Source organism: Numenius arquata, chromosome 5 (assembly GCF_964106895.1).
Source record: "Numenius arquata chromosome 5, bNumArq3.hap1.1, whole genome shotgun sequence".
NCBI classification, from domain to species: domain Eukaryota; kingdom Metazoa; phylum Chordata; class Aves; order Charadriiformes; family Scolopacidae; genus Numenius; species Numenius arquata.
In genome coordinates, this window is record NC_133580.1 from 29,997,204 (window position 1) to 30,103,099 (window position 105,896).

Consider the following 105,896-nt stretch of genomic DNA (forward strand, 5'->3'; position numbering starts at 1 on the left):
ATTACCAGGGGTGCCCGGGGTTTCCAACATCTCTACCAGTCATTTAGCAAACCGGTTAAAACTAGTTTCTCTTTTACTAGATTTAATTCTAAACAGCCGTGTATAATGCATAAATCAAATGGTAACAAACCCCGTCTTTTTGTGTGTGTAGGGACACTGACGTAGCAGAACAGGCAGATAGGCTGTAACCAAAAGACACTGATAAACAGGTAAAAAAAATAACATGTTTATAAAATAAATATGACTAAAAGTCTACCCTGATCTATCAAAATTAGGTTACGTGTTTTCTTCATGCTATCCAGATATTGTTATTCTTCCCAGTATCTAAATGATCTAGCTGCAGATATGGAACTTAAGATGTCCATAAGTATCACTAACTTTTATCGCTACTTTCAAAGCAGCAACATCCTAATCTCTGTAGTAACTTTGTAAATGCTCCAAGCAACACCAGTAGCTCATCTTATGGAAATACCTACATAGGGTATAGAGACTTCCCTGTATGTACTACAAAATTCTCCAAATATTACTGAGAGCCAACATTTTTTAATCTTTGCTGATGGCTTATATTTCGCTTGAGTGAAATGGTGCTTTAATATCCCTACAAGAGTAGGGAAAGGTGTTACTATTTAGTGTTTTCATTAAATAACTAACAAATATTTGAAGAGTTATCTGTGCCAAAACCACCAGGTTACCTGTCTTTTCCCCTCTCCCCCATACCCCCCCCCTAATCTGTGTATTAATTGAAGACTAATCATTGATGGTTGGACTCGATGATCCCAAGGGTCTTTTCCAACCTAGATGATTCTATGATTCTAAGACAAAATAATGACATTGGAGCCTTGTCAAAGTCTATTATTCTTTATTTATAGGTAGAATACTTCTTACTTCAATGAATATTAGAGAAGTTAGAAAATTTTGTAAAAGAAGACATTTGATCTTATGCCACAGGGAAAACGTTTGGTTAAACACAGTACTGCTTATGTTTAGATTTTTAAGCAGTCTTATGAAATCTTGTAGTAAAGGTGGTGTTTGTAGCAGATGTTTATACTGCAAATGGGGGAAAAAAGAATTATGAGGTGAATTGAATTTAATACAGTCCCCCTACCCTCTGCTAAAATTAGGCTATTTTTTGTTATTATTATTATGAAGTGAATGTATCCCAGCTCATTATTGTGATTGTCCTGACAAACTCTTACTTATTTTCTATGCTACCTTCTATAGGAAGCTGAATTCAACTTTTCTTCGATATCTGTTACACATTTTAATAAACTTTGTGAACAGCTGAGTGATGGTGGATACTGGGAGGCAAATCACACGGTTTTGGTTTTTTGTGAAGTAGTAACACTGTAGCTAAAATTGCATCTTTTATTTCAGTTACTTTATCAAATTAGTAATTACTATAGTTGCAACAGGAATGCTTTAAGACTTAAGAGCAGAAGAAAAAATATTTTGTGAAAGAAGTCTCTTATGTCCTACTTTGAAAATACTATGATTTTACGAAAAGCAGTGTAAGCGTAGGATGTCCAGACCACCTGCCCTCCTGAAATTGTTCGCAATTGCTTTAAAAATAATTCAATAGCAGTACTGATTATAATTATGTTTTAATTCTGAAAAGCTGCCTTCATTTGGCAAGGGGAATTTACACCTGGATACTCAGGATACATTTAAATACCTAACCATTTCAGGTTACAAACAGATACTAGCCCACAGGGCTAGTTGTCTTTATTTCTGCATGTGGACACGTTAGAAACCGTAGATGTGTTTCACAGGATGGATTCATTCAGTTTGGTCTGTTTGTACATGCAATACTTGCTTCTGAGAGTCAAATTTAGATGTTTTGATTCTTTTCTTTTTGAGACATTAAACACTGTTTCTCCTTTGTGACTTTCTCATGAGAGAATAGCTTTTCCTGAAAGCAGCAGATCGATATTGAATGAAAGAATAATATAAAGTAACACTTAACTTCATTAGTGCTCCGCATAATCCTGTTCTACTTGGTTTTTCTTTCCTGAAGCCCCTAAGATGATAAATTATCACATTTGGTTTGAAAGAATTATGTTGGTTTTAAGCTTTTCATATTAATTATCTTATGGGCTTCAAATCCTGAGGGTTCTTCCTCCTGTTTTCCTGGAAAAACTGTGTATCTGTTCCTGCTCTTTAGTGCTTATAATGACTATTCTGTAGCTGACAAGAGTTGGATGTGCTTACCACATCAGTGGACTATTTCTGTTGATTTCTGAGTGAGCTGGCTGGTACTCTTCTGCATGGGCTCGTTAATGAAGTTTTTTCTGTTCTACGGCCTCTCATCTCATGTTATGTGGAAATGCCATCTACTTCACCATCACAACTTCCAGACCATAACTCACTTAAGAGTGTGTAAGATTGGCCTTTTTATCTCTGTTTGTATATGTATCCTTCCACACAAGTTGGGTGTGCTATGGAAGTTAACATGTACAGAGGGATAACACTCCCTAATGACGGCTTGTAGCGTCTCAAGTCACCATCTGGGTAATCCAGAAATGAGCTGAGCAGAGGCCTGATTTGGTTTTTGGATTTTGGTATTTGGTGCCTCAGATTAAATTCTTAGTTTGCTAGTAAAAAGACATCAGGCAGTTTTACCTGGGGCCTAGCTGACTGTCGAAGTGTCTGTTTCTTGTGCATGTTTTAGGTTTCCACATGCTTGAATGGTGTAGTGGGTGGTTATGGAAAAGTGCAGAGAAAATGTTTAGCTTGCACTGATTTCAAATGCATAGTCCAGAGTAGAAGGAAAAATGGTCATTAAACTAAATGCTCCTGGAATTAAATTGCAAGCTAATTTCTTTTGCTTGCCTATCCTACAGAAATATTTAATGGAGATTACTTCCTTAATTTGTTATTGAATCAGCGTGTGGGCTAGCAGTTTACCAATGGGTAGGGGAAAAATGGTGGTAGTACATAAGACTGTTACTTTATAGCTTTAAATATTAGGATGCTAATAGATGCTGATTGTCACTAAAGCTGTGGTAACCTGGAGTTGTAGCCTGCTGATACAAGGTGGTATTTTGGAAGAGGTTTTTGTCTGTGTGATGCCTTTACTGGTTTTGAATAAATAACGTACTATATTGCAGTAGTCATCTGAAGATTGCGTGGATTAAAACATTTATCTGCTCCTAAATTAGTTTTATTTGATTCTTAAATTTGTGTTTAAAACTATCGCTATATTTTCATCTTTAAATGTAGTGTTTATGATGCAGCAGAACTGTATTATTTATTCTTGTGTGTTCATTATGCAGAAATGTCCCATTCCCTCATAACAGAGAAAAAGAAAAAAACCCAACATTTTAATTGTATTATTTATTAAGATGAGTCATAAGAATTCTGTGTGCTCTTTTTAAGGAACACGAATTGCTCCGAAAGGGCTTAAGATTGTGTGAAAAAGATGTTTCCTTTAAAAGACACTGAGATGGGTGCCTCCACTTTCTTCGCTTCAGCTCTGCCCCATGATGTTTGCGGAAGTAATGGCCTTCCACTTACACCGAATTCCATTAAAATTTTGGGGAGATTTCAAATCCTTAAAACAATGACCCATCCCAGGCTTTGCCAGTATGTTGACATTACCAGAGGTAAACATGGTGAGTATCTGTTTAATAAGGAAATGTTATGTATGGTTACAGTTATATTTTTGTGGCAATGTATCTAAAGATGACTGAGCAGAATATTACCTTTATAGCACCAGAAAGTGGCTGGTTTTCAGTCTTAAAATAGCTGTATACCTTTGCGACTGGCAGTACTGGTGCTTTTGTTTCTTCTCTACAGAGTCAAGGCAGAGGTAAGTCATCTGTCCTCTTTTGTTATACGTTACGCTAACTGATGAAAGCTAAGAACTTTTGTCTTTTCATACCTCACTGTAAAATTCTTTTATTCAGTTGCTGTGCCATGTTGTTGTGTGGGACATTGAAATACATGTATTTTTGATGCTGAGCTCCTACACCCGTGTTCTAATCTTGTGATGGTTAGGTTTCTTGTACTTGATTTGCAGCTTTTCTTGTTGTCTCAGTCATCTCATGTCTTGGCTCAAGCTTGCCTTATTTTATTTTTTTTTAATTCTAGCTCTTTAAGATCACTCCCACTAATAATTACTTTATTCTAATGCAGATATTTATTGGTTTTTTTAGTAACTGATATCACGCTTATTGTTTGCTTAAATAAGACTTTGCTCCAGATGATCTTACTCTGTTGCAACCTCAGCAGGAGTACAGCACTTAATTTCCACAAAAAGGCTGCAATGCCTTTGGTAATTTAAAGGATAAAACCTTTAACTTTTAAATCAACAATGTTCACATATAAAAGTGCATTGTATGTATTTCTTTTATTAGCTACAGGGTCTCATAAAGTAGAGCAAGTCATTTTTTCCCCTTTAGAATGCAGGATGATAGGATGTTTCAGATTTTTAGAAAATGAGGATATTGCCAGCTCCAAACATTTAAGTATCCTGCAGGGTCGGGGGTTCTTTGTGTGTTTTCATTTGCTCTCAAACTTCTGAATTTTTCATTTTTGGCAGGCAGGACATCTAGAAAGTTTATTCATTTTCTTGGAAATGGAAACCGTGATTTTCTTGCAATACTGTTTGGGATGAAAGGTTAAGAAACATTCACTAACATAACATTTAGTAAATGAAAGATACAGTTACAAAGGAAAATGTGGCCTTTTTGACAATGAAGAGACAATGACATGAAGGTTTATGAGTGTGTATAAACATAAAGGAGAAAGTATCTTCTGATAATTGAAGTAACTTGAAGAATAGCAAATATAGTGCCTAACCAGAAAGTCAGGAGATTGCTCTGTTCCTAGTGGTTGGAATAGCAGTTAATCACTTCCAAATCATGTGGCAAATCTTAACATCCTGCTACTGACAGAATTCTTCAGTTGTCAATCCTATGCATAAGATTTAATGTTCTCTTTCTTGCAAATGTCAGTTTCTACCCTTACAGAGAAATACAAAAGCAGAATAGGAAAACAATGCAAAATAAATTAATTAGATGTATGTATTCCCCCCCAAAAGACCCTCAAAAGGGAAACGTAGAAGTAATAGAAAAATATTCAAACTGAAATAGGTTTGGCTTTTTTGGTAAAATTAAACTACTTTTAAATCTTTGCTAGCATTGTAGAAGGCTTCCAAAGAAAGTTTATGTGGTCCTTTGATTTCAAAAAGGAGAAACAGAGTTGAGTAACAAGCATTCCAGCTTTAATGTGATGACTTGCGTTCCTCAAAGTATTTTCTATCTTCATGTTACTATAACAACCTTCTGATAAAAATATGTTTGAAATAGTTTAGTTTGATTTAGCTTTGAATTTGAACATTCACTAGTAGCTGTTCTACAAGTAGTGGAAGTACCAAAGCCTACCTTCTTTAGGAGTTACCTCACGCCCCCTTGTAACATCTTACGCTATCATCTTTGCCTACTTTATAATTGATGGCTTCAGGGCAACAATTATTTTGCCTTTTCCCCAGTATTCGGAGCCAGCCCATAAATCTTTGGAACATGTGGGACCCCTGGACATCCTATAGCTATTTGCTGGGCAAGAGGTACTAGATAGTAATGTGCTCGGTGGCCCATAAGGACTGAAACTCCTGTGCTCACTGAATTCCTTTTCTCAAAGATGGTGTCACTTTGAGTCTCTCATCAACCCAGTCACAGATTTCTGCACATTTGTAGATGCTTATCTTCTTTGAGACTTCTATTCTTAAAGCAAATCTGGCTGATGTTGGCTGACGGGTTCAACATTTATTAGGAGGTTACTGGATGGATTGACAGTTCTTTGCATGAGGAAACAGGAAAGATAATCTGCTGTATCTCATAAATGAAAATGATGGTGATATCCAGGAGTTGTACATCTTTAACTTTTAATTATTTGTAGTTTTCCAGGGAATGTATGTCAAAATACTTTAACATCTGCCAAACAGGTAGACTGAGAAGTCTGTACTCCCATTGTCTTATTTGGACTTTGGTCCTCTTAAACCTTTTTTATTTTTCCAATTAGAGAGACTGGTTGTGGCAGCTGAACACTGTGAAAAGAGTCTGGAAGATTTGCTACGAGAAAGAAAGCCAGTCAGGTAACTCATTGTAACTCATAAAATCCTGTCTGTCTTGTAATAGCAGTTTTGGGTTTTCTTTTTTTAAGAATAAAATTCAGACAGGATAATTGTCTTCCTAAGAATTAATTTGAAGATTATATGTCTGCCTGATGATGAAATACGAATTTCACTAGAAAGGACAGAATTTGATGTGTTTTTCACATGCAGAAATGTATTAATTTATTAACTAGAAAGTGGACAGGATGTCAGATACATATGCAGGGTGCTGGTAAGTGATTAGAATTTGGGTTAGTATAGTCACTTCAGCAAGGCTTTGGTCAAAACCAAGTACAATGGCTTGGATGTCAAGAATATTTGCTTTCATACTAGGATGTATAGAATACTTGAGGTGTATCTTTGAAGCAACAAACAGACAAAATCACCATCAGACTTGTTGGTCTCTTGTCCTAAAGAATATGTAACACAGAGAACCTGAAGAGTGGAAGAACATTATTTCCATTTGGGATAGCAAGGCATTTTAGGATAACTGGTTATTTCCAGAACACACAAATACATAAATACAAAACATATTTAGAGAAATCCAAAGTCTCTTCATTCTGGTTTCTGAAAAGTTTATAGCAAGCATTAGATTTCATCTCTTGATATTTATGCAAGCATAGAGGTGATGATTACTCAGTAAAATACTTGACGAATTTTTGTGCATCTTCCTGGTTAACTGCAGTTAACATTAGGCGTCTCGGGTGCACTGTGTTTGATCCAGACTTCTTGTGGCTCATCCCAGATTGGATTTGTATAAAGGGAGTAATACTCGATCTGTAGGCTTTCAAGTCTTGTGGCCCCTAAATAGGATGCTGACTATGTTTTCTGGCAGAGATAACTCTAAATGCAAGATGCCCCGTGTCTGTCTGTTAGCTTTTTGTGAACTTAAGCTTGTATGAGTGTTGTTGTATGAGTCTGTGTTGCAGAGGACTTACAGCTTGAGGAATGTTGGGCAAATACGGCTTTCATTTTTTTCTTAAGACAGATGGGTATTTAGGTGTAAAAGGGTTTTTATGTATGATAAATATTACAGGCCTTCACCCAGTTTTGCATCAAGTTCCAATTGTGCAAAGTTCCAGAAATAGTTAAAGCATCAGAAGCACTTTTCTTTCCTTCTTCATTCAGTTCTCACATTGTTCTTTGAACATGTGTATCTTGGTGTCAGATGAAAACCAGCCCAGACTGTCTGCTGCCTCTTACCTGTTTTTGAAAAAGTATGCATGTAGCTATTTTAATTTGCTTTGAATTGCTTGATAGAGTATAATTCTGTAGATTCTGACAACTTCTGTTGCAATTTCATCCTGCAGTCTTAGAATTGCAACAGGCAAGATGTCTGTTTCTTGGGGGGTGGAGTGGGGAGGGGTGTGTGTGGGGGAATTATATTTCTTTATCATAGTTCTATAAACAAAACTTTCTCAAGTAACAATTGTGGTCGGTACGCACATACATTATGCTCCTCTATACCAGTATGTGTTTTGTGGTATTCAGAAAGACTTTTGAGATGCTTTTTAGGTAATTTATGAAGGTATGCAACTTTGGTTTTTGACATGCCTAGAGAAATTATTTAGTTTGTGACAGTTACCTCAGCTATTTGGGCTGTGGCTCTGTTGAGAGTAGATGCATAAAGCCTGGCTTTATATTTTCCTCTTCGCTTGAGAGAGTTTTTACTGAAATAAGTTATTCTACTATCTGATCTTTCTTTTGATGAGCAGATTGGGATTTCTTCAGGAAGTTGTAACACCCAAGGTATAGGACTAAAATATAGCCTGTATGTATGTTCATAGATTTAAGAGACATTAGTGATTAATCTGCTGTAAATTACAGATTTTGTGGTAGTAGCTAAAGCTAAATTATGTTCACTTCAAACGCAGTTTCTTGAAAGACTGACAGTTTCCCTCTACTTCTATTTTTTTAATGAAAATAGACATTTTTGGTTCTTATGGGAGACCCATAAATTTCCAGCAATAACTTGGATGGACCAATTCCCAGTTATTGGTTACATGATCTGTCTATATCAATTACCTTTGGAGGGAAGTATTTGGCTTTTTCCATGTATTCTGATTGTACTGGTCATTGATAGCATAGCTGGTTACACATCCGGAGTTGATGTATATGCTATTGCAATTAATTTTATAAACTGTTTATGAAAGCTGCTGTTCTGGTTTCTAGATTAATTTTCCTTATGCTTGCCAGTAACTTAAGTCCTTTGCACCTGTACCACAAGCTGATGTAAAATCAGCAGGAAATCTTCTATTATGTTAGTGCTGAAATTCAAGACATTACATTATGGACTGTCTATCTTTCCATGCATACTGAAAAACAGGCTGTACAGCTGTTTGGTAGTTATTTGCAGATAATCTTTCCTGAAGTCATGCATCAAGCATAGCATACATCCCTTAATGTATGAATGATATTAAAAAAAAGAAACGCATCACAGTTCTTTGTTCAGTTAACCTCAGAGTTTCACTGAGTTTTCCAACTCTAATGAATCAGTTGCACATAGGGGCTAAATACTGGAAATTAGAGCTCTAACCATGTACTTTATCTGCTCTGTCACAGCGCAGTAAGTCATTTTACTGAGCATACCACCAAAAATTTTTTAGAACTTGGATTTGTGATATATTCAAGAATTCATTCATTACTGAATAACTCTATAAGGTAAATTTCAAGAACCCTCAAATGGATTAAATGGGTTGGCTCTTGGCAATTCTTACCATAAGTAACCAGATGCAGAAAAGGAATTTAATACAGCTCTTTAGTGTTTTCTGTGTTTTATTCAGAGGATAGCCATGTAGACATCAAAACTACAATTGGTGCTTCTAAAAGTGACATTAATTCCAGTTTTCTTTACTGTGCTTCCACAGGGCATCACAATAACAGCAGGTGAGCTCTTTTGGAGTTGTGTGCCACAGGGAACTCAGGCTGCAACCATGGATAAGAGTTCTAGGATAGGACAGGGCAGGATAAGAATTCTAGGCATTGATGTCCTTTTTTTACCAGGCCAATCTCCACTGTGTGAGAGATTGTATTCTGGATCATTGTTTCCTGTTTGTTTATTCCTGATTTATTGTCCTGTTTGTTACTCTGAGTCAAAGTATGCACTGAATTTTAGTTTATAAGAGTCACATTAGTGCAAAATTCGCTCTCTGAAGTATGTTCAGGAGTCAGTTAAATTTTTAAAGGGCTAGGAATTTATGTACATAGTCAAGCAAAAATAGTAAATACCTGATTTAAGCTCATAATACTTTACTGCTGTTCAGAGATTTGAAAATGCTTCTCGGTCTGGCTGGCTTCTTGCACATGCAAGGATTTTTTCTTGTGAATGAATTGAAAATATGTCACAAAAATTTAAGGTGGGTAAAAGTTTTGTACTGTAATAGTCTTACTAAGGGTAGTTTTCATGTTTGTGGCAATCAAAAATTTTACTAGATTTTCAAAGTTGTGAGTTATTCTAGCGCTGTTGATACCACAGACCAGAATGTAAGACGTGAATTTATTTTTAAGGTTCTCCATCTTCTAAACACATTTACAACTACTCCTTTGGGATACCTTTTCCAGACACTGTTAAAGGAGTTATTTTCTCTGCTCCTGTGCTTTTATAATAGGAGTTGTGGGCTCTTCTTTTCCATCGCTCTTGAAGTGTGTTTCTTCTTTGAAGAAGTTGGTCTGCACTTGTATTCATAATAATAAAAATGCCAGCAAATACTGACATTCAGCAGAATTTTGGCACCTACAATAGAGTTTCTGGATTGGTCTTCAATTTGTGGCTTGGGCATTCTAAGCCTGTTCCTTTCTTCAATAAAATATAGTTGTCATATGCTTTGCAAGTCATGGTTTTGAAAAATTACTAGTGAACCATCAGAAATACACGGTATAGTTTGTTATACGCGGAACGTTTGATGGGAAGCAGACTGTGTCTGCAGCTGTTTACTAGTTTGGGGAAAACATGATCTGACTGATTCGGATGAGTACACTTTATTTGGTTGTATTAAACAGTTGTATGCTCATTGATTGGATTAGATTTCTTTATGCCATCCTTGCTGTTCATGTGCTTTTGGCAAACTTGAAGTGAAACTACGTTACAGAAGAGATTGTTAGGTGGGGGAAAAAGCAATTTCTGAGTAGCCAGGGATTCTTCAAAAATATTGTAAGACAGGTGCAAGTCATCAAAAGGCTGAAGGTTTTACATGATTTGACTTGAAGAGCTGCATATGAGCAGAACTTCAAGGGCTGAGTGTATTCTGCTTTGAATCAAGTCTGTGTTGGAATTTCACATGAGAAATCCATATGTCATAATAAGGCTGCAAGGATAAATGATGTAGTAGTAAAATGAAGTAGCGTTAATAGACAAACTTATAATTATTTTTTTCCTAAGTATGTGTGAGAGTGTGTGAGAGTATGTGTGAGAGTCTGTAGTTTGGGCATTTAGTGTCTGTGGAGTTTTCCTTTAGTTTCTTGCCAATGCTTTATTTCCAAAGCTATGGTGAAGTCCACCAGTCCACCATTAGTCCAGACTTGTTTATGTATTGACCAATGATGCTTTTCTTCATATAGGGGTGTTTTTTTACTTCTGTAAGTAGTTTTTAGTCTGACCACAAATCTTCCTGTAGCATTCTTTTTAGCATAGGCTGTCTCCTGTGACTGTCTTTCCCCTTACAATGAGAAAATGATTGTTTGGAATGGAAAAGGGGTATAGCTTTCATGAGGTAGTTGAGTGAACTTTATTGCTCTTGATGTCTGAGTGACCTTTTTAGGTATGAAACCAAATTGTTTGCTTGTATAGTTGGCTGCAATGTTTGATGGCAGCACAAAAATATTTCAGAACATGTGTCCATGTCTCCCTTACATGTGAAACGTAATAATGAGTGCATGCTTGTTTCTTATTTTCCTCTCTGCCAGGAAAAAAGGAAAGAGAAGTATCCAACTCTTTGAGACTATAATGGTCTCTGCTTCTTGCTATTAAAAAGAATATATGATGGCTGTATACAACATAAAATCTGTAGATGTGGAAACAGTGTTTAATTTTATTTCAACCTTTTGCTCTACTATGCTGCTTCTGTAGTTGCTTGTATACACTTCATACAGATTTCTGTGCTAAAAGCCATATTAAAGATCTTGAGCTGAAGATGAGTTATGCTGAGTTAATTGAGAAGAAAAGTAGTGGAGAGTTTTTTAGTCTTCAGTACCTACTGAAAGAGGATGTTGATTTTCTCTTAGACCAAACACTGTCCTCAGCAAGAGGGTAGCTTAATCCTGCAGAGATATTTCTGGAAAGAACTCTGTAAGGTTCAGTGTTAAAATTCCATTTTGCAAACTACTACTAATGATCTGATGGCTGGAAAACCAAATGTCAAATTTGTACTGTGCAAATCTTACTGGATTTAAGCCACGTCGTTAATCTTAATGTTGATTTATGATAGTTAGGTTTAGAATAAAAATTGCCTGTAGACTTGTGAGAGCAAGATGTGGTTAGTATATGGTTATTCTAACTTAATACAGTGTTTGATGCTTCATCCTGCTTTTAGGAAGAAAAAAAAAAAAGAGCTAACACTCATTATGCTTTCTATAGAGTGCATACTTCTAGAAAGGGATTATATTTTTAAAATGCAAGTTGTAGCTTTTTTTGAGCAATGTCTTCAGGGAAGCATTTGTTGCTAATTAGGGATCAGACAGCTGGTTTATTGAGATGAATTGATATGCTCACAGACATCTTTAAAATCACTATGGTTTGAGATCGCTTCTTCTGTGCATGTGGATGTTCTCTCCTTAGGTCAAAGCTCCTCTGTTTTACAGTGCAAATAGAGCCAGACTTGCACCTTCGCTCTGAGGTAGCTGCTTTCCTGTCTAGAAGTTGCATTAGTTCCATATCATTCCTACATCAGTGATGTGCCAGACTTGAAATGATACATTTACAGAACATAATGTTATGGGAAACATCATATAGCGCCTTTTTCCCTGCCCTGCTATTTTGTGGGCATGTATCATGAGCACAGCACTAAGTTAACTGAATTGTTTGTCTTCTGGATCAACAGGACCCTCAGATGGATGGATACATCTGCAGACAGAAGGAACTTGCATTGGGACTGAATATATGTACTCGTGGGTGTGTTTATAGCTAGATAGATACCAGGGAAGATTGCTGTGATAGGAATGTTTAGAAGGCTGGCAGACCAGGCTAGTTTTAAGGTTTAAAACTATTAATTTCATTAACAGCACACGTTTTGCTAAAGGTTAAGTCATGCATGTTATTAATCATGACTGTGTACACAAAACTGTAGTCTTTAACACATATTGTAAATTAGCTGTGAATATACAGTACCATGGAGCTGATGCTGTACAGTTAACAGTGGTAGCTGTGGCGCTTGGTGGTTCTTTGATGTCAGGGTAATTGGGCTTGAGACCTCTTTGGATGAAGTAAGAACCAGTGTGGACTAGTCTTTCTTCTACTGTTACCTAATGCCTGATATTTTTATGTTATCACCACTCTCCAGCCTCCACAAGGTGTGGTCTTCTGTACACACAGTAATCCTCCTGGTGTACTTGGGAGTACGTCGTGCGTGTTTGCTGTCTGCTGTGATTCTCTTGTCCTTTTGTCTGGCAACTTTTGTTGTGTGGATTTCTCCTATGTGCAACTATATCCATCTCTCATTTCCCCTTTAGTGATCACATTTCTTATATCGCTTTCAAGGAAATTTAATATTAATTATATGCTCATTAATACATTTAAATTTATAGTCACAGACATCTGCTTTGGCTATGCTTAAGTTTATTATTACCTCTCTAGATAGGTGTTTCCTGCCTGTTGCGATGACGTGTGCTGGGATATAGATCAAAGTGATGCATTCCTAATGCCTTTTGGAATATTAGTTGTTAGCTATGAAATTCCTAACAGCACCACTGCTTATTGGCCTAGTTGCAAAGTCCCTTTGATCACATGTGTTTGCAGACTCTTCTTCTGTTGGAACTTTCCATTCTGTTTCACTTTGGAGCAGCACCTGTACCACTGGAAAAAAAAAAGATATCTAGATACCTGAGGTTAAAAGCCATACCTAGGTATGTTTTAGTAGTTAGCTCAAAATATCAGGATCCCTATATCAAAGTATGGTATAGCTAAATTGTTTGTTAAAAGAACCCTGTTGTAAAGTCTACTGATTTACAGGAAATGCCTGGCTTTAGGAGAAGAGCTGTGCATTGTTGCAAATGTTGTTCATAGCTTTAAAAATTCTGTTGCACCTTTATAAAATGAGGGTGAGGTCAGGGAGTTAATTTGGAATGTGGCTTGTTGCTAATGCTTAATCCTCTCATGCAGAGATGCCTAAAGTGCAGTCTCTCTCTCAAAGGCTGAGAAATTTGTAAAGAGATTGCTTTAGTTTGATTTTACGAAGTTCTAAGTGCTTTTCCTGCTATCCAGTAACTTGTAAAAAGGAAAGCATGCTCAGTTATCATTCCTACTAATATCTGTACTTACCAGAGTTAGTAGTTATATTTGTGTCTTTGAAATTACTTTTTTTTTAATGTAATTTATGTTTTAAAAAGTTAATTATCTTCTAGTGTGTTAAATCTGCAGCTACTCTATCAAAAAGTAGCCAACAGGCCTTCCCTGCACCTTTTTTTTTCCTGTTTTTTTTTCTTAAACTGGCAGAGCTTCACAGAACTGCAGAAATGAATAACAAAAAAATCAATCCTGTCTGGCTGCAAGGACGTTATTTATTGTTAGCTAGTCATGATTTCTAGAGCTGTCAATTCAGTTCATACTGCCACATAGCTGTGATAATGTTAACTGCATTAATAACTACACTTCATTTTCAACTTTTCTTTTAAAAGTATTCATTGATCAGATTCTTAATGAGATTTTTCTGATCCACCTGGGGCATCACAGAAAGAATGAGAGAATCCATCTCCTTTTATAATGAAGTCAGGGACTCATCACTTCTGTTGCAGTGGGAAGGAGAAAGCTGGCATAGCTAACATGAAGAAAAACTCTTTTCTCATGCCACAGATAAAAGTCTTCCTTAAAAATAAAGTAAAATAGACAGTTGGCTGTTGCAACCTTAAATGGGAAAAAGAACCCCTATGATCTTAAAATGTCTGCTCAATACCTGGCCCTCAGTTGCAGTAGGGCAAGAGTCTTCCACCCTCAGAGGCAAACCTGGCTCCCTGACTGCGGTGGAAGAAGCTGTGGACAGCTGCAGCTCAGACTTTTGCCCCTGCTTATGCTCTCCTGGTGCTGCTGTTACCTGAAATAAAAGCTCTCGAAACCAGAAGCAGTTTAGAGAGGAGAAATTGCTTTATTTGATGTTGGGAGCTAGGTGGAAATCCACAAATCTAGCACACCTTATGGGGGATATTCACCCATTATTTATACACAAATTCCATCTACCTAATACGTAACTCCACCTAGGCTTATGTATTCATTAGGATGACCAAATAGCCCTTTTTGCACATGCATATTAAACTTTGCAGCATTGGCAAAACACTTCCGCGCAGATGTGAGCTCCTCGGTGGTCGTTTGGGTAAGGGTACCCTTCCTCACATTATCCTTTTAAGGTATTGAGTCATCTCAGGACAGTAAAAGTTTACTGTAGGTTTGCCAGCTTCTTGAGGATGGTAAGGATATTCCTTGAAGTAGCCACAGCTCTGTCCTAATTGGTATAGGAGTGCATACTTTGACATATGAGAGAACCTTGAAGTGATTAAATACTTCTGGTTTTCCCATCCTTATCACTATCAGCTCGGTGACTAACTATGTTCTCACACAGTAAGAAGGTTAGTAGGAAGCAAACAACATTTTAGTTGGCATATGGTTATAAAAAAAGCAGAGGCCTGTTTTTGGTAACACAGCGGGTAGGAGTTTGTACGGGAAATGCTGGCTGAGGTTGGCAGCTGGCTTGGTTGTAGGGACGGCCTGTGGGCCGGCTGTACTCCCTGTGGCCCGGCTGTACTCCCTGTGGCCCAGAGTGCTAGAGTGTCTTTGTGGAAATCAGGACCATAGGTCATCACAGGACAAGATAGGGTAAAAAAGCCTTGGGTGACCTGTACTAAGAAAAAGGGACCTTTCTCTTTATTACCAGGTAATGCAATCTAGTAGGAACAGATGTGTGGAGCAAAGTGTGCTATACGTCTTTTAGGGGTGCTGATTCCATATAGCTCCAGTCTGCTCTGGACCAAATGCCCACTAGCAGCTGCAGTGCAATAGGCAGGTTTTTGGATCCTACCTTCTGGTTCATCTAAAAGGGATCCAGTTTGTGTGGTCTGAAACCACTCTGAGTCAAGCATGGTAGGAAGGGCTGATCAGGAAGGTATACTTTAAAAGTAAAAATTCAAGTCTTAAGCAGAACTCCTTAAGTTGCCTTGAGCTCTGTGCTGAGACACAGAACTGAAGGTTGCTGTTGTCATTTGTTTAACTTAAAGCTCAGTTTTGCGTAAGCTGCAGAAAAGCTGTGAGCTGGCTCTACGTATCCCCCTCTACCCATGTATCCCCTTTGCTGATTATCAAAGTAACCTGTAAGTAGAGTCAAGTCTCTCCTCTTTTTGTCTTAGTTGCTCAGAATCCTTGACAGATATGATGAATTTTCAAAGATGGAATACTTAATGTCTTTCAGTGCAGAGTGAAACAAGGGAAGCTGGGGCATAGTTCTTGCTTTACTTTATATTAATAGAATTACAAGTAAGATGCTGAAAGTAAATGAAAATAATAGGTCCTATGAATTTGTGTATGTTTGTGTGTACTTCTTGGGGGGGGGGGGGAAATAATTATTTTTCCCTGTACGTCTTCAGTAATCTCTGCACATTCTTTAGTTTTAAATATAGTACCTGTGAGGTGGCTCACTTTTGTGTTCTGAGCCACTACAGATAGATGGCATAACATTTATGGCCCTCGTGCAAGTTCTTAAAATTCTGAACACTTGTTCTGGTGTTATTTTCTTGACCATTTGCTACCATAGAAAACTTTTTTGTTTGTGTTTGCTTTTTTTTTTTTTTAACAGAATGATAATGTCCACTTTAAATGCACACTTCCTTTTCCCCACCTGAGGATTCTTGCACAATAGTCACGAAATCATCTTCCATCTCTGCAAGAGGTTATTCCTTGGCTGCTTCTTGCACTAAATAACATGTGCAAGAAGACTGTTCTGCTCAGAGAAGCAAAATTCTTAAAGTGAGATCAGTTCTTCAGCTTTTAGGTCTCTGAAGAAGAGGAGCTCTGTTTTTTCATGGTCTGAATGTTTTGAGAATTGTTCTAGCTTTTTGTGCACTGGAGAGTGACTTCGCACTTTTCTTTTTAATCCTCAAACAAAGGGAAAAAATGTTGGATTTTCTCAGGTGCAGAAGAAGTAGTGTTGAGAATCCCATTGTTACTAACGTTTTCTTTCTTAACCATGTTACACAGTAATTCATAATACAGGATCTTTGAATTCAGGCCGTATGTTAATGGTTGGGAGCCCCTTGCTTTGGATGTCTGAGTGTGAAAGCTGTATTTCCTGGTGTCTTCCAGCACAGTGAAGAGTGGCACATCTGTTGAAGCTGGGAGAGGTTCAAAGATAAGGAAAACACTGGATTGTGCAGTATCTGCTTTTTCTGTGGTTAATTTATGTTTGTCTTATAGACATAACTGAAGTTTGTGCAAGTTTATGATAAAATGTAAAGGCAGACGTGTGAATTCTTTCCTATCAGTAATATTTTGCAGTCTCCAGGAGAAGTCATTCAGGTTTAAAACTCACTAAAGGAAGTCTAGGTATCTAGGGTTGTTTGGTTTTTCTTTTAATTTATTTTCTTATTTTTACTCTTCAGACACTTTGATTGTCAGGGATCTGCAGACTTAATATGATAACAATGAAAAATGAGATGAGCATTGGAGACATGTTTCTTTCCTGTACTTAGGCTATGGCTAGCCATTTGGTGCCTTTCTGTACAAAATTTCCATTAAATCCTGAGCAGACAACCTTATTTTGGTTTTATTTTCTAGTGGCTTCTGAAATCTCATTTTTCTTCTGCTCTCGTAATTTTATCAAAGATGATAAACAACTGGTACAAGCCAATTTCAGCTGTTTTGCTGGTGTGGCATTTACAAAGGTAATAAAACACTGTGTTTGCTTTTCTTTATGGGGAAAAAATAAATGTTTAGCACTGTAAAACCACTGTTACATTCCTCTGTGTATGCTGCACATATTCAAGTTCTTATAAGCATAGAAGCTAATATACAAACAAATTGGCTTAAGGAAAAAAATTATTAATTTTTTTTTATAGAGAATGCTTAAAAGTAGACTTGATATTTTGTGGATATTCCCTAGTTCATTTATTTCAATGCATACATTTGATATAAACCAAGAACTATATAATATAGGAATGAAAACCCCTACTGAAAGACTCAACCAGAAGCATTGTTTCCAAATAAAATATCTGTAACTTTTTCTTTTTATGAATAATGCTACTCTAAGCAAAAACTTCTTGGAAAACTTCCTCTTAGTAATGATGTCTCAAAATAATTCCTTTGCTCGCAGTTGAAAGTATGACAAGACCTTTAGTCTTGTAATGACATGGTTGCAGAGTTGTTCCTAAGATGTTGCCGTCAAAAAAAAAAAAACAAACAAACGTTGCTGTCTTGGTGTTTGTTTATGAAGAAATCTTGCTGTGACACTGATCTTTGTAGCAGAGAATCCTCAGCCCTGGTAAAATCACAGGTGTCTTTATAAAGTGGGATATAAGATTACAGCTTTCAGTTTGAGGCTTGAGTTCTGTCTGGATAAAGACAGCAGTAGCAGGAGAAGAATCTTCTCATCCTGTTGAGCTAAGCATGAATGGTATAGTGGTTCAGGGTGAAAAGAGACTAATTTAGTATCTGAAAATAACATACCTCGAGCAAATGAACATTTGTTTTATTAAGACAGTGCTTCAAATGTACAATCTAAGGTGTCCCACTGATACTCTTCTTCTTTCATATTTACACGGCTGTGCCTTTGATTAAGAAAATGTTTTCCTTCTGGCCTTGGTGTGTAGAAGGAAACTGCGCTAAGTTAACTGTGGCACAGTAAGGGAGTTCTGGTAATATCCTCCCACCCACCCCGCTTCCCTTTTTTCCTGGCAAAGACTATACTAGCAAACTCTGGGTAATGTTACCTCTTTTCTTAATGGGAGGAGACAGAAAAACAGTGATGAAATTAATCAGCAGAATCCTGTTAGAAAAACCTTTGAAAAGCAGTAACTTCGGGTGATGGATGCAAGTAGTATTGAGACTTCCTGACTTTACAGAATTGCGGCTGAACAAGCTGTCTATTTTAAGTGTAGTATTGAAAGATTTTAGTAACTTTTGGATATGCATTGGGTGGACTAACAACACAGGTTGGGCAGGTTTGGTTAATTATTATAATTTCTAATAACTCTGTTAATTCAACTAGAAATTAATGCCTGGGCATCTAACACTTTTTGGGTTTTGGTGTGGATTCAGCAATAATTAAAGATATCATCTGACTATAAACAGGGAAAGTGGAAATAAATTATTTTAAAACTTTTATACTGAATGATTCTGGTAACTATACAAAATCGTTTTGCTATGTTCTTCCTATTGAAAGAGCACTTTAAACATGCTTGAGGTCAACATAGTGTTGCCATAATTGACGTGAGGTAAACACTTATTTTAAAATTATACTTTAAAAAAAAAAAGAGCTTACATTACACTATGTAACTGACAATACATGACAATACATAATGTAATATAAGCTTTTTTAAAAGTATAATATTTTCTTGAATCAATATATTTTTGAGGGAAAAACGTGGAAGAATGGTGTCTAATTGAAGTCATCATTTTATGTTAGTAATAGTCTCAAAACATCTGTAGTGATAGAAAAGAATAATAAGGCAAATTATGTTCTGTTAGGTGAATGCTGGGTAGAGATCCCCAGTTCACAATAGGATTTTTGTGTAGAGGGTGTATTGACTGATACCTGGATTTGAGAGTCTAACATGCCAGCTTCAGCCATTGGAAGCAATAACTTCACGGCATGTGTGAAGCGTACAGATGAAGGAGAACTTCCCCTTTTGATCGTTCGTTTGAAGGGGGATTGCAAGGATTTGACCCTTACAACAACTGTGGTATTCCAGATCTCCACAGCCTTCTGCTTTTATGAAAGTTGCTAACGTATGTTAACTGAATCTTAACTCTTCTGGTGTAAAAGTGATACCAAAACAGAAGTATAGTTCTTGGTCTTCATCTTTCCCAAGCCTGTAACTACAGTTTATACTGCCATATATGCTGAAAGGATGTGCTGTCACTAGTGAGTTACAGGGATCATATGGACTTTGAAATGTGTAGTATTCTTTTCCTGTAATTTTTTTATTGCAAAGTCGGTGTTTCCAACTCTTTCCGTTGTATTCTATGCGTTTTTTAAAATGCCAGGTTAGTACAGTTTGATCACTTACATGTGATTACTTCAGGATACTTCTTTGAGAGAAAAATCTTAACTATATAGCTATAACCATGAGCTTTTGTAATCTTTCCCACCCCCTCCTTGTAGTAGTAGAACTATTCTTTTTTTGAAGTCACCCTCATGAATGTGTGGACCTGGTGGCTTCTTTTGAAAATTATTTATTTATTAGTCATTTTGAATCAGACATCTACCTTTTCTAATGGTTCCCATGGGATGAATTTGTTGGTTTTGTTTTCATAACAAAGGTTACGGTGAAAAATCCAAACCCAGGATTTTGTTTTAGCCTCAACACTCCAAACTGAGATAATTTAGTTGTGATCTTTGCTAGGTCTGTTATTTTTTTCTGTCATCTACTTTCTATTTAAACACGTAATATTAGGTGTTTAAGTCTGAAAGATTTTTAGTATGTAAGAATTGTGACAGTGCAGGATTTGGGAAGCAAGTGAAGTTTGCTTGCTACAAAAGTCACTTTCAGGCTTCTTATGAATTTTCGTGTCTTCAAAAGTATAGGGTCTGAGCCAGACACTGATCTATAGTTGCAAGTTGGCACTTGGCATGCAAACAGCAATTCCTTTTCAGATACGTTATTTACTTTAACATGGAGGAAGGGAAGGAAATAGGCACTACCTACTATGTGACCATTTGTCAGGTATCTTTAGTAGTCATTTTCCTTCAATGATTGCATGGTAGGCTCCTGTAATAATGCTCTGGTACTACTGCTACTTTTACCATTTACTGCATATTGAATGTTTAATAGACAAACAAGGCCTCTGTACTTTAGAGAGCTGAAACTTAACATACCCTGTGCCTAGAAATATAGATGCTGGTGCATTCAGATACAAAGGAATGGTAGTCCTTGCCTAGAGCATGAAATTTGATGCCTGTGAACAACTTACCAAGACACCCCAAGCAGCTGAAGATGTGATTTGCTGCCTTTTATTGTAAAGGAAGAGTATCCTAGCTGCAGTTAATTCCCTTATTTGCTTTTCATATTTTGTCCAGTTAGTTTCCTCAATCTGTCAGATTGTGATAGACCTTGTCAGGATGGTCAGTCACAAAATGTGTTTAAAGCTGCATGTATTTGTTCAGGTGAAGTCCAAAGAAAACAAAGTAAAGATTCTTGGAGATCTGACTTCAATTGATCTTAATTCTACTTCTGCATTTTACTAGTTCACTCATTTTGAAGGAGAAGAGAATGTGAAATGTGTTGTTTCCTCTAATGAACTGTTGGCAATGTGATGTATGATACGTTTATACAAAGCTATTGAAGTTAAGTTCTGTATTGTATATTTTGAGGTCATTGTCTTGGGTTTCATCCCATTAGCTCTTGTTCTCTTATTGTCACCTGTGCATCTATTATATTAGTTACCTCAGAATGTACAGTCTGTGATAAGAATGCAGAGTCTGTGATCTGGTTTTAAATGAGGGCTACTTTAGCTAATCTTTATGTGTGGTGATTGAAATTTTGTTTCTTTCATTGCACTTTCTGGTCCAATGAAAAGTATTATTCTTATACCTTTTACATATGAGCCAGCTGAGGCTAAGATGCAAAACGTGACTTCACAGAAGTTAATCAGTGGCAAGATCAAAAAGTGGCAATGTGGATGTGTCTTCCCCCTTCTGTGCATTAAACCAGAGGGCACCAGAGGTTTCATTAAGATGGTGCTTTATAAGGTGTGCTTACTTTTTCAAAAGGACGTTTGCTACCCCAACTTAGGGGATGAATGCTGTATGTCTTAAAGGAGTTCAAGGTGTGATGTTTTAAAATTTTTGCTTTATGAGGAGCAGATACACTTAAGTCATTCAGAGTGGTATTGATCTGAAGAATCACCTATCTATTAAAAATCTTTGTGTGCAATCCGTTCTATATATGTTGTTCTTTATCTGTGCCTTCATCCATTGTTTTATGGACTTTTTTATCGTACATTACAAGTTGAGACCTTCATAAAAATGTAACATCATTTGTGTTGCCTTTAAAATCATGCTTGCAGCTTAGAACTTTAAAAGAGGAATGCACGGACTTTTTGAGTTTCCTCAGATGAGCAATATGAACTTGTGGAAGATATCCTGTGTGAAATACCTTTGTGCATAAGTTAGAGACTTCCTGAGGACTCTGCCTATAAAATTCATTTTTTTGTCTTGTATTCTCTGCTTGTTGCATTCCCTTCCAGTTCATTTCATTCTGATAATGTGAATGTGTTTCCAAGTAAATTGGCAGTGTTTACAATCTTGGTCCCTAGTGCCATTTTTTAATCAAACACATAATAAAGTGCTAAATAAACCATTCCCACCTGCATCAAACTTTTTATGTTCTGTATAGGGTATTTTGTAATTTATTTACCCAGGAAGACCCAATTTATCTGCACATCTGTTTTTCAACCCAGTCCTGCTTTTTATTCAGTTTTCCAGCTGGTTGATTGAGGCATAAGGAGGTCAGATGGCTTTCTTGAGGTCAGTGTAGTGAGTGTCTCAGCTGGGATTATACCCAAATGTTCTCCTTTGCGGTAACCACTTGGCCACACCACTCCTAACCAGTCTATCTGCGTTGTTGGCGGTAATGGAACTAACTGCAAATGTCATTTTCTTTGTTTTATAGTTTTGCTTGTATTGAAATATTGTCACTTTTATGAGTTCAGAAACATTACATCTGTTCACAACCTGGTTCCGTTCCACTTTGAACAGACATAATTTTTTGTGATGAATCTCCTTCCTGGATTCCAAATGCATGTTAGTTTTGCAAGTTCTGGGGTAGTGATTGATGACATTGCTGGTTTGTGTCGCTCTGGTGCTTCCTCAGGGCGGACCCTGTCTGACACTTCTCTTTGGAAGAGGAACCCATGTTTTTGCTCCTGTGTATCAGTGCCATAAGCTTCTTAAGACTCCTGGTTGCTGAGATTCTCTTCCTCTACAGTTTACTTGTTTACAGCAATAATATAATGTTAGAACAAGACGCACAGATTTGATAACGGACTTCCCTAAGCATGCATTCCTCTGTGTGTGGCCGTGAGTTGTAAGCCTGAGGAAAGAGAAACTCTGGAATGTGGTATCACCAGCGTAGTCTTATCCCATTTGGTCTTGCTCTGCCTTCCTAAGGGAGGTCAAAATAGTTCTAGTTCCAGTTTTTGCTATCAATTTCCTCTTGCCTTGAGTTGCCACTGCATTGAAGAAGCATGACTTAACACTAATCCACATATACATCTCCAGTAGGTACAAAAATTACAGGCCTCTCTGCGGTGAAGTAGATGACAAGGCTTGCTTTCTGGTGCCAGCCCTGTGTTGCTTCAAATTCCAGTGGGGCCTCTGTTCATTTCAGTAGATGAAACACTCTTATTCAAAGTAGTCCATTAAGTGTTGATCACACTGTCTGTACTATCCAGGCACAGCTTGCTTCCTTCTACAAAAAGGATTAGGTACTCAAAGTTGATTGTTACAGTAGCATAAAAGCAAGTGAAGTTTACAGCTGGCCATAACCAGTTATAAATACCACAAATGCATTTGTAACAACCAGGAATATTTCTCCTCTCCCCAAGATCTTGCTGCTGCCCCGGCTTTGCCTCCGGCCACAGTTGTCTTTGCTCCTGTACTGCTGTCCAGGTACATCTATGTGTTCTGGTTAACTGCACTGTAATAGCTGTAGCTGCCTGGGTCAAAGTCATCAAAAGGAAGGATTGCTTTGTCTAGGAGAAGGTAGGACTGGAGACAGTAAGCAGGCAGGAAGATCTTTTGAAATACCCAGTTACTCCATCATGTTAAATTATTTTGTTGCAGCACCAAAAAAGGATGGAAACGATGTGTTTCCAGTTAATGCTGTGAATGCATTCCTGTTAAAGATGATGAATACAGTGAATTCATGTTCAGATTGGCATTAATTTGCCTTCAAACTGGAGGAAAAGAAACTTGTGTGAACCTTTAAGTTCCATGATACTGAAATAAATGCTGAAATTTTATCTTTCCTTTTCATTGTTTCTTTTCTCATGTTGGAATTCTTTTATTCCAATAGTTTAATAGGTCAAGTCTCCTGACCACACCCATCTCCAATTTCCAACTCTATGATCTACAGTCCTCATGTTCTTAAATATTCAAGATGTCATGCATCAAGTAGTTTTTAGTTTCCTTTTAGCAGTTGGTGGTATATGTAAGGACTACGTCTGCTGGCTGTAAAACGCATTTTTCCAAAATCACTTTTCCTACTCTGGAGTTAAGCAATTGTTTTCTTTGCTTGACGCTGAAATTTTTGGCTTTCTGGAAGTTAGAGCAACAGAGCACCATGAAGAGAAGTTCATGATAAAGTAAACAGCAAGGAGATCTTACCAACAGAATACTCAGTGGCTGTGCATTTCCACAGTAACTCATGGGCAATATTCTGTGAGTGTGGATATCATCTATCCTTGCTGTGTATTCCCTCTCTCCTAGGCATCTGCTTGTCATCTTTTTTTGGAAGCGGGATAGTGGTCTCAAATAGGTTTTGGTCTGAGCTAGTATAACCATTTGTAGGGTTAGAAAGATAAGAAATTTTATCTAACATGGAAATAATCAGTTAAAGAAAGTTGATTGTTCCTAGAGCATCCTATCTTGGAGTCCAGCTTCCTGCTCCTACAAGCAGCTGCATTATTGTTCCCATTAATAATCACAAATAAGTTATTTATAATTATTCAAGCTGAATAGTAGATAGGTAGTATTCTTGTTTTGTTTGTATGTGGTGGTTTTGTTTGGTTCCAACCCCCTCACCCCCCAGAATTCAGAATCCTTTCTGTCATAAACTTTCTGATTTCTAGATGTGTTTTCTTTTTTGTTTGATCTTATACTTACGTTGACCTATGGCTTGGGCAATTCTCCCTAGGTGTTTGTTGCCAGGTACTGCTCTGTAATTAATGGGTGAGTACGCTCACTCTTAGCTCTCCATTCCACTAATTATTTTAGGGACTTATTCTCTTTACTTAGTTCCTGATAAATCACTCTTTCCCCCTCTCTGTGTTTGTTAATATCTGATCCCTTTGAAGAAAGGTAAGACTCTCAGTATAACAGTTTTTCCTAGTGGGTGCACCAAGAAGAGTCTCTTTATTTCTTTTTTTTTTTCCCCTCTGTCTGAATCCAAAAAGTGACAAAAGTGTCCAAAGCAATCACCTTATTTCATCAGTGGGTTTGCAGCACCACAAGAGATTGAAAGTCTGCTAAAACATCTGTTTCCTGACAGGTTAGGTTCATTATTCCTGAAATAAACTTCCAGAAAATGGCTTTGTGTCCTTAACAGTAAGAATGCCTCAGGTTGGAGATCAGGCTGACTGCTAAGTGCAAAAGTTAATGTTTTTTGTAAAGGCACAGTGCAGCCACCTGTGTACTATTACAGTGTGGAAATTAGTCATTTGTCTGGTATAGCTTTTGGTCTGACAAATTCTGGAGGTAATAAAACAATCCTCATTTTTGTGGGTTTTTAAGTCATTTTCTCTTCTTTCTCCACCCACAAATGCTATGCACATGCCTCTCCTAACCATGCTGGTTTCGTACTGTTGGCTGAACTTCCTCATATCAGCTTGTAGAGTGGTTTGGGTTTTTTTCCTACCTACAAGATGAATTTCTGAGGAAGGAATTCAGTTATTCTTTATGCTTCCTTTGCTGTGTTTCTGTACATTCAAGTTACAGACCTAAACCTCGTATTGGTTTTGATCCTTGTATTCTTTTAATCCTTCATTTCTAGAATGAGGGAACAAAAATGGCCCCTTTTCATGCCTACGTTTCTCCTTTTCCAAACCAGGAAAAAAAGCAGGCAACGATTAAATCCAATCAGTTTGATTTTTACATCAGTGTGCAATCCTTTCACTTGAAGAGAACCCCTTTTCAAAAGCCTAGCTGAGTCCGCTACAGCTGAGTAGATTTGTTGGTATCCAGATCGATGATTAAAATTAAGCCTAGTCCTTGAAAATGTGCTGGTAGTTGTAGAGAGACCATGCCTTTTTCGTGTCTGTGAAGTGTTCCCTTTGAGGAGAAACTCCTGTTTCTTCTCTCTTTCTCCCGTTACCGGAGAGGAACCTTGAAACAAGTCTTGTTAGGAGAACGAGCAACCTGAAGACAGCTAGTGACCCTTCAGAACTGCTGGTTTTTGAAACACATCTCACACTTACACGCTTTTACTTACTGCCTCCTACTGTATCCACCTTGAGCAGTGGAATGATTTGCTTCACAATACTTTAAAGTCACAACCACAATCATCAGCTGCTGAGATGAACGGGTTTTTTCATGCCAAACAGCTGTCATAATGGCTCTCTTTCGGTCAGTGGTGTAAGATGGTTGGTGTCGAACCTGCCGTGCCCCCGTTTTGCCACCTTTTCTCATGTGTTGTCTCTAGTGCTGTTAAGGAGAGTGCTGAAACCTCTGTAGTTCAAGAGGCCTAGTACCTAAACCACTCCTCTAGATAGTTCATAGTTTGGCACTATGAACATTGAAAAATAGGTTTCAGGATAATCACGGGAAAAGCTTCTGAGTCTGCTCAGACCTTGCCACCAGCATTGGGTGTCATAAATATATTGCTCACTTAAGACTGTGGAGTTTTTTTCTATTTATGGGGTTTTTTTAAAGAAAAACTTAACCTAAAGCCTGCAAGCAGCTTCATGGGTGCACCTTATGCGCTTGCAGAACCCTGTTGAAATGCTTGCAGTGCTGACAGCGGCTGTAGAAACTGGGGAAAGAGCTGAGCCCCAGTGAAGCGAGGGGATAGCCTTGGTAGCCATCTCCAGTGAGGCAAGGGGCTGCTGGTGAATTTGGCCTTTGGGAGTTTAAAGCAGAGAGATCTCTTGTGCTTGCTAACAGCGATGAGAGTTGTTGTCAGACCCTTTGCGATTAAACGCAAATCTCATGGGCGATAACCACAAACCGTGTTTTACCTAATAAATAAAGTAAAACTAGATAATGTGCAACAACAGGATGAAGAGCTTGTTATAGAGAGTTCCCTCTCTCCTGGGGAGGTGGTGTACGTGCTTCAGCTGGAGAGCGAGGTGCTTGGCTGAACGTTTCTGCCCAGCAGGGTGGCAACAGCAGCTTAAGAACGTTGAGAATTACATGCGTTTGAGGTAAAACGGAACTAATTGTCTTTGCAGTAATTTTACTTTTCAGCTAAGCCTCTTTTAACTAATATGCAATGAAAAACACTTGTCATTCATGTGTTGCTGGTCGTTGGAATGCCATGGAGGATTTATCTTTAAGAGCAAAGGATCCAAAAGCAGTATTTTGAGGCATTTAGCCGGGTTCTACTTTTCTGAATTGCAGAAGGGGGAGAATAACTGGGCGGCTGAGGCCCCCTGGTGCCACCAGAGCACACTGCACTCCTCAGGCACAACGGCCACGTTATATTTACTTTTATTTTTAATACAAAGAGGCACTTTTTAGGCTAAAATACCTCATGATGTACTAATTTTTCACATGCGGTTGTTTCCTTACTGGAAACGTGAATTCACTGTCATTTATTTTTCATGTCTGGATTTGCAAAGCTGTGCAAAAACTGAGAGGATTCTGTTCGCAACCATTAACGTTAATATTTGTGTTGCGGGCAAAAAGCTATATAGAAAAGGTGAAGGCTTGTAAGGTACACTTTTTACCACAGTTGTATATCTGCGCAAGAATAACTGGGAGGAAGCACTGAACAGCTTGTGGTGTCTGATGCTGTGGTGTATCGTATAGCTTGGGGGTGGGAGGGATAGGGAAGAAAAAGTACCGGGGAGGGAGGAGCAAGATGGTTGTGGGGGTTTGTTTTGTTTTTGTGGCTATTAGCCATGTGGTTTTGGTTGAATTGCTAAGACCTTGAGAATCACTTCCAAATGCTATGATCTAAGATATAGCAGTGTGGACATACGTTAGAATAGATGCCCTTTGTGCTTCAAATTCAACTTAAAAGTGTATATTTGCAATTATATTCAGTATATTCACAAGTGTAAAGTAGTACAGAGCTCTTCTCCTTGGAAAAAGGTTTGAGTCTAGAGCGTAGCTCCATGTAAGGTAACTTAATGGTGGCCTTAGACTATTATTAAAACAGCTCTTTTCAGTATTCCAGTGTTGTTCTAGTCCCAGAATTTGTTGGGATTGTGGCTTTTGTGAAAATCTAGCCATTTACTCCTGTGACAAAGTTCTGTTATTCTGTCAGATATGAATAGCAGCTAATAAAGCTTTAATAAAGAAATTCATTTGGGTGTTTAGTCAGCTAGTTGGCTTGTCGCTCTCACCAGTCTGTGATGTTCCTGCTCATTTTGCTGTTGCACGAATTTTCAATAAGCGAGAGAAGATGGTGAGCCTTGTCCAGGATACTATTGTATGTTATTCTTTAACAATGAAATAAAAAACCTGGAGATGTAAAGTTAGACCTTTATAAGCAGATATGCTTGGTTTTCTGGACATTTTGTAAACCAGTGTCTACAGGGGTAAAGTTGCCAAACAGACCTGAAATGTACTCTGAGGGGGAGTGGGCAGGAAATGAGGCGGGTGAAAAGTTAAAAGGAATCTCTCTGGGTGACATTAATCTGTGCCTTTTGTTCTTATTTTGAGTTCACTTTGGAAGCCTGATACTAGTCATCTCTGGACAGATTCCTGTTTGCCTGTTCACAGAAACTCCTCTTTAGGGCTATTAGTTCTTATGGTAAATGATAGCTTTTGTCAAAATACATAGTTATGCCAAAATGGTTTGGATGGTAAACTTCATTGTTTCTTTCCAGCAGTGGTAAGGTTGATGCTTCTAAGGTTGTAAAACAAAATGTGCTGAAAATGAAGTTCTCCGCCCTTTCTTTTGTTTCTTGGTTTAGATGTTGAGATGATGGAAGACTAGCTGTGATCTAGCTGTGCCTCTACACTATCTTCTAGATAAGCTTTAGTTAACATCTGAGTTTCAAAAACTTTTGTTCAGTTGAACTTTTCTATGAACACCAATAGCAGACTTGGGAAAAACAAATAAAAATCAAGAAAGGATGGGATTATTTTTTTCCCAGTTAGTTGAGGTATATCTAATAGTTTCTATTGCAGAGAAAATTTTATACTATGTCACAATTTTCTGCTGTCTTTAAGGAGCGGTTTAGGGTGAAGAAGCCTAGTTGTGGGATATTGAGGAGTTGTATACAACACTAAACATTCCCTACTATATTGAGTGTTGATCCCTTAAGCTGTTCTGGCATTGTAAACGTCTCACTTCTGGTTGGAATAACTGTGGAACACTACATTTTTACAAATTAAAAAGGGAAACATTCCATATAACTGTATAATATATTCTTTCTTTCCTTTTTTTTTTTTTTTTTTTTTTCAGTTCTTCAAGGATCTTATGCATAGCATATGAGGTTTTGCAAGGTTTGCAATATATGAACAAACATGGAATGGTCCACCGAGCACTCTCCCCTTGCAATATTCTTTTGGATCGGAAGGTACGATTACAGGAATAAATCTGTTTTAGTTTCGTTTTTGTTTTTTCCTCTTGCTGCCAACAATTAGTATGCTATGTTGTATATGGAGACTGGGCAGTTGCAGTCCTTCTTATTGGAAAAAATTGCATAACTTGAAAGGAGTTGAGTTTGGGTTTTTTTTTGTTTGTGTTCTGTTTTTGTTTTTTTTTTTTTTTAAAAAAAAAAAGTCAGTTTTCCCCCATTTCCTAAATTTCAAATGTATTTCAGATTTTATTTTTCACTTTTCCCATTGTTTTCTATCTCAAACCACTTTATTCACCCTTTTCTCCTTAAGGTGGTAATCTAAGTCTACTTGTTGTCATTGCAGTTACTTAAAAGACCTTCCTAGGTGTTTGAATAGGAAAATATTTTTTCTGGCTGAAAAAATTTTCCGTTTCATTGTGATCTGATATTTGACTTTTAAGATATCAACATTTTTCTTTGTTCATGTTAAACTATTAAAATTCCAGTGCCTGTCAATTCTGATGTCACAGACTATTGAGTTGGCAGTGTGGAATACAGGTTCTGTTCATAAAAGCTGAGAGAAATTAATAGCTGCTGTTGTACTCGGAGAGTGGCATCATCTAAACTGACAGCTCAGCCTGTCTACATAACCTCTCTCTCCTTCTCCTTCTTAGTCGGTTTAGATAAAATAGCTAGATCCTGCCCTTGTAAAGAACACTTTTTTATATATACGCTTGTAAACAAATAAAAATCATAATAATACTCAAACAAGCAAAAGAACTTTAGGATTTTAAGATAGTCCTAAAACTAATAAATAAGAAAAGGAGTCCATGAGACCATAAACTTCTAAACTTTTCCCTTGCACTTCGAATATTTTGCTGATGTAGCCTTCACTGTTGCGCCATCTGCAGGCTGGCTGAGTATAATTCAAAATCCAGCAGAAACAATACTCAGTTTAACTTCTATGCCTATTTTTTGTTGCTTTGGTGTTAACTTTCTGCCTCCTCAGAATAAAAGCAGGCACCTGGAAAACTTGTTTGTTTGAAATATGCGTTGATACAGTTAAGGAGAGCAAGACAGTAATGAGTTGATGGGAAGGACTGAAGAAGCAAGGCTAGGTAGATGGAAAAGGTGAGGGAATAATGGTGATGCTTAGGGAATTCTAGGGTTCAAACAGGATTTTGAACAATTTTCAAACAGGAAAAATGTTCAATAGAGTATTTAAGCACTTTTAATTTACTGAAAATATACTGTAACTTAAAGTTCTGATTTTCTTGTGTGTTCCAGACAAGGTGATTACTTAATGATCTTGGAAAGTAAAAGCATTAGAAATAAGCAGCGTTTTAACTTGCAGTGGAGTTCTTCATAATAGATGAGACAGAAATGTAAGAGGGTGACTTTTTATAGGTATCTGTCTTCTGATAGCTGATGCAACTTAAAATTATTATTTTTTTTAACTTAAACACAGTTTCTTCCAATGTTGGATTTTGCTGCTCTTGATCATTTATTTTTCCCTTGTCAGGGACATGTGAAGTTGGCTAAATTTGGACTCTACCATATGACTGCTCAAGGTGTTGATGTTGATTTCCCTATAGGGTAAGGATGTAGCTACACAATACAAATATATCAGGGATGTATTTTTTCAGGAAATATAATTATGTTTTGAGGAATCATCTTTGAAAATGTGTTGTATGCACGGGTTATAGGTTGCTGTTTTCATTCGTATCTGTGGCGTACACCCCTTACACAGAAGCTTCTGATAATGTCACTGAAGAGGTTGTCATCTGACTAGGTGAAATTAATGAAAGACAGAGAATAGGTACCGTGCAAGCATGTTACTGTAATTATGTGATGTCAGTCCTTATTGCCTAGATTTGTCCTCAAGTGCTAGTAGTTCTCTGTGACTTAGATTTGGGAGGTACAGTCTAATTTCAAATCTAGGAAAAAGCACAATCAGTGTTTTGCTATTGCACACCACCATAGGCCTCTTGTTTCTTTATCATTTTGTGATTTATTTTCAAGTGATCTTGAAAGTAACATGTTTTGTTGCAGCGTTTCCTTGCCACTTTTTATTGTTTTGAGGTGTTACATTGTTTACAATTGAAATACTGAGCTGATTCTTAAAGACTTACCCGAAAGAAGTAAAGATGTTTCCCTCCAAAAGGTGATTTTGGATTTTTTTTTTTGGTAGTATTATAATGAATTGTTGGCACACAAAGCGATAATGTTATTTTAAAATAGCCTAATAGCAGGTAGAACATGTCCTCAACACTTTTTGTTACTTTTTTTACAAATTCAAAAGTTATTTGGTGGTAATACTGTCAATGGAGGGGAATACTGCCACCACCTCCAAATATGGGTACATTTATTTCATGTACTAGTGCTGAACCTCAATATATATTTTCTCTGAGATATGTAGACATACTATTTTGAAAGCTGTTGTTATTTCCTCTCACAAAAAGACAGAGCTAGTGATTCAGATTTGACCTTTTATGTAGTAGGTCCTATAGATTTAGGAACTGGAGTGAAACTTTGCTTTGATGTGTAGATTTTGACTGAATAAAATAGAACAACTGCATTGCTATGAACTCTAGTTTCTCAGAATGCTAAATTACTTTGATTACTGTAACTGAAACATAGGGGTTTTGGACAGACGGGATCTTACTTAATGTTGCTGCATCTTTCTAGGTACCCATCATATCTTGCACCTGAAGTAATTGCACAGGGAATAGTCAAACCGAGTGATTATACTCAGTGTGAGAAGCCTCTGCCTTCTGGCCCTAAATCAGACCTGTGGTCTCTTGGTATAATATTGTTTGAGCTTTGCATGGTATGTAAGAGGATGATTCTCTTGATTGTGATTCTTAGGGAATAGTTACTTTAACTTCGTTGCTGTTGAGTAGGAGGTTAATGACACATTGCCCATCACCCGAGTCCAAATACCAGAATATGTTAGCATTTCTACCTGGACAGTATTGGTGGTCATCCAAGTAGGAGAATGCATATTGGCTTGGTATGAGTGTATGTGTTAACCATGAAGGGAAGCTGCCTGTTAAACCACAGTGATGTGATTGCATGATCAAATTCTTAGCAAGGAATATCTACTGAGTCAAGAAGTACCTCTAGATATTTTGTTTTAATTGTGCTTTTAAGCATGAAATAACCATTCTTGTCATGCCTTCCTTCTCCTTGGAAAGAATAAGAAACTACTGAAGGTTCATAGAGAGGAGGAGAAGGGAGAATCTGCCTTATCATCAGAGCTTAAAGAGCTTCTGTACAGAACTAAGGGTTTATTTGGAAAATGCTTGTTTGGTTCTATAAGTTGAAATAAATTAAGACAGCATAATCTTTAGTATTTGCATATGTTAAACCGGACTTCTTTCATTCAAAGACAGCAACATTCTGTACGGAGGTATGATCAAGCAAAAACCTCAATATAGGAATTTAGCCATATTATATAGGATAACTAAATTGTCAAGCAATTGCATGGTCAAGAACATGTTTTATATAGTGGTTAAATAAGGACATTGGAAATAGTTGTCTTTTGCATATTCTGCTCTTCTTTAAATTTGCATCTTGTATATAGATCATTACTTATTCCTTTGAATAAGTACATTTTCTTAAAAAAGCAATAATGATACCTTTTGAAACACCTTTAAAGGGATTTTCAGATGACTTTTCAAAAGCACTGTGCAAAGATACAAGCTATGATGATTACCATGTTTAGTAATTTATTACAGTTTTGGAAAGCCTGTTAGTGAATTGATAATAAACCTGCAGGTTTGCTGTGGCAGCTTGGGGCATTGTTTTGCATATTTTATTTGGGTTTGCATTTGTTCCAGATAAGAGATGTTATAAACGGTACATTTTTTCTTTATGATGGCATGAAACAGTTTCTGCTATAGTTGGGATAAATTCTAATAGATAGTTTTCCCAAATCTAAAATTCATATTTAGAAACTTTTTTCACTGTCTTTGTATATAGATGAGTGTGTATGCTATCTAAATATTTTTATGTGGCAATATTCAACTGTTGATTTGATTTTGTTATTCATTTAGGGGAGAAAATTGTTCCAGAGCTTGGAGATAGCAGAAAGATTGAAATTTATAATTATGTTAGGTAAGTAGCACAAAATCAACTTTTTAAGTCTCCAAGCATCTCTATAATTAGAGCTTTACAGACTGGTCAACTTGTGATGCTCAGACCTAAGGCACTTTACCTTTGTCATCTTTCATTTCCAGAATTAAATAGGCATTTGGAGCATGGTTGCTTGTCTAGAGAAGCTACAGAGGTGGGTGCCAGGAAAAATAACTTTGCAGAAGAGCTATGAGAATGTTAGAGTAAGGGCAAACTATACAAAAACATGCTAAGGAAAGGTTGTCATTTTGATGGTTACTGTTTTGTGTTGCAGGAAGTTTCTGAAATGAGTTAGGAATTGTATGACACTAAAGAAAACTGCCCCCGCAGTAGCAGTGCTTGTGTACCAAATCCCAAGCAGGGGGAAGCAGGACTCAAATTGGAAGACAGAAAATAAAAAGAGGACTGAGAAGCATTTTACTTGATCCAGGCTTTTGTTTCTGGCTTCACCTGCAAACTATAAAACATTACTGTAGAGGTGGAATTTCTGCTTAATGTAAATTAGTCTGGAAGTGGGACTATTTTGTGGAGTTTAAAACTTGATCTCTTGTGGGGCTTATTTATAAGCCATGGGGACGGCAAGGACATGAATTTGCAATTTGAAGCTTTATCAGTAAGTTATTATTATCCAGAGCAAATAGTAATACTGTTAAAGTTAGTTACTGTCAGTAGAAACATCTTTTTCATTCAGCAGTTAGTGCTGGGCTGCGGAAATTCTGACTGTTTTGGTATGTGATTTGTTAACAAAGCTTCCTGAGGCACTTCAGTCCCCTTTGAGTTGAATGCAAGTTAATGGTAACCTTTATTGACTGGAAAACATTCAATATCCTGACTTGGGAATTATTTTCTCAATAATGTGTTGAAAGTAAGTTATAAAATACTGCTAGCATTATCTGCAAGTAGCAACAAAATGAAAATTGCTTTGAGCTTCTATATGCAGGTACTTTTAAGTTCTCTCAGGGATTTTTTATTTATTTTTTTTTTTAGTAAGCAGAAAGAGTGTTTTAATTTATGTGGCAGACACTCTGAATTTACTAAGCCTTCAAAAAGATTTTTCACTGTTAAATTAGATGTGCTACTTAACTTTCTTAGGCTTCAATTTTCTGTCTGCATAGGTGATAATAATTTTCATTTCTAATTTTGAGAATTTGCTTTCAGGTGATGTGTCAATGTCAATAAAAAGTCAAAGTTAAGTGATTTTTATTGGGGTGGGGTTTTATCTGATACCCTGTTTAATTGGTATCACTTTTTTCATAGTCTTTAACTTTTTATTGTTCTGTTTGCTTTTCAAAGGCTGCGTAGATGATATTGTAACTGTATTGGCCGAAGAACATGGTTGCCTTGATATTATTAAGGTTTGTGGAGCTAGTTTGCTTTTCCAAGCACTATGTATACATATATATTAACTTATTTGGTCATGTAACGTATGAGGAAAAATTTTGAAGTCTGGTCTACGTATCTAAGATTCTTTCAAATAGTCAGTATAGGTAATACTCTTTCTTTTGTAAAACTACTGTCAATCTCGGTAAACATTAATGCTCTCTGGATAGTTTAAAGAAAGATTATAAATTTTTAAAGTTTTAGGGGATAAGTATTTTTCTTCTAGAAATTCAGTCATCACTCTGGTCCACTTCACATGTTCTGATAGTGTAGGTTTATACAGTTCAACCCCTCCTCACCCCCAAAATTAATCACTGAATTTTACTGTCTGTATATTTTGAGAGATTGTGTAAAAGGATTCTGACTATTATCAGAAGGAAGTTCGCAGGTACTGCGTTATTTCAAGCTGGGTACAGAATATCTAAATTAAAAAATAAAAAACTGCATACATTGCAAATTTTTCTGTTTTTTCCCCAAAGCAAATGCAGGGGTGAAGAGTGAGAAGAATTAGTTCCCCAGCATTTTGGTGTGACACAGCTAACTTATATGTGTAGGTGTGGAATCTTATTGCCCTCAAAGGAGTAGCCTGTATGTTAAAAGTTAAGTATGAACTAAGTGGCTTGCTGAATTAAGATAGTACTAAACAGACCTCCTTCATACTTTTTTAATGTTCCAGGACCTTTCTGAAAATATCTTAGCTCTACTGAAGAAATGCCTTACATTCCAACCTTCTAAGAGGTAAGTATTCAGTCCAAACACCCAGTAAACTCTGCTGGGATACTATGAAATTAGAAGTCCTGTTGCTGAACGTTTTTTGGAATATTGACAATTTGTGCTACCTAACTGTAAGAAATTCTTGGTTTTGTTGCTTTTCAATGTTTAAAGGAAAACAATTAGTGGTGTGTGAAATCAAGTGTGCAAAACATTGAGATTGAATCTGTCTGATAACTATTCAGGCATTTGTAGTTTTAAGTTCACAGCTTTTACTGGTTTCATGTCTGGATGTTGGTGATGGTTAGTATAGCTCTGTTGTAACCAGAATTAGGGCTGCTTTCTTCAAATATCTTCTTTCAAAGTACTTTTTCATTATGACAGTCCACCACAGCTTTCTTCCAAAAAGGGGACTATGCTTTTGTTTTTTAATCAAGGCTTTTCACTTGCATTTTTCCATCTCTGCTTAGAGGAGTTAAGAGGTAATTAATGAAATAGTTGATATGTACATTAAATGAAAGTGAGATCTGAACTTGGGCTGTAAACAGACGTTGTGTGTTATACATCATGAATTGAACAAGATTAGTAGATATTTTTTGCTATTAAAATTTCTGAAATCCAATATAATTTAGAATAACTTGCTATTATTTGTTACTGGGGACATTTCTTACTGAAATGTAACATTTTTGGAAGAACTTTACTCTTAGTGTTTTATTCTCTTTTCCTAATTCAAGGCCAACTCCAGAGGAATTGCTACATGACAGTTTGTTCAGTGAAGTATCCTCACTATATCCTCCCTTCCACAAACCTGTTGGTCTGTTCTCATCTTCTCCAAGGTGTGCTCATTTAACGCTTCCTGAAGACATAAGTCAATTATGTAAAGGTAAAAGCAGGTAGTTGGATAAATGTCATGGGAGGGGGAAGGAATATAAAATGTTTTTGCATTTTCTTTGAATACTTTGTTGGAGAGAAACTATCAAATATTACAATACTACGTTCTTGTAATAAGTTGTTTAATGGGAAGAGTTATGAGCAAACATGTTTTGATGGACGTCTGCAAGTTAAAGGAGGGCATCTTGATTTTGTGCTTCAGCCTCGGGGAATAAATAGATATCACCGGTATTCCAAGTTCAGCTTTGAATATCAATTTTATCTTTTGCCTTTAGAATTTTAACGTGTGGATGTACAAGGATGTACAAGGTTTTTCACTAAACTTTGTTGTGAATTGGGAATTGAATTCTGCTGGATCGTAGCATGGCATGATTTTTAGAAGTATTGGAAAACTAAATCCTTGTGAAAGAGGTCACATTCTAGAATAAAAGACAACATTTCTAAGTTTAAAACTACCGCGTGCTGAAAGTATTACCACTTTAAAGTCCTCATTAACTTTTTCTGATGACCTCGGAGATTTCTACATGTTTAGAAAATATTATTATAGACTTTTTGGAAATTAAGATTTTTTAGTAGGGGAATGGTATGTGAGGGGAAGATAGATTGTAACTACTCAGTATGAAACACTAGTTTCTTATTTTTACTCTTAGTGCTGTGTACAAAATAGCGTTTGATTGTCTTTGGGTTTTTGTTTGTTTGTTTGTTTTTAAAGACACACAGCAAGCATAAATCCACGCTTCAATGTATTTATCTGATTAGTTCTATTTTTTGGCACCAAGGCAAACAGCAGAACTGTTGTGCTTTTCTTCTGACTTCTGCCCATCTGCTCTTTCCTTAAATCTTCCTAAAGGGAACTTGCAAAGGCAAGATCACTTTTCCTCTAACTTCACATTAAGGTCTAGGACCTTTCAAGCATAATATTTTTCTTTTTCTTTTTTTCCAACAATATGTGTTTAGAGTGGTAGGAAGAAATACAAACCACCTAGAAAGCTGCAACACATTTTTATGTGGTTTCTCCTATTAGACGAAGATGGCGATTATCTAGCAGAAAGATCAATTGAAGAGGTTTATTATCTCTGGTGTTTGGCTGGAGGAGACTTGGAGAAAGAACTTGTCAACAAGGAAATCATTCGATCAAAGCCACCTGTCTGCACGCTTCCCAAGTAAGGAAGGAGAAGCACTTTAAGGGAAACAAGGACGGGTAGAGAAGGCCAGTGATTCTGAGAGAACATTTTGGCTTGTTTTTTAGTTTCAAGACCTGTATGTGTGAAAAATATTTAAAATAGCATTCTTGAACAGCAGGAAATGATGTCACTTCCTCTCTTACCCATATTAAGGCACTATTTGAATGCCTTATATCTGTCGCCTACCTGCACTTCGTATTGCTTTCTGAAATTTGAAGAAGTATAGGTGAAGTACAAAATACTGAACTGGAAGTCCCTAAATATAGCACGCTTTCCAATAGCATTAAGTTTTAATAAAAATGTCTCACTGTGCTTCAACAGCATATTTGTAATTATAGTTTAATTTAATATATTCTGTAGCAAATTCCCACATTCTGAATTCGCTTTCACAGAGCAGCAGTGCTAAATGGTCAACCCAATTATTCGGTAGATCAGCTGATTACTGTTTTTTTTAAGTGCATGTTTTTATGACTTACAATTCTGTAATAGCATTTTAGTTATCACTACTTTTATCTTACTGCTGCACAAGTTGCAATTTTATGTAGTATATTCATGTTTTAGTCCTACAATCTGATCTTAATAAGCATAATTATGTGTCCATATAGATCAATTTGCTGGTTCTGAGTTTTAAAACCACATGAAGTCAGCATACAGCCAAAATGCAATATCTTTTTTTAAAAAAAAAAAAAAAAGTCATATTTTGGTGTGAAACTTTGAGGGATTGCCTATCTCTGTACCCATACGTGAATGCATATGCTTTTGAATTAGGAGGGGAAAACTTCTAGTTTTTGTCATACTACCTGTCTTGAAGATGAGGTGTTAATTTCAAAAATGCAATATAACTCCATCTTCTAAGTGATACTGAGAATGTTAGCTTAATTTCTGGAAATCAATTTCATGTTGTCTGCTTTAAAAATATCAACAAATAGACAATTAATGTATACTTTCTTGAATGCATTTGTATCCTTAGATGGACTGCAACAGAAAAGGTCTGGGTCAGACTTTTGCTTGTTTTTTGTCATGGTGAGAAATAGCTTTCATTTGACAATAATGTTTTATTTTTGCTCTTCACAATAAATGGCAGTCCTGGTCTGCAGCAGGTCAAGGCATAAAAGGGAATATTAAACCCTTATCTTACTACTCTTCCTTTGTGTGCAAACCAAAGTTATAGAAAATCTGAAATGTGCCTTTTTACAGGAAAAGCTGTCTGAATAATTTAGGGTGATTGCACATCCCTTAATAGCGGGTTTCATGCCATGCAGTCAATGCAGTATACTTCTAAGGCTAGTCTTTTGTTTTAAAGAGGGAACTCACTGATGTAAGAATTTTCTATTTTTTTGTAACTCAACTCTTATGTTATAAAATGACCTGAATTATTTTTTCCTCCCATTTGAAGCTTTTTATTAGAAGATGGTGAGAGCTTTGGGCAAGGACGAGATAGAAGTTCCCTCCTAGATGACACCACTGTGACTTTGTCTCTGTGCCAGCTCCGAAATGTAAGAAAAATATTGTGTGTATGTCTTCACTGCAGAAACATCTGTTTAAAGGGAATATGGAACAGCAGCTCCTACTGCTGTTCCTACAAATGAACGTGTTATTGATTCCAAGAGAACATCCTTGGCGTCTGAGTCAGATTCTGATTTATGCTATTAAAGTGCTTTGCAAAAGCTTACTAAATTTGATTTATCTTCTGCCCCTCTATCCCCTTCCTGTGTCATTCCCTTTCCTTATTTTTGTTACTGGTGTAGCCCAAATAGTTCTGTAGAACCTGATATTCCCCAGGATTGCTGAACTAATAGGACAGTGAGGGTCTTCTTGTATTCTTTACTTCCAGTCTATATGTAGCTCACAATACTCAAAAGAAAGATCGACTTAATTCAGTTGTAGCTCCTTTAAAGGCTTTATACTTAAAGTTGGATACCAAGTTTCCAGTAGTTAATTAGTAATCTTTGGAAGATATAGCTATTAAACAACTAGGTCAAAAGATCACTTCAAAGCATTTTGCCAAAATGTAGTAGTGCAGTTTTCTTCCATCTTCAGTGGAAAAATCAACATATGATAATTCCTAATTTTGGTATCATGATCAGTTACAAGATTTACTGCATATATCACTGAAATGTTTTAATTGTTCACGTGTCTTTGCATGTGTAGAGCTTTATTGATGTAGAATTAGAAATTTATGCTTCACTGTTTGCAGCTTGCATTTTATAGTAGCAAATGCGATTCTGTCACGATCCTTATTAAAAAAAAAAAAACAAACAAAAACAAAAAACAAAAAAAACCCAAAAACAAAAAAACCCACCACCTTTCCATATGGTCACAGGGCTTAATACAGAAAGCAAGGTGACTCCTAAAGTCTTGATCTCTGCCACCATTACCTTAAATTTGAGGGCAATGTGGCGAATAATATGTAAACATATTTCTTCAGTAGAACTTTGCGTTACTTCACACAAATGCATGAAAACAGACCAAAGAACTGAGTTACTTTGCTTGCTTGGTGGGGTTTGGGGGGTGAAGGGGAGGTTAAGAATATGCAACTGCTTTTTTAAAGGTAATACGCACTGCAGCTCCTACTGTTGTGCCTAAAAAAGGGCAGCTTTTAAGGCTTTTTAAAAACTTTTTAATCTGTAATTTGTGACTATTGCTGCCTACTTCTGTAAATACAGGAGCAAATAAATATATACTGAAGTTTCGTTTTGGGGAAGATACAAGCCTGAACCTTGCAGTGTTAGTTGAAAGAAATTTTTGAATTTACGCAATTCTTCAAACACTTTTCATGGAGCAGAGCATAATGCTTATAATCAAAAGAGGATCAGTACTGAATGAACTGAGAATGAACTGTTCTGTCAATCCCAGGAGGAACAGGCTGTGTGCCGTATGCCTTTAAGTTAGGGATTGAACTGCAAAACAGAGCACTCCAGGGAGGATGGTATTAAACATTAATCACGATGCACCAAAGATGTCTGAAAACTTCAGGCAAAAGTCCTGGCATGCTTGTCTGTCACCTTTCCAGAGAGTGTCTGTATTTCTGTGCAGCTTTCAGATGCTGCTACTGAAGGGATCTCAAATCTCCTGCTTCAGCAGGGGAGTTGGACTAGATGATCTATACGGTCCCTTCCAACTCTAAAAAAATTCAGTGAAATTCAGTGAAAATTAGCATAACTCTTGAACTGATTAAAAACATAAAACCAAGTTGTGCAGTTGCTTTGCAGCTACTTGGATAGGAGTTCCACATAGAAAACAGAGGAAAAGAAAAAGAACTATATAATATTATTGATCTATTAATCCATGGCCCATAGAAACTATTTTTTGTGTAGAAATAGGTTTATGAATGAGATGAGTGTTATCTTCAGGTAGAAGAACTTCCATAAGCTCAAAAGGCCTGTATTAGCAAAAGTTTTTAGCATTAAAGGCTGTATATTTCTTTGCTGATGGAGCACTGAGCTAATGCTTAGGTTTCAAAGCAAGCTACTAAATTTGGCAAATGAATTGCTAATTTATAGTTTTCGTATTCCACTAAAAATTTCCACTTTAATTCTGAGCAGCATTCTGATAATGAATTATTTTTATTCTTCATTTCAGAGACTGAAGGATGTTGGTGGGGAAGCATTTTATCCATTGCTAGAAGATGAGTAAGTGTGTGTTTAAGTTTGTACATATATAAGGAGCTGAATTTTGAGTTATTAGTTTTGAGTGGCACACTGCACAGCTGGACACAGCTGTCTTCCAACAGGAAACCTAAATGTCCTTGATTGGCTCTTAGAGTCAGCAAGAGCTGATAAGCACTCTGCATTGGTGAACTTAGGGACCTGATACCAAACTGAGGATCCTGATCTGTTTCTCTGTTCTGGAAATCAAGTATTTGTGCTGAATATCCAAAATTATCCATTGTTTCTGACTCAAAAATGCATCACAGGATGTTAATTTTTTTCACAATGATTTGCATTTCTTGCTGTTCACTGCTACTATCCTAACTCTTTTTCCAGCCAGTCAACTTTACCTCATTCAAATAGTAGTAATGAGCTGTCTGCAGCTGCTAGTCTTCCTCTGATCATCCGGGAGAGAGACACAGAATACCAGCTAAATAGGATTGTCCTGTTTGACAGGCTATTGAAGGTATGGAATCTTTCTGATGCTGGATAATTGGATTTGGTCTGTTAATTAGAGGATTTTTAAAGGACTAAGTAACTGAAAAAGGAAACGGAGATACAAGAGACCACAGTGGGAAAGGGGGAAGAAACCCCTACAGAAACATAAGAAGATTGAAAATAAAAGTATGAGAAAGTGGTAATGAATATAAAAGTAGTTTTTAAAGTATGCACACAAAAACAGAGCTGCTGCTAATACCTGTTATTTAATGAAGAAAATACTTCTGCATCCTTTATTTCATAACAGTCTAAGCTATTACAGGTGTACATATGCCTGTAACATTTCTGCATTTCCAAGCAGTAAGGTACTTGAAAACAATACCAGTCTTTACTGTAGCAGTGCCATGTTAGAAGTACGAGTTTTATACCAAGAGAGAAAAATTCTTCTGGGTGTTCTTGCTTAAGAATGAGAGAGCTGATGCGCATGATCAAGTGCAGTACTTAGGAAGGTGTCAGCTAGAAATGTTTAATAAAACAAAGTTGGATACATAGTGTGAAAAGAAACATATGATGAAGAAAAAACTTTTAATAAAAATTTGGATTAGTAAATTTATATATCCTGTATATACCAAAGCACATCTATACCTTTATGAGAAGGACTGGGTGAGTGGGTATTTTAATATTAAACAGCAGTCCTTCATCTAGGCCTTCCAGTTAGGAATGAAATTTTCTTGTTCTAAAACTTGCATTCACTGTTCAAGCTGACAGCATTTGTTCTTTGGGGTAAAGACTGTCCCAGGACTGAGTTTTGAGTTGTTTCGGTTACACGGTAACATGTTTTTGCTGTTAATCTCTTCTCTTTAAAGGCCTATCCATATAAGAAAAACCAAATTTGGAAAGAAGCCAGAGTTGACATCCCTCCTCTTCTTAGAGGCATAACCTGGGCTGCCCTGTTGGGTGTTGAGGTAAGGGTAATGGGAGGGGCATTGGCAGAACTTCCAGTACTTACTGGGGAGGGAATGAGATAGGAATGGGATTAACAGGGAAGCTGGAATGGATTTGAAGATTTAGCAGGTGGAATTCCTGGAATTAAAAAAAAAAAAAAAAGAAAAAATCATGAAATTGTATGAACAAAGATAAAGTTCAGACAAACTTACTTCCTGTCTGTAATGTTATTTGATTTCAGAGAATGTATGTAAACTTAACTGCCTTTAATTTTGATTATGGGATGGAAAAATACTACCCATACAGCCAAATTTTGCTAGGATGTTTAAATACAATCGGTAGTTAACAGTTGGGTTTTATTTTTAATATTTTTGACAAAGGCAGTTAGAATCCTTCTGCTCTAGTCAGCAGCAGCTGGGCAAAACAGGATGAAACACATCAAATGTATTTTTCTTACCTACCAATCAATGCACTTCCTCCAAAAACGGGAGAATGAATAAAGTAAATGTAACTCTTTCGCACAAAAGACTAGAAAGGAATGTCCCAAAAATGAGGACTCCTCACAGAGATTGCTTGACTGCCCAGCTTTTGCACCTACCCTGCTTGCAATCTGCAGTAGTGCAGCAAAGAGGTTCTTATGAATAACACATACCAGGTTATTTAGGCTATATAGCTTAGGACATGATCTGCTATGTGCTATATAATAGAACCCAAAAAAAGCTGTAAAGGTGAAGAACAACTACTGGTCAGGGTTGTAGCCTGGGTCTTGGGAGATGAGTCATTTGTCATGCTTCATCAGCATACCATCTGTACAATGTGGTTCCCCTGTCCCATAACATTAAGATGGACTTGTTAGTATGCCTGTCTTGGGATTCTTGCACACACAGGCTACTTAAGAGTGGTGTATACTGGTAATATCAATATTATCTAACAGGCAGCTGGATTCAGTACCTTTAGAGAGATGATGCCAGTGGCTGAGGTAAGCACTGAATTTAAACTGAGAGCATCTCTTAACGTGAAAATGGAAAACTGTATCAAGTTCATAGCTTTCTGCATAAACAATTGAAAATCACTGAAAGTTGTACTGAGGAGGTCACAGAAAGGTCTGCGTGTTCTGAATTATAGCAAAACAAAGATGGTTTTGTTAAAGTTCAGCTGTCAGACTTTTTTGTACTTTGGGAAATTTTTTCAGGGGAAAAAAAGTTGCTAACTAAAGCACCTAACAAAACTAGTCAACTTCTATGTATCAGTGTGTACGTTGTAATATTCATTTATGTTAGTAAGAGCTTTCTAAACTCGTCTTCTTCCGCATTTAGGGTGCCATACAAGCAAAATATGATGCCATTGATAAAGACACACCGATTCCTACAGACAGACAAGTAAGACTTCCGGTGTTATCAAATATCATCACTTGACGTAATGCAAAGATTTTTTTCTACCATTTGCAGTCATTTGCCTATTACAGCAGATGTGGCTGATAATACTAAAAGGGTTCCCCCGGTCCTCTGACCTTATTAGTGCTGTAGCAAGAATCTTGCAAAGCAGATAGGAACAAGTAGTTTAACTCAAATTATGTTATAACGTGAAAAGTGAAATCCTCTTTTATTTCAGAGTCACTGTTTCTGTAGCAGCAGCAAATTACTGAATATTAACTACAATATTACTGATGTATTGTTAAAAGTCCTGCTTTTACTGAATGTTTGTTGTGCATGTTGGACCATGTGCCAGGTAGTGCTGTGTATCCTAAGATCCCAGAAGGTGAGCTGTGCTTCACAGATACGGGTTCTTGAGCAATTAGGTTCTCCAAGAAGTCTTGCCAGACATAAAAAGACATTGCAAGCAACAGCTATTCCTTTCGGCTAGGTGGGGAAATAATTACCATGAAATTGGGTACAACATTCTGAGAATTCCGATTTGATTATCCTTTAGAGCAAAGTGGTATTAGCACCTGAAATGAGTCCAAAAATTGGGTCAGAAAAAAAATATAGCTGTAATCTGCTTTCTGCCTTTTAAATGGGTTAGAATCCTTTTGAAAATGTGAATCTGGAAAAATCAAAAATCTCTACTATTAATCTTTGACAGGGCTGTTAGAGTCCCCTGTCCCCTTTCAGTTATGGTTTTGAGAGTGATGGAGGAAGCAGATTGTGTTTGTGATGGTGGTCTGACCTACATTCTTTGGCTGACTTCCACCTCTAGTGTTGCAAGATTGCTGTAGTACTACCCCGCTTACCCTGATTTCTCTTCATGTTGTATGCTTGGCTGTGGTGCAGATTGAAGTGGATATTCCTCGTTGCCATCAGTATGATGAATTGCTGTCATCACCAGAGGGTCATGCAAAGTTTAGACGTGTATTGAAGGCCTGGGTGGTTTCCCATCCTGATTTGGTGTACTGGCAAGGTGAGTTTGACTAGTTGACAAGGTCAGATAATTAACTGGAAAGTTATGGCTGACTTACAAATACCTCCCTCCCTAAATGTAAGCCTTTTTGAGTGCTTTCCTTTCTGTTCTTTTGAAGAATGAATCTGGGTTATTGCAAATTTGGATCCTAATGATTTGTATTTAATTTGTAATGCAGAATTGCCCCACTCTCTTACATATTTACTTTCCTTAAGTTTCAGAAGTTTCAGTCACTTTATTAAAAAAAAAAAAGTCTGTTGCTTACTGTTCAGTTCTAAGTTAAAACTGCAGAAGTCACAGTTCTTGGGACGATAAATTGCGTTTCTTGGATGCCTTGGCAGAATAGTCAATTCAGCATTATAGTTCACACAATTTGAAATCCTCTCTGTTTTTATGCCTTGTTTTCACAACTGTTTTCAGCATTACATGTGAATCCTGACATTGCAGAATTATAATCAGTACCAAGTATGCCAATTTTCATGATGAATTAATGAATTCATCTTCTACATTACAATGAATGAGCTCTTTATGCAATTTCTTCATGGTTCTTCTCTCTTTAGGTCTTGACTCTCTTTGTGCACCGTTTCTGTACTTGAATTTTAACAATGAAGGTGAGTACCTTTTTCTGCTGGGGCTGAAGGGGAAGCACATTCTGTCATCTCTATCTGGTTGTAGACAGATGTGTCTGCACCCGCTTATAGATGTAAACTTTCTGTAGCTACAAAGGAATTTTGAAGCTCTTGCTGCTGCATGTCAAAAGAAATAGTTGCTTTTTGAAAAGTGTATGTTGTGTGCTGCTCTTCAAGCAGGGCTTCAAACCCTATGTTAATTGCCAAGTACAATAATGAATATATAATAAAAAGCACAAATAACTTTGATTTTAGAAAAGCAAGAAATGCTTCTCTAGTGCCTGTCTTTTTCAGTGAAGCTGTAATTAAGCCTTGTATAATGTGAATACAGTATTTGTTAACCTAACTGTTAACCTGTCAGACTAGCTTTAGTCAGAAAAGCTGATCAGGCCAGTGTTGGATATGTGGCCTTCAGTATCTTAGAATGTGATTTGTTCAGAATAGATCTAGTCCAACCTTCTATTCTCTTGCACCTGCCTTTCTTTGTGTAAGATATGTGTGTGGAAAAACTATTTTCTTAGGACAATGACTCCTGTTATGCCCACTGTGCTTACTGGTTTAAACATTTCAATACATTTTTCTTGCTTTTGGATATGTTTCTATATAGTTTGTAGAACCTGGTTTCCTTCCCATTGAAGCAAAATTTAATAGTGTTGAATTAGGGAAAAACTTGTGTTCTGGTTTATGAACTTAATTGTACACATTTGGCTTGGACATTTAAAAAGTGGTTTCAGTGCTAGAAAAGTTGTAACAGAATTTGTTTATAACATGATCCTATGTCATGTTTGCTAAAAGTCTGACATTTTGCTTAGAAACTTCCAAATTATATTTATTGTTTTTGGACAATTTACGACAACCCTGGATTTCTTTTTTATATCTGTGGTCTAGCACCATTGCTAAAAATTATATTACAATAGATTGTCTCTCAGTCAGGTTCCCAGGAATTAATCAAGGGGATAAACACTTAAGTTTTTATCCTCTAATCTCTGTTTGATATGCATGTGAGGAGCCACTGAGAAATTGAAGATTTTTTGTTCATCCTTTTGAAAGTATTTTTAATTACATTCCACTCTGGGTTTTTTGTCTGAATTCTATCGTCTTTAGTGTCTGAGCTGAAGCAAGTGACGAGATGCAAGTCTGATGGGGCATAAACTTGGGTCTAAGTTCTGTAGGAGAAAACCCAGAAGACGGCAACAATGCAGTTGTCTTGAAACTGTCTTCTAAAATTTTTTTCATCCAGAGACCTTCACTTTTTGATGCAAACATCATCTAATTACTTTGGCATGAGAAGTATGGAAATAAATCGGGAGCAGATCAGGTCCAGCCAGCTTTATATTGGTTACTCAGTGACAGAAGAAGACTTTTTTAGGAGCTTTTAAAATTATTTAATGAGGAATGTGTCCATGTTATGTGTTTTCTGTATAGATTGATTTAAGTATTTATGCTTATTGTCTGCTTAATAATGAACTTTTTTAGGTGTACTTATGTTTCTATCTTTGTAGTTGCCTTTATTTTTCTATTTTTTTCAGCTCTGGCATATGCCTGCATGTCTGCTTTTATCCCCAAGTACTTGTATAACTTCTTTCTGAAGGATAATTCTCATGTTATTCAAGGTAAGTCAGTCCCTTTAATTTTTGTAGTTCTAGGAGAAGTAGTTATTTCTGTATATATAAATACACTTTTTCAAGCGGTAAAATTGGAACACAATTTGAATCACATGTAGAAGGACCCACTTATCTCTTTCAAAAGCTTGATTTTTAGATAAATAAGAATGACAGCTGTGCAAGAAAATAGGAATAAAATAAGTGGGTAAAGACTCAGGCAGGGAAAAACCCAACTGCACACACACACACAAAAAAAATCCTCAACAATGTTTTGTGTAATATCCAAGGTAAGAGCTAGTTGATTGTGCAAAGTTGTAAAATGAGGAAATACCCTTTACAGTGTTAGATTGTCAAGACTTGCCCTTCAGGTGATCAAAATCATACTGTTACAGTAGCTATTTTGACAATGAAAATGAAAGAGGAACAGCACAAACTAGGGGCTCCTCAGAAAATGGAAGTTACGGTGTTCAGAGAGTTAGGGATTTGAGGGGAATTCTTACTGAACAGAAGATAATGTCATTCAATACAGACAGGAGTTGGAGAACCCTGAAGAGTAATGTTCTGTAGGGGTGGATGGGAGGAATCATTCAAACTGCAGTTTAACATAACTCATTTCTGAGCTCATCCTATACAATGAAGACTGGTGTTTTTTTCTAAGCTTAACAGAACATAGGAAGCAAGAGCAGTTAAAGGGGTTTGGGTGTGGAATGCCCAATTACGTAAAACAAAAATTCATATAGTAAAATTGCAGCCAACAGCAATTAGCTGGACCTAAGCAATACATTTTTGTGAAGACGTGTGTGTTTTCAGTAGACCCTTAATTAACCATGTAATCCCACACAATAATTATATTTCATGAGACTGGCTAGTCAAATAAAGATGGTATTTATCAACCTGTAGTATATCTGTAGAGAACAATCACGGGCACGAATCTTCATTTTTAAAGTAAATGTTCTTCAGAGAAGCTAATTGTGAAATTGTTTTAATCGGCATACGGCTGAATGTGTGGGATTACTGGTTTGCTTTACCTGATTTGTGATTACTGGCTATTTCAGGAAATAAAAGTGATGTAAAATGCACCTTAGAGATGCACTTTTTCTATAATTATTATCATGTATTGTGGTATGAATATAAGGCGTGGATTCAGTTATCTCCCAAACTTGTATGCATGTGAATAAGAATAACTGTCTTGAAACTGAGAAAACGTGATACATGTGAGTAGCTCTGAAGCAGTCTTAGTGGCCTTGGTCATACGCAACTCAGCATGGGTCTGCTTACCCACTTAACTCTCCAGCTGAGTGCTGTCAGAGCATCTGTGGCATAGTATCAGGGGGGAGAGGCTGGCACTCCTAAGGTGCCAGAAACCTCCTAAGAGGTTTAGTGTTTTGTGGCTTTGTCTTTTCATCTTGAAGCAAAAGTTGTGAAATTCTGAAGGTAGGCTTAAGAGGTCTTAATTGTTCAAATTCTCTGTCACTCTTTCTCCCCTCAACTAGCTGTCTGGGCCCTAATTACTCTCTTCTTGGGAGCATGGAGGAAAAGGAATTGCCATCTGTTACCAAATTGCAATGTTATTGCCTCTTCATCTTCCTTCTAACAAAGCATATGACAGTGTGGACAAAACTGGGAGAGGGGCAGAACAGAGAGAAAGAAATCTGTCAGTGCTTGTGTTCTGCTGTCTGCTTCTCTTCCAATTAAAAGCAAGTGTTATTTAGAAAACTTAATGAAATTGCAACCATCAGCCTAATGTGCCATGCTGAAGATGTAATAAATTTTATCTTTTACAATAAGTATTTCCCCTCATCTGCTCCAAAAAATACAAATTAAGATGTTACTGATCATGGAAATGGTAATGTTAAAGCCCCATTGCCCTAAAACCTCAACTTCTGGATTTCAAAATTTAACTTTGTAGAAAAGAAATCACACAGAATATAATTTAAAGAGTATAAACTTTGTGTATCACTAAAACAGTTTGGGTCTTAAAAATGCTTGGAATGGTCTTGTTCTAATTTGCTTCCACCAATATCTCGTGGCTCATACTGAAAAGTCTTTAACTTTGCATGTTGAACATAATTCACAACCTAAGTATGAACCAAGTAAACCATTGTTGAAAATCCAAATTGAGAAGTTCTAAGGAAGAGAAATGAAACTTTTCTTCCTCTGTATTTGAATATAATGGTGACAAGGAGGACAGTAGTGGTATTCACTTGCTGGTTTATTTTTGATTAAAAAAAAAAAATAGGGGTTGTTTCCCCTATTTTTACCGTTCTGTTGTGAGCTAGCAGCGTGTGGTGGCATCGTTGACGATGATCTTGAATTTGCTTGTCATTTCAGAATACCTGACAGTGTTTTCCCAGATGATTGCATTCCATGATCCAGAGCTGAGTAACCACCTTAATGAAATCGGGTTTATTCCAGATGTAAGTGCTAAGGGTTCTTATATAAATATTGTTCAAAGGAACTAAAAATGGAAAATGAGGGCAACTATGATGAGATGCCTTTCCAGACTGTTTCCGTAGCAGTTTGACATAAGTGAAACTTTCATATTAATGGACCTTTCTGACTATGTTGATAAAATGGTGAAGTTTTGATTGTTGTTTTTCATACCTCAGTCCTTCCTGTTCTGCTGGCATGGTAAATACAATAAAAATACTAGTTGTCAGTTGTTACAACTTACAGATTCAGCTTATGAGAAATATAATTTTATTTTTAAAGTGTGGATTAATATACAAAAATTAATGTGGCCATAAAGGACTAATAGCTAAATTTCTGCAAACTAATTAAATGCCATTGGTTAACACAAAAGACACATCAATTTGCAAGCAATACAAAAAATATGTGCAAGTGATAGTTAATCTGTAGATGTGTGAGACCTTGGAAAATGCTTAGCAATCAGTTGTTGGAATCCATCAGAAACATTGGACAAGTGCATAACTTGGGTCTTAAGTTTTTTGTTTTCTTTGGAAGAAGACTGTAAGATGGAGGAAAAGGAAAACTGAGAACACGGCCAAAATGTAGTAGAAAATGTGTAGAAAAAGGCAAAACAAGGCCTTCTTTAGAGCCTCCCTTTTGCTATCACTGTAAATAGTGAAGCTTTCCTCCTTTGTTTAGAGAGGTGTGTATAATCCAGAAAGCCAAGATAATACTCAATAAAAATGTTTGTCTGCCTACTATAGCATTATCGAAGCTTATGGCAGATGTTTCTGTAAAGTAGATTTAGGCAAGGCTATAGAGAGAATGCTGTCAATTGATACTGTCTATATCATGATACATTTGACATTTAGAAATTTGGTAATTACAAGTTGTTCATAACAGATGATTGAGCAGTCAAAATAGATGAAGAAAACTGAAGTCAGGAGATGTTGATGTAGAAATATAAATTTCATAAATAAGAAGTTTATATGCATTTCATCTATAGGCAATACAAAGCTCATTTTATCAGAAAAGCCTTATGCTTATGAGGAAATGCTTTAAGTTGAAGCAGCAAAGCCAAGCCTCTGAAAGTCATTTGCTGTACACAATTCCTGGGTGAATTTGTGTGTCTTTGGGACTGGCAGATACTCATTATCACTTTTTACAAAGGTTGTAATGGAAAAGCAAATACATGCTTTCATTTGTAGAGGTGTTTTTAATGTAATAATGTTGTTTGAGTGATAGAAATTTAAAAGATACTGTGGCACGAAAATGAGCAGAAGAGAAAGCCAGTGTATTGCATTATAAACAGAGATGTTTGAGAAGGTCACATGTATTGCTGATGACTCGCATCGGAAGAGGACGGGTGGGAGGAAGATGAAGGGAAGGTGCAGAGAAGGGAGAACAGTCATCTGTAGAAAGCCTAAATATTTAGGGGGTAAAGGGCATGGGTAACAGCAACGCTGAAGTTCCTGAGGGCGAATCAATTTTGCAGCATCACTATGTAAATGCACTTGATATTTATTTGTTAAAGGCTGTGGATGACCAAAGCAATTCCTCCGTGTGTTTTGTCCCGGGTACTAGTTCCCACTGAAGAGGTGTAGATGTAATTTTCCTGACCATCTTGAAGATCCTTGTTTCTGCTGCTAACCTACATGAGAGCTCTGTAGCAACCTCATCTTGGGTGTTTGCTGATCTTTCAGCAGCTCCTAGTGTCTGCTTATACATTTATAATTTTCCACTGAAAACTTTTAAGGTGCAAGTCAGATGGAATAGTTTAAAATCACCTGTTTTGTTATATTTTAGGTTTTGTGTTTTGCTGGTCATCAGACAGCACATAGTCAAATGTGAGCTTTGCTTTTAAGTGTTACAGTCTAGAGATGATTAGGTAATGTAAATAATTACAAAACAGAGGTATTTTTTAAAAAGAAAACAAACAAAACCTTGCATCAAATACAAATGCTAGTTCTAAAGTTAACACTAACGTCTGAAGAAAGGTTGTCCTTTTTTTTTTTTTTTAAATATATAAATAAAAGTTGTTCTGCCTTTTAGATTAGCGAGAGAGGTAACTTTTGTACCTGTAACAAGACAGCACAGGGTCCATCAAGGTGAAGGATATGCACCGTAGTAATGAGATCTGAACCAGAGTTTTGTGCTTGAGTACTAATCCTATCAAAATAAACCCGGATTAATCTTTCATCATTGAAGCACAGGCTCCGCTGAAGGGAAGATTGTGTTTCCTGGCACCCTTCCCATTTGCTTCGGGTCACGTAGCTCTCAGAATATTGAACACTACTGAAGCTGGAATAGTTCTAAATATTGTTAGCTGATGTGGTGCCTGGATTAAATACATCGCTGTGGCTATGTGATTTACATGTAAATAGAGGGATATATATGGATATATATATTCTTTGCTCACTCTCCCCAAGTTGATAGTCTCCCCCACCCTATATAATGCTTTATAACGCTTTCTATATTTTACTCAATAATTCTGACACCAACAACAGACCATTTTGAACTGAAGAAAAACAAGGAAGTGGGCTACATTACTAAAGGGTAACTATAGCCATAAATTATTCTAAAGAGCTTTCAGCTGTGAATTATGGAAGCTAGGCACAGTTGTCAGCTGGCCATTAACAGAGATGACAAAGTCTGGCTGCAGTTACTTGATAGCATCGTGCTGGAGCTGCTGTCATAGGTAGATACCTTAGCTTGGTTTTCATGATATGCAGGAGGTGTCGGTGATAGGGCTTCATCTAACTGAGAATTAAAAATCCTGAGACTGAAGTACTCTATCTCTGTACATGATTACCTAGTGGTGAATATGAAGGAGAGGTTTCTTGCTGGTATATTTATCTTGTGAGGAAAGTAATATTTTTTTCAAATTTTGTTTGTGTAGGTGCATATAGGTAGGTAGAATCTAATATTACAAATTTTATTCAATCAGATTTTCTTTGCATCCCCAGTCATCAAAACATTTTTGTACCTTCCTGTAGAATTTAAATATATAATTGTCTAGGGACCACATAGGCTTGAAGCTAAGTATGTGTGTATGTATTTTGAAGATAGAACATGAAGGTGCAAGATCAGGGTTCTATAGAATAGACTATTTCAGTTGGAAGGAACCTACAACGATCCTCAGGTCCAACTGCCTGACCACTTCAGGGCTGACCAAGTTAAAGCATGTTGTTAAGTGCATTGTCCAAAAGCCTCTTAAGCACTGACAGGCTTGGGGCATCCACCGCCTCTCTGAGAAGCCTGTTCCAGTGTTTGACCACCCTCTCGGTAAAGAAATGCTTCCTAATGTCCAGTCTAAACCTCCCCTGACGCAGCTTTGAGCCATTCCTACGTGTCCTATCACTGGAGATAGCAGTCAGAAGGGATCAGCACCTCCCTCTCCCCTTCTCCTCCTCAGGAAGCCGTAGAGAGCAAAAAAGAGTTTTTCTCAACAAGTGAAAATTAAATCAAAAAGAAGCAATTGGGAGGCAGCCTTGTTAGGACAACTCGGCAAAATAAAATCCCAGTTTATTATTGGACAACATAGTTTCACACATAGATCAAACAGGCCAAAAGAAAAAGGAAAAAAAAAAAAAAAAAACACAACAGCAATTTCATACACAGAAGAAAAAAAAAAGAAAAAACTTTGGCCTTGCCACCTCATAGAAACCACAATCTGTGGTACAGCTGAAGTACATACACACAAAAAAAAGTTACTGGAATGCTCAGTATAAGGTTGTAAATATTTTTTTTTTTTTTGCATTTTTGTCTTTTTAAAATTTTTTTTACAAGGTTTTGATTTATTCTCCTTTGAAATAATGGTTTAGGGCTGGTTACACCACAGTTGTAAAGTCAGAGATGGTAAAGAGAGATACGCAGTTCAAAGCTCTTCTTTTGGTCAATCCAAGATCACTTAAAAGTGGTGGACCTCCTAACTATGTACAAAAATATAAAATGTTAATAAAAAGTACAAACAAATTTTCCTTTAAAGGTAGAATACTTGCCCACATTAACTACCATTGTTTTGGTAGTTCCTGTATTCCTCTAAGTTGCTTTGGGAAGGAAAGGTTCAAACATTAAAAAAGTCTTGAAAACTGAAAATAGTGTGAAATATGTGCTATAGCATAGGGTTTTTTGTTATCCATCTATAAGTTATTTTTATAATGGTGAAGACATGCCAGTTTCCCAGTTTAAAATAATGCACTGCATTGAATGACAGATGGTCAGGTGAGGATTATTTTATGAAAGATTGCAAGAATAATGATTACTCCTAGTGTGTTTGATATCTTTAAAACTGTAGGTATTTAACCTTGATCTCAGCTCTGTAATTCTATGACATGTGGAAGTTGAACTTTCTCAGAGATTTTTTGAATTTTCTTAGAGGTTTGTGGTAAACTGAAGTATTATATGCATGCATAATGAACAAGAACTTGTGAAGAATGTTGACATATTTGATGTTTTGAAAATTCAAACCTTCAATTTTAAATAATTCATTTTCATTATCCTGCAACCAGGTGCATAGCTTCACTGTAGCTGCCTTATGACGTTCTTAAGGTGCACCTGGATCGTATAGGACAGCTGCTTTATTCTTACAGACTTTTCACAAAGCAAGAAGCTTGTGTATGTCTTTTAATACTCTCTACCATCTTCGCCAACAAACAGCATCTTAGAATCGTCATAGAATCAAAGAATGTGTTGGGTTGGAAGGGACCTTTAAAGTCCAAGCCCCGTGTAGTAAGCAGGGACATCTTTAACTAGATCAGATTGCTCAGAGCCTTGCTATCCCTTCTAAAATATCTTTAGAATCAAAATCCCCTGAGCCTAAGTACCTTTAAAACTATTGTCTTTACAACTGACATCTCAATCTTTTGTACGCACAAGTGTGTAAAGCTCTCGTCTGCTGGAGGAGCAGTCAAATCCAGACAGTACTAACAGGCAGTAATAAAATCCTTGAGGAAAAGGCTTTCTTCAAGATTTGAGCCAATGTCTCTAAAAACTTTGAATGTTTAATGGGAGATGCACGTCTCAAAATATGCCCATCTAACTATGGCAAATAAACATCTTCAGCCTGTTGAAAAACAGTGAACTGCATCTCCAAGCTCAAGTACTGAGCAGAATTTGTCATAGCAGAGCACTATTGGAGAGGAACCTTCAGCTAGGGATACTAGGGATAATGGAAAGATGGGGAATGAAACTAAGCCCAAGGTCAAGAGATTTCAATTTTAACTAAAAAAATATATTGTGGTTTTATTCAGATTGAAGAGGAACTGATGTTAGGGGACTGCTGTCTTTTATATAAGAAACATCCAAGTCCTTACTTAAAAGCAACAAAGAGCTTATATTTTACTAGCAAAGCAAAATGATAATTGTGGCATTGCTGATCTCAAACCCACTCTAAAAAATGAAGTATTGGTTTTACAGACTTTCATTTTAATGTCCCAGGACATTCCGGCAGTTCAAAGGATACTTTGATTAAACATTAGGTATGCTTCCCAGATACAGAGAGTTAAGCGTGAATAAAATAAGTTTCAGTAGACAAGGGTTGAAATCCTCTTTAGCAGCAGCCTGTTAGTACAGAGGCATGGCACAGTGTTGTTCCAGCCGGTGATTGCTAGAGGGCAGTATTTACTAATAATAGGTTAAAAGTGCAGTCATTTAACTAACAGAATTTGCTAGCCTATTTATTTGAGGACTTCAAGTCAGTGCAGTTCTTCTTTTTGTCTGTGTTTTTTTTAATTTGGCTTGCATGTTGCAGTAATACCACCAGTGTTGTGGTGTTTGTTTGCTTATTAATAGTAATCATAACCTCCTCACGTTTACCAAAGCCTTGTCTTAGAACAGTATATTTATGAAAATCTGAGGGAAAAAAATCCCTTCAATAAAAACTTGCCTGATACCTTCTACTTGAATAGTTTGACCTACTTTTCATGTCACTATTGATAGGTTTGGTGAGGATGATTTAGAGCAAAGAGGTGCTTTGCCTTGCGTTTACCTTTTAGTAATAATACACAAATTTTGTGTATTTTCTTGTATATTTCTATGTAGATGCATGCAAGATAGAGATGTTTGTGTGTGAAATTTGGAGAAAGTGCAGATCTGCCTTAGTAAACATCTTAATCAAATATGTGAAAAGGAGGAAATAATTGTTTTTAAATACCAAGGAAGTAATGTGGTTCAAAATGGCATCTGCATAGTATGTGCCTCCGAGCAGCGGAGCCTCAGGCTATTAGGAATGCTTGTTTTCATGCTGCGTGGAAAGAAAGATATTGCATACAAGCAAGCAGGTAAATAGGTATTAGCTGATCACAACCACTGTAGGTGATATTTCAGGGAACAGGGTATGTTATTTTTCAATAGAGAGCCATCTATTGAAGGCACAGCAAAGCTATACTCGGGGAAATAGCACGAATGTATTATAAGGCAAAACCGGTGATAGAGATGGATTTGATTTGGATTTTGAACCCTTAAAATCAACTGATGGGTTGGAGGCCAAGCTTTACAAAAGCCTCCTGAATATTGAAATTGTTGGATGCTCTGGTCATCACAGCGCTTTTAATTTTATGGATAGTATGGTTCAGATACTATCAGCTGCTAGAGTTGAAGAGGTAGGAGTAAAATTTAGAGAGTTGTGCTAAACAACTTTTCAGCAAATGTGTGCATCATTTAATCAGTGCCATAACCCAGTTAGGAATTTATGGAAGAAGTAGTAATTTATTAACATAATATCGATTATGCTTTCTGCTTTTCATTTGCTTACTTCCAGGGAAAGCTTAATAGGAGGACTAATTTCCAGTTTTTATGAGCTAAAAAGTAATATATTAAGCTTTATGTCTAATTGTAAATCTTCAGAAGTGGAAAACAGAGCACATAAGCTATGCAACTGAGTAAAATTTAACAATGGTGATCTCGCTCTTGCATTCCTAATTTTTGGGGACTTTCTGTGCAGTTTGATGTGTCAAGAACATAGATTCTGTTGCCTTCAACACGCTAAATACTTCAGTGAAAATTAAGAAACTCTTAAGGTGTCGGAAATGCTTAGCTCTTCTAATACATGCTGAATTTTCTCTGTATGATGTCAAAACTGTGAAAGTTTGCAGAAATTAAAGGCTTTCTGTAGCCATTGCAGCAGCACAAGTTCTTAGACAGTCTCGTAGTAGTATGAGTGCTGAAGCAGCCTCAAATTCTTCAGATGACACCTACCTTTAAAGGTCACAGTAGAACAAAACAAGGCATAAGATGTTAGTAACTGACACTATATGCTTTTGAGAACGAAACCATTCTTATTTCCTTTCACTGATAATTGTGCATTTTAATAAATAACAACATAGGAGAAAAAGGTAGATACTGTTAATTTTTCTGTTGGAAATTGTGATTTTCACTTTTAATCATTTATACAGAACCAGGGGTTTTTCCATGATGAAAGAGATACATTGAATAGAGTTGCTTCATGCTTATTCAGGCATCTTTTGCTAGCTTTCACGTAGTGGTGTATGTATATATATATAACATACATATATATGTTAGGTAAGAACTGTCACAGTTTAATAGAGCAGGTTTTTGGGTTCTTAAGACTTTGGGGATTGTTTTTTACAAACATAAGCCTACTGAGGGTGATGTTTGCTTTTGTTGTTATTTTCAATACAGTGTCACAAACTAGTAATTTGAAGGAGATGAGAATGGGGGCCTGGGGGAGAAAAAATCTTCTCCGAGGGGCTAAAAGTTGTGTGATGGTGGTTCTGCCACTGCAGTTATTTTCCATTTTAAATCCATTCCTGCCAAGCTAGGCAATTTTTAATGTAGTAGACAGTTGTCACAAACACCTTAAGCTCTTAATAAAACTTTTTTTTTTTTTTTGTTCTCTTCCCCACCACCACCACCTTTTGCAGCTTTATGCTATTCCTTGGTTTCTTACAATGTTTACACGTGAGTATGCACTCTTTTTCTCTGATTAAATGTTCTTGTATTTCTTAGAGCAAAATTTTTGCACTTTATCAGCTAAAGGCTTCTTAATTGGTGTGATGTGTCTATCACTTAGGTTGCTTGTAACTTTCAAGGATGTGTTGTGATTTGAGTCTCAGCAGTGCCTGTCATACTTTCTGCCCTGATTTGATAAAAGTTAGCATTTTCTTTTTTTTTTAAAAAAAGTATTATACTAAATTTGAACTGGATTATTTTATACATGCAGTATTTAGGGAATGTGCAAAGGAAGCTGTTATCTACTAGAAAAAGATATAATATTTTAGGAACAAAAAGAGCTTTATAATTTGGTGAGCTTTTAATGAAAGAGGACAAAGTAAATAAAGCACATCTAGAAAGCAATTCAAAATCTTTTCTCAAAGATCTGTGTGATTTTGATTCATTTCATGTCAATATTGGCATACTTTGAATTAAAAAAAAAAAGTGGCAGGATGAAAAGAGCTGATGGATTGTTTCTCTGTTGAAATATCAAAGAATATAATGTGAAATTCTTGATTTCAATTTCTAAAGATTTTGACTGTAAAGCGCTGGTTCTTGCAGTTGTCCATTCTTCTAAAACTTTCATGGGAGTCACGACCTTTGGAAAACCAAGGAGATGGTTTCCTTGGCAATGAATTGTAATAAAATGTTAGAATTATTTAGTGAAGGATAGCTTATTTTAGGAGAGCCACCTTCAGCTTTATATGTAAGATGTTGCTATTTTTAACAGGCTTTTCTCCTTGTCTTTCCTTTTATTCTGCCAATTTTTGCTCTATTCCATTCGTTTTCTTGTCTAGTTTTAAGTAATTGAGCTTATTGATTAATTCATTAATATCTTTGTACTATTGGAAAAACTGATACACGTGTCCTAATGCATAATTGCACTGTTCCAAAAGAAAAATAATTGCCTAATTTTGTGTGTGTTAGAAATGTGCAGGTTTTCAGATTTCAAAGTATTTAATAATGAAAGAAGACCCTGATTTCCAGAACAGTCAAGCTGTATATGAAGAGAAAGCTGTTTCTAAACAGGTTGTGTCCTTTTTGCTGCCAAGTGAAAAAGAAATAACCCTTAGACAGGGGAGGAAAAAAGTATGTAGACAAATCCTTAAGAGTGTGTGTGTGTATATGCTTTATATCAACTTGCATGCTTATGGTGTTTTGTTTCTTTTTATTGTACTTGTTCATCATGCAGATGTCTTTCCTTTGCACAAAATTTTTCATTTGTGGGATACGTTACTGCTTGGAAATTCCTCCTTCCCATTCTGTATTGGAGTTGCAATACTTCAACAACTGAGGGATCGTCTTCTGGCTAATGGATTCAATGAATGCATTCTCCTTTTTTCAGACTTGCCAGGTACAGAAAAAAAACCCTAAACATTTCTTCTCTCTTTCTCTGTATTTCCCAGTGTGTTGCTGAAGAAAGTATGTGCTTGCATGAGAATATATACTACATGTGTTTTGAAATCGTAGTAAATTTAGGCAAGCTCACTGTCAGGATGTGTAAGTCTTAGCTACAGCTTGATGAAGTTAGTAGAAGTCTTTTTGCTGTCATCAGCAAGAATTGGGTGAGCTTGTTATTATTTCCAGTTGAAGATTGGACTACTTTCTTGTGAAATTTAGAACAATTTTAAATAATTCATAAGCAACTGTGTGTAGACATGCCACATATAGAAATAATCCAGTTGATAGGATTCCTTAGTGAAAAAAAGCTTAGTGCTGTTCTGAACAGTGCTTTTCCACTGGTACTAGCCTGTTTTCCTTTCAAAAACAATTAAAATTTTGCTGTGGAAGCAATTAATATAAAAGAGGTAGGGAAAGTAGTATAGAAGCCATGGGAATTGCTGTGTGTTAAATCAGTTTCCATTTGAAATGTGAAGTTTTCAAAAAGCCCTCAAAATCAGATCAGAGGCTACGTGATCGTTGTGCAGAAGTTCTGTCGTCTTGTTCAGTAGGAGGTTGTTGACCTATCCACACAAGCAAGTGTTGCATCTTTAAAAAAAAATAAAATAATTGCAGTCAACCATGAAGTTCGGGTCTTACTTCTGAGCAAGTTTCTAGTGAGACAGTAAAACGCATTTGAACTGAGTAAGCCCTGTGAACTGAAAGATGTGTTTCCATTTGTGATGGACTAATATTTACATAACACATGAATTGGAAGGCTACTGCACCCTGAACATACTTACGTTCTTGTATTAATTCCCTCTCTCCAACCCAGGATCTTTCTAACATAATACAGGTCTTGGTTAAGAGGCGACACTGCTTTAATTGTGTGGCCTTTCTTAAGATAACTACCTTTTGGCTAGTTTCTGGTCTAATTATAGATTTAGTGGGGTCTTTTTGAACACCACGTGTGCAATTCAATAATTCATAATTCATTTAAACAGCAGTCATTCTTTTTCAGAAGAACTGAATGAGAGAATCAAGTTTGGAAGAGCATTTAAGCTTAAAAGCCCTTAAGTGTGACTGTCTCCACAACTGCAGAGTTACAGAGGTTAGGAGTAGTCTAGGATATGGCAGGAAGCGTTCTGAGGCGAAGTTTATAGTTGCATAAATCAGTCTCTCAGAAGCTCATTGAGTTCTCACATATGAAGCTCTGTAATTCTGTAATTTCTCTAAATATTATTGTCACAAATTCTGTCTTTCACTGTATACCCTTGAACATGCATCAGGATTTCAAAGTTTTGCTTTCCTGCTTTAGTTTGATACTTTTGAGCCTGGCTCTGGGGAGAGTTAAAAAAGGTGGTTTTGAGGATTACGTCACCAGGAAAGTGCAGAGCCCCAAGGCTTGTGGGGCGATGAAAGCACTTCCCAGAGACAATGAGAACAAGCAGCAGTTTTGCATCCTGGCACCTTTAGTGTGGGAGCAATCGCTGGATGTTTGCAATTTTTGAGCCTAGCGCTGGGGAGAGTGAAAAAACCTTTCAGTTTAGTATCTACTATGCAATTGCTACTGTATTTTTCAATTTATAAGAAATTTAATTAGGCCATTCCGTATGGTGTGTGTTGGTTTTGTGGGGTTTTTTTCATTTTCAGTCTATATACTTAGTCATTTCAAATGTCCTTATTAAATTTAAATGGATATCTTCAGATGGTCTGAAGGGTGAGAGCTAAACTAAAAGATTGTCTCTCTCCCCCATCTATTAGCTGTATGTCTTGGTTAAATATAGATTCATTAATATTTAACACATTTACTTGCCGAAGGTCATTTCTCCCTATTTTTTTTTCCTTGAGTGGTTCTAAATTATATATTCCAATTTATCTTGAACCAGCTGATTTACTGACAGTTGAAGTACTTTATGCAGAGGTCATGTGTAAGAACATATTATTTCTCATAATCCATATCTGTTTATATAATAGAATTAAATCACTAAAATCTGTAGTGTTACAATGTACATGCTTTCTGCTGATTATTGTTCATGACAACTTTGCTCATACTATGGTAGGAAATGTTTTGGTAGAATGGTGTTTCTGAAAAGACTTATTTTTTTTAATTTGGTGAAATCTGCAATATTTTGGATGTCAACAGTGGCACAATTTGAATATTGTGAGATTAATCCAAAGAATATAATAAATTGACTACTAAGGGAAAAAAAGAATGAGGATGGAAGATGATCCTAGTGTGACTTAAAAGTTGTTATTGGTCTAGCTGAGACTTCTGTAATCACTAATTTCTTTGAACATATAATTATCATAGCCCTGTGCCTTCTTCCTGACCTGAGTCTTATTTCTGAGTTAAGAAGTATTGACTGCTTATGGGTTTTGTCACTTCTGTTTTCCAAACAGGAATTCTGTTATTTTGGTTAAATTGTGTGCCATGCCTGAGAATTTTCTGACAGTAATTTACAGACAGCTTTCACCTGAAACTGGGTCACCCTGAGGAAGAGATTATGTTGTTCAAAACATCTGCCATAATTTCAATCTAAAATAAATAGTTGCTCAACTAGGAGCCTGAAACTCCTGGGGTTTTTAAGCTTTCTATGCACTGAAATGGCTTATCTCAGGCTGCCAGTGAAAGCATCTTTTTGCTGACTCCAGGCTAGTCAGTGCTTCTAAAGAAAGAACGTCAACCTCAGATAGGAAGTCCAGAAAGACTGGCTGTGGAAAAGCAATCCAGTGCAACAAGGAGCTACAGTAAAAATGTTAAAGTGGAAAATGTAGAGGATTCTACTTTGTAAGACACAGGCACGTAGCTTTAGGATGCGACATGTAGTCAAAGATCTAGCTATCCCTAAAACCACAAAAATGGTTCTCCAAGGAACACGGTTTCTCTTATTTGGGAGAAATAGTTATATCTGTTGCCATTATAGTGATGTACCAAAATGCTGAATTCCATGATGGTCAAAGCCATATAAGTGCTTGGAAGGATTACATCCAGCTCAGAAATGGACTAAAGATTTAAAAATAGTGGAAATTCTACACTAAGATTGCATGGTGCAGTGTTGAACGATGTGTTTCTGCTGACAGCAGTAGTTAGATGCACATCAGAGACCTCTACTTTAGATACATATCCGACCCTAGGTAGCTACTATTTTACTTTCCATTGTTTTTCGGCCTGAAAATCCTTTGGCTGCCCACATCTGTGATTCATACGCTTTTATTGTGCCAGAATTTCTGGTGGTTCAGCATTTAGTTAACTAAGATTTGCTAGGAGGAACAAAATGGCAGTTGATCACCAAGCCCACGCTGAGTTTGTGGGTGTTTTGGTGCCTGTTCCCATTTGTTTCACCACTTTTTGAATAAAAATGTAAACTCTGAGATCAAAACACCAACTTTGAAGAGATTGAGAGACAGAAGGGTCTTCTGTGTGCCAGTGAGCAGTGGAAAAACAAAGAAAGTTTGGAAAAACAAAAAACCACTGTTTTGATTAGGGTTTGACTATCACGCAGCTTTGAAAATGCCCTATTGCTTAGATGAAGGCTCTGAGGAACAGATGTCGTAATAGTTCTTTTAAAAGGATACTTTTTTACTAACTTCAGCTATGAAATTTTGACACGTGGCTTTGTTGTGGCTTGCCCAAGTTCAAAACTGTTGTCCCCCATGGAAGTTGACACAGCAAGGTGATTTTTGTGGGGTTAGTGAAGCCGGACTGCTTTTTCAAATGACAGTATATCTGAAGAAAAATGGCAATTTGGTCTCTGTCACATGATGCGCATGATAATGGTGCTATAACAAAAAAATTAGATCACAAATATCAAAAGAGATCAGAAGTACAGAAGGAAATCACGTTTTCTTTTCTTGAAAGATGTAGATCAGACTGATATTTATGAAAACATCTTTTTCTGAAAACATTCCTCATCTTTGCTATGTTAGGTGGCTTTTTTAGATGCAAGTGGTGGATGTATTTTACAATGCAATTCCTGAAGATTTATTGTTGCGAAATAATGGCATTTATGAAGCAAAACCTGTGCATAGCTGCTTGTAAGTGGCTTTTTGCTTGTTTTGCTGCTTTTTTTCTTTCTTTTCTTTTTTTTTTTTTTTCCCCTCTTTTTTAATGGCCTACAGCCAGCTGTGGGTTGGGAGCTGGCTTTGGTACAGAAGCAAAGCAATTTGTTGTACACACCTGCTCACCAGGGCTGTTCAGCAGTGTCAAATTCTGTAAGATTGATGTCATTTTACCTGAAGCTGTGAATTCTCTAATTATTCACGTTTTCCACTTGCAGTGACATGAACAAGACGCAGTTCTATTTATAGATTCTGCCTTCTTGAGACTAAAGAGAAATGCTCTGGTGGGTGACACACTAAGGAAAAAAATACCCACCCCCCTTTTTTATTCATATTTGTGCTTCCTAGTCTGTAGTTGTCAATGGCATAAGAAAATCAAATATATATTCTTTAGCAAAGGACTGTGTTTCAAGAGATGGTATTTCATAAAAAGGGTGAAAAGTGAGTTCATCAGTAGAACTTTCCTAGTGCATGTCTTAAAATCGGTCTGATGTGCAGCTTATGCCTCCTGTTTCTGGGTAGAGCCTGTACGTACTCTTCATAGCAAAAGGGGACTTCAGAGAATAGAATAATCCACCTATTAGTCATGTAGAATTTTTGTACACTCTTACCCTGAAATATAATCAAATTACAGGAAGGTAGACTGTCAAACATGCTAGCACTTCTAGGGATGGAAAGCTAAAATTCAGGCCACTCTTACCTAAGCTTGCTTCTGGATGTGGTGAATTATTATTTTTTTCTCTTTACAAAGGTGTCTCAGAAAAATTTTCTTTTTTTTTTTTTGTTTCATGAAAATTATGAGCATAACAACTGATTCAGGATTAGACTAGTGCTTAGAAAGCAAGAGTGTGCACCAGGTATTTTTTTTCTCCTTTTACAGTTGCAGAGAATGTTGCTGACAGAGCAAGGTGCCTAATTGGATATCTGTCTACATCTTTGTTATGGTGAATGTGTGTGTTTGCCTGTATGGGTATAAATGATCTTACCAATAATCTTTAGTTCTCTGCTTGTTAATTGAGGAGGATTTCAAAATGAGCTGCACAAATACCGTAGTGTTAAAATTCCTTGATTAAAATTAACATTAGCAGCACATCTCTCTTTATGATTGTAGATATGTTTTGGGGGGGTGTCCATCCAGTGTTGTTGAGAGATACATGTAACTACTTAAATATGGAATTGGGATGGCAGAGTAGACTGAGAGCTAGAAAAATCTTTCTGCCAAAATAAGGACTGAGAAACAAGGTCTAAGTGAATTCTCAGCAGTCTCATACTTTAGGATAGCTGTGAGTTCCCTTTGATTTACTTTGCCATATTCAAAGAACTTAAACTCTTGCCCTTATACACCTGCATGAGGCATTTGAATCTGTCTGTCCAAAAGACTTTGTTCTTAATATACTAAGAGCTGGAGTTCAGTAGAAATTGATAGAATGACCAAAAGTGAACATGGAGAACTAGAGCAGGGTTTGTACCTAAAGCTAAGACTTTGTTGATTTTGCAAGCTTAGAATAAAACTCAGAACTGGATTGGTAGCACTGAAGCTCGCATTGTATGTGAAGAATGTTGTCTGTATTCTGAAAACAGTGATAAATGGGCTAAGTACCCATCAGGGGTGTGTCAGGTGAAACCTCTGTCACTGCAAAAATTTAAAAAGTCTAAACAAGCATCTGTAGGGGATAGGCTAGTCACGTATCATTTGGCTTCAGAACAAGGCAAGGAGCTAGACAATCTCTTGCTGTTTCTTCAATCCTTATGCTTAAAAAAACCCACCCAAGAACAACGACTTCTTTTTTTTCCTCACCAGCATAGCATGCTTCTAAGGAAACAAATTCGGCAATCATGTAAGCTGATAGACTATAAACCACAAACCTGTCTGATGGGAATGTAACCCTGAAATGACACAAATTTAACAATATCTTAAAGATGGTCATTTTGGGGTTGGGTTTTTTTGTTATAAAAATATGATATTTAGGAATGTGCTGCTTGAATACTTTCATGTGTAAATTTAAATGGGGGCTGTTAGAAAGCTTTTTCACAGATTAGGGGAACTTATTTCCTTGACTTCTGAGTAGGTTAATTATGCAGCAAGCTTTAAATCATTTAGAAATGTATATTGACAAGGTTGCCGTGATATTAGATACTCCAAGCTACTAGTTTTGTGCTGTGTAACACTAACGTACACTTGGCTAATGGTAAACACTGAAAGTTCATCTCAGTAAGTTATCTACTGTATTACCAAATGACAAGAGCATTTTTTTAGAAACGAGAGCAGTTTTAAGCACGGGTACATAAGCAAGATGGTTATTATCCTTCCTGTTTACAGTTGCTGTATTTGTGGGAAATTAATACCATTTTAGACTTGAATAATATGTTTCGTGCTCTTTGGTAGTTTGTGGGTGTTACATGGTTCAGAATATACTTTAGGCAGATCAAAATATCTTACCTATATTAATCTTTACCCAGAATTTTCACATTATTGGTCTAGGAACCGACAGGTCAAATTAGAGCCTTTGATCCTTTTATCATGGCAACAGGTAGTCCTTTGCAATATTACTTGAATTTTTGTCTTATTTCAAAAACAGGAATTTTAAGTTACTTTATATTATTTCCTTCAAAATGTCCCAAAGGCCAACAAGAGGAGACCTATGCTAATACAAAGGTCTTCTACTTAATGACTCTTTAGAAATTAATAAGTTTTATAAGCACTTGGTCTGGTTGGAGTTTCTGATTTTGGAGGTTTTTTACAATTTTATAGCTGTTATGTCTGGGAAACAGCTGAAGTGACTGATACCTACCACCCAGCTAGAAACTTAGCATGATCTTTACTAATGCATACTGAGCTTCCGTATTTGCATATTACTTCTGTGAAGCACAGGTTTAGGATAAAGGAGGTAAGTTTCAGTAGAATTTGAGATTGCCAAATATCTGTTGAGTCAGGTTTTAAAAGGTGTTAACAAACCATCCAACATAGAAAAGCCAAACAAATTTTTTTTCATTCAAAAATTGAATGTAGTTGGATGTTGTGTTGGTGGCACAAGTTCCTCATCTCCATGTATTTCTAACAAGTTTCTCCTCTGAGCTGATCTCTGCAGCTTTGTAAACTTGTCCTCTTATGCGTCTTCTGTACATAATTATCATCTAGCTATGAAGTAAGGTTCGTTCTTCTGCTGATCTGCTTTATTCTTTTGTATCTCCCTCATTCTTTTGTGTCTCTCATTTTTTGCATAGTAGCCTCCATCTGACTATTTCCATTATACAGTGTGAATTCCTGTCCTTCTGTCATTGGCCAGTATCCTAATTTGATGTTAGAGCTGGTCCAGATGTCTTTAACATTTTCTTCGTTTGTAAAAGTATCAGCTGCTAAACAGCCCTGACGCACCTCATAAAACTGTTTAAAACGCTTTCCTGTCAGAGCTTAGCCAATATTGCGGTCTTTATGTAACCTATTTGGGTCTTCTTTCTCTGTAAGACATAGCATGTGGCATTTGGTGGTTCACTTACAGTAGACCTTTGCTCTTCGTACAGTCATTCATCATTCTGTCTCTTCCATGCTCATCTTTATCAGTGTGGGACAACATCACATTTCCGTGCTGGAATGCTGGAAATGTGATGTTGAAAGTGATGCTGGTTTCTTTTCATTCTTTATGAAACCTTTTCACTAAACTGCTGAGTCAGCTGTTTTTACACTCACGAGTAAGAAAAGGATTCATGTTTGTCCTTTATGCAGTCTAATGTCTCAGGGAATAACTCACAGTGTTTACTACTGTTTCTCTCTATTGCTCGTTACTTTGGTAAGTGTTACATGAATGGGTCCAGATGACTGCATAACCACGGCTAGTGTAATAGCTGTACTCTCCATAACTCTCCTCTCAGCTTCTCTTCTTTATACACAGGCTGGAAACGTACCTGCTGTTGGTCTTAGCAGAAGTGAGATATGTCAGTATCTCACATAGATATGTCACTTCTACTTGAATTATTATCTTCATAATACTCTCCATTACATAACTCTTTATCTTGATACATTCCTAATTTTCAGTTCTCAAACATCTCTTTTATGGATGAAGACAAGAGACCAACAAGTTCTTTTTCTGCTCTTTGGACACTGAATGTCATTTCATTACATAAAACTGAAAATCTATCTTTTCCCAGTGTTTCTGAACCTTGATGCAGATGGTTGATGTGCTTTCACCAAGCAAGTACCAGGACCATTTAATTTTTTATACACCAACCGCTGCTTGTGAGCATTCAGGCTCAAGAGTACTTTAAATTGTTGTCTTACCTTTCCAACAGCAAGAAGGTATCAAAAACTGTCACATGTACACTGCAAATGGCAATATTGTCCAGAGATAGCAAACAATGTTGACTGTGGAGAACTGTCTAGAGATTATTTTTTTTTATTATTATTCCAAGATTCTGAAAGAATTGTAGAGTGATGTGCTGTCAGACAAGGTAGTCTGTCAATGCAGCATTGAAGTTATTGATCCTTATTACAGCTGTGCAACACGCAATCTGTCTGAAAACACAGTACTATACTTTGTTCCTTTGCTTCTGCATCCAAGCATTTTTCTAGCTGAGTGCAACTTCTGTGCACCTGTTGTATTACCTAAAAAATATGATGACTCCTTGGTTGACAGCACTTGTCCTCCCAGCAGCTCTTGAGAGATGCATACCTTGCATCCATGTAGGAAGAACAACAAAGATTTCTATCGTATTAGCTGGAGAGTTTTAAAATTAACAAAATTTTGTCCCAAGATGTACTGAAAGGGATGCTGATGTTTGTAAGTAAGAGCGAATTACTATCCACAAAACAATGAAATAACACAACTATCCTGTAATGGAGGAAATAAATTCTATAAAAATAATAATTTTTGCATTGACCTTTTTGTTTATAGTAACCGTCTAGCAGTAATAGATACAGAGGTGTTGGCTAGAAATGTCATTTCTCTTCCTAGAGTTGTCCTTTTAATTATCTAGGTTTAGTGTATCTTCCTGTATGTCATCAGAAAAAAAAAAAGGTTTATGGCCTTTCACCTCTATTTCTTCTGAGAGCAGGAATCATGAGTTTGAACTGACTGACCTATTCAGCTTCTCCACTTTTATAGCACAGAGGTTTTCTGGCCTATTTATGTGGCTGTGTGGTGAAAGCTGATGATGCCTGGCAGAGTAGCAATAAATTGCTTGTGATGGAGAGGTCAAACCAAGCCCATAATTCTGGGCTGTTTCCAAAATGCAGAAGCAGTTTATTTTGGCCAGATTTCATAACTGGTGTCCTGTTACCCAAGGAAAGGGCTCTGGAATTGATTAACTGCACACAAAGACTTGGTCTGTGTACATATTCATTAAGAAAGAACCATTCGTGTTATGTTTTTCTCAATTGCTTGCTTTCACTTGCTGTGAACATCCAGTTTTGGTGTAAAAATAAAAAATTCTGTGTGCTTTTGTCACAGGTGTATTGCTTTTATACTGGTGCTTTCTTTTTAGCATCCAAGCGGTCTACTTCTCTCCTGTATCTATAACAATAAACACTAAATATATGTAGCTTAAAAAGCTGCGCCAGGCTGAGCCATCCTTTTCAGTTGAAGCTGTTGACAGGGGGAGGCAACAAGTTGGTAGGGAGCGATAATTTAACATGAACAGAGCAAAGTGAGTAACATCTTAGAGCAACCGGGAAGTTTAGTTCAGAAGAGGAGCAGAATATTTCAGTAGGCTTAATATTGGGATGGGGCCATGGCAAAGCCAGGATATGACTGTTGGATCGCTCTTTGTTTACTTCCCCACCCCTTGCCTTTTTCAATTCCTGTATTATTTGCATATTTAGAAATCTCAGGATGAGTCTTTTGATACTGAGTAATGGAGTAATTAGCTGGTGCCATAGAATTGTTTCCTGTAATGCTCAATTGCTGCTTGACTTTGAAATACTTGAGCTCTGTTGAGCCAGAACTCCTAAAACCAATGTTTTAAAATGAAACTCGTGATTTTTACTTCCTGGGTACTTGGGTGCCAGCTTTGACTTTTTTGAAATGCAGGTGCTCCACACATTTTGAAAACCAGACTGCTTGAAGACATACTAAATTTTATAACAAGAACTTATTTTTATGGTATTTATATTATGTTCAAAATTAAGCACAATTCACAGTTAATGACACCGTGTTAGGTCAGCATGTTTTCGTTACTGATTTTCCAGCAAAATAATTTGCATGAGTAAAAACAGAAGGCACACGCTTTTTAAACTACAGAGCACCCCAGTGCTGGGACCTTGAAGAGCACAGAAATGTTATATGTACATGAGTGAGCAGACCCTCCCTGTCCTTTCTAAATGTTTCTTCTGTTCGCTTCTTGCTTTGCTTCTTGAGAATTGTGCAGAGCTTGTTCTCAGAAGGATGTTCTTCTAAGTTATTTGCACATGACAAGTAGTCTGGCATCCTGGAGAGGTACTCTCTTTGTTCATAGTCCTGTTCAAGAATCTAGGCACTGGCTTGTTATATTTGCACTTCTGACTTACCAACAGTATGTTTTTAATAATGTGTAGGCTTTAATGTTTTCTGGCTTGTAACACAGTTACTTGGGAGCAGGAAGAGTACAAGTGGGATTAATACTGTGTGAATGCAAAGTCTTGGTGCGATAACAAAAGATGGACGTTTAATTGGAGACTGACTCATTCGTCGTATATTTGAAAGGGCATGGGAAGAAATTGTAATTGAAGTAGCGCAGCGGACCCTTACTTATTAGCCAAAAGGAAGAGAAAAGATCTTATCCAGCAAGGCTGGAAAGGATTGCATTGCATTTTAGTTACTGACGGGAAGTGATTTTTCTTAAACCGAAATTTCAAGCAAAGGGTGAAGATGGGCTTGAAGGTTACTCAGCTGTGACGCTTGTTCATGCAATGTGACTAATAAATGTTCTGTAAATATTTACACCAGTTTAATGTTGTCTTAAACTCCAGTATCCTGAAACTAATTGTTTTTTTAAAAAAAAGAATGCGAGTAAATTTTTCACTACCACCCTTCTGGATCATAAATGTTGACCATTCCCAGATGTATGCATACACGTGCCTATGTGCATACATATGTAATTTTTTTATTATTTTTTTTATTATTATTTGCAGAAACCATGATCTCCTTGTTCTATTTTTATTTTGCATTATTTAGAAGCAGATCAGTTAATCAGCAGATTGTAAATTGGTGTTAAGCTTTTGACCGTCTCCCTCCCAAACCATTTTAAATTCCCTCTTGTTCCATGGAATTTTATTTTGAGGCATGGACACTGTCCCCCTGAAAGGCTGCTTAGAAGAAATGAGAAACCAAACAACTAAGAATCACAGAACAACAGACTCCTAAAGTTTTTACTTACACCCTGATGTGTGAGAACTGGTTGTAGTTTTTAGGGAAACCCATTGCTGCATTTTCGCCTTCTCTAAATGGATTCCTTTTGGAATTACAGAGCTTGTTTCTAGGAAACAGTTTTGACAGTCTGTTTCAGGGCTTAACTCTGTCAATCTCAATTTCTGCTTTCAGCTTTTTCATAACTTTCTACTGTGCATAGCATTCCTGTTCCTTCCCCCAATTTTCTGTTTTCAATTTCAGATATTTATAGGCTGCTTATGCCCTCACAACCAAATGTTTCTCATGCTATTAATTATTCTTGTTCAGATAAACATTTTTTTTTACTGGCTAAATTTTGCTTTCATCTCACTTATTACAAAATTACTGCTAACATTTGCTTAGCTAAGAATCTCAGGAGACAGGTCTCAGACACAGTTACAGTAGTCCCTTGACAGAAAAACCAAAAACCATAAATATGTTACAGTCTTGAACTGAAATTCTCAACTTCTTATAAATCAAATGAGTCTTCAGAAACGTAGAGAAAGTGTGACTGTATTGCCCATGCTTCAGAGTGCATGGAATTATTCCTCTAGGAATAATAACCAGTGAAAGGCATCTCTTGTCTTAACCTGAATTTAGAAATTGTGTAAATGTTCCAGTTGCATGGATTTTCCTTGGGAATGACACTAAATAACAACCTTCTATTACAATATATTCAAAATGAAAAATCTAATCTATTTTCATCACAGAATGAAAATTTGTTAGTTACTGTTGAGATACGACGTTCTCCATTTATCTCTGGCAAGTATTGTCCCAAGTACCTAAAGAACCTCATATGGTTAAGGAAAATTGTGATTTACTTACACATCCATAAAAAAGGTTTTAGAGCTAGTGTTAAAATTACATAAATGACAGCTTTAGCCTCAGATTTTTCAGAATTTCAGAAGCAAGATAGCACATAAGCATGTTGTCTTCAGTGGAATTAAAGCATATGCTTCAGGTTGTATCCTACCTGAATACAGACAGCTTTTTGAATGGGAGATTAATAGATCACATCATTCATTCAGATTTTAAACAAAGCAAATAATCTCATCCAACTGGAATATTCTGCCCCAATCCTCAATTTCAGCTTCTGTTGCTCACCACCCTGCTAAATGACTGAGGTTTCTGGAGCAATTCCCTGATTGATGGCAATGCATCAAATCTGTTTGAGAGATACAGATAACACTTGGCTACAGTGCCTCTGGTTTCTTCATAGAGGCTTATGCTTCAGTCTCCTAAATTGTGAGTGCTGTAATGAATCATCCAAGATGCTTGGGACAGACACAAGAAAGAAGGGCTAATATACCTGTTGTTTGTATGACGCAATACACTAGGCTTGTCATAAAAGGCAAGTTAGAATAATTTTTCTTTTCATGAGACTGCGGACAGGAGATGCAAAACTAACCAGTCTTTTTATAGTGGTAGAAAAGTAAATGTTTTTTATGTTACATCGTGTTAGAAGACAGATACATGCAGATGCTTAGTGTTGCAAAAATGGTATTTGTAATAGGTTCACTTTTTTTTTTTCCTTTTGCATATGTTTTTCATTATGCTTTGGTAATTTTTATTTGACCAGAGCTTGTTTTAGGATGCTTCCCATTTGATGGGTGTCTGCTTTCCTCCCAAGTTGAATTGTATTTTGTCACACACAGCACTTCACTCCTTCAGTCAGAATGTTTCACTGTGAATGTCTGGTTAGGTTTTGGACTTGTTTTTTTTTAAAGTTCTAAAACAAATCCATTGTGTTTTCCATCAAGCACAAATTGGTGTTGAGAACTCCTGTTTTTCCATCAAACAGTCAACATGTAGCTTTGTCAAAATGGTGAGCTGCCCAAAATTCGACAACTGAACTGACAAATAAGACACTTGGTCTATCCAAAAATCCCATTGTCCATACACTGCATGAAGTATTTTTTTTGATGTACTGCAAGTACTTACAATTAAGAGTCAATAGTCTTGACTTGCAAAAACATTTAATGAAAATGCCTTACAATGACTAGGCTTCAATTCTATTCCTGGCTTTGCATTGGTTAAAGTTCTGTTACGCTTCTGTTAAACAGCTTGCTGTATTTCTGTATATAACTAGGGATAAAATTAATGATTAAAATGCCTTTGCTAGTTTTTCTTAATAAATTTCTAAATTTTTTTTTGAGTGGAAAAATGTTTTTGAAAACTATGTGCCTTTTAATGGGGTAGAGAGACACGAGACAGAGGTATAGATGGGTGTATATATATAGGTAGAAATGGTATATGTATATTTAGCAATGTCATAGCTAGGTTAATTGGCTTTACTGATTTTTCATGATTGCTTTTTTTTGTTTGTTTTCTTTAAATCCCTGGTCAGAGATTGACATTGAGCGTTGTGTTCGTGAGTCAATCAACCTGTTTCGCTGGACCCCAAAGAGTGCTACATACAGGCAATACGCACAGCCTCCACGCCAAGCCAGTGAGAGCAACGGTACAAGAAGTTCAATGTCCTGCTTTTCAGCAGACTATCAGGAAGCTCCTCGAAGTGACCTAGTAAGTGATTTGGGAATTGGTGGGGGGAAGAGTTGTTCAGATTGCATGTTTTTCCTGCCCCAGATGTTTTTTTCTCTTTAAAATTTAGATGGGAAGAAAATACCAACCAAATCTCAGTTACTGCCATTCATGTTGTCACTTCCAAGCACAGGGGCTTGACACATTCGTGAAAAGTTCTGATTTGCTTGTCGCTGGAGCAGTGTTAGAGCCTATGCCATATTATTAATTTTGATGAAGAATCCAATGTAGTGAATAAGAATTAACTGAAAGGTTGGGGGTTGTTTTTTTTTAAACCTTACTGCTTTGAACTTCAGCTTCTTTGATGTACATGCCAATAAAATTATTTCTTCTTGTGCCGGATTTCTGCCTCTCCCAGCTCCTGCTCCTTTGGTTCTGTGGTGTTTGTTACCACAACAGACCAATGTCCATGACTCAACGGAATAACTACAAAGAGTCTTTATCGTAGGAGAAAAATAGTATAAAGAACAGTTTGCCAGTGAGAAATAGGTAACGGGAAAGTGATGCAGGAAGCTCTGACTGTTTTTTCTATCTTGGCATGTCAGGTTAGTAGTATGGCTCAAGTTATTTTGAGATGTAGTATGTGAGTTACGCCTGTGTTTGTCTTGGCAAAGAATAAATAGTGCCTAAGAGTATATCTATATTAAATAGATAGCTTAGTAAAAATATTTCTCCCTTCTCTCTCCAGTAAAATCTGATGGTTGTTTCTCTTGTCAAATACATCATCTAAAGAATGGTGATTTGAAGTTCTTCCTTTCCATCCTCTCAACAGCATAAATCTAGTCAGTTTCTTAAAAATTAAACGCTTTTGGTTTGTTTTCTTTTCCTTCTACATTCTCCTACAATCAGAATTCATTCATGAGTGCATTATAATAATAGGGGAAGAATATAAAGACCTGCCATATCTATTTGGTCAATTGCATTAGGTTTCAGTCTTCCATCTGTTTTTCCTAACTACTAGGAAATTAAGTGCATTGTCACTCAAGTGTATCTTTTGAAGGAGTCCTTAAACCTGAATTTGATATTCAGTTATTTTCTTGTTTTCTACTTTAGTTTTGATTTTATTTGTATTGCTATATTCTCTGGAAGCCTTAGCCACAAATCCAGGAGTCCAGGTGCTAGACATGCAAATGCAGAGCAGAAGGAAATTCCAAAGAGCTTACAGGATTTAAGAAATAATAGGTGGATGTAGAAGGCAATTGGGAAGAAAAATGAAATGACAAGAGAATACTGGTTGTTGTCATCCAGGAATTGTAGCCAACACTGCTGCTGCTGTGCTGTTCTAGAGATATGTAGAGAGACTTTCTGAAGCAGCTAAGGGCTGCACATTCATAGAGTAATTCAGATAGGACCTTAGGAAGTCATCTGGTACAAATTCCTGCAGAAAACAGGCCCAACACTGAATTCAGTTGTGGTTGCCCCGGGCTTTGTTCCGTCAGGTCATCAAAACTTCCAAGGAAAGAGATTACGCAGTCTCTCTTGACAACCTGACAGTGGTAACAGTGAAAATGTTTCTGTATGTGCTAGCTTTTTTTTAGTGTTGTGATGACAAGAAAGTAAAAAGACAAGCTTCTCTGTCCTAAAGATGTGCTTGTGCCTTTCTGTGCCCAAGCAAGAGCGAAGGGACTTGGAAATAGCAAAGAGGGAGATGGGAGAAAGCACCAATAGTCTACTGAACTGGTAAATAGAACAAAGATTTATATTTGTAGCAGAGATAAAAAGCCATTATTTTGGGTCAAGCAAAGTTTCTTTCAGTGTTCTTCCTTTTCCTGATAAAATTTTTGAGTATTTTTTTTTTCCTGATAGTAATTTTATTTTCATACCAGCAGTTTTGTTTGTTTATAGTGCCAGTAACTAGGGTCATCCGTTCCGCAATTTCTAAGAAATTAAGCTAATGTTTTTGGTATTTTATAGAGAAGAAATATAAATACCGTAACTTCCATTGCCTTCTCTTTCATTTCTGCTTGTTTCTACTTAGCAGCAAAGAACTTTTCATTTACTGCAGTGTAACTGATGATTTCACTTCTTTTGAAGCTCAAGCGTATTGGATCTTTTGAGTACTGCTGTAGGGTGGGGTGGGTTTTTTTAGCTCATCATATGGAGCAGCACTATGTGATTTATGCAGAAACAGGTGAACATATTCAGGGTTTTTCTGTAGCAAAGAAGAAACTAATCTCATGGACACCTGAATGACAAGGAAGCTGATTCATAAGTTATAGTCTACAAATGTGTTTGCTCTCATATGCTGTAGTTTTGTGTGTCAGGTTTTGAGACAGATATACACAAGCTAAGTATGTTTTGGGCCCTTTGCTACAGGAAAGACATGGAGATTCTGGAGCGAGTCCAGAGAAGGGCAACAAAGCTGGTGAGGGATCTAAGGCACAAGTCTTATGAGCAGCAGCTGAGGGAGCTTGGGTTGTTTAGCCTGGAGAAAAGGAGGCTGAGGGGGAGACCTTATCACTCACTACAGCTACCTGAAAGGAGGTTGTAGAGAGTTGGGGGTCGGTCTCTTCTCCTGAGTAACAAGCAATAGGACAAGAGGAAATGGCCTCAAGTTGTGCCAGGGGAGGTTTAGATTGGGCGTTAGGAAAAATTTCTTCACTAAAAGGTTTGTCAAGCGTTGGAACAGGTTGCCCAGGGAAGTGATGGAATCACCGTCCCTGGAGGTATTTAAAAGACGTGTAGATGTGGTACTTAGGGACATAGTTTAGTGATGGTTTTGTCAGTGTTAGGTTGATGGTTGGACTTGATGATCTGAAAGTTCCCTTCCAATCTAGACAATTCTATGATTCTATGTCATGGTTCTGTCAGGAGTCACATTAAGTCACTAATAAGCTCGCTCTCACTTGTGACCAGTTCTGCACTTCTGGATATTCATCTTTGACAATTGAATGATGACGCTTCTCAGGGGTTTGAGCAACATTTGCTAAAAGAATTTGAAATTACTAGTGAAATACACTATTTACACCTAAAAGTGGTGTGGGGTTTTTGTGGGGTGTTTTGTGTTTTAATTTACCCTTAATCCTGGAGCTATCTATCTATTCTTCAGACATGTACTCTACCGGTGTTTGCTGCCACGGGGAAACTTTTTTCTACTTGAAAGCAGTGGAATCTGAGTTCAATCTTTAGTACACACAGAAGCCTGTAATGGATTTTCTAAACCACAGTTGTGTCTTTGCTGGTCAGTCTAACTCTTAAAAGTTACTTTGCTGTTTCCCCCCTACTTAGTTGGTCACTATTTGGACAAGCACTTTGCACTACATTTGTATCTCCAGTTTTGTATTTGTGGGTTACCCCTGTATTTGAGGGTGGGGAAGGTAGGAAACAATTCCTTTGTAAACAAAGCTGTGGGTTTGCTTCTGAAGGTAATTTATGACTTCTTGAAACATTAAGTGTTTAGTCTATTTAATTCTAAACACCAGCTGTCTCCTACTCCTATATTTGTATTTTCCTTCGAAGCTGCTTCAGTTTGTTTCTTAAGTGCTTTTTATTGGCTACTCAAATATTTGTGTGTATCTGCATGTTATGGCGCTTTGGTTAATAATAACATGAGTAGTATTTGCCCCTGGGTGAGGACTTTTTCTTCCTAAATCTTCAGCAAGTAAACCAAAACTGTTTTGACTTTTTTATCGCTAGCGTTGCTTAGTTTTCATTTTAGTAGCATCTATTTGCAACTTCATAAATAGGCTTGGGTGCTCTCTTCCCTCCTGGACTTTTGTGTTGCTTAATCTTTTAGTCTTTCAGCCAGTAAGAATATTTCTACTGAGATAAAATCTCAAGGAGGAAATAGTTTCAGGGAGAATGATTGTACATCTTAAGTGGTTTTGCATGTTTATTTTGAGAAAGATAAAATGTCAAAAATAAGAATGAAAAAAAACCTTTAAATTCACTACTGAATTTTAGTAGCAGTCTACTCAAATTTGTGTGTAATTTTTTCCTGAACAGTACACTGATTTATTTTTTTTCTTACTCTTCATGAAACTTACCTTCTTTCCCTGGAAACTCCCAAAGTGTTTTTCTTGAATGTCCAGGAGTCACAGATACAAATAACACTTGTCACATAACAGTTTTCTGCATGGCCTGTATCTCCTTTATTATAGACATGGTAGATGTAAACTCTCACCAGCTACCTGTATACTTTTAAATAAAAGAATGATGCAGTTTCTTTATCTTCATGAATATCTGCTCAGGTGTCGCAGGTGGGCTTACAGAAATCCCAAGGCTGATGCAGTTGTGCCTTCATCTTGGTCTTCTACTGCCCATCCTATTCTCAAGGGTGGGAATTCTTGATGAACGTTGGGGAATGAAAGCATTCAACTTGAGAAAAGTCTACCAGATGATTATCCATCCTTGCATTGATTGAAATGCCACCGGTCCAGTTCAGTTTTTGATGAAGTAGAAGAAATTCTTAAGCAGGAAGGTGACTTAATGGCTTGATGAAACAGTACAAACATGAAAACCACTTGTTTTTATCAATAATATTATAAGCAAAGTTTCCTGATGGCAACTTTTCTTTGCAGATAATCAAGGATAGCCTGTGTGACAGACTTCTTACAGGTGGGAATTCAGACCTATTTGCAATAAATACACCAGCACTCAGGTGCACTTAGGATATATTTGTCCATATAAAATGTGTTGGCTAGGTTTATACTAAGCTGTTGAATAACTACTGTGTAAAGTCCATCTATTCTTCTAAAAGAAGCATGATGATTAGTGTATACCAACATTTCTGTTTCAGTGTTATGAGCTAGGAAGTGTCCAAGTGCAATGGTGCAATGCCCGTGCTGTTCATAACAGCTGTTATGTATATTCTGCCTCAGGGGTCTTCTGACTACCTTGACCCATTTCAGGTTTCTTATAGGGAACTTGGTTTTATTTTCTTCTTTCATTGTTCTACCACTCAACAGAAAGCCGTTCCTCAAATTTGTCTTTAGTTCGTGTTGTGCAAAGCATTAACTCATCAAGATCTGAGTTAGCATTTCTAATTAACTTTGCATGTGCCCTTGATGCTTCTGGTTTTCTGATTGTAGCTGCCAACAGTTTGGGTGAGAAGCTGGAGTTTATTTGTAATTTTGGGGATGAGTTGGTTACAATACACATTTTATGTCGCTCTCCTGTGAGTGAATAAACAATTCACTGTTTAATTAGACATAATAAACTCATCACACTCTGGCAAATATTTCTAGGAGTTGTTGAAAGCTTCAAAACTTTATCTGTGTGTTTGTTAGCTTTTCAAAGCTTTTTTTGGTAACTCATAAGCCAGGCAGCTAGCAACCAAACTGGGGAGTGTAAGGAAACCTCTGCTTTCAGTGCTTCGGTTCTGCAGATTAAATAAGCTGAAGGAAGCCTTTTTTAGCACTTGCTTTACTTGGTTTTAAAAATACAAATGTATTTTATTATGTTTTAGGACTTTTTCTGGTAGAAGATAAGGCATTAAATCAATGACCAGAGTAGATAAAACAAGGAATATATTGGCTTAGGAAATAACTGATGTTAAATGTTAATCTAAGAGTCTCTAATGAATGTTGTGGTTGGTTTTTAAGTCGTACTATAAATAGCAATTATTTTAATTGAATGTAAACTCATTAGAACAAATGTGCTGTGTTTTTTTTAGTTGAGGCAGAATTAAAGGAATATGTTTATAATAATCTAAATATTATTTAGATGAGACTCTAATAGCTTGTTAGACACTCACTTAGATTATATTTAAGGATTGTGAACATACTTTGTACAGACTTGATTTCTGAGTCTCCCTGGGACATGTTTGTCTGCTGTGAATGTAAATGGGGCAGTCGGGGCAGCCAGAGCACACTTTGCTGCAGCCTTAGGCTCAGGTTCTAGATTCACTGATTGTCCATCTAGTCCTTCCTCACAAGCCTTTGCAATTACACCCACTTTGAAGTTGAAAGCTGGATGTATTTGACCTTTTTGGCCTCCCACAATTGGGATTCCATCACTGATTAACAAGTGAGCTGAGGGGGACGGATACCTGTAAAATTAATTAAAAAAAAACAAAATCTAGCCAGTTCTCTCTCTGCATCTTGTGGGAATGTGGGGTTTGGGGTTTTTTTTCCTTATTTGGAAATTGTTTTAAAATCAGGTTCTGGGTTTGATAGCCTTTGATCAATTAAACATTAGGAGTTTCGTTTTCCTCTTTCTTTCAGTTTTGCCGTATTGGTGGGTAGGAGAAATTTACTTTAAAAAATCATAAGCAGCAGCCACTGTATGACAGAATAAGGAATATGGCAGCTGTCGTCACCACCCTTTAAGGTGTGGAAGTTATTGGCAAATGAGCTGTTTAATAGATAAAGGAAGGATCAGGCCTATAATAAAGTAGTAAATAGAACAGAACAGTCCAGTCCAGTTTGCCACAGCTGTTAAATAGCTCAGATTTGAGCCCACTCTGTTTTTCCGATCAATGCCTAGTCTTAGCCCCTGTGGAGTGTATCCTGTGAGAAGACACGTCTGAAATGCATATGGTAGCACTGGTGATGTAGTCTGAGGTCAGTCCTTGCCAAAGTAAATTATTGGGATATTGAAATGAAAAATGAAAGAAAACCAGAATTTCTCAAGTCTCTCTGACCAGTGTTACATCTGCCCGGCTGTACTCAATACTCAGCTGCAGCTGGCAATCCGCATCTGAGCTCTGCCAAGTGCCACTGTGTTTCTTCACCTGTGCGTTTTCCATCTGCATTGATTGATGCCAGTTTTACTCACTGATTATTAGTGGGTAAATTAGTGATTAGTAGTGGTACGTGAGCTGGTAATGTTCCATTCTTGAAAGCTTGGTGTTGTGTTTCTTTCCGTAAGTACAGCTGCAGCAAAGCCTTATATTATAACGAAGTTTTAGCAAGGAGGAATTTGCTCAGTGTCACTGAAGAGTAGTAGCAGTAATCTATTTTCCAAACTCCTCTTTATTTTTTTTTTTCTTTTATTCCTTTTTTTTTTTTTTTAATGCACATCCAAGGTATAGAGAACGTTAGAAAACATTTACACACCTCAGTGTTTTAATAATTTCAGTGGTAATTATTTATTGGGTCACTGACAGTATCATGTACGGTTAACATTTTGTGAGGGATGCTTTAGAATCTTCCCCTGAGAAATGTATAGGATGATGGGCTCACAGGCTCCTGAGGAGAGAGCACAAGTTCAGGCTGTAGTGGTCCTGAATTGCAAGCTGTCTGGCTGGCTGGTGACATGGTTGCCACCTTGTTTGTTTTCACGTGTTTTAGCACTGACTCTGGCCCTCTTTGAAAGGGAAGACTATAGTGGAAATAAATCTTTTTGGTAACCAATACAAATACTTGCCGTGGTTTCCTGGGTGTCAGTTTTATTTCATACTTTGTTAAATAATCCATATCTTGTCAAAAAAATAGTGCCATCTGCCTAAAAAAGGACAATGAAAAAGCAGTGCAGTGTGCATGTTACTTAGGTGAGAAGTAATACTCAGAATAACCCACTGAGTGCTAAAAATATGCTTTAAGACCAGCATGAATCTAAAAAGCTTGATGCTTTGTTCAGCTTCTGATAAGCACAGGTACATACTGCGAAGAGAAATGGTCCACTTGGTATTACATTTTTTTATGTGTGTGCTTATAGTGTTAGAAGGCAACGGGGTTTGGGAGAAATTTTTCGAAGTCAAGTTCTGGAAGAGAAGTAGACTTGAGGATCTTAGTGGTTTATCTCACACACAAATACGCTCAGGTGCGCAGACATAGCTACCTCCTGCCTCTCACAGCAGCTCTAATTCCAGCACGCAGTAGCTCCTGTGTATGCCTTTATATTGCTGCTGTGAGAGTTATGTCTAGAGCACAGTGCTGTGTAACAGTGCTATTGAGAAAATGTAATAACAATGATTTTTCATGACATGGGGAAGGGAGATTATGTCAGAGATATTTGTTTCTCACAAAGGCCTAAGGTGTATTTTTCCTCTACTCCTCAGTCCTCCATCCTGCCCTATTCTTCTTCTCTATATAGGTCTCTAAAGGAGCCCACCTTAAGTTAACATCGAATCCAGAATTCTATCACATCCCTTTCTTAATGCCTCAGGGCAGGCTAAGTGCTGTGCGTTTTCTCAGTTGAGTCAGGATGTGGTGTCATTATGATCTAACTTTATTATGAAGTGCAGTGAGAGGATGAAAAAGACTTTTCTGAACGCAGCCTTCTTGCCTGGTGCTGTTGCTACTTTCTTGCAGTTGATAGACTAGTACAAATTGGTTGTTGGCCTATGTGATCGTGTCAACATCATACTAGTAAAATTGTTACAGCTATGTATATATATTTTCTCATGTGCCATAGTTAGCGGTGGAAAATCTGATTTTCAAATATCTGTGATAGCATAACTAGAAGGAAGAGTGCATCCTGATTGCAAAGTTGAACCTGCAGCAAAAGTTAGTCACAGAGCCCGTCCGGCAAACGTGAGTGAACACAGCTGAGGTTGATGGGCAGAAATGTTTCTGTTGATGCTAAAATGGTGACTTATGTATATGTTGCCAAAGCTTTGGCCCAGATTTCTAAAATGAGCAGAGTGGTACAGAAATCCAAGGAGATTGATGTAAAAACCACATACAGCTTACAGCATAACTGTCTGGTTAAACATATTTTGAAACTTTTTGACAATTGCTCAAATTCAGCACTCCTCTTAATAGTCACCAGTTAAGGTAGAGCCTTAACAGTATGTTTTGCTCTTTGGCAGGCTTCATAGTGGTAAATAACTGAAAACACCCCAGAGCTGTGCTGCCATTGTTAATGCCAGTTCAGAAAACAGGAATCATGGATAAATAGGAACTACAGTTGAATCCTGAAAAAAGGTGGATTGTCTAACTCTAAGGTCTCTGACACCGAGTGACATACGTGATCATATTGTGAGGGAAAGGAAATTCCTCTTCTGTTTGCAGTTTGCATTGAGATATGATATTAAATTCCTGTTGGTTTTGTTTTTAAAGAGAGTGAGGGAAACTCCCAGAGTTTGGACTCTTAAGTTTCTGTAGTATTTTTTTCTCAAAGTAATACAATTTCTTATCAAGGAGAGAGCATCTATCAAGAGTTAAAAAGAGACACTAGTGGAAAGCAGGGAAAGCTTGCAAGATCATCCTTGCTCCTGCTCTTGCTTCAAGTTTTATTTCGTGTTAAAGCATTTTGTGGGTATTTTCAGACATGACTGGATTATGGCTCAGCTTTGTATTTTTAAAATGGCTCCTTGCAATGATGAGAAGTGTTTACCTGTTTTATCATGTCAGAGGCAATAAGTAATGAGACTTTGCAGCATGTCTGCCAAGCTGCACACAGGGAATAACTTGTCTTTCTGCTCTGCTGACTCAGCTTATTCAATTAGGTTATCCAGGGATAACGTATGTTACTCAATTATTTTATTCCAGGGAGACAGAGGTTTCCTTAATAATGAGCTACGTTGGCACGCAGGGCTCGCTCACATTTTTGTAGATTGCCTACAGTGGTGTATGAAGACATTTGGAGGATATTTATGAATGACAGTTGGCTAAAAGTTGCTGTTTGCGCACTCCTTAAGGTGTGGGCTCTTTGTGGGGGAGTTGGGGTAGAAGAGGAGGTGGAAGAGTATAGCTTGCAAAATATACATGCAAAATGAAATGGAGCAAACTAAAGAAATAGGTAGTAGAGGGAGATAGGAAGCACAGAGAAGGCAGGCACCAATGCCTTGACTTGGAAATATGAGGAGCAGAATATGATGGCAAGGGAACACTGAATCTGAAATGTGAGAATGAGTTTCCTAGAAAGGTTATGTAGAGAACAGTGGCTCTCAAGTGTTTGAAAAATTTTAGAAAACAGATCTTAAAATCTGAAAGTTTGATTGCTCTCCTTTATAAGTAGTCCTGATTGGACATCAAAAAACATTGAAACCTTTTTGTATGATGCTTTGCTAATAATGGTCATAAAAAATGACGGGGGGGCAAGGGGGAGCGGATTAGGGAGTGTGTCAAGTCATGTATTTCTTTTTATTTATTTATGATGATCAGAAACTTCCCTGCTTTGTGGCCCTCTTTCTGTCAGTAACCATGGATTTTAGCATCATTCTTTCTCTGTTGGTACAGGAGCTAAGTACTTTTCGCTTATCAGGCCATCAGAATTCAAGGGAGCAATGGGAGTCATTCTATTTATTTAAAAACAAACAAACAAAAACACCCCACCAAAAATAAACATGCAAAGGACAATACTCCTAGGGGATTAAGTATGGTCTTCATCTACTTAATTACGAAGAATATAAACAAAAACATTTGCATGGAAAATACTAAGTGCAAACACACTGGTAATGACTGGTTTCAGTCATCAAAGTCCTTTTAGATGATGCAGCAAAAATCCAGTGTTCTTATTTGGTCTTGTTTTCAGATACTTCCTGAAAACTATGCCTGTCATGAAAACTGCTTTTTTGATAAAAACACGGTAATAGTGGCTTTGCCTATAAATCTGTCCTGAAGCATCCTGTTCTTGCTTATTCTCCCTTTTATTTTCTACCGTTGTTTTCATCTGACTGCTGTATTTTAATTGGTACAAAATAGTGCTGCTCTATATGAACATATTTGTCCCGAAGCTGATGTGATGACACCATGACATTGAGTATTATATTTAGGTTGAAATCACCATAAAAAGTACGGTGTCTTTCTTCCGTTATGGTTGTCTAAAGTAAAAACAAGCACAAACAGCAATGTCTTTGTTGCAAACTAGCGTGACCCTTGATTCAGAGTTGCATTGGTTTGTGGTTGCTGTGTGAATCTGCTTTTGTCTCTTTCTCTGTTTGAGCAATTCTTCAGAAATCTCTTAAAACGATTCTCTTCTAAGCTAGTTTAAAAAGTGCTTTTGTCATCTTATTCATAGATATACATGCATTTCAAAACCAAAACATTATGTTCCAAAAATATGGAATGACATCTACCATGAAGCATGTTTCTATATGAAGGACTTCAATACTTTGAATAGATTATTTTGCCTGGAACCTGGATTTTAATTATACTGACTGTCAGACTGAAATTCCTCCTGTATTACATCTGCTGCAGTAAGTTTTGCCGACTTCAAACACAAAAGTGGGGAAACCCTGCTTCTACTCAGATAGAGCCATCCTTTCCATGGATAAAAAGTTGCTTTATAGCGCCTGTGTTTATCAGATGGGACTGTTAAGTTCAGGTTCAGTAGAACTAAAGATACTTGCTTATTTTCTCAAAAAAAAGAAATGTATATCTTCATTTATGGACAGGATGAAGTGCCTGTAAGAGATTACAGGCTAATGGAAAAATAGATAGGAGCTATGATTGTGCCAGCTGCGTGTTCTGGAGTGCTTTAATCTTTATAAAGCTTGACTTGTAATTTGAGGATGCTTAGCAGCTTTAGTTCCTAATATTAAAAAAAAAAAATAAAAAAAAAAAAAAATAAATTCTTAATGCCTATTTTTTCTTATTAAGAGCAGTAAATGCATATGGCTTAGCAATTCCCAGGTCTATTTGAAAATTAATGGGGTGAGAAGAATAAGTACTTTGAAAGTAAAGAGTTTAGGGTGTTGTCAGAGAAACTTCTGGGAGGCAAGTAGACCTCAGACGTTAGCTTAAGTGCTTTTTTTCCTGTTACCAGCCTGCTGATTAAGCAGTCTTCCCTGATGAACTTCTTATAGCAGACTAGTCTAAAGCACGAGTCATGCTTGAAGTTAGGATATGTTAAAATAAGTCTCTTTCCTTTGCGGGAAAACAGGCAAACCAACTTAAGTAGTGAGCTCAGTATCTTAGCACATGTAGACTTGTGTGAAAATGTGTGTGTATCTTTCTGGTAATTCTTACCTTTTCTAAGTAATGACAGGCAGTTCATCTCTGTATATGAACACAGTTCCCAACTTCAGTGCTGTAACCAGTGTACAATTTCTTACACAACCTCTAAAACCGTGAGTATATTGACTGGGCTGTTGGAGCACTACACAAGTGTGTGACTGGACTTTTAACTACACTCTGGCGCTGTGCTTGAAATTTGAAGGAAATAAAATAGTCTGATAAAATAGTTGTTATAAGAAAGAATTGATTCAACAATTCTATTTCCTGCAAGGTTGCAGCTTTGTTCAAAGTCTATATAGAGATACTGTATGACTAGATATACCATTGAAGCAGATACAGACATACTGCATCAAAGCAAAGCAAAGATGGTTGTAAAATTCACAGCTGAATGTGTTTCTCCTTATTTTCAACCCGGATAAAGGAAAAAAAAAAAATGCTTGTCCTGGTTATTAAAATCTATTCACAGAACAGAGAGTGTCTATCTGTGGAGCACTTCTTGTGGCTTTATACTTCTAGATAAGGGGAAAATGGTCTTATATCAGTTTAGGTGGATTTTGACTGATTTGTTTTCTGGTGTAGCCTTCATGCTTTCCTCTTAAACTTGTATGCTTTCGTGAGGCATTCATCCCACCTGCTGAATTAGACAAGAGTTGTATAAATAAAAGTAGGAAGTGGTTGGGTAATTAGAGTGTATCATAATGTAAATGTTTCTCCAGAAGACTTCACTCAGGTCATCTCAGCCAGCTTCACTGGCACAGTCCACATGTATAATGCCTGGCTTTGCTACCGGAGTGTTTATTGTTACCTGTAATCATCTGACCCTGCTTCAAGGACTGAATTCTTTTTGCACTGGACTTGCTTCCCTTCCCTCCTTGGTGTTGCTGCATAAACTTTCTCCTGAGGAGGGTGTAGGGATGTCTCAGTTCTAGTCATCAGGCAAATTAAGCTGTCTCAGTCACTCTTCTTTCTACGTTGCTACCTTTCTTGGATGTTGCAAGCTTGTGTGTGCTGTGATTGCCCTAGACAGGGACTGCTGAATTCATTTGGCAAGTCTGGAATTTGTCAGGAGAGTTTGACTTTGTTCTTCCTCCTTCTCCTCTGCTTTGATGCAGTCCATTTCCTTGGACTCCTCTTGGGGAAATCCAGCTACTCAACAGGGACGTGGCTTTAGACAGCAACTGGGAGTTGGCTATGTCCTCCTTCACACTGTTACTGTTATGGAAACAGGTCTCTGTGGAGTATTGACTATTCTGTTGAAACAAATAATACATTATCCAGAAAAACAAGCATTTTTCTGGTTATAAAGCATCGTGACCTCTATTATTCTGAACTTGGGAGAAAATTACTTGCCGAGACTAGCAATTTGTAAGTTGTTTTTGAATACTGTCATATACAATGGAAAAGGTAGTTCGGTGGGCTTATTAACTGAAGTACAATTACAAATTTTATTTGTAATTTTGAGTGCTTTTTGATAACCTGCTTTACAGCACAGGTATTTCTGACAGCAGAAGGACTGTCTAAAAACTCTTTTTCTAGGATATAACTCAAATATTTGTATACCTCTCTGTTCTCTCTAGGATCTTCTCTAAACTTGGAATAGTTCTCAAATTAAATGAGAAATTAGTGTGTTTAGAAACTGAAACAAAAGCTAGAGCTAACGGTCAGTTTGGCTAATACTAAGTAGTAACACCTCCGTTTCCTTTAGTATATTACTTCTGTTCTCTTGAATTTTTTTCATGGTCTGTAGGTGCATGGTGTTGTGAATCACTGTGATCACTGCAATGTAAAACAAGATGACAGAGTATTTTTTCAAAGCAGAAAATTTGCTACTGTGATACTCATAGAAAGACCTATATTTTGATTGCACTGTATAGATTAATTCTCAAAGGAAATACGTGATAATGTTCTATTTGTTCTTTCTGTTTATTTTTCCATTTTCTCTAGTCTGTCTCTGTATGCCTGTGCCCATGTTCTGCACGACTGCAGAGTGCACAAGCAAATCTTCATGGTGAATTGGTTGCCTGTTTCATTAATATAGGTGGTCAGAACAGTCTGAAGATCTTTCAAAAGATGCTCCCTGTAACAAATCCTAGTTATTCTGTTTTTTCCCATCTCCTGACAAGCCAGAATAACTCACTAGAAACAGCTGTGGACTTAGTTATAAACAACTTCTGCCTCTATTTGACCTCATGCTCAACAGGAGCACAACAGTTGCACGAGCCAAGCTAGTTTGGTTGTAAGATGACTAAGCTCCATAGGTGTATCTTTGATGTATATAACTCTTGGAGTAAGTTGAGTACTATAATGGTTGGGGTTTTTTTGCATATGTAACTAACCTGTTAACTCTGTATCTGCTGGATTAAAGCATAATGAAAAGAAGCTGCTTTAAAATTTACCTGTGATTTTTTTACATTGAGGCAATGGCAACAACAACAAAAAAAAACAAACCCACAAAAATAAGGTTAAAAATTTTTTTGCTTAATTTAGATATGCATGAGCTTTTAAGAATATAAAGTGAAGAAATGCTAGCGCTTAGGAATATTTCTGAGATAATTCACAATGAAGGCTTTCTTGTGAAAAACAATTTAAGTATTATCAAACTAGTTGCTTGAGTGCTACCAGGTGTGTGGTGGTATGTGTTGTATCGTCATCTGTTCCATCCCCCAGTTTCCCTGTCCCCCAAACTAAGGAACAAATATTCTGGTTTATAATACAGGACTATTTCTTAAATTTCTGGTGTCCCGATTTGTGCCTAGACTTTGGACTGGGGTAACACCTGGTGTTTAGATAGCTCTGTATCTTACAGAGGCATCCCTGCAGTTTCTGTGCCAAGTCCTCAAGTCCTGCTACCCTTCTTTCCCGCTCTAAGCATGAAGCTTTTCAGAGTGTGCTTTCTAGCCAATTTACTTAATTTCTGATGCTGAGAGACATTCTGTGAGTTTTTTAACCCCTTCAGCCACAGTGAATAATTCATTAACAAATCACAAACTAAAATAGTTTGCACAGATTGTCAAACAGTTTTATTTTTTTAACAACTTCAACAGAAAATAGGGCTATAATTGGCAGATAGGCATTTGGCACTGCTTCGGAGCTTTTCTATATGGATGGTTTAACTTGGACTAGTTCAGAGTTTTAAGGAAAAGATCTATTTCTCTCTGACAGGGTTATTACACTTTGAGTTTGTCAAATAAATAGAAGTTTCAAAGAACTCCATGTCTCTAATACTATCACCTCTAATATTAATTTTCTTCTTTTAAAGTCTAGGGATTCCATCAAGTTGGATGACCTGAAGGCAGAGGTGTCACCACGAATTTCAGCAGAAGATCTGATTGATTTGTGTGAGTTGACAGGACCTAGTCATTCCAAAACACCTGTAAAGAAAACGAAGCCTAGCAAGCCAAAGCTGCTGGTGGTGGACATTCGTAACAGCGAAGAGTATCCTTCAAATTTGAGTGCCGACCTTGCCAAATCATGCTTATACCAATTACTTCCTCACTGTCTGCAAGCAGTGAGATGTTAGAATGGTAAATAATGGAAAAGGACGTGGCAGGAGGTACACTGGAAGGACCAAAGGCAATTTTTTTTTGTCATGGAGAGGCCTGCTTTGCAGAGAGGAAGACAAATGTGTTTTTGCTTTCCCTTTTTAAGCTGTGGATCTAGCGAAACCACTTTGTACCAGTATCATGAATGCCTTAATAATACTTTTTTTTTTTTTTTGACAACTGTTGTCAGCAGACCTTCCCCGTTTAATACGAACAATATTTTGGAAGGGTGTGAGGCTTTCCAGTTAAGTGGAAGAGGGACAGGGAAGAGTTGATAGCTCGTGCTTTGCCAATACCTCAGCAAAAATTGAGTGCCTTCTTACTACTGTCAAGCAATGCAGCCATATGGCTGCCTTAACTTATTTCCTCTAGTTAGCTGATAATCAAAAGTATTAAAGGTATCTTGAAGCTATATTTTTAACAGGGTTGCTACCCTGTCTACACCTTATTTGTTTGTTCTTTTTCAAATACGTGGTTCTTTGCATGCGGAGTATTTTTTTTGTTTTGCATAAATAGTGTAGTTACGGGGCTGGGTTAGTTTGGGTTTTGGTCTTATTACAGATGTGCTTCGCAAGGAACACACATCTTTGTCAACATCTGTCTAAAAGTGGGACTAACAACAAGATTTTATTAGAGGTAACTCAGCGCTGTACTGAGTATTTGGGAATATACTTGTGATTGGTTTGTATAATTTTTTTCAGTATTTAAGTGTTATCCTTTCATAATAGCAAAAGCAACGTAGATAGTTGGTTTTGCAGTAGGTGTACTCTTAGCTTGCTATGTCACAAGCTATAATTCTTAATAGGCAAACAATGCTCAATAGAAAAATAACAAAAGAATCATGACTTTTAGACCAACTTTTACTTTGAGAAAGGAAGATCGTTCCTTTTACATATGTCTGGCTTGTTCTTAAAGATCTACAATGATACAGATTCAACAGGCTCCCAACATCTTTAGCATTAGAAAAGATCTTCTAGTGTCTAACAAATGCTACTAAGATACTGCATGCATATTAGAAAAATGTAGATTCTAGACAATGAAGTGAATGGTGGATCAATGCCACTATTTGGGCTAAAATACATATTAAAAATTTAAATAAATAATGTTTCAACCTTTTCTTTTCACATCGTTTGTTAAAATACCACTTTATAGGTAATTGTATAAGCAGAAAAACACTGCCATTCTCTATTAAATAAACATGCTCTATTAATATTCAGCAATATTTATGACTATGGTGAAGAAGAAAAATATTATTTTTACTATGTAGAGGTAAATTTATTATTTACATAGTGAAAAAGAATAGTATAATTGGACTACTATTCTAAATTAAAACTGTTATTTTCAAGGAATTATCATTTTATTGTATGCTAAACTTGAATCTGTAATGTGATCTGCTGTGTAGATAAAACAGAATGGTCAAAAGAACACAAAACCATAATTTTTCTTTTGCTTGCATGTATTAATTTCATGCATCAGTTAAGGATTCTAATTAAGTAGAGTTTGACTCTTTATTTTCTGGACTCCAGCAGCTTCTTTACTCCTGGATCTAGATTGTTGAAAATCTCTTATTCAGAAAACAGTAAAAATGCAGGCTATTTTTTGAGAGATAATTTCTTCATCAAGAGATAATACTTTTTAGACTCCAGTTAAAAAGAGAAGTCCCTGGAATTAAAAACGGTAACAGGCTATTGTTACTGCACAGAAAACTTTGATACTACCAAGTAAAATAATGTTCCTATTTCTGCATCATTCTGTTATTAATTATTTAAGCAACTTCCTAGAAATCATCAATGAGAATGTGGAAGGAGAGCAAGTAATATAAGATGCCTAGACTACAGTCATGGCACTGAAAGGCTGTTATCTGTGTACAGTAATGGATTTATTTATATTACAATCATGATCAAAGGCAAGGTGTTTGCTTAAATGTTTCTATAGTTTCTCTAATACTTTGTTAATAGATCTTACTGTACTGTTGTACTAATCCTATTCTACTCTAGCAGAGTGCATTCCAAATTTCAGTTATTTTAAAAAGCATTTGACTATTATGAAGTAAGTGGTTTTATGAGGCTTTCATATTAAAAAAAATATGACTAGATTTTCCATATGTATTTCTTGAATGAGGAGGCATGCTGGAGAGAGAAAATCTCCATAGCTTGAACAGTGCACTGTAATCACTGCTGCTGTTTGTTTCGATCTGGTTGGAGTTTATGGTAGACTAAAATGTCCTGTCCTTTAAATAATGGGTGGCCGTAAATCCTAATAACCATCTGGTATTTGGAAGTAGGGAATATCGTTATTAAAAAGGCAGTCTGTTAGGTAGTAAAATTACTCCTTGAGCGGGTTGGTTTGTATGTCAGTTGTAGAAGAAAACATATGGTATATAGAATGCTATTAAACTGTCAGCAGGTCTGAATATACATGGGAAACAATAGGAATCCTGTGCTCAGTGTCCTTTCCTTTCTCGCAGTAAGCAAACAGTCTCTGTGTTTGTCACAAAATTTCAACAAACTGTAGGATCAGGCAGCCTGTATGTTTCTGTGGCGTGTGTTTTAAAATGTGACAGACCACTGTGAGGTGTTTCAAAAATAGGATCATTTCTTATGTTTCGTTGTTAGTCTTCCTCATCGTCTATGCCTGTCATGCTAAACTTCACTCTCACTTTGTTTTCAGTGCGATTTGAGAAAAGCATGAGAGGACTCTCAACAAGTATCAGACATGCTGCATATTTCACACTCGGATGCACTTGAAAGCTAAGGCATTGTTTGGTAATGAAGCTCATGTTGCAAGGCCAAGGGCTACTAGCCCTTGTTCCCAATAGACAGCTTTGTAACACAAGACTTTCTAATGAAAAGGTAATATACTGAAAGCAGTGTCTCTACTGGCCAGCAATTCTTCTAAGGCTCATTTCATTAAGCATGTTAGCAGAAATGCTGGCAGCCTTCCGTTCCTGTTAGGAAAGTTATAGCTGCATACTTATTGTCTCTCTGTCTGTAGCATGAAATCGTGGCCTTTTTGTTTGTGTAGCACTTGGGATGCTTAAAATGACCACTTAAGATTAGGGAGGATGTAAAGGACAGCAAATAGAGTTTGGATCTATCTAGTGTGGTACTGATGTTCATATCAGACGTATTTCTTATTTAAAAGATTTGGTCAAGTTTCTCTGAGCCGCTAAGCATACACCATGGCATAAGTGTGAGCAGCTAAATCTGTCCAAAGTAATTTTCTATCTAAATGAGGATTGTTTCAGAATTTTTGCCCTGGTTAGTAGCAATGGGAATGGTGTGGTTATAAATGGGGGTGGGGAAAGGGGGTTGGCACAGATTAGTGAAGGAAGGGTGTCATAATTTTCCCCTTCAAAATAGAAACAAACTGGTAACATTAATGAATGGTATGTCATCATCTTTTGTTTTTCAAATGTTTTTATATAGCCATGTTTTTCCCATACTGTAAGAATGATGATCATAAAGCTGAAACTGTTACTAAAATCAAGAGAAATGAATGGTTACATTAGGCTAAGTGAATTAAATCTTACCTCAATTTAAGGCAATTCCTTATTAAAACAATTCTGGGATTTAATTATAAATTAAACTAGTTTTCTGCAAGTAATGAAGTACTAAAGAGTGACTAATCTCGTTATTTAACATTGTGTATATTTTTGCAGAACTCTGCTGTTTCCCATCTCTTCAAAGCTGTTCTTGTTTATTTTTGGGGAAGTGTTCCAGGCATTTGTGTACAGTCTATGAAAGTAATTCAGAGATCTATCAAAGTCATGGCGCATTTTTAAATCCATCAAAAGCTAGGTAATAGTGGTCTGAGTTAATTTTTACTGAAGAGACTTTCACATTCAATATTTGTTCGTAAAATCTCATTGAATGATCATCCTTTTGAAACTGAAACACAACTAATGTGTCTCAGAGTCGCTGGCACTTGTATGTTGTTTGCTTTTCAATATCCAATAGGCACTCGCCGTTAGTGGAACTGCAGATAATACACATGATGCTCATTGTCCAGGAATCTGAGTGCATGTACATGAGAATCTCAGTTTGGGTCAAAATTGTAGGGGCTTGCGGGGCTTGGCAGGAGGTTAATAATCCTTATTTAGTTTTGGTTCTCATTTGAAGTGCTTCATTCCTTTTACATAAAACTACTCTGGAAGAGGTGCTCCAGCTGCTTATTGGTATTTGATTCCTGTTCAGACTACATCTATTTTGAAGTAAAATCCACAAAAATATGTTATGCTGTGCATATTGGTTTCTTAGTACCAAGTGTTTCATTTAGCTGATCAGTTTCTGGAATGCTGTGCTATGTCCTTTATGAAACAAACAACTCTTCATTCTGTCCTTCTTTCTATGTAGTGTCAGAAGTTGTTTTCCCCATATGAGTAAATTGTAAATGAGGTTTGTCAAAATACACTAGCTCAAAAGACCAATGCTGTTGTATCACAACAGCCGGGATGAAGAGCAGGTTCATTCTACAGCTGTGCACGTACCACAGGTTTCTCTGCCTTTCAGATGTCCTTAACTGATCTTCCTAAGCTTTAACCGTGGCCACATTTCTGGCAGCATCAACGTCCCGTTTGCATCAGCATTTACTGCAGAAGGGGATCTCGTCCAGTGCCCAGCAACTGCCACGCTCCAGAGCTTTAAAGGAAGAGTTGTGGTGATTGTAGGAAATGCAGTGAAGAACACAGCTGCCGTAAGTATATTGCTGTAACATATGTGTTTCTACTTAGAGATACATCAATGTCATGAATACAGACAGTAGTAAATAAATGCTAGAGTCAGCATAATTCAGATTAGTAACTTTGGGTATGATGACAGGATTTGGAGTGATTCTTTTGTTGGTGTTCACTTCTGCTTCGGGGTTGAGACAGGTATGTTATAAAGTCCAAAGGAAATAAGCTATAATTCATATTCCTGCTAATAAAAAGAAATCATTGATCAGTTTTGTAGAATCATTTAGCTCATGCAGTTGTGCTCAGTGAAGAGGAGAATGGTTCCTACTGGTAACTTTCATATGTCAGTGCCTTTAACCAGACAAGGAGAATATTCAGACTTGCCTATTCCTTTTTATAACTAAGTATTTGGTGATGGTGTGAACCAGCAGAATAACAAGTAGAAGTATTTCGTTTGCCGTTCTTTCAGGTGAAGGAAAGTTATCTTTTTCTTTCTTTCTTTTTTTTTTTTTTAAAGACATGCTCTTAAGTATGGTGTACTTTTAGTTCACCACAGTTTCTTAAGTGTGTTTACTCAAAGGACATGAACCGTAACCCTGGTGTCATAAGGAGTGCTGTGGACCATTAAAAGGTCTTCTTGTGATGTTCAGCAGAGGCATTGGCATGACACATGTTGGAGCTTTTTTTATACATACAGGGAGTTGTAAGTAGCATGAGAAATCCCTTTCATTAACGTGCCTTTCATAATTTAGAAAATTAACTTGTGATATCTATCATGTCTCTTAAATAGTATCAGAGATGGCATAAAATAGACTGTACAGCATATCTCAAATAGTTTTGGTCAATCAGTATCTAGGTTTGCGCATGAGAACTGGGTAAGTATTTCAACATGAAATCAATCAGCTCAAATAATCACAACAGCTCACTAAATCTGAATGCATAAATCCCCTCTCTCAAAGGAACAAATTCAAAATGCATAAAATGCTAAGAGCCATGGAGATGATTTAAATGACACTTTACACTTTTGATAGTGGGTTATGCAGCTACTTTCAACAGTTACATTTAAATCACTGAACATCCTAATTTATCTTTGTAAGAGACTAACCTCCTGAGGAATAGGAACAGGAAAAAGAAAGTGCTTTGGTCTTCACTAATGAGTGTCTTTATGGGAGATATCCCACATACTACCAAGTCATTTTCTGGGAGTTGTTTTCCAGGACCAGTCAGAAATGTTTTATCTGAAACAAAGGAACACTATAAATATTCTATCTAAAACACAACGAAAAAACAACCTGAAACAAGTGTCTGAAGGAAAAAAAGGACAGAGGCTTTACAGTACGGGTTGTGGGCTACACCATAGCTAAGAAGATACAGTTTTCTCCTGTAATGTAGTGACACTTCTTATGCAAACTTAGATATATTTTCTTAAATGTTTTGTTAAATGAAGATTGAATGTTTCATTTGCAATGCAGCTAAAGAACGTTTGCAGTGCGCTTAGTAAGTGTAAGTACTTCAGTCATGTGAGAGTGTGTTGTCTTATCCTCTAAACCCAGACTTTCTGCAACTGAGACAATGTTGACCCAGTTTAGCTGGAATTGTCAATATTATAGCGTTCCCTAAAAGAGAAATACCACTTTGCTTTTAGAATTCTTGAATAACTAAAGAGTGTAGAGTTTTAAATAGCAACAAAATACTGGATTGACCAGTTTGACAACAAATTAATTAAATACTGGAGCCTAAATACTGGTAGGGACTCACTACCTTTATCACACCCTTAAAGTACATATAAAACCAGGCTCAATTTGACTGTGTTGATGAAACTTAGGACTCTTTTCTCTTGTGAATTATTTTTTAAGGTCAGTTTCGGTTTTATACTGTCTGCCACTATTCATGAACTTAACCAATCCAAGACTATGTAGCTTGAGGCTTGACAAGAACAATAGCTATTACTTTTTAAAATTTACTAGGTAATCCAATCGTAAGAAAAATTGCAAAAGTGAATGCGTGGAAACAAAAACAATTTTGTCCAAAGAAATGTTATAAGATGTTCAGCATAAAATGTATTTTTTTCTAAACAGAGGTATGTATTTCCAGCAAGAAAAGGAACGAGCCACAAAATGTACCACCCTCCACCCTCTCCACAGAGGGAAATTTTTCAGAAGTGTTCAGTAATATTTACTCCATTTAAAATATGGAGATTAACACTGATGTTTGGTTTAAATTTATGCAGGACTGAGAGAGGTGGGGGTAAGCGTGAAAAAACACTGATTATTTATGGGGCTAGTTGTAATTAGAAGATTGGATCTTTCAATTGTGTTTCATATTAGTAGGTTACTTGCCATCATTTAAATAAATTAAAAATAAAAAAAAAACCCAAAGTTGAATGTCCTGAATTAGACATCTAGAAAAAGCCTTTTTCCCCTTTTTGCACTTCTGTCTTTTGTATTTCATTTGGTGCCAGATGATAAAACATTTAAATTGGAAGAAAGTGCTGTATAGAAGGGAATACAGAAAACTTCACCACAAAACTGTTCTAGCAGAGGCAAGGGAAGGCAGCAGTGCCACAGACTTCAGCATAGCTCTGGCTCTAGTTGAACGCTTCCTTAGGACAGAATTAAAACAACGTAATCCTGATATTTGATCCATTTAATTTACTTACCCAAAAAGTTAAATGAATAGATTGGCTGATGTAGAAGAGCCATACTGAATGTGCCATTAGCAATATAAAGATATTGTAAAGAGGAGCTTGCACTGGGCATAGTCTGGTGGTGCTTGGCACACACTTTTCTGCAGAGTATTCCTCCTTTAAGCTGGTTCTCACTTTGTGCCAGCCTTTCTTCTCCTAGGGGATTCTGGGCACTTGTTAACAGAGCAGAAACCCGTCTCTGAAAACAGCAGGAAACCTCTACATAAAAGGCATTATACTGGAGTTAACTGGATTCTATTTTGATTTTTAACTTTTAAGTAAGTTAAGTGGCAGCATCTCTTAAGTGAATTAAAATTCCCTTTCCCACAGCCATTGACAGGTAAGTACCTTGTAAATTCCAGTATGGTCAAGGGATCGTTACAGTTGGGAGTATAATAGTTAAATAGGCAATGAGTGCTCAACTGTAGCTTCTTTTTTTGGTGCGTGGCAAATAGCATGTCTCCTGATTTTTGTCACTTTCAAAGTCTGAGATACAACAAGTGCAAAGGCAGATCATAGTTCTGCGTATGTAGGACGGGGGTTGGTTTGGGTCTTTCTTTGAAAGGGTGACGTTACTTCTTCATCTCCTCTCCTTCAATCAACTTTGAGGTGCTAAGCCATTATCTGTTTCTGTTTCCAAGTTTTTGTCTGTATTACCACAATGTTGACTGAAATTAGAACAGGAGAAATACCTTACCTGATATTAAATCATGTTCCAGCAACTCAATTTTGACAGTGACACGCTTCTACTTGTGTGATGTAGTTGTTTAATATATATGTGTTTCCCCGGTGGGTTAATAGATGTGTTTTATTGTCTGTTAAATGCTATAACAGCATAAAGTATACAGGACACCTTAATCTGTTGAATAATTAGCAACTCGTTTATTTCTTGCCTTGGAAAAAGACAGTTGGATAAGCTATAAGTAAAAGCTTCAAAAACATACATTTTTATAGCAGGGAAATGAATTCTAAATTATAAATTCTGATTGTTACATTGATTATTTTTGATCTAGATAAGTTATGCTGCTATAAATATATTGTCTAGACAATTTCTACAAGTTACTGAAGCGAAGTAGTCATTCTTATTACATCACAGTAACTAATAGATAAAATACATGAATTATCTCCAAAGCAAAGACAAGCAGTCCTGATTTTCCATGAGATCTTTCTGACCCTTTTCAAGGCAAGAGGGAGAGGGTCAAGTTCAAGATTCTTTTTGTATAACATATTCCTAGCATGAAAAAAAGTATTTTTATCTATATGAAAGTAAGATTTCTCTCTCTCTCAGCACACTATCAAAAATGCATTTCTTCTTATATGAAGACTGAGACACATAGGTTAAAGTGTTCAGTTATCACTAAATTTGTGTGATTTCGTTGTCATCTTCCTCAGGCCTTTTAAAAAGGCCTTAGCAGAAAGGCAAGTCCCTGCATGCTGAAGTTGGGCTCTTGCTATATACCTGTCTTAAAAACACAAGTGGATACCCATGAAACTTCATAGGGTGATCTGAAGATTAGGAGTTGCATAGAATACTGAAAGGCAGGTGCGTTTGTGGTTCTAAAGACAGATACATTTAGTTAGAAGGGCTTAATGAAACTTGTGGGGTGAAAATAAATAGGAACTAGGCAATAAACTTCTTGAGATGTTTCTACTATGCATCTTTTAGATTCTACATTTCCATGCAAAATTTCCATGCAGAAAAGTGATTGAATATGTGGAATGAAAACTGAAGATGTTTTCTCTTTGCAGGAATGGAGGGGCTCCTTATGATTCCCAGAATGGCTCTTTTTCATGTTTGTTTTGTTAAGGCATCAACCTTCCCTTCTGCATTCAGACTCGGAGCCGACTGGAATCATCAGATGCCTCTTTGTTGCCTTTAAGGAGGAAGAGAATAAGCTTGTACTTTGAAGAGACTGAAAAGCTTAGTTAATCAGCAGCAATCCTCCTGGTTGTAACTCTATCCAAGACATGGTTAAGTCTTTGTTATTTTATTCTGTAAAGTCTGTATTATTTTATTTAGTCCTTTTTATTAATGTAACACGTATGCATGTTTTCCTTCATCGACAGAAAGCAGCCCAGCTGCTGTTGCCAGTATGTTGCTCTTCACGCCGCCCAAGAAAGATGCTTGGGCTGCCAGCCAGGAGTTGTGTTATGCTGTTGTAATTCTGCCCCTGTCAGTGGCGTTGGTTTGTTTGCACTGGATGGCTCAGGTACAGCAGAGACGACCTAAATATTTCCCCTTTCAGCTAGGTGTAAAAGAGGAAAAGGAGAAAATGAAAGACGGAGGCTCAGGAGCAGAATTTGAATGTTCCTTTTCCTCTTTACGAAGTAGGTACCAAGGAAAGCAGACTTTCTAAAACTCCAAATAGGTTCTCTTCTTTAGTCTTTACTGAGACTGACTGTTACAGTTATTGAAAATTTTAGTTGGTGGTTTGATGTAGATATCGTTTGGCCTATCTGTGTGCCTTACTACACAGAGATTTGGATTTTTCTGAGATCAGGAACTGTGGAGCCCTCAGCTTTGTCTATCAAAATATGTCTTGATTTCTGAAACATGCTGGCAAGCATGATCTCGGCTCTTCTCAATTACCTGGGAGATCTGTAAGGACAGGAAAGATGGGAGATGGTGAACCTGAACCCTGGAGTGGTGCTGTCTGGCTCCAGAGTTTCCTTCAGGCGTGGCAGTGTTGGCTGTGGTTATACTGTCTTTGTGGGCTGCACCTCTGAAAGAACACCTTTGTCCTTGCATGAGCTGTCGTGTATTAGGTTGTATCCATATCACTCAGGGCTACTGCATTTTAATGTAGAACTGTCACTTTCTGAGGCATTTTTTCAGCTCTCTAAGACAGTGTTTTATATTTCTTGGCATTCCGGTTCAGAGAATCTGAAATAGAGATAGTGGTGAACTAATAAATGTGCGTTATAGGTCCAGGAGAGTTGTGTAAGGATATTGCCAGCTAGGATGGTACTGGTGAATTTGGCAATTCCAGTATCCATAGAGCTTGTCTGGGGCACTGTTGTTTTGCTTTTCTCTGAACTGTATCCGAATCAGCTTTTGAAGAGGACTGACTGACTGACTGACTGCTTCAGCAGGGAATGTGTCCATTGTATGAGAGTTCCAAAGACTTTCGTCCTGGAGTTTAAGAAAAAATGGGACAAAACCGGCAGCTTGGGTTGTGTTAGTAGAAAGTACTGCAAATCACAAAGGTTTTTCAGTATCAAGTATTTCTTCGAACGTTTTTCAACATCTAGGACAGTCTTTAGACTTGGAGGGGGGTAGAATCTTTCAGGAAGACATATGCTTTCTTTTTTGTATTTTATATAACAGCCAACTGTTACAGATCTTTTTAGAAGTACATATTTCTTTTCAATAGCAGCTTTTTTATTCTCTGATGAATCAAAAATAGAATAGGTTTTCTTTCTGCATTTTAATTTTGCAATCCATGCAACTATATTGGGTGCACTGAACATATTTTGGTCAGTATAAATTAGCTGTGTTACAACAGCTAAATCTCTACAATTGAGTTTTCATTTTGAAGTGCTTGCTCTCAGCTGGGTGTGTTATATATATATATATGTATAATTTCTAAATGGAAAATCAAAAATGCAGGTGTTTAAAAGTTATTACTTGGAGAAATTTGAGTGTTTACTCTTACTTTTATTCTCAGTAAAATTTACTCTGAAACCAGCTATTAAATACCTGCCTGTATAGACTTATTTTCAAATCGTTGCATGTAAGTTCTTTAAGTTACTGCTGTATTTTTGTACTGATGGAATGGAAAGTGCTCCTTTTTGGCCAGGTCTGCGTGTAAAGAATTTTTCCTTGATCTTGTTAGAGCAGTAAGTTCTGTGCTTCCCCCCCCCCTTTCTTTAGGTTGGTTGTGGTTTGGGTTTTTTTGCTACATAATATGTGTTTGCAGAAAGTTGTGCTTTTTGTATTTTATACTTCATTTTATGCTAAAATTGTAACCATTAACTAGGCACTGGGTTTGGGGTTTTTTTTCATATGGGAGGCTTTAGGTGCTTATCTTTCCCAGGGTGTTGAAGTGCCATTTCATTTATCTGGAACCCTTTGATATAAGGAGTAGCTGACTAAAAATAATCATGTGCTGGGTCTGCTTTGTGGCATACAGAAAGTGCTGGACTGATCACCAGACTATGGTGTGCTTTCAGAGTGGTGAACTCTTGACTGAAATCATACAGCAAAACAGACTGCAGTCCCTGAGAGGTTTGTGTAGCATGTGTTTACAAATGAAAAACTAACAATAATCTTGCAATAATCTTGTGGCAATGGATAAGTACTACAAAATTTGGTTGATATTTCTCCTCCTGCTTCTAAACTATATCTTTTTCTTCTGACTCTTTCAGACTATGATATTAACATTTAGTCCCTGGTAACATTTGTCAAAGCAGTCTTTTTTTTTCTTGGTGTTCTGGTACAGTGTGTTACTCCTTCTTCCCTCCCAACTTGCCCTTTAATTACAACCTGTCACAAGAACATCTGTGATAGTGAATGATGTGTACATAGCAACCCTGATGGCTAGCCCGAAGGGTGCTGGGAACGGTACTGCTCAAGCTGTCGTGTTATGAGACTCTTTGCTGCAGACAGTCTATAAACATGTGACGTGCCTGGTATAATACATTCAGCACACTTGAAAGCTGTGATTTTACTCCTTGGAACAGGGTAGTAGAAACATTTTGATAAATGCTCCAATGTGTATTTTATCAAGGTGCTTGATGGTACTTAAAGGAGCAGTCCTTTTATGCTGTTTGTATTGAGAGAAACACCAATATGGGGTAAAATGTTTATTATTTGCCCAGATTTGATAGGAATTTGCTGTGATCTTGTCTATCTTTGAAAGCCTGACTTCTTGTATCTGCATGAAAGAGTCTTAGCTGACTGCTTTCAAATGCAAATTACAATTCTCTGGCTCAGTTATACTCACCAGGAAGGGTGTTTTATGTGGAATTGATTGATGCATTGCTTAATAGAGGAGCAGTGTTTCCAAAGTCTTCACCAAAGCCATCACGTAGTAGTAATTAAACAAGTTGCTCACCTGTTCATCTTTTCATATATAATATTTGCTGTGTAAGTAGCAAGATAAATTTACATGATAGATGCAGCCAGTAAAAACACAGTAACTGAACTTTCTTGGGAAGCACATTTTGAGGAAAAGGCACTTGATGCAGAAAGGAAAAACCTTAAAGTCTTGCAGCATCCCTTTAATCCTCTACCTCAGATAAGCGTAACTCTGTTTCCCCCAAGTAGTGCTGTTGTTGAAATGAAAACAGAAGCATTACAGAGAACCGTGATCCATTGGTGGTATGGGGAAACAGATATATCTCAGAAGTATTTGATAAATTTGAGAAAGTTTAATCACCTTATAAGTGACAGAGGTTCATTTCTATTTCAAATCAACCTGTATAATGGAAATTTAATTGTATCCTACTTACATGTTTCGATAAATCTCTCTTTAAAATGTAGGTGGTTTCCAGGTTACTAAGGATGATGTAACCCATTTGCTTATCTCCTCACCATGCTATTTTCTGTCTTAAGAGCACCTCTGTAAATTTGGTTATTTAGTGGACTACAAATCATGTATTCGGGTGCCTGTTATTAAACTTCTAGTTGACACTTTATGACAGTATTTATAAAGGAAATAGAGCCCACGTGCAAAGTCCAAGGTGGCAGTTTCTGCTGTAGAAAGTTTGTGGCATTAATTCAGAAGCGCACGTTGAGCTTTTTTGACACATGAAATTTTGCTCTTTTTGGATTGCTGATTCTTTTTCAACTTTTTAGGAAACATTAAATTTTTTATCTTTCTTAATTTCTTGGATTTAAGTTATTGATATTTGAACATAAATGAAGGTCACCTTGGGGAGGGAATCTATGTAGCTATTTCAAATAGCCCTTCCTCTCGTGCCCCTCCATCAGTGCACATGCCAGAAATAACACTTTTTGCGTGTTTTGAAAATCCTAGCTTCATACAGTATATTTTGGCAGGGAAAGATACCAGGTGGTGTTGGAACATTTCAGAAACATGGTGAACAAGTTCCCATTCTTGTTTGTGACAGACAAAATCCTCTGTCTGGGAGTGGAAGGCACAAACATGTACTGAGGAACAGAACTGTGAAAAGTCAAAGCATTAATTAGGAAGACCGCAGTGCTAGTAAGATGACTACTTTTAAATCTACTCTTTACGGAAAGTTAGTGTTTCTACTTTCAGTGACACAATGTGGGAAGGCAGAAGGTAAAACTAGGAATGTCTTTAATTGGATCAAATCCTATTACCCTATCAGTTAAACCTTGGCTCTTCTCTTTGCAGCGTGGAGACAGGTGTATGTGCAAAGCTCTTGGAGGCTGATGTTTGGAGTTTGATGGCAGCTCTCAGCTTATGGCAATGTATATGCCTCTGGGCCCCTGACTTGCAGCTAATTCCCACGGTAGTGAGGTACCAATAGTTGTACATTCCCTGCTCACTGGATTTTGCCCTGGCTGGATGTTCAAATGCAATATTTTGAGCTGTATTTGCAGCCTTTCTCGCTGAAGCTATGTAGACAACTGCAGACAGTTCTGTGACAACTTAAGAAAAAAAAAAAAGGCAGTTCAACTTGCGGTATGTCATCTTGTCGTGCTCTTGTGCTTTCTGCCTGTCGTTTACTAACAGCCACAGATTCTGCAGTGCTTGTTTTGTGGAGGCCCTGCAAGAAGCAAGTCCTCACCATAAGGTTAGAAAGTAACCTCTTGTCATATGCAAGTGAAGAGAATTTATTTCCAGCCATACCTTGGTTACTAAAGCAGTTCTAAAATACAGTGGGACACAGACCTTTAATCCTCAAGCCCTAAATACAAAGCAATTGTTTGCGTATTGTCTTTTCAGATTACGTGGAATGGTAGTTGTATTATGGCTAGGGCTTTCAAAAACTTGGAGCAGAGTTTACAGTTTATTATCGTAAATGTAAAATTATCAGTAGACGGAGTGGAACCTCTCCGTACACGTGGGACATTGTACTCAACAAATAACACACCGCTTCCTGTCAGTCTGAACGCTTGCTGCCATTTCTCATTTCTGCCAGCTATGAGCAGCATTGGTGTCCAAGACAGGGCTCTATCCATTAGTCACAGGTGGAGAGCGCTGTGAGGTGACAGATATGTACACATGAAGTAGAGATGTCTGGTGGGAGTATTTCCCTAGGCATAGATACTATTTTTGTAGCTCATGGTATGCACAGCTGAGCACTATTTTTGACAAAGAGAAATATCTTTGTCTCTGGTTTACTATACACCACATCTTTAAGGACTGTGATTATAGCGAGAGGTAGTTAGACTCTCCTAGTGATATCTCCGTGCATACTACACCACCTCTGCACAGAGAGCCTCTCTAAAAGCATGGCATTTACTTTTCTCATGAAAACTGGTATCCACATACGGTCTAACTTTACTATTAGCTGTTTTGATTGTTTGATTGTGGGGGATTTTTTCATTTGATCCTTTGAATCCTGCACTGACTGACCCAAACTAATGGGGGAAGAGATGATTGAACTTACTTTTGGTCGTCTTTAGGCAAGTACCTGAAACAAACATGACACCCAAAATGTCCTGACTGATCCACTGTGATGTCTTATTCTGTCTCAACAAGTCCTCAGTGGTTGCAGATCATGTACTAGTGGCTCACGCCCTGGTTGAATCCATCCTGAAACAGGGAAAGGAATGCAGTAGCTGTGTTTGACAGATAAGTGGACAGAAATTAATTCCTTGCGCGTATAAAATACCTTCAGTGTGAATTAAAATTCTGGCTATGGAAGGAGTTTAAAACTTTGCTACTTGGAGCTCTTTCCTGTTAAAGAGATTGTTTCAGGACTTGTACTTGATCAGGCAATCATCTAGTACATCTTGTTCTGCCTTAGTATCTGTTACACTACCAAGGGTAATTAGAAGGAATGCAAATGTAGAAAGAAATCCCATGTACTAAGTTTGGATGGGACATCTACTGCTGTTCTTGGGTTGTTTGTGCATAGTTAATTACTTGGACATCATGCTTGCACTGGGTTTTGGGATAGGATCGCAAATAATTTTAAAGGGTCAAAAAGGTAACTACAGATGTTTTACATGGCCCATTTGGAAGCACTCAGTGATTTTACAAACAATAATAATTTGCCATTCAAGTGTAAAGCAACAATCTGAAGGACTGGGATGGCAGGGTAGTCCTTCTCACAGCTATTGGAAATAAGGTTAAACTATTGTAATTTTTCTCGGAGTAATCCATTTTGGTGGCTTGCTTTTTAATGTATTGCAATCAGTATATAAAAGGCAAGTTTGACATGTGATACATAAAACATTGTTCTTTTTTGGATGTTGATATTTTGTTATATATTTTTTGTTATTTTGAATTTTTTTTTAATCATTATTATTACTGTTTTGATACACAAAATACTGTTTCTTCATCAGTGTAGCAACTTTTCATGAAGTTGCTACACGGAAACTGACAATGCCCATGTTTGGTTTATGGAATGAATTAATTGGGGAGAGAGGCTTTCAAGGACACGTGTGTGCGCTTGCACTGTGTAACCTGCCTATGGTCAGACTGGGAGGCAGGGGAGAGTACAGCTGCTAGACCCCCAAATTCATATCTGACATCTGTGAAATCAAGTCATGTTGGACCAAGTTTGACAGGTAAGCAAATGACTACACCGTCAAACTGTGATGCTTGTACACTTGGGAGCCTACAGAAAACAGCTGGGAGTTAGATTAATGCGGGGAAAAATATCTGTTACTTCATGCTCTGAGAGGGGTTCCAGTAATTACTCTGAGATGAAATAATCCTGTTAGAATGAGGTAAAATCCTGCCTAAGCAGACATAAATAAAGTTCAGGGTTATCATTGTGACACTTCCATGACCACCAAATTCATCCCAGCTGTTTCAACAGACAGGCCTGGGTTCCTGTGATGGACTAGTTGATACAAAGAAAGAACTTCTGGGCTCTGATAATAATTTTTTTTTTCTTTTGTTTAACTTGCCTTACTTAACACAAAGTTATTTCAGTTTAAGGACTATAATGCAGAGTGAGCTAATGATATATCTGTTTCAGTTTGCAGCTCATCTTGTGAAAAACAAGTACCCAAGGGTCTGCATCCTAGATGGAGGAATCAACAAGATCAAGCCAACTGGTCTCCTCACTGTTCCTTCTCCACAAATTTAAGTGACTGTAAACATTCAGTACAATCTGTCTGATTAGGGAAGTCTTACCGTACATCGTGGATATCCCAAAACCAAAGGGCATTACGGCATCTTCACTATCTTCACCAGCTATCCTGAAGATCAGTGTCTTATCCTGCAGATCTAGAGCACAGAAGCTTTGCATTTATTCTCTGATATAAAGCTTCAGTTGGAACAGATGAAAACTGTGAAGCTTCAAGCTTTCCAAGAAACCTCTTTCAGCGTTGATGTAGAGCACAAGTGGTTGAGCAAGTCTGAACACAAAGAGAGTAACTCATCCGGCATTTGGTATCTTATAAATATTTCTGCAGAACAAAATAAACTGGCACTTGATGGCTCTAAACTGCACTTAGATTATTTTTCAAAAGTATTTTACTGTGAATATGGAAAGTAACAAGCTGAAACTGTATCCTCTGTGTATCCTGTGAAAAAGTATGTTCTCTAATATTTTAAAGAGTAATTGCTGTATCTTGTGACCTACTTTCTTTTTGAGAAAGCATTTTTTTTTTTTCATCTGGATTGGAAATAAAGATGTGTCCCAGATTGGAAGTCACTGTTAGAGCTGCTGCTGAGTCAGTCCAAACTGTATCAAATCGTGCAGAAGCAGAGAAAGCCTACTCCTTTGTGGAAAATTTAACATTCTATTTCTGTAAACACAGCAAGTGCAACAATTTCTGAAACAACTACATTTACCAGAAACATAGGCTTTTGATAGTACTGTGTCTTTTGACTATAGAAATAATAGTGCTTTTCTATTTTGGAAGCTTACGCCTTAAAAGAATCAATGCAATTTTAATTTTCATATGAAAACATCCTAGAGTAACCACTGTTGTGTGTTAATTGGAGGTGCAATGTTCTATTTGGTTCTCTTCTCCACTCTTTCAGCTAGTGCTGTCAAATTATTTTTTTTAAGTCCTATTTCTTAAACATGAACTTTAAAACTGACAGATCGAGACAGCAAACCTGTTTCTAAACTAAATTAGATGCAAGTGCTGTAGATGAGTGAAAGCAGGCTTCCACAAAGGGTGTAAGGTGACTGTGCACTGGAGATGTGGAAATTACTTTGCAATAAGAAATGAAAAGTATTGAAAGCACCAACAGAAAAAAAGAAACTGGCATCTCTCTGTTGCTGAGAAGCTAAAAATAAATTTGATTCAGATACCACCTTTCAGGAGATGTGGAAAAAAAAAAAAAACACCCTAATTTCTTCCCCTCAAAATTTCAGGTTAGCTTTGCTTGCATGTCAGGTCCGTTATTCTAAAAACAATGAGGGGGGAAAGGAAAGCTGGGAAAAGAAAAGAATCTGTCTTCAAGAGTGCTACTTCAAAATAGTACCTTTAATCCAGGAAAACCAGTTGTGATGATAAACTTTCAGATTTTTCTTTCTACGTTTTTAAAGTTTAGAAAATA

The 105,896-nt window shown here is 37.0% G+C and overlaps 1 protein-coding gene across 3 annotated transcripts; it reads left to right on the forward strand.

Annotated features, from left to right (window-relative positions):
• The first annotated feature begins 3,418 nt into the window (after positions 1–3,418).
• On the forward strand, positions 3,419–105,033 carry TBCK (TBC1 domain containing kinase). 3 transcript variants are annotated; one of them, XM_074147484.1, is made up of 25 exons: positions 3,419–3,611; positions 6,022–6,094; positions 28,814–28,928; positions 30,433–30,506; positions 31,599–31,740; positions 32,969–33,029; positions 34,341–34,402; positions 35,104–35,165; positions 35,873–36,021; positions 37,054–37,192; positions 38,610–38,709; positions 40,796–40,845; positions 41,200–41,329; positions 42,168–42,266; positions 43,563–43,625; positions 44,517–44,643; positions 45,204–45,254; positions 46,802–46,885; positions 49,208–49,293; positions 57,169–57,205; positions 58,431–58,592; positions 72,386–72,561; positions 87,625–87,800; positions 92,443–92,602; positions 104,359–105,033. In XM_074147484.1, exons 1-25 carry the CDS (start codon positions 3,419–3,421, stop codon positions 104,467–104,469), a joined length of 2,682 nt encoding a protein of 893 aa, XP_074003585.1. In that variant the 3' UTR covers positions 104,470–105,033. The 3 variants fall into 3 exon arrangements, with proteins under 3 accessions (XP_074003585.1, XP_074003586.1, XP_074003587.1); XM_074147485.1 differs by having other exon boundaries at positions 31,599–31,623; XM_074147486.1 differs by lacking the exons at positions 28,814–28,928; positions 30,433–30,506.
• Positions 105,034–105,896: the final 863 nt, after the last annotated feature.

Bases quoted from the DNA above. Each gene is read 5' to 3' on its own strand.
- TBCK (XM_074147484.1), top strand. From the start codon at position 3,419: ATGTTTCCTTTAAAAGACACTGAGATGGGTGCCTCCACTTTCTTCGCT. The intron at 43,626-44,516 runs GTAAGACTTCCG...GCTGTGGTGCAG, and splicing joins CGATTCCTACAGACAGACAA to ATTGAAGTGGATATTCCTCG. The intron at 46,886-49,207 runs GTAAGTCAGTCC...TTGTCATTTCAG, and splicing joins TAATTCTCATGTTATTCAAG to AATACCTGACAGTGTTTTCC.